The 144,179-nt window shown below is 43.7% G+C and overlaps 3 protein-coding genes across 6 annotated transcripts in view; all 3 read right to left on the bottom strand.

The window, feature by feature from the left end:
• The window catches only part of LOC143290596 (uncharacterized), a 79,804-nt gene extending 67,347 nt beyond the window's left edge, over nt 1–12,457 (bottom strand). For all 3 annotated transcript variants that reach the window (XM_076600184.1, XM_076600185.1, XM_076600186.1), the window contains exon 1: nt 12,082–12,457. In XM_076600184.1, coding sequence (XP_076456299.1) covers nt 12,082–12,424 — 343 coding nt within the window. In that variant the 5' untranslated portion in view covers nt 12,425–12,457. The remainder of the gene's footprint in view (nt 1–12,081) is intronic.
• A 12,028-nt stretch (nt 12,458–24,485) lies between these two features.
• Nucleotides 24,486–109,182, bottom strand: LOC143290281 (DNA topoisomerase 2-binding protein 1-A-like). Its single transcript, XM_076599626.1, has 42 exons — nt 108,882–109,182; nt 106,342–106,436; nt 105,508–105,650; nt 104,837–104,882; nt 100,192–100,278; nt 97,080–97,187; nt 96,478–96,551; nt 92,362–92,492; nt 89,506–89,571; nt 89,035–89,205; nt 87,995–88,229; nt 85,287–85,376; nt 83,398–83,529; nt 82,734–82,876; nt 81,610–81,756; nt 79,976–80,083; nt 78,152–78,258; nt 76,735–76,847; nt 75,297–75,356; nt 71,808–71,936; nt 70,436–70,991; nt 66,988–67,086; nt 66,305–66,361; nt 62,356–62,457; nt 58,994–59,143; nt 58,246–58,329; nt 56,628–56,696; nt 53,612–54,070; nt 50,450–50,535; nt 49,274–49,326; nt 48,331–48,423; nt 44,916–44,994; nt 42,739–42,859; nt 40,160–40,229; nt 37,471–37,607; nt 35,482–35,575; nt 33,668–33,774; nt 31,744–31,866; nt 30,338–30,459; nt 29,147–29,213; nt 27,405–27,538; nt 24,486–25,691 (listed from the first exon to the last, which is right to left on the bottom strand). Exons 2-42 carry the CDS (start codon nt 106,417–106,419, stop codon nt 25,613–25,615), a joined length of 5,109 nt encoding a protein of 1,702 aa, XP_076455741.1. The 5' UTR covers nt 106,420–106,436; nt 108,882–109,182; the 3' UTR covers nt 24,486–25,612.
• Nucleotides 109,183–125,659: 16,477 nt separating this feature from the next.
• LOC143290595 (uncharacterized) lies at nt 125,660–134,974 on the bottom strand. Of its 2 annotated transcripts, none has more exons than XM_076600183.1 (5): nt 134,924–134,974; nt 131,345–131,478; nt 129,718–130,182; nt 128,926–129,017; nt 125,660–127,642 (listed from the first exon to the last, which is right to left on the bottom strand). In XM_076600183.1, exons 2-5 carry the CDS (start codon nt 131,457–131,459, stop codon nt 127,535–127,537), a joined length of 780 nt encoding a protein of 259 aa, XP_076456298.1. In that variant the 5' UTR covers nt 131,460–131,478; nt 134,924–134,974; the 3' UTR covers nt 125,660–127,534. The 2 variants fall into 2 exon arrangements, with proteins under 2 accessions (XP_076456298.1, XP_076456297.1); XM_076600182.1 differs by having other exon boundaries at nt 125,661–127,642; nt 134,919–134,958.
• Between the last annotated feature and the right edge of the window lie 9,205 nt (nt 134,975–144,179).

Below are 144,179 nucleotides of genomic sequence, written 5' to 3'. Positions count from 1 at the left end.
ATGCGCATTGCCAGTGCTGGGAGAATTTTAGAAAGCATATTGATGACAGATCAGAACGTCAGTTTTGACAGGAATCTGCAAAATAATGCCGTTTGCAATTAGACCATAGGATATGTTGATTTGAGTCTATCTGCGAACGATGCTGCACAGTTACTGAGCACTCTCAAAAGGGTTTGTTTGTGTGCAGTGTGGGGTGTGTTTAAATGAATGTTTGTGTGTTTGTGTGCATGTGTGATCAAAACCAACAATACAACAGTCTGGTACATTGTTCCAATAAATGTTATGTCTAATGAGTTAAAGACCTGCTTCTGTTTTAATTGTCTGCATGTACCAAAAGCCATCGTTCGCAATCAGACTTGCCCGTTCGCATTTACCCTCAGGCACCCCTGCTATTTCAAACGTCGACAAAACATTGAAAAGAATGAGCAGACGAACGTTTCCTGGTGCAACCAGTCGGAGAAATCCTTCAAAAACAAAAGAACTACGTTTGACTATCGTACGACATGTTATACTTTACAGTACACACGTTAGGCTGGTCGTTTCGACTGGGTCATTCGCAATTAGGCATACCTACCCTAATGCTCAATCATCAAGTCCAGAAAAAGACACAAAAACACATCTGATGCTTTCTTTTAAAACACGTGTGGACAGACCATGAAGGCACAAAGTGAGGAAGGTATGGGTAGAGACGACAGGGCGAAAACAACTCAGTTGACAGCGACATCAGAAAGAAGAGAAAGACAGACAGACGTCCACATCATCGGCAGGAAACAGCGAAGGGGGGTAGGGGTAGGGGTCGGGTTAAGGAGTGGGATTCATTCCAGTTTTATTCGGGGTAAAATTGTTTAACACAAACATCACTTTCCATCAGAAACTAAAACAAAAAATTCTTGCATACCGTAAAAACCGTAACAAACAGACAGACAGACAGACAAACAGACAGACAGACAGACAGAGGTGGGGACAGAATCTACAGAAAGAGGGGGAAGAGAGAGGGCGGGGGTGGATTAGCTGAAAGCTGCTTTTCATCGTGCCCTCAATAAGAAAGGAAGAAAGAAAGAAAGGAAGGAAGGGGGAGGGGAGGAAGGAAGGGAGGAAGGAGGAAAGGAAGGAAGAAAGGAAGAAAGAAAGGAAGGAAGGAAGGGAGGGAGGGAGGAAGGAAGGAAGAAGGAAAGAAAGAAAGAAAGATAGAAAGGAAGGAAGGAAGGAAGGAAGGGAGGAAGAAAGAAGGAAAGAAAGAAAGGAAGGAAGGAAGAAAGGGAGGAAGGAAAGGGAGGAAGAAAGAAAGAAAGGAAGGAAGGAAGAAAGGGAGGAAGGAAAGAAAGGGAGGAAGAAAGAAAGAAAGAAAGAAAGAAAGAAAGAAAGGAAGAAAGAAAGAAAGAAAGAAAGAAAGAAAGAAAGAAAGGAAGGAAGAAAGAAAGAAAGGAAGAAAGAAAGGAAGGAAGGAAGGAAGGGAGGGGGGAAAAAGAAGGAAAGAAAGGAAGAAAGAAAGAAAGGAAGGAAGAAAGGAAGGAAGAAAGGAAGGAAGGAAGGAAGGAAGGAAAGAAAGGGAGGAAGAAAGAAAGACGGAAGGGATGAGTGGCAAACAATGAAGACACATGGATGGTCATCAACAAGAGACGGAAATTAAAGGCAGACATCCAGCCAGGATAAACTCAAAAATTAATCAGAAAATATGACAGACAGACAGACAGACAGACAGACAGACAGACAGACAGCTGGACACAGGGGAACGGGGCAGGAGAAAGGTTTCTTTTGGATCTTGTGTGTGTGTGTGTGTGTGTGTGTGTGTGTGTGTGTGTGTGTGTGTGTGTGTGTGTGTGTGTGTGTGTGTGTGTGTGTGTGTGTGTGTGTGTGTGTGTGTGTGTCTGTGTGTGTGTGTGTGTGTGTGTGTCTGTATGTGTGTGTGTGTGTGTGTGTGTGTGTGTCTGTGTGTGTGTGTATGTGTGTGTGTGTGTGTATGTCTGTGTGTATGTGTGTGTGTCTGTGTGTATGTGTGTGTGTGTGTGTGTGTATGTGTGTGTGTGTATGTATGTATGTGTGTGTGTGTGTGTGTGTGTGTGTGTATGTGTGTGTGTGTGTATGTATGTATGTGTGTGTGTGTGTGTGTGTGTGTGTGTGTGTGTGTGTGTGTGTGTGTGTGTGTGAATACGAGCGCGAGCGTGTTGGGCTAACAGTACGGAGAACGTTACACCCACCTGCATTATCATATTAGAGATGAAAATAACAGGCGTTAAATAATGACCGAGCAAAATGAAAAATGCACTCTGCGGCCCTGTGCACACAGATGTGGTGATAAACATTCACTGCCAGATATATATATTGGGAGGGGTGGGAGGTGGTGGGGGGGCTTGTTTTGCAACTTCCAACCATTTCTGGAGCTTGGACTCTTGGTCTTCCTTTCCCGATTATCCTTCTCTTCGTCTCTCTCTTCCCCCCCCCCCCTCCCCCCCGTCATTTCATCAGCGGCGGAAACGTGTACCAACTGCAGAGTGTACATCAGGAATGTTGGTTGTCACAATATACAGAAATGAAGAATCTGCAAAGCGAGTAACTCATAAACAACATGATAAGGTGACAGTTGGACTGATTATTAATGCACGCTGTGCGTAATTTGTGCTCTGTGCTAAAACTGATGTTTCGTTTTGTACACGGAGTCAGAAGCCGTATTGTTTAACTAACATATTCCACAGCTCTTCCTATTTCTTTTTTTTTTTTTTTTTCTTTCTTTTTTTTTCTTTTTTCTTTGCTATTTTTGTTGTGTTTGTTGTGGTATTGGTAGTGGTTAAACAGTTCTCAGACGAGTCTTATAAAGAGGAAATCAAATTTTGAATAAAGATCTTTCAGTTTACATACATATTCCATACTCATTTCCTACATGCTTTCAGTTAAATTTCACTCAGTGGGGGTAAGAGCATACTGTTTTCCTTAAGGAAATAGCGCTTGGTGTTTCAGAACATGTTAACTATATTTTCCAACCCACTCCACCAAGAAGAAATGTAAGAACAAGAAGAAGAACCAGAAAGAGATGGGGAAGAGAAAGAGAGAGAGAGAGAGAGGGAGGGGAGACAGAGAGGGGGGAGAGAGAGAGAGAGAGGAGAGGAGAGAGAGAGAGAGGGAGAGAGAGAGAGGGGGGGGGAGAGAGGGGGGGGAGAGAGAGAGGAGAGAGAGAGGAGAGAGAGAGGGGGGGAGAGAGAGAGGAGAGAGAGAAGAGAGAGAGAGGGGAGAGAGAGAGACGGGAGAGAGAGAGAGGGGAGAGAGAACAGGAAAGCTCATCACAGGTCACCCTGAACTGAGAGATTTACCTGTTAAACAGCAGCAACAGTTAAAAAGAATTTATAAAGGGTGAAGTGTCTCTTTTTGTATCAGTTTGCAAATTCAAAACTGTCTGCCTTGAGAGATTTGCAGGAAAATGGTTGCAGTGATATTTTCCCAGTTTCCCAAACCAAGGCTGAGTGAAATCCCACAATGAAAATGTAGCAAGAAACAAATGAACCCTTTGACTAGTCTGAGTCAATCTGAATCTGGTAACCCAGCATAAGAAAGACTGGTATAGTCCGCAACAAGGAATTTCTAGCCTGCGAGCCAGCGAGAGAGAAAGAGATAGACAGACAGACAGACAGTCACAGAGAGAGATGGGGGGAGGGGGCGTGCGGGAGAGAGAGAGAGAGAGAGAGAGAGAGAGAGAGAGAGAGAGAGAGAGAGTGAACGAGCTTTTGTCTTAAAAGGGAAAACGGAGCAAGTACACGTGTAAGACTTGTTTCACTCTGCCCTCATACAAGAGAAATCTAACAAGTACGCAATACAAAAGGCGCTGCATTACACAGGTAAATTTCAAATTGTATCAAACAACAACAAAACATAAATACATGCAGAGAGAGACAGACAGACAGACCGACAGAGAGAGAGAGGGGGAGAGAGAGGGGGGAAGTGAAACAGATAGATAAACCGACAGACCGACAGAGAGAGAAGGGAAGAGAGAGGGGGGGGGAGTGAGACAGACAGAGAGTGAGAGAAAGAACGGAGAGGGAGAGAGGGGGAAAGTGAGACAGACAGACAGACCGACAGACAGAGAGAGAGGGAGAGAGAGAGAGGGAGAGAGAGGGGGGAGTGAAACAGACAGACCGACAGACACAGAGTGAGAGAGAGACACAGAGAGAGACAGAGAGAGGGAGGGAGTGAGAGAGACATACATACAGACAGACAGTTTTAATGAAAACGTCCCCAACGTTTGCTCCTGTCAGCTCTAGGTGTATTCCCTCCCCTTGTGTCTGTATCAAAAGACATCAAATTCCGCCAATGCACTTGTTTCCTTTCTTTTTTTTATAATAATTTTCAGATTTCAATATTTCGTTCTTTGTTCACATTTTATATTGACGATTGAATCAACTTCCGGGTGAAATGAAATCAATTAATCACAAAGAATCCGACTGTATCCAAATGCCTTTGGCTTTTTTGGGGGGGTGGGGTGGGGTTGGAGTGGGGGTGCGGGGGGTGGGGGTGGGGGCATTTTCCAGCTTCAGAGACTTTGTGTTCGGTATTGGGAAAGTGTCTTCTGTGGACTGACACAGAAGCGGGAATCGTCAGAACAGACCTCTTTCCACTGACACGGACACTGCTGAAGGTGGGCACACCCAGAATGTCTTGTCCCCTGTGCCTGGGAGTGAAGGCAGCTCTGACACACTGCCTGCCCAGAATGTCGTGTCCCCTGTGCCTGGGAGTGAAGGCAGCTCTGACACACTGCCTGCCCAGAATGTCGTGTCCCCTGTGCCTGGGAGTGAAGGCAGCTCTGACACACTGCCTGCCCAGAATGTCGTGTCCCCTGTGCCTGGGAGTGAAGGCAGCTCTGACACACTGCCTGCCCAGAATGTCGTGTCCCCTGTGCCTGGGAGTGAAGGCAGCTCTGACACACTGCCTGCCCAGAATGTCGTGTCCCCTGTGCCTGGGAGTGAAGGCAGCTCTGACACACTGCCTGCCCAGAATGTCTTGTTCCCTGTGCCTGGGAGTGAAGGCAGCTCTGACACACTGCCTGCCCAGAATGTCTTGTCTCCTGTGCCTGGGAGTGAAGGCAGCTCTGGCACACTGCCTGCCCAGAATGTCGTGTCCCCTGTGCCTGGGAGTGAAGGCAGCTCTGACACACTGCCTGCCCAGAATGTCGTGTCCCCTGTGCCTGGGAGTGAAGGCAGCTCTGACACACTGCCTGGGCCACTGGGGGGGCTTGCGTGAGCGAACTTAACAGCACTAAGTTTGCTTATCTTTATGAATGTTCCTAACTTAGCAGCAGTACGTTTCCTTATCGTAAGGAATGTTCCTAACTTAACAGCACTAAGTTTGTTAATCTTTATGAATGTTCCTAACTTAGCAGCACTAAGTTTGCTTATCGTAAGGAATGTTCTTAACTTAGCAGCACTAAGTTTGCTTATCTTTATGAATGTTCCTAACTTAGCAGCACTAAGTTTGCTTATCGTAAGGAATGTTCCTAACTTAGCAGCACTAAGTTTGCTTATCGTAAGGAATGTTCCTAACTTAGCAGCACTAAGTTTGCTTATCGTAAGGAATGTTCCTAACTTAGCAGCACTGAGTTTGCTTATCGTAAGGAATGTTCCCAACTCCTGGGTGAATTCGGGTGGGTTGCATGAGCGAACTTAGCATCGATACGTTTACTTATCATTAAGAATGTTCCTAACTCCAGGGTAAATTCCATGGGGTGGGTTGCATGAGCGAGCTAAGCATCGCTAAGTTTGCTTATCGTTAAGAATGTTCCCAACTCCACGGTAAACTCCACATACTTAGGAATATTCTTTACTCTAAGCAACCCGGTCCTGGGACCCGTGGCCTGGCCACCATGGTCCGCCATAGTCCACCACCATGGTCCGCCATAGTCCACCACAGTCCCCCACCATAGTCCACCATGGTCCACCATAGTCCACCACCATAGTCTACCATAGTCCACCATAGTCCACTACCATAGTCCACCACGATCCACTGATTGCAGACCTTCAGGAAACTATGATGCGCCACGGAGTTCAGTTTTAAGGACTTCTGAATCGATAATATTGCCAGGTTCGTGCATGCTCACAGCACGAAAACATCGATTTGATCACGAGGAAACAAACAAATAAAGAGATATATTATATATATATACATGTATTTCGATTGTAAGTCTGCAAACGTTTACAATAATCATTTTGCGGTAGTATGCAACTACTTCAGTTATCCACGCTGCAACGTGTATGTCCGTCAGTGATTCTCTCTCTCTCTCTCTCTCTCTCTCTCTCTCTCTCTCTCTCTCTCTCTTCCAAATTATAAAATCACTCAGGAGACCACTGTCGACTGATGCACAGCTTTTCTGGAAACTTTTCGGCACACAAAATTAATTGAACCAGTTTTGAACTATGGAGCGGAAATATGGGGACTCATGCCAAATAACCAAATGGAAAGAGTACATGGTGGTGGTGTGTCCATCGAGATCGATGATGACCATCGTTGTCATCCAGATGGGGGATGGGGGATGGGGGGAGGGTGGTGGTGTGGTGGGGGGAAGGATGCTCATGAATCTATCTGTGAGTGCGCAGATGGCTGAATAGTCCAATCTGCGCACGAAATGTTCGCTGACAGTTGGGGCAGACAAAGACAGGCATATCATTGTCAGGGAGCTTGTTTGCCTGTGACTTTCTGGCCTGCCTCTTCTCAACAGCTGCAGCAGTCCTGTTGGCCTCGCACAACCTGGCGCCTTTGTGCACAGCAGCGCGCCATTTGTCACGGTCCACTGCAGATTCCTCCCAGGAGTCAGGGTTGATATCAAACGCTTTCAGAGAGACTTTCAGAGTATCTCTGAAGCGCTTCTTCTGACCTCCGTGTGATCTCTTCCCTTTTTGCAGCTCGCCATAGAAGAGCCTTTTGGGCAGCTGATGGTCTGGCATGCGCGCCACGTGTCCAGCCCAGCGAAGCTGGGACTGCATCAGGATGGTGAAGATGCTGGGAAGGGTGGCTTTTGCGAGCACCTCTGTGTCTGGGGTCTTGTCTTGCCACTTGATGTTCAGTAGCTTCCTGAGGCATGTTGTGTGGAAGTGGTTCAGCTTCTTGGCATGTCGTTGGTACACTGTCCAAGTTTCGCAGGCGTACAGTAGTGTGGGGAGAACTACTGCTCTGTAGACCTTTAGCTTGGTCTCAAGACTAATGCCTCTTCTGTTCCAGACATTTGCATTGAGTCTACCAAAAGTTGCGCTTGCTCTTGCAATCCTGACGTTCACTTCATCGTCGATGGTCGCATTTCGTGACAGTGTGCTGCCAAGGTATGTGAACCGCTCCACCGCACTGAGTCTCTGACCGTTGACTGTGATGTTGGGCTCAACGTAGGGTTTCCCTGGGGCTGGCTGATGGAGAACTTCAGTTTTCCTCGTGCTGATGGTAAGGCCAAAGTTCCTGCTGGCAGTGGCAAACTTGTCGACGCTGAGTTGCATGTCAGCTTCAGATCCAGCGTTGAGGGCACAATCATCAGCAAACAAAAAGTCTCTGATGATGTCTGTCATGACCTTCGTTTTTGCTTGAAGCCTTCTGAGGTTAAACAGCTTGCCATCTGTTCGGTACTTTAGGCCGATTCCAACATCGCCATCTCTGAAGGCATCAGTAAGCATTGCAGAGAACATGAGGCTGAACAGCGTTGGAGCCAAGACGCAGCCTTGCTTGACACCATTTGTGACAGCAAAAGGAGCAGATGTTTCACCATTGTCCTGGACTCGAGCCTGCATGCCTTCATGGAATTGGCTGACCAAGGAAATAAATTTCCGAGGGCATCCGTACTTGGCCATGATCTTCCACAGTCCCTCTCTGCTCACGGTGTCGAAGGCCTTAGTGAGGTCGACATAGGTGGAGAACAGATCAGCATTTTGCTCCTGACATTTCTCTTGCAGCTGCCTTGCAGCAAACACCATGTCAGTGGTTCCGCGCTCTTTCCGGAATCCACATTGGCTCTCAGGCAAATGACCTTGGTCAAGGTGTGCTGTGAGGCGGTTAAGTAGGATCCTGGCAAGTATCTTGCCTGCGATGGAGAGCAAGGAAATGCCCCGATGGTTATCACAGGCTTGCCGGTTCCCCTTTCGCTTGTACAAGTGAATGATAGATGCATCTTTGAAATCCTGGGGGATCGTCTCTTCTTTCCACATGAGTGAGTACAGCTGATGAAGCTTCTCAGTCAGCACAGTGCCTCCATCCTTGTAGACCTCTGTTGGTATGGAGTCTGAGCCAGGTGCTTTGCCACTGGATAGCAGACGGATTGCTTTCTGGGTCTCAAGAAGTGTTGGCGAATCGTCCAGTGCTTCGTTGGTGGGGACTTGTGGGAGACGGTCTATGGCTTCATCATTTATGGAGGAAGGGCGATTTAAGACACTGTTGAAGTGCTCAGCCCATCGTTCGAGAATGTTCTCCTTCTCGGTGATCAAGGTATTCCCATCTGCACTGAGGAGGGGGGATGATCCTGAGGATGTGGGGCCATAGACTTCTTTTAAGGCATCATAGAACCTCTTCATATCGTGCCTGTCAGCATATCCCTGGATCTCATCAGCTTTGTCACTCAGCCACTTATCCTGCATCTGGCGTAACTTTTGCTGAACAGTCCTGCGGATGGCATTGTATGCATCCTTTTTTGATGTGGACTTTGGGTTGCTCAGGTGGGCTTGATGCAGACGGCGTTTCTCATCCAGAAGCTGCTTGATTTCATCACAGTTTTCATCAAACCAGTCTTTGTGCTTTCTGGTCATGGGTCCCAGGGTCTCTGAAGCTGTACTATAGATCAGCTCACGCAGGGTCCTCCAGTCAGACTCCACATTCTGGTTGTCCAGAGAGGCGGATTCCAGACGATCTTCCAGCAGCTCCACAAAGGACTGTTTGATGGTGATGCTTTTCAGCTTAGCGATGTTGAGCCGTTTTGGAGCCTTCTGGCCTTGGGGGCGTCTCTTGGGCTGGATTCGAATATTCAGCTTCGAGACTACAAGGCGATGGTCTGTCCAACACTCGGCGCCGCACATGGTCTTTGTTACATGTACATCTTGCCTATCCCTTTTCCTGACGATGACATAATCGATGAGATGCCAATGCTTTGAGCGAGGGTGCATCCATGATGTCCTGTTACGGGTAGGGAGGCAGAAAACTGTGTTGGTTATCAGCAGTTCGTGCTCTGCACAGGTCTGAAGCAAAAGCAATCCATTTGGGTTGCAGTGGCCCACACCGTGCTTTCCAATCACTCCATCCCAGGAGATGTAGTCAGAGCCAACTCTAGCATTGAAGTCCCCAAGAATGATGAGCTTGTCTGCTTTAGGGATAGCAGCAATGACAGAGTGAAGGTCCTCGTAGAACTTCGCCTTCACTTCATCCGGGTTGGTCATGGTTGGGGCGTAGGCACTGACAATGGTGAGGTGCTTCTGGCCAGATGCCAGTGGGAGTTTCATGGTCATAAGCCTATCGTTGACTCCCTTTGGGATTCCAGCTAGCTTGCTGACAAGTGCTGTTTTTACTGCAAAACCAACGCCAGCCTCACGTCGCTCTTCGCTTCCTCGTCCACTCCAGAAGAAGGTGTAACCAGATCCCCGTTCACAGAGCTCGCCTTCGCCTGCAAGCCGAGTCTCACTCAAGGCTGCGATGTCGATGTTGTATCTGGCGAGTTCGGATGCAACTAGTGCTGTTCTCCTTTGGGGTCTGTCCGCGTTATCTCTGTCCAGGAGAGTCCTTATGTTCCAAGCACCAATGGTGAGAGGAACGATCCTTGTTTTTTTCTTTTCTTTCTCTTTGTTTCGACCGCTGATGTAGGGTCCCCGCCAGCCGCGGTATGCTGGCCAGGGTGATATGGAGCAGGCAATTTTTAGGGCACCTTTTCTAGCCCCTTCCTCATGCCAGGGAGGTGAGCAGTGCATTCCTAAAGAGGGCTGCTCAGACGCTCAGACGGCTGCCGAGCTCCATCGCTGCTCCTGTCGACGAAGAACGACCCTATGGCCTGAGCCGCCTGCGTGCAGGTCTGCGGCTGCGACTGCCAGTGTACCCACACCTGTCGTTTCGTCGCTCGCCTGTCGCCACAGGACTTGGGGGTGATGAAATGATGAAGGATGAAAGGTCATTTTGGATGACTGATGACTTGCGCGATGAGTTTGTTTAAAGTGAAGAGGAGTTGCGCAACGTCGACCTCACTCTCTCGTCAGGGTCCACCAATTTCCAGTGGCAAGACTAAGTCGAGACGACTGGAGGATGAGCACGGATGCAGTGGATGACCAAGATATCCTTTCGGTGTCTCATCTTGCTCTCTGCACTCCACAGTGCGTTGCTGTAATCGCCTTCCTCTCCGTTGAACCGATAGGTTTCTTCCGCAGATTCTGCCGGATCCAGACTTCGCATACATGGGTAGACACACCCCGGAGGCCAACTGCGTGTGGCATGCACACAGCACAGTGGAGCTAGATGGCCGTCGGTGGCTCTCCTGAGCCGACGCCCTTTTATGGATCTCCATAAGGGTGTCTAGCCACCCGCCTCACCAGTCCCAGAAGGGAGCGGTGGAAGTGCCGGTTTAGTCGTCGGCAACCCGACCCTGAACAGGTTGTACTGGATTACAGGTTACCAGTAGCAGATCTAATGACCTGACCTGACATATCAAGAGTACATACTTTTGCAATGAAGCGCTTTCTTGGTGTCCCATCACATTCATCAAACACTATAATGCATGGTGAAACTGGCAGGTACCCACTGTATATTAAATCAATAGTAAAATGCATTAGACATTGGCTCACACTTACTAGACAGTAGACTGCCAACATCACGATTATGTAGGCAAGCATACGAGATGCTGCTGCTGCAAGAGGAGAAGGGTAAACAGAACTGGGTATTCCACATCAAGAAAACACTAACGGAACATGGACTCGGTCTTGTTTGGATGTGCCAAAGAGAGCGGCTTTGTATCTGAATTTAAAGATAGACTTATAGCATGTTACAAACAAAACTGGCACGGAGAAATAAAGAGCAATGATAGGTATAAATAATTCTATTCATTTAAAACAACATTTCAAACAGAGAAATATATCAAGATCGTAACAAACAAGTGGTATAAAATCTGCTTTGCGAGGCTCAGATTGAGAGCACTTGCACTGAATGCCAACAGAAGATGGTTCGTTCAGATATAGAAACATTCCCTTGCCCAATGTGTGGCGAAAGCCCAGAAGATGAAAACCATTTCATATTTAACAGCAAAAGATACGAAGAACTGCGAAAAAAAAGTACCCTTTTCAATACAGCTCCAGCGCAGAGAAAAGATTTGTTCGGCATACTGATGACAGAAAATGAAAATATGATAATCCCACTAGCAAAATATGTATCAGAGGCAGTAAATATACATAAAACGTCTACTATCGGTACAAATACTCATTAGTCAATTAAAAACGTATCATGGGATTTATGAGGGGAAAAAAGGCACAGACAAAAAGAAGGGTTCCATTTGGATGGTCAATTTCGACAATGTATTTTTGGGAAGTGTTCGTATTGATATGACGTGTTTCGGTGTTACAGGCTTAAATAATTATTATATGTTTTATATGTACTTTGTTATGTGACCGTATTGATATGATGTGTGTCGATGTTACATGCTTGAATAATTATTCTATGGATTATATATACTTGTTTCCTGTGTACTGTTCAACCCTTGGAGACGAACGACTGGGGCGGGAAAGGCACAGTACCCGCCTGCCACATGGACTTTTTAAGCAAATGACAAAGTACCAAAGTGCCGCTTATCCCTTAGTAGTTTAGTTTACATTTGTTTTGCACCATTTTTTGTTCTGATTTGTACCAACTATGTCACTAGAGCTTTACAGATAATGACATTAAACATTTCAGTGTTCAGTGCTCTCTCTCTCTCTCACCAACACACACACACACACTCTCTCTCCCTTTCTCTCTTCCTCACACGCACACACACACACACACACACACACACACACACACACACACACACACACGACACAGAGACAAATACATGATTAAGAACAAAACAAAACAAACTTTACAACCCTATCTATAATCCAATCCAGAGAAACCAACACTCACTGCGCACAGCCCACGCCTCCCGTTTGTGGAAGCCCCGGGAATACTCCCCCAACGAGTGGCTGCAGTCCTTGCTGACGTTGTGGTACCGGCCGGGGTTCACCCCCCCATCCAGCACGGCTTCCCACACTGCAGGGAACAGAGCGGACCCTCTCTGGGCAGACACCTCCAACAACTTCCTCCCCGTCACTTCCGCCCTTGTCCCCTGCACATCCCCCCCGGCCACATCTGTTGAGGACACCCACGGGAGTCGTCTTTCCAGAGCGGAACATCCCACAGGACCCAAAGGAAACATCACAGCACAGACCACACAGCGTAACACCACAGTTGTCCGCGAGCCCCCCATTTTGTTCTCTGTTGTTTTTCTTTTCTTTTCTTTTCTCTTGGTCGAACTGCCGTCTTGGGAGAACCACTGTCTTTGGAGAACCACCGTCTGGGTCGAACTGCCGTCTTGAGAGAACCACTGTCTAGAGAACCACCGTCTTGGGAGAACCACCGTCTTGGGAGAACCGCCGTCTTCGGAGTACCACTGTCTAGAGAACCACCGTCTTCGGAGTACCACTGTCTAGAGAACCACTGTCTTGGGAGAACCACTGTCTAGAGAACCACTGTCTTGGGAGAACCACTGTCAAGAGAACCACTGTCTAGAGTACCACTGTCTAGAGAACCACCGTCTTGGGAGAACCACCTTCTTCGGAGAACCACTGTCTAGAGAACCACCGTCTTGGGAGAACCACCGTCTTGGGAGAACCACCTTCTTCGGAGAACCACTGTCTAGAGAACCACCGTCTTGGGAGAACCACTGTCTAGAGAACCACCGTCTTCGGAGTACCACTGTCTAGAGAACCACCGTCTTGGGAGAACCACTGTCTAGAGAACCACTGTCTAGAGAACCACCGTCTTGGGAGAACCACTGTCTAGAGAACCACCGTCTTGGGAGAACCACTGTCTAGAGAACCACCGTCTTCGGAGTACCACTGTCTAGAGAACCACCGTCTTGGGAGAACCACTGTCTAGAGAACCACCGTCTTGGGAGAACCACTGTCTAGAGAACCACTGTCTTGGGAGAAGTGCGGAGTGAACACTGGAAGACAGCTGTCCCACACCACAACATACACACGGTGTGGACGTCACTTCACAAACTGAGTGAACGCGTGCACTCAGCGAACAAGTGGAAGCGGTCCACGGTCACGTGATGCAGGGAATGGAGAGTGTGTGGAGTGGAGGGGTGGGGGTAGGAAAGGGGGGGGGGGAGAGAGACTGTCGCTGCGACTTGATTTGGGTATTGCCGGATTCTGTGTACGCCACTTCGTTTGTGTGGGAATCGTTTTCGGTGTGCGTCATTTTGTGTGGTGAGCTCACATGTGCACTTCGTTCTGTTTGGGGTGAAGTGGTGATTGTGCACCCTGTTGTGTTGGGGTGGATTGGTGATTGTGCACCCTGTTGTGTTGGGGTGGATTAGTGATTGTGTATCCTGTTGTTTGGGGTGAAGTGGTGATTGTGTACCCTGTTGTGTTGGGGTGAAGTGGTGATTGTGCACCCTGTTGTGTTGGGGTGAAGTGGTGATTGTGCACCCTGTTGTGTTGGGGTGGATTAGTGATTGTGTATCCTGTTGTTTGGGGTGAAGTGGTGATTGTGTACCCTGTTGTGTTGGGGTGAAGTGGTGATTGTGCACCCTGTTGTGTTGGGGTGGATTAGTGATTGTGTATCCTGTTGTTTGGGGTGAAGTGGTGATTGTGTACCCTGTTGTGTTGGGGTGGATTAGTGATTGTGTACCCTGTTGTGTTGGGGTGAAGTGGTGATTGTGTACCCTGTTGTGTTATGGGTGAAGTGGTGATTGTGCACCCTGTTGTGTTATGGGTGAAGTGGTGATTGTGTACCCTGTTGTGTTATGGGTGAAGTGGTGATTGTGTACCCTGTTGTGTTATGGGTGAAGTGGTGATTGTGCACCCTGTTGTGTTGGGGTGGATTAGTGATTGTGTATCCTGTTGTTTGGGGTGAAGTGGTGATTGTGTACCCTGTTGTGTTATGGGTGAAGTGGTGATTGTGCACCCTGTTGTGTTGGGGTGGATTAGTGATTGTGTATCCTGTTGTTTGGGGTGAAGTGGTGATTGTGCACCCTGTTGTGTTGGGGTGGATTAGTGATTGTGTATCCTGTTGTGTTGGGGTGAAGTGGTGATTGTGCACCCTGTTGTGTTGGGGTGGATTAGTGATTGTGTATCCTGTTGTTTGGGGTGAAGTGGTGATTGTGTACCCTGTTGTGTTATGGGTGAAGTGGTGATTGTGCACCCTGTTGTGTTATGGGTGAAGTGGTGATTGTGTATCCTGTTGTGTTATGGGTGAAGTGGTGATTGTGTACCCTGTTGTGTTGGGGTGAAGTGGTGATTGTGTACCCTGTTGTGTTGGGGTGGATTAGTGATTGTGTATCCTGTTGTTTGGGGTGAAGTGGTGATTGTGTACCCTGTTGTGTTGGGGTGAAGTGGTGATTGTGTACCCTGTTGTGTTTGGGGTGAAGTGGTGATTGTGTATCCTGTTGTGTTTGGGGTGAAGTGGTGATTGTGTACCCTGTTGTGTTGGGGTGGATTAGTGATTGTGTATCCTGTTGTTTGGGGTGAAGTGGTGATTGTGTACCCTGTTGTGTTATGGGTGAAGTGGTGATTGTGTACCCTGTTGTGTTATGGGTGAAGTGGTGATTGTGTACCCTGTTGTGTTATGGGTGAAGTGGTGATTGTGTACCCTGTTGTGTTATGGGTGAAGTGGTGATTGTGCACCCTGTTGTGTGGGGTGAAGTGGTGATTGTGTATCCTGTTGTTTGGGTAGAAGTGGTGATTGTGAACCCTGTTGTGTCATGGGTGAAGTGGTGATTGTGTACCCTGTTGTTTGGGGGTGAAGTGGTGATCATGTACCCTGTTGTTTGGGGTGAAGTGGTGATTGTGTACCCTGTTCTGTTAGTGGTGAAGTGGTGATTGTGTACCCTGTTGTTTGGGGTGAAGTGGTGATTGTGTACCCTGTTGTGTTAGGGGTGAAGTGGTGATTGTGTACCCTGTTGTGTTGGGGTGAAGTGGTGATTGTGTACCCTGTTGTTTGGGGGTGAAGTGGTGATTGTGTACCCTGTTGTTTGGGGTGAAGTGGTGACTGTGTACCCTGTTGTGTTGGGGTGAAGTGGTGATTGTGTACCCTGTTGTTTGGGGTGAAGTGGTGATTGTGTACCCTGTTGTTTGGGGTGAAGTGGTGATTGTGTATCCTGTTGTGTTTGGGGTGAAGTGGTGATTGTGTACCCTGTTGTGTTGGGGTGAAGTGGTGATTGTGTACTCTGTTGTTTGGGGTGAAATGGCGATTGTGTACCCTGTTGTGTTGGGGTGGATTGGTGATTGTGTATCTTGTTGTTTGGGGTGAAGTGGTGATTGTGTACCCTGTTCTGTTAGTGGTGAAGTGGTGATTGTGTACCCTGTTGTGTTGGGGTGAAGTGGTGATTGTGTACCCTGTTGTTTGGGGTGAAGTGGTGACTGTGTACCCTGTTGTGTTGGGGTGAAGTGGTGATTGTGTATCCTGTTGTTTGAGGTGAAGTGGTGATTGTGTACCCTGTTGTTTGGGGTGAAGTGGTGATTGTGTACCCTGTTGTGTTAGGGGTGAAGTGGTGATTGTGTACCCTGTTGTTTGGGGTGAAGTGGTGATTGTGTACCCTGTTGTTTGGGGGTGAAGTGGTGATTGTGTACCCTGTTGTGTTTGGGGTGAAGTGGTGATTGTGTACCCTGTTGTGTTGGGGTGAAGTGGTGATTGTGTACCCTGTTTTTTGGGGTGAAGTGGTGATTGTGTACCCTGTTGTGTTTGGGGTGAAGTGGTGATTGTGTACCCTGTTGTTTGGGGTGAAGTGGTGATTGTGTACCCTGTTGTGTTTGGGGTGAAGTGGTGATTGTGTACCCTGTTGTGTTTGGGGTGAAGTGGTGATTGTGTACCCTGTTGTGTTGGGAAAGTGGTGATTGTGTACCCTGTTGTTGGGGGTGAAGTGGTGATTGTGTACCCTGTTGTGTTTGGGGTGAAGTGGTGATTGTGTACCCTGTTGTGTTGGGGTGAAGTGGTGATTGTGTATCCTGTTGTGTTGGGGTGAAGTGGTGATTGTGTACCCTGTTGTGTTGGGAAAGTGGTGATTGTGTACCCTGTTGTTGGGGGTGAAGTGGTGATTGTGTACCCTATTGTGTTTGGGGTGAAGTGGTGATTGTGTACCCTGTTGTGTTTGGGGTGAAGTGGTGATTGTGTACCCTGTTGTGTTGGGGTGAAGTGGTGATTGTGTACCCTGTTGTGTTTGGGGTGAAGTGGTGATTGTGTATCCTGTTGTGTTGGGGTGAAGTGGTGATTGTGTATCCTGTTGTTTGAGGTGAAGTGGTGATTGTGTACCCTGTTGTTTGGGGTCAAGTGGTGATTGTGTACCCTGTTGTTTGGGGTGAAGTGGTGATTGTGTACCCTGTTGTTTGGGGTGAAGTAGTGATTGTGTACCCTGTTGTTTGGGGTGAAGTGGTGATTGTGTACCCTGTTGTTTGGGGTGAAGTGATGATTGTGTATCCTGCTGTGTTTGGGGTGAAGTGGTGATTGTGTACACTGTTGTTTGGGGTGAAGTGGTGATTGTGTACCCTGTTGTTTGGGGTGAAGTGGTGATTGTGTACCCTGTTGTTTGGGGTGAAGTGGTGATTGTGTATGAAGAAGGAATGATAATTACAATGTTAACGAGTGACCAGCAATAATAATCCACTGAGGGGCAGGTCAGGACAGTGGTCCAACCTGCCCCTGCCACATTGTTCTTCAGGGTCACCACCATCGACAAGAAGCTGGCTAAAAACCAAGAGACAAACCAGAAAACTGTGTTAACAAAACTTAAACGATGAAAACAATAGATGCCCCCCCCCCCCCCCCCCCCCCCCTCCAAAACGAGGAAAAATGACAGAGAAGTAGAAATAACAATGAAAAAACACACACACTCTCCAGTCAAAATCCAGCCTTATTCTCATTTTTATTGCTCATAACTCTGAAGTAACTAACCATGTGACAAGTACATGCCAAAGCAGAAGTGGAGGTTTTGGGTTGCATCTTTCAGACCAACGTGTCCAATTACCAGTGAGAAACACTGGCCGGAACTGGATCACTGTACAAATCAATCACACGACGTGTCCAATTACCAGTGAGAAACACTGGCCGGAACTGGATCACTGTACAAATCACACTCCGGACACCTGACAACATTCATGCACAAATACCACCACAGATGTTCATTGACAACCATGTATGGTATCACTGCAAAACATAAATTATTTCTTTTTTATAGGAACATTTCATATATTTACTTGAGTTCATTCTATGAAGGAAACCAATTGCATAACACATCACTCATGTTTGTTAATATGGAAAAAAAAAAAAGCTTTACAAAGACACACAAATGCACTGACGATCAGAAAAGATGCAGACAGATTAGCAGACAGGCAGATCCAGGAATAAACACAAGGTGATGATAAACAATCTAAATCACGTAACACCGTTAAAATACTACTATTAATTATATACATTTGTATACAGTGCCCTTTCTCTTTAAAAGCTCAGGGTGCATTTCACAGCAGGAAAAGTTACAAACTCCTCATCAAGTGATCAACACTCCCCCTCCCTACCCCCCTCCCACCCCCAATCTCTTCTCTCATTCCTCACACATGCAAAATGAGTTGGCAGGCATGGGGCATTCTTGTAGAGGTAGGAAACAGATAGAGCTTACAAACAGGTTTTGTAGAGATGAGTTTTTAGTGAAAAGCAAAAGGCAGAGATGGAGTCATATGAACGATATGTGAAAGGCAGTCCAGATAGGAGCAGCAAAGAGGAAAGTGTTCACCACAGGTTGCTGTATTGTCTCCAGGAATGTTCAGAAGGTAACGGTCAGATGAGCAACACTGATTTGAAGTTTTTGAATTCACTGAAGCTGATTATGGGAACAACCTGTGAGAAGAGAATTACTGTAGTTGATTTGTGAAAGCATAAAAATGACAATAAGAGATTTGTAGTTTCAACAAGGAGCTTAAAGGCACTGACAAACCGTTATGGAAGAAAAACAAAACAAAATTAAACTCAAAGTGTCCATAAGTATATGTACAATTTAAAACCACATTTGCCTGAGAAAGGTTCAGACAGATTAGCAAAGCTCTTATCTAATTACAATATCATTTTGTCTTGTATACTGATTTCAATTGAGAAATGTAGGGGAAAGGAGAGAGAGAGAGAGAGAGATAAAAAGGGGAAAAAATATGATGGAGGACCCATTAAAAAATAATTATAAAAAAAAGATGTGGGGAAAAAATGGGATGTTGGAGGACCCACCAAAAAGAAAAAAAAAAATGGTATGGAACAAGCACCCTGATAACTTCCGTCATTCTGACTCCCTTGCATCTTTCAAATCTGGTCTCAAAACTCACCTCTTCCCTTGGCAATAGGTTCAGTTATGGCAAGTCCACTTCTTTGCATGAGCTGTTTTTGACTATGTGTGCATTCATATGTATGTGTACATAAATACATGCATGTGTATGAATGTGTAATTGTGTGTGTTTGTATGCGCGTGCGTGTATGTGTGCATGCGCGTCTGTGTATGTGTGTGTTTGTGAGTGCCTATGTGTGCGTGTGTGTGGAGGGCAGCTGCTATGTACATATGTTTGTTAAAATGTATGCATGCATTGTGTGTGCGCATGCGTGTGTGTTAGTCACATTTTGGTGTGAGTTCATAACACTGATGTAGTGTGTTATGTAATCAAAAGTGTTTTGTAAAGCACCTGGAACAGATTTCTGGACAGTGTGCTATATAAGTATACATTATTATCATTATTATGTATGTATGTATGTATTCATTTATTTATTCATTCATCAAACAGGACAGTGTCTTAAGGCCTTGATCAGCGCGTTAAGATAATGTCAAGATCAGGCATCTGCTCCTTTTTATTGTTTTTTCTCAGCAGATGTGGTGTCACGTGTATAAATCTGCCCACACCCTCTGACACTTCCTTGAACCTGAAACCACTGACCGAAAAGTACTCCGGGAACTTCCCTGTTCTTGTTGTCATGACACGATTCTTTTCCATTCCGTCCTCGTCATTTGATTGACTGAATGCTGCGTGAACACACTTGGACAAAGCAGAATTAAAGGACCACATGATCTCAGAGTCAAACACTTAGAGTAATGTAGTTATAGTGTTGTGGCCTTGTGCATTAACCTCCTATCTTAGAAGCAATGGTATCAGAAAATCATGATACCAATCCTTTCCTTTTTCAATTAAACGGCTAACAACAGCGAAAACATGAAGTAATGCAATATCATTTCATACCCTTGGTAAATTAAAAATAAGGGTAGGTGGTGTGGAATCAAAGGTAACTTAAAATGAAGATAAAACTTGACAAAGAGTCAGACTCAAAATGTTGTTTTGTATTAGGGTCCATCTGTCACCATTTTTTTCATGATACCCTTGGTAAGTCACAAAACGCTGCACTCATCAAGTAGGATATTGGAGATGTCTGTTAGTGGGCTTTACACTGTCTTCAACAGGTTTTTTTTTCTTTTTTTTTTCATTTCTTATTGAAGTCCAGTCTGGCATGGTTGTGGTCCAAAGCTGGGGGGGAGGGGAGATGTCGGGGTGAGGGTGCAGAGGTTAGGAAAGAGAGGGCCGGGGATGGAGGCACTGTAGAGGTGGAGGCACTGTAGGAGTGGGCAGGCTTTTGGTCTGTGACACTGTGGACTGATGCCCACACGGCCCCTACCGTTTTAACATAAAAATCATTACCCCTACCTCCCGGAACAGAGTCAGTAACCTGTCAATCAGCCACCAAAACACCTGACCCTAGGTACAGAGATGTCCCACAGGGTGTAGCAGGTGTGTGTCTTTGTTTCTTTGTCGCCCTTGCCCTGAAGGGGCTCTGAGTGTATAAAAATGGAGGGGCTGCAGCCATTGGAACATCATTCAACTCGCCGTCTGACATTTAACAGCCAGCAACTCTTTTCCTCAGTTTTTGAATCTAAGAAAAAAAAAAAAACGTCATGGGCTGGCGTCAGATCGGCTTGTGGTGGATGTGGGGCAGCCCGCCCAAAGGAGATGGTGGTGAGAAAAGAAAAAGTCCCTGACACCATCCCTGCTAACAGAGAAATCTGTAGGCTGGAGGAGACACCCACACAGAGATGAATTGTCAGTGACTGCGAGGCACCCAGGGCAGGAAGGAACGGTAGCTGACGGGCTGCCACGGATGACAGGTTGAAGTCTGACTTCCCAGTTTGACACAATCGCTGAGCATGAGTGGTGACTGAAGTAGAAGAGAAAGTGGCGGAGGGTCTGACCAGAAAGAGAGAGGAACGTGGGGAGGGTCTGACCAGAAAGAGAGAGGAACGTGGGGAGGGTCTGACCAGAAGTTGGACCTGGTGGCCCATCTCCAGTGGCTCCCCAGCCAGGTCGTCCTCCTGACCACACGGACACTGCTGTCATTCCCAGATTCTTTTCAAAAATAACAAAATGGGGAAAATGCTGTATATCTATGTTGACCAATTTGGGGTTTGGGTGTGTGTTTGTTTAACCTCAGATGATGATGTTGCCTTTAAAAAAAAAAAAAAGACCAAAACATTTGAGGACAATCAAAACAAAACAAGAAAAAAAAAAAAAAAAAGATTTCAATAAATATAATGAGATGAACAATCTTACCAACACATAACTCCGTTACGGAAGAAACAATATAACAGAATTATACACAGGGTGTATACAAGGAGTCCACAATACCTGTGCAAGGTAAAACATCTGCCTGAGGCACACACTGGTTTGAAGCTGCATGTCAGCCCTTGTACCCAGCATTATGACATGTGTTCATTATTCAGTATGTACAGTGTGTTCTACATGGACCAGGACTTACAAGATGACACAGAACACATGAATCCCGTCCAGCAACACAAAGGAGAGAGAGAGGAGGGAGCACGAGGACCAGCATGTTGAGTCATGCTACACTACACCAATCAGCTTTTTCCTCTCCTCTCACACACTTGAGCTTTCCTACTGGACTCCTCCTAAAACTTCTATCAGCTGCAATGCCACATTATAAGCCCTTGGAAGCCCTCATTTCAAGCTGCCTGGATGGCATAGGTATCTGAGGATTATCTTTCACTCACTCCGGATGATGGAATGCTATAGCGTTCCTGACATAAGGCAACGTTCCGGATAATAGTACACTATAGCTGTTTCGACAATTAAGATTTTTTCCACATTTTCCTCATGGGGTAGCATCAAAATCGCAGCTACACTGTGCATTGCACACATGTCAAGGGTCAAATGGAAAGTGTCTTCATGAGGTTCCATAAGTATACACTCGCTGGTGAGCCGCTGACCTCAGCACCCCATATGACAAGCAATCTGCATACATATAAAAAAATGTCGTCACAAGCGATACAAGTGTAAATTTTTGGAGCAAACTAGATCATGACAGCGGCTTTTTACTGCTGCTTTAGTGATTGAAATGCTTCAAACTGAAGGTTTCAACATCGACGAGGACGATGAAGACGTTGAATAAAGTATCTGCAGTGAAGAAAGCTATCAGCAAGAAGGTACTGACACTGACTCAGCTTCTGAGGGCTGTGAAGAGAGGGAGGGGGGTGGACGTACACATGTGAGGAGAGAAGTCAGTGGGTCAAGTACAGCGAGTTTCATTCAGTTACTTTGTGTTTTGTATTTTTTGTGATTTTTTTCCTAATCCTAGCAAATGGGTCGTCTGCAAGGAAAAGCAAGGGAGAAAACTATTTGTCCAGAGTGAGTTAAAAGAGGACCGGGTCAGAAGAAGTGACTTCATGAATGTTTGTTATCCTGTCAGCCATGCTGGTGGTGTCTGCAGAATGTGTGTTATCTCCATCTCTGGCCTCCTGAGGAAAACACCACCTGTCCTTTCAAGGACAAGGCAAAAACACAAGTACATACACACACACAAACACACTGGTCGAACAACTTAAAGCACTGACAACCAAGAAGGCCAAATGACAATGAACACAAAATATCTGTAAAACCCTGCACAAACAAACTGTAGAACATCAATATCTAAACGCTTCCAACAAAACCAACACATCAACAAGTACATCCATCAAAGCATCACACTTGACACATCATTCAATCCATGAAATACTTCACTGCGTCCCTTTACTACCACAAAGAGAGGAACCCTGGGGAGGGTCTGACCAGACAGCAGAGAGGAATGTGGGGAGGGTGTGACCACAAGAGAGGAACGTGGGAGCGGTCCTGACCACAAAGAGAGGAACGTGGGGAGGTATGACCAGAAAGAGAGAACGTGGGGAGAGTGACCACAAAGAGAGGAACGTGGGCAGGGTCTGACCAGAAGTTGGACCTGGTGGCCCATCTCCAGTGGCTCCCTGGCCAGGTTGTCCTCCTGACCACATGGACACCTGCTGTCATTCCAGAATTCTTTTCAAAAATAACAAAATGGGGAAAATGCTGTATATCTATGTTGACCCAATTTGGGGTTTGGGTGTGTGTTTGTTTCACCTCAGATTGATGATGTTTGCCTTTAAAAAAAAAAAAAAAGACCAAAACATTTGAGGACAATCAAAACAAAACACAAAAAAAAAAAAAAGATTTCAATAAATATGAGATGAACAATCTTACCAACATAACTCCATCACGGAAGAAACAATATAACAGAATTATAACACAGGGTGTGTACAAGGAGTCACACATACTGTGCAAGGTAAAACATCTGCCTGAGGCACACACTGGTTTGAAGCTGCATGTCAGCCCTTGTACCCAGCATTATGACATGTGTTCATTATTCAGTATGTACAGTGTGTTCTACATGGACCAGGACTTACAAGATGACAGGTAAATTACGACGTGTTTATTATTCAGTATGTACAGTGTGTTCAGTAACATGGACCAGGACTTACAAGATGACAGGTAAATTACGACATGTGTTTATTATTCAGTATGTACAGTGTGTTCCGTAACATGAACCAGGACTTACAGGATGACACAGGCAAATTACGACATGTGTTCCTTATTCAGTATGTACAGTGTGATCCAGTACACTCGGACCACGGCACTTAAAGATGGACAGGTAAATTACGACGTGTTCCTTATTCATATGTACAGTGTGTTCAGTAACATGGACCAGGACTTAAAGATGACAGGTAAATTACGACGTGTTCCTTATTCAGTATGTACAGTGTGTTCAGTAACATGGACCAGGACTTAAAGATGACAGGTAAATTACGACGTGTTCCTTATTCAGTATGTACAGTGTGTTCAGTAACATGGACCAGGACTTACAAGATGACACAGAACACATGAATCCCGTCCAGCAACACAAAGGAGAGAGAGAGGAGGGAGCACGAGGACCAGCATGTTGAGTCATGCTACACTACACCAATCAGCTTTTTCCTCTCCTCTCACACACTTGAGCTTTCCTACTGGACTCCTCCTAAAACTTCTATCAGCTGCAATGCCACATTATAAGCCCTTGGAAGCCCTCATTTCAAGCTGCCTGGATGGCATAGGTATCTGACGATTATCTTTCACTCACTCCGGATGATGGAATGCTATAGCGTTCCTTTATAGCGTTCCTGACATAAGGCAACGTTCCGGATAATAGTACACTATAGCTGTTTCGACAATTAAGATTTTTTCCACATTTTCCTCATGGGGTAGCATCAAAATCGCAGCTCCACTGTGCATTGCACACATGTCAAGGGTCGAATGGAAAGTGTCTTCATGAGGTTCCATAAGTATACACTCGCTGGCGAGCCGCTGACCTCAGCACCCCACATGACAAGCAAATCTGCATACATATAAAAAAATGGCGCCGCAGGTGATACAAGTGTAAATTTTTGGAGCAAACTAGATCATGACAGCGGCTTTTTACTGCTGCTTTAGTGATTGAAATGCTTCAAACTGACGGTTTCAACATCGACGAGGACGATGAAGACGTTGAATAAAGTATCTGCAGTGAAGAAAGCTACCAGCAAGAAGGTACTGACATTGACTCAGCTTCTGAGGGCTGTGAAGAGAGGGAGGGGGGTGGGCGTACACATGATGTGAGGAGAGGAGTCAGTGGGTCAAGTACAGCGAGTTTCATTCAGTTACTTTGTGTTTTGTATTTTTTGTGATTTTTTTTCCTAATCCTAACAAAGGGGTCGTCTGCAAGGAAAAGCAAGGGAGAAAACTATTTGTCCAGAGTGAGTTAAAAGAGGACCGGGTCAGAAGAATTGACTCATGAATGTTTGTTATCCTGTCAGCTATGCTGGTGGTGTCTGCAGAATGTGTGTTATCTCCATCTCTGGCCTCCTGAGGAAAACACCACCTGTCCTTTCACTGACAAGGCAAAAACACAAGTACATACACACACACAAACACTCTTCGAGAGACAGCAGTTTCAGACATTTTGAGCCAAGCTGTTCACTGGTGGTGAAAATCTGAGGGCATGAGAAGGGGGTGGGGGGGATGGGCAGAGGGGGAAAGACAAGGGATGATGGTGGTGAACCACTAACTCACTGACTGACACACACACACACACACACCATACACAGAGTTGTTTCACAGCCAGGCCACAGAACAGCCGGGCAGCCAGCCACATGCAGTTCTTAAATAGCCTGCTGTTGTTTTTTCCATAACATTGTTCCTACTCAAAATACCAAATGTCATATTCTCTAGCAGAGCAGACAGAAGACAATGTTTCCTGTCACAACTTTGACAGGTAGGCAGTGCTTAGCTGGTTGTGCAGCTCTAGGATGACTTGCCACTGACTGCTATATTTGGACAGCCAGAGCTATTCTTCTTACTACCTAGACTAGTTTGTCTTTCAGCCTCATACAAATCCTTCAAGGGACCAGAGTCAAAGACTCATTCAACTTGCTTGACTTGCCTGACTAGGCTAGTGGAAATAAAAAGTCAGTGTTGAGCTCCGACATGTATGCACACAAATTAGATCATCCACTCAATATGTGTGGTATCTTTCTTGAACACACTCACATAAACACAAATAACATTATCCAAGTGAATATGTGTCAGACCTTTCTTGAACAGACCTTAATGCACACACCCTCACATGCAAGTCTATCCCTGAACCCCAGATCCCCCAAGTACTCTGTACTGACACACAAACACCTTACAACCCAGTGTCCAGCAGGCAGCAGTAGAGCTGGCACACAGGAGCTGGCAGTAGTGTGAATGAGGATCACAAGTAATGCTCGTTTCTCTTCATGATGATGATGATACACATGCTGCCAGTGTCCACTCCTGTGGAGGAGAATTCTGAAAAGTCTATGCTGAGATCTTCACAGATGAATGGTTGATCCTTGCTCCAGCATTCAAGTCTTTCTCCCATTTAAACCATACCACTGACGAACAGGATGTCCAAACTGTTTCGTTTCCATCTGCAGCCAAATCTTGTCAGTGTGTGTGTGTGTGTGTGTGTGTGCGTGTGCGCAGCAGTGGTGAAGCAGGGTGCTGTACACACATGTCCCTACCCAGCAGAGCTATTGCTGCTATCTCCGGGACCGCTTGCTGGACTCGCCGACTGCAACAGCTCCTCCCTTCCGTTTCCTGGCTCCGTCCTCTGACAGTCTGAAGACACACAACACCTGTTTGTCACGTTAGTCTCCTGATAATCTGAAGACACACAACACCTGTTTGTCACGTTAGTCTCCTGGAAGTCTGAAGACACACAACACCTGTTTGTCACGTTGGTCTCCTGATAATCTGAAGACACACAACACCTGTTTGTCACGTTAGTCTCCTGGAAGTCTGAAGACACACAACAACTGTTTGTCATGTTAGTCTCCTGGAAGTCTGAAGCAACACAACAATTGTTTGTCATGTTAGTCTCCTGGAAGTCTGAAGACACACAACAACTGTTTGTCATGTTAGTCTCCTGGAAGTCTGAAGACACACAACAATTGTTTGTCATGTTAGTCTCCTGGAAGTCTGAAGACACACAACACCTGTTTGTCATGTTAGTCTCCTGACAGTCTGAAGACACACAACAACTGTTTATCATGTTAGTCTCCTGGAAGTCTGAAGACACAACACCTGTTTGTCACGTTAGTCTCCTGGAAGTCTGAAGACGCACAACAACTGTTTGACACGTTAGTCTCCTGGAAGTCTGAAGACACACAACAATTGTTTGTCATGTTAGTCTCCTGGAAGTCTGAAGACACACAACACCTGTTTGTCACGTTGGTCTCCTGATAATCTGAAGACACACAACACCTGTTTGTCATGTTAGTCTCCTGGAAGTCTGAAGACACACAACAATTGTTTGTCATGTTAGTCTCCTGGAAGTCTGAAGACACACAACACCTGTTTGTCATGTTAGTCTCCTGACAGTCTGAAGACACACAACACCTGTTTGTCACGTTAGTCTCCTGACAGTCTGAAGACACACAACACCTGTTTGTCATGTTAGTCTCCTGACAGTCTGAAGACACACAACACCTGTTTGTCATGTTAGTCTCCTGACAGTCTGAAGACACACACCTGTTTGTCATGTTAGTCTCCTGCTGCCACAGTTAAACATCCTACTTTTTGAAAAAAAACAAAAACACCACCAACCCCATATGGTTAAAGGTCCCATATCCCTTTACCCCATACAGGCTGTGGATTCATAATGGTTGTGTCAAGGGCCCAGTATAGGTAGGCAAAGCCCTCTCCTTCCACCATGTTTAACCTTCCCTGACTGAAGCCAGGTGCCCATTCACACCTGTGGAGTGAGGAAAACTGGAGAAAATTTTTTTTTCCCAGGAACACAACGCCATGCCGAAACAGGGCTTCGAAGTCTGTTCCGTGGACAGAAGTCTGACCAATTTGACCACTATGCTTCTGCTCTTTTTACTCCCCTTTTGGGCATAAAACGATCAACCCTTTTTCAATACATTGAAACAGCATACAGTTTGCTGTTGTGAAAAGGGCTGTGGTTTCCATACTACAGTTATGCCCCAGAACCAACACAACACAGATAAATATACACATGCCCCTCCCCTACCTTACTGTACCTGTTGTTCCTGTTCTGATCACTGGATCAGATGTCCAAGAAGTCACCAATTCAACCTCAGTGCTTCTACCATTTTTACCCTCTTCTTTCTGTATAAAACCATCAATTCTTTTCCAACACACTGAAATTTACTATTGTCAGCTGCTGTGAAAAAGGCTGAGCAGTTTCCAAACAACAGTTATGCCCAAGAATTAACACATCACAGATAATATACACATGCCTGTCCCCTACTGTTCTGTTCCCATTCCTTTTTCCTTCAACAGCTGACCTGCCCAATCAACACACACCTTGATCGTATCCTGACCACCTCTGGAGGTGTGAAGTTGTGGGGATCAGGTGGGGGATCGTCGGTGAGGTGGGCAGCAATGAACTCTGGTTTCAGGATGTGGGTGACCCCAGTCACAAGGGCCTGCAGGTCGCTCTGCAACAGGACAGTCATCTCCATCCACATACAGCTGGTGAACTGTGTCCCCCCACTCCACTACACCTTCAGCAATGGCCTGGATTCTAGTCATTCGGATAAGATGATAAAACAAGTTCCTGTGTATAGTCAGCACTCAGCGTACAAAAAAGAACCTATGGCAACAACAGAGTTGTCCCTGGCAAAATTCTGTTGGAAAGAAATCCACTCTGATAGGAAGACATATACACTTGCAGACAATAAAAAAGAAATGAAACAAATGAAAACAAAACAAACCAAAAGAACAGTGGCAGTGCACGGTGTCAATGTAATCTCAAGGAGAACATCTCGAATTTGACACAGAGAAATCTATAGTGAATCAAAGCATTTCAAAAGGCACAACCATACACACAACTACTCTCACAACATCAAACACACCCATTCACACACCCACTTCATATTACATCAAACACACACACCCCCATTCACACACCCACTTCATATTACATCAAACACACACACACACATTCACACAACCACTTCATATTACATCAAACACACCCACTTCATATTACATCAAACACACACACACACATTCACACAACCACTTCATATTACATCAAACACACACACACATTCACACACCCACTTCATATTACATCAAACACACACCCATTCACACACCCACTTCATATTACATCAAACACACACACACCCACTTCATATTACATCAAACACACACACACCCATTCACACACCCACTTCAAATTACATGAAACACACACACACCCATTCACACACCCACTTCATATTACATCAAACACACACACACACCCATTCACACACCCACTTCATATTACATCAAACACGCACACACACACCCATTCACACACCCACTTCATATTTCATCAAACACACACACACCCATTCACACACCCACTTTATATTATATCAAACACACACACCCATTCACACACCCACTTCATATTACATCAAACACACACACACACACACATTCACATACCCACTTCATATTACATCACACACACACACACACACCCATTTCATATTACATCAAACACACACACACCCATTCACACACCCACTTCATATTACATCAAACACACACACACATTCACACACCCACTTCATATTACATCAAACACACACACACATTCACACACCCACTTCATATTACATCAAACACACACACACCCATTCACACACCCACTTCATATTACATCAAACACACACACCCACCCATTCACACACCCACCTCACTACATCAAACACACACACACACCCATTCACACACCCACCTCACTACATCAAACACACACACACATCCATTCACACACCTACCTCATACTGCATCAAAAATACACACCCACCCATTCACACATCCACCTCATATTGCATCAAACACAAAAGCACCTTTTCACATCTACCTCATATTGCATCAAACACAAACGCACCTTTTCACATCTACCTCATATTGCATCAAACACACACACACACGCACCCATTCACACACCTACCTCATATTCCACTGAAAACACACAAACACCCCTTCCCACACCTACCTCATATTGCATCGAAACATGCACACACACTCATTCACACACCTACCTCAGACAGCTTGACCTTGTGCATCTCCACGAAGCAGTGAGTAGCTTCCACCTCTGTGAAGGGGGGTCTGCACACACACACCAACACCAACACCCACGTCAGCAAGTGCAAACTTTCCACACAATCAATCCATCCATTCATTCTGGTTCATTCTTTTGCAGGGGCAGATCAGGCTATCAAAACTAGGACTCTCTCTTTCCAGAATTATCTAAAATCACTGCTGGATGCTGAATGTGGCACAGCCTTCAGTCACTGTGTTCCCACATGTTTTACGATAAACAGCACAGCATACTGCAATAGCTGGTGTGATCCATCCAAAAATTCAACAATAAAAGAAATCATTAAACCTACATCTTACAATCTCACTTTGCCTTTTTTGTATTGAAAAAAAAAAAAAAAAATCTCCAGAATTATTTTCAGTGACAAATCCACCATTTGGAGTATTCCTGCTAGAGCTCCAACAGGGCTTCTTTCTCTCTCTCTCTCTCTATTACTTGTTTAGATAATTATTATTCGAATTATAATATGTACTTTGTTTCCTGTGTACTGTTTAAACCTTACAGACAAACGACTGGGGTGGAAAGGCACAGTACCCGCCTGCCACATGGACATTTTAAGCAAACGACAAAATACCAAAGTGCCGCTTATCCCTTAGTAGTTTAGTTTACTTTGGTTATGTTTTTCCTTTCTGTTCCATTTTATTTGTTTTGCACCATGTTTGTTCTGATTTGTACCTACTATGTCACTAGAGCTTTACAGCTAATGACATTACACATTTCAGTGTTCAGTGTTCTGTCTCATTACTGACCTCCCTTATAATAGATAAATTTGTCACAACCATGTCTCTCCCTCAACTAACCAATAACATATGTACAAAGAACAATCAGTATGGTAACTTGGTGTACTCACTTTGTAGAATTTTGACAATATCCCAACACACCAGCAATCCAGTTCCATTTCTTAATCCCACAAAGTATACATCCATGTACAATAAAAAATAAAATAAAATAAAATAAATAAAAAAATAAAAAAGATCAGCTTTGTCCCACACAGAACTGAATGCATATGAGTCGGGCAGCTTCCTGGCAGTCTGGTCCAAAACAGATGATACGCACACAAGAAGACAGTCTCAAACTAAAACCGACACTGAAATACCCACACAGGATACCAGATGTCATAAGCAGCCAGTACCTGAGGTTGAGAACAGTGGCTCCCCCTGCAGACAACAGACGACGGAAGTTATCCTCCCGTTTGGGTTCTGTCAGCAGGATGACTTGCCAGCCCTGGTAGGCCCCCTGGTCCCCGCCCTTTGTCTGCACACCATCAGGGGTCATCACCATGGATACAGCTGTCCACCGCACAGCAAATGGAGGTATACAATAACTTCTCAAATCACAACTCAAAAAGTCTGCCAGGGGACAGCACTGATTGTTACTCACAAAGAACTAGTACACCCCGATTGGCTGGAAGACAGACACATCCTCTGATTCAAAACTGTCCTTGACATAAATACATAAAAACACATCAAGAACCACCCTGAAATTCACTCTGAACATACATTTTGCAAACAACAGAACTTCAACTTTCTGAATGTATAAAGACTAGCTGCAAACAATAGGACTTAAAGACAGACGATCTGATTCTGAAGTCTCTTTCTGAACGTGACTTACAAGCCACAAACAACAGCACTATACAAATGTGTAAAACCAGTTAGGAACCGAGGTGTCATATTTCAAGTGACAATCCTTTTTTGTTGATGTTTGTTTTGATGTTTGGTGGTCCCCCCTTTTTTTTTTTTTTTTATCCCTTTTTGTTTGTTTCATTTTGTTTTGCTATTTCCTTCTCTTTTGAAAATACCCTTGCAAACTATTTCCATGCCTGTACTGAAATTACCAACTGTGTCATAAGTTATATTTTCATTGTAATATGTAATTTGTAACATGAAAATTTTATGGTGATGACACTGAGAGAAAATATAACCTTCAATGCAAGGGAACAAACAAACAAAAAAACTAGCACTACACCATCTGATTTCATAGTGTCACTCTAACATATACTAGTTGCAAACACCCAGTAAACAGTTACAACTCTGAACACAATCAGCTTTATGGTGGCTCAAAAAACAAGAGGGAGAAATTTGGGAGAGGGGGTGTGTGTGGTGGGGTGGGGTTGGAGCACGATCACAATCAGATTTAATTCTATTGCCTCTTTTAACAGCCAACATATATTTGATGGTGGCTTGAAAAAGACAGGAGGGAGAATGTTGGGAGAGGGGGGTGTAGAGGAGAGTGGAGGGTGTAAGGGAGGTAAAAAGACAGGAGGGAGAATGATGAGAGGGGGGTGTAGAGGAGAGTGGAGGGTGTAAGGGAGGTAAAAAGACAGGAGGGAGAATGATGAGAGGGGGGTGTAGAGGAGAGTGGAGGGTGTAAGGGAGGTAAAAAGACAGGAGGGAGAATGATGAGAGGGGGTGTAGAGGAGAGTGGAGGGTGTAAGGGAGGTAAAAAGACAGGAGGGAGAATGATGAGAGGGGGGTGTAGAGGAGAGTGGAGGGTGACGGTGAAGGCAGCAGCACCTAGCGCAGGCGGGTGGTGACTGACCTTCTTCAAGGCCTGCAGCTTGTGGCGCCACTTGTGGGCGGAGGTGCCCAGGCTGTAGCTCTGGCTGTCCAGTGTCTGCATCAGGTGACTCATGGCCGGGTTGCCCCACTCGTGGTCCTCCTCCTGCCCACACACACCACACCTTCACTGTCACCTGTGTTTTATCATCACCAGTCAACATCGGGTCACTCAGAAAGTGAACATTATGCTGTACCTCTGTTATCATCTGTGAACATCAGGTGACTCTAGAGAGGATTAATATGGTACTGGTGGTCCTCTTTTTGTCACCTGTCATAACTCTATTATCACCTGAATACATTAGGTGACTCAGATCGTTATCTCATCTGTGGTCCTCTTTTTGTCAAACATTGTACCTCAGTTATCACGTTCATGCACACCAGGTGCACAACCCCACCTGTCGTCCTCTTCCTGTGACACCTGCGTCATCACAGGTACCCAACAGGAGACTGCTGGTGAGGTGACCACTCTTACAGTCACACACATGCACACACACCAAACGCTATTTTATACTTATCAGCGTTCAGACACAGCACTCCAAACAAAATTCAAGGAGATATTAAAACACTTTTCTCAGAAATTTCTCAAGTATTCAGGTAAGCAGGTATACTGGAGCAAAGATACCATGTATACACCTGGATATTGTAAGCCAGCTGAATTGTGTTGAACCAGCTCATTATTGGTTGGACAGCCAGTGAATAATGTGTCTGTGAATTCAATAACCATTCCAGTCCCCTGACTCAAAAAGCTGGGTATTGTTTCAAGCTGTAATGCAAACTGACCATATGCAATGTCATGGGCTCTCACTGAGAAAAATAAAAAATCCCTGAAATTGTACGGAGGTCTGGGGGCATGTTCCCCCGAAAAAAAAAAAAAAAAAAAAAAGACATTCACATTCAAAATGATACAATCTGACGCAAATCAGAGCACACTTATAGTACTTTCCTACCATTATCATAAATCTACAACTCACACTGAGCACCTCCAATCTTGCATCTACAGAGATGAAGGGCACTGATACATCAACACTTCTCAGTTTTCAACTTCACAGCTACAGTGGTATCTCACAGTAACAATATTCAAAGTTATCACTCTAAGCAAATAAGACTTTTTCAGTGCAGTTGCTCTTGCAAATGCCACTTGCTGAAATTTTGTTTTTTTTACTGAATTAAAAAAAAAAATCCCCTACTGAATATCATTTTCACTTTTTGCTGAAATCTGCCAATTTGCTGAAAAGTGGGAGCCCTGAATGTCCACAGGTACATCCTAATTTGACACACAATCTTTGTGCAGACTAGCAAATGACAAAAACCTGTCACTTAAAACTGATGATGTGACAGTATTTGTGCCTCAAGTCTTTTCAGTCTTCACTGATTCATCCCAATGGAGTTCACAGCCTCAGCAGGCTTCCCTGTCATACTGATGCAGAAAAACGTTCACTGTATTCTGATATCCACCACATTTTCCTCCAAATTGACAAATGTGGACATCGCCGTATATACTGTCAGTTAGTTCCCTTTGCTTACGGTTTATGCAGATGTAGCAAAGTGGAAATTGTTTCAATGAAACAAATTTTGATGCCCAGCCAATGCTCGGGCGCAGGGTTCAGTAAGCTATGGTTTCATGACAATAAAATTTATTCTATTCATGCACACACACTCATGCAGAGACAGTGTTTACTATTTTTTGTTCAAAATCTCTCTCAGTGCAAAACCTTCATGCTGAAGAATGAAAACACATCCACACACACCCTCACCACTCTGGTGACAGGCGATGAGGTAAGACCTGTGCAACACACACACACACAGACCCTCACCCTGACAAAGCGACCCTCCTGTTGAGAAGTGATGAGGTAAGACTTGTGTAACACACACACACACACACACACACACACACAGACCCTCACCCTGACAAAACGACCCTCTTGTCGACAGGCGATGAGGTAAGACTTGTGCAACACCCAACGCCCTGTGGCCACTGCTGCCAGAAACTTCTCATTCCTGGATGGCTTTGCTGTCAATACGTCACACAGAACATCAACACTATCACATCCACTGTTCCATCAGTCACACAGAACATCAACACTATCACATCCACTGTTCCATCAGTCACACAGACCATCAACACTATCACATCCACTATTCCATCAGTCACACAGACCATCAACACTATCACTTCCACTGTTCCGTCAGTCACACAGACCATCAACACTATCACATCCACTGTTCCGTCAGTCACACAGACCATCAACACTATCACATCCACTGTTCCATCAGTCACACAGACCATCAACACTATCACATCCACTGTTCCATCAGTCACACAGACCATCAACACTATCACATCCACTGTTCCATCAGTCACACAGACCATCAACACTATCACATCCACTGTTCCGTCAGTCACACAGACCATCAACACTATCACATCCACTGTTCCATCAGTCACACAGAACATCAACACTATCACATCCACTGTTCCATCAGTCACACAGAACATCAACACTATCACATCCACAGTTCCGTCAGTCACACAGAACATCAACACTATCACATCCACTGTTCCATCAGTCACACAGAACATCAACACTATCACATCCACTGTTCCATCAGTCACACAGGCCATCAACACTATCACATCCACTGTTCCATCAGTCACACACACCATCAACACTGTCACATCCACTGTTCCATCAGTCACACAGAACATCAACACTATCACATCCACTGTTCCATCAGTCACACAGAACATCAACACTATCACAAACACTGTTCCATCAGTCACACACACCATCAACACTATCACATCCACTGTTCCATCAGTCACACAGAACATCAACACTATCACAAACACTGTTCCATCAGTCACACACACCATCAACACTATCACATCCACTGTTCCATCAGTCACACAGAACATCAACACTATCACATCCACTGTTCCATCAGTCACACAGGACATCAACACTATCACATCCACTGTTCCGTCAGTCACACAGACCATCAACACTATCACATCCACTGTTCCATCAGTCACACAGACCATCAACACTATCACATCCACTGTTCCGTCAGTCACACAGGCCATCAACACTATCACATCCACTGTTCCATCAGTCACACAGACCATCAACACTATCACATCCACTGTTCCATCAGTCACACAGAACATCAACACTATCACATCCACTGTTCCATCAGTCACACAGACCATCAACACTATCACATCCACTGTTCCGTCAGTCACACAGACCATCAACACTATCACATCCACTGTTCCATCAGTCACACAGAACATCAACACTATCACATCCACTGTTCCATCAGTCACACAGGAATGGCAGCCTGACAACAATGACATCCTCATAAAATAATGATGCATGCAGACAGAAACAAATCAATAATTATGATGTTTTTTCACTGCTTAATTACAATCAATCAAGTGCATGTCAGTTTGGGCCAGCAGGACAAGACCTGTTCTCGTTCTTATTTCACATTGATCTATTTGCAAATTGTGATATCACACACACACACACAAAAAAAGACACAGAAACACTTCATTGACTGAGAACTGGCAAAAGACAAGAACAATGAATAATGGAAGCAGGTGTAGTTGGTGAGTGTCATGACAGACATATCAGTATAATTTTCACTGGCTGAGCAAGAGACAAGACAGGAGAAGAGAGAGGGGAAAATGCTGCAGTCTTCACACAAGACTCACCCACAACCACATGGGTACACTGGGGATCAAACTGCGATTTCTCCAGCACTGTTCCACCAAGTCGCTCTATCACCGCCGAAAACTCTATTCGCTCCTGCCAATGCAATGTGCACATCAGTTTTAAGTCATCAATTCACATGAAATAAACTTCAGCATTGTTTTTTCTCATCTTAAATTTCTCCGTGTGAAGTTGGGACTGATTTCCCCCTGGGACAAAGTACTACTTTTACATGTGTGGCGTGTGGCACTTTCAGTCATGTTCAATGCAAGTTTCACATTGTGTCTTCTCTTCTGTTCCACACATACCTTCCTTTTTTATGTGCAGTTTCTCTAGCCTTCTATAGACCTACATGTATCCATCAGTTTTCTTTAGAGTTCCTTGTTGCAGAATTATGCATACATGCAAAAAATGTGTGTGAATGAGCTTTGATTTCTTTCCGCACGAGATTTAGCGCTGCATAACTTTATTATCATTATCAGAATTATTCTTGGAGTTTCTCGTTGGCATGATGATTGAGCAGAGGAAGCAGACTTCATCTTTTGCCGGAGTGTGTCATGTGCAAATGAAGACCTGTCCTGGATTACACATCTGTCCACACACACTGTGTTTAAGAGAACCGGTGACCACAGTCAATCATAAACAACACGATGAACATGTGCCATTCACACAGAGTGGTGCAGACAGACAGATGGACAGACAGGTATATACTTACAGGTGTGGGGCAGACAGACAGATGGATATGCAGGTGTGTACTTACAGGTGTGGGCAGACAGACAGATGGACAGGTAGGTATATACTTACAGGTGTGGGGCAGACAGACAGATGGATATGCAGGTGTGTACTTACAGGTGTGGGCAGACAGACAGATGGACATGCAGGTGTGTACTTACAGGTGTGGGGCAGACAGACAGATGGATATGCAGGTGTGTACTTACAGGTGTGGGCAGACAGACAGGTGGACAGGTAGGTATATACTTACAGGTGTGGGGCAGACAGACAGGTGGACAGGTAGGTATATACTTACAGGTGTGGGCAGACAGACAGGTGGACAGGTAGGTATATACTTACAGGTGTTGGGCAGACAGACAGATGGACAGGTAGGTATATACTTACAGGTGTGGGGCAGACAGACAGATGGACAGGTAGGTATATACTTACAGGTGTGGGGCAGACAGACAGATGGACAGGTAGGTATATACTTACAGGTGTGGGGCAGACAGACAGATGGACAGGTAGGTAAAAACTTACAGGTGTGGGGCAGATAGACAGATGGACAGGTAGGTATGTACTTACAGGTGTGGGGCAGACAGACAGATGGACAGGTAGGTATATACTTACAGGCGTGGGGCAGACAGACAGGTGGACAGGTAGGTATGTACTTACAGGTGTGGGGCAGACAGACAGATGGATATGCAGGTGTGTACTTACAGGTGTGGGGCAGACAGACAGATGGACAGGTAGGTATATACTTACAGGTGTGGGGCAGACAGACAGATGGACAGGTAGGTATATACTTACAGGTGTGGGGCAGACAGACAGATGGACAGGTAGGTATATACTTACAGGTGTGGGCAGACAGACAGATGGACAGGTAGGTATATACTTACAGGTGTGGGGCAGACAGACAGATGGACAGGTAGGTATATACTTACAGGTGTGGGGCAGACAGACAGATGGACAGGTAGGTATGTACTTACAGGTGTTGGGCAGACAGACAGATGGACAGGCAGGTGTGTATTTACAGGTGTGGGGCAGACAGATGGACAGGCAGGTGTGTATTTACAGGTGTGGGGCAGACAGATGGACAGGCAGGTGTGTACTTACAGGCGTGGGGCAGACAGATGGACAGGCAGGTGTGTATTTACAGGTGTGGGGCAGACAGATGGACAGGCAGGTGTGTATTTACAGGTGTGGGGCAGACAGATGGACAGGCAGGTGTGTATTTACAGGTGTGGGGCAGACAGATGGACAGGCAGGTGTGTACTTACAGGTGTGGCCATGCCGGAGGTGAGGATTATGGGTTTGCGGGGGGAGGCCTGTGCCTGACTCTCAGAGCTCTCTTCACTCAGCAGTTCTATGGGCTGGGGGCTGGTCACCCTGCTCAACAGTCTGGCTGTGGGGAAGGCTGGGGACAACATTCACTTTCACATCATGCCTACAGACCCATATACCCTACACAATATCAAAGAGATGTCACATCATGCCTACAGACCCATATACCTTACACAACAAAGAGATGTCACATCATGCCTACAGACCCATATACCTTACACAATATCAATGAGCTGTCACATCATGCCTACAGACCCATATACCCTACACAATATCAAAGAGCTGTCACATCATGCCTACAGACCCATATACCCTACACAATATCAATGAGCTGTCACATCATGCCTACAGACCCATATATCCTACACAATATCAAAGAGATGTCACATCATGCCTACAGACCCATATATCCTACACAATATCAATGAGCTGTCACATCATGCCTACAGACCCATATATCCTACACAACATCAAAGAGATGTCACATCATGCCTACAGACCCATATACCCTACACAATATCAAAGAGATGTCACATCATGCCTACAGACCCATATATCCTACACAATATCAAAGAGATGTCACATCATGCCTACAGACCCATATACCCTACACAATATCAATGAGCTGTCACATCATGCCTACAGACCCATATATCCTACACAATATCAAAGAGCTGTCACATCATGCCTACAGACCCATATACCCTACACAATATCAAAGAGATGTCACATAATGCCTACAGACCCATATACCCTACACAACATCAAAGAGATGTCACATCATGCCTACAGACCCATATACCCTACACAACATCAAAGAGCTGTCACATCATGCCTACAGACCCATATACCCTACACAATATCAAAGAGATGTCACATCATGCCTACAGACCCATATACCCTACACAATATCAAAGAGATGTCACATCATGCCTACAGACCCATATATCCTACACAATATCAAAGAGCTGTCACATCATGCCTACAGACCCATATATCCTACACAATATCAAAGAGCTGTCACATCATGCCTACAGACCCATATACTCTACACAATATCAAAGAGATGTCACATCATGCCTACAGACCCATATATCCTACACAATATCAAAGAGATGTCACATCATGCCTACAGACCCATATACCCTACACAATATCAAAGAGATGTCACATCATACCTACAGACCCATATACTCTACACAATATCAAAGAGATGTCACATCATGCCTACAGACCCATATACCCTACACAATATCAAAGAGATGTCACATCATGCCTACAGACCCATATACCTTACACAATATCAAAGAGCTGTCACATCATGCCTACAGACCCATATACCCTACACAATATCAAAGAGATGTCACATCATGCCTACAGACCCATATACCCTACACAATATCAAAGAGATGTCACATAATGCCTACAGACCCATATATCCTACACAATATCAAAGAGCTGTCACATCATGCCTACAGACCCATATACCCTACACAATATCAATGAGCTGTCACATCATGCCTACAGACCCATATACCCTACACAATATCAAAGAGCTGTCACATCATGCATACAGACCCATATACCCTACACAATATCAAAGAGATGTCACATCATACCTACAGACCCATATACTCTACACAATATCAAAGAGATGTCACATCATGCCTACAGACCCATATATCTTACACATCAAAGAGATGTCACATCATGCCTACAGACCCATATACCCTACACAACATCAAAGAGATGTCACATCATGCCTACAGACCCATATACCCTACACAATATCAAAGAGATGTCACATCATGCCTACAGACCCATATACCCTACACAATATCAAAGAGCTGTCACATCATGCCTACAGACCCATATACCCTACACAATATCAAAGAGATGTCACATCATGCCTACAGACCCATATACCTTACACAACATCAAAGAGATGTCACATCATGCCTACAGACCCATATACGCTACACGGCATCTATTGGTTTTTTTTGTTTGTTTCTTTCTTTTTGAAGCAGCAGCAGAGGCCTGATCTTTGCATAAATCCCATGTGCTGATCAGGCCTCGGGACAGGACAAAACATTTTTTTTAATTTTTAATTTTGATATCTAATCACCCCACACATTTCCATCTTCCAGTTATACTGATGACTTGAAACGTTCAATTGTGGATAATTGTTCTGTGTATACCTGAACTTCTGATGATGATGAAGTTTCAATATTATCTTCTATGCAAGTGACAAAAAAAACAAACACCAAAAAAAATCCCTTTATTCCCCTGTATGAGTCTTACTCCTTCAAAGAAAGGAACTGTTGAGGAGACATAATGCTTTAAAACTTGTGAATTTATTACTTTATGCATAAAAAGACAACATATACACAAATCAAACCCGCAAGTAATGAGAACACACACACACACAGAAACAAACACATACACACAAAAACGCACAGACGTATTCACATGCACACATACAAGAAACCCACAAATACACAAACATCCAGAGAAGAGACATAAACACATACATGTACACACAAGAGAAAAATCACACTCACACACACACACACACACAGAAAACACATACACACATACAGAATAAACATGCACACACATCCTCACCTAGCGGTGGAGCTTCAGGAGTGGGTGACCTGACCTCCATGGCTGGCTGCCTGACGGACTTCTCTTCTGGCTGAAAACACACCCACCAACTTCACTCCACACTATGTCACACCACTGTCACTATGTACATCACTATATTTCTCTTCTGGCTGAAAACACACCCACCAACTTCACTCCACACTATGTCACACCACTGTCACTATGTACATCACTATATTTCTCTTCTGGCTGAAAACACACCCACCAACTTCACTCCACACTATGTCACACCACTGTCACTATGTACATCACTATATTTCTCTTCTGGCTGAAAACCCACCCACCAACTTCACTCCACACTATGTCACACCACTGTCACTATGTACATCACTATATTTCTCTTCTGGCTGAAAACCCACCCACCAACTTCACTCCACACTATGTCACACCACTGTCACTATGTACATCACTATATTTCTCTTCTGGCTGAAAACCCACCCACCAACTTCACTCCACACTATGTCACACCACTGTCACTATGTACATCACTATATTTCTCTTCAGGCTGAAAACACACCCACCAACTTCACTCCACACTATGTCACACCACTGTCACTATGTACATCACTATATTTCTCTTCTGGCTGAAAACCCACCCACCAACTTCACTCCACACTATGTCACACCACTGTCACTATGTACATCACTATATTTCTCTTCTGGCTGAAAACACACCCACCAACTTCACTCCACACTATGTCACACCACTGTCACTATGTACATCACTATATTTCTCTTCTGGCTGAAAACACACCCACCAACTTCACTCCACACTATGTCACACCACTGTCACTATGTACATCACTATATTTCTCTTCTGGCTGAAAACAAACCCACCAACTTCACTCCACACTATGTCACACCACTGTCACTATGTACATCACTATATTTCTCTTCTGGCTGAAAACACACCCACCAACTTCACTCCACACTATGTCACACCACTGTCACTATGTACATCACTATATTTCTCTTCTGGCTGAAAACACACCCACCAACTTCACTCCACACTATGTCACACCACTGTCACTATGTACATCACTATATTTCTCTTCTGGCTGAAAACACACCCACCAACTTCACTCCACACCACCAAACACCACTGTCACTATGTACATCACTATATTTCTCTTCTGGCTGAAAACACACCCACCAACTTCACTCCACACCACCAAACACCACTGTCACTATGTACATCACTATATTTCTCTTCTGGCTGAAAACACACCCACCAACTTCACTCCACACCACCAAACACCACTGTCTATGTACATTACTACAATCATCTTTTCAAAAATAAAATGAATAATTTTTCAAAACAGTAATTTTTGCTTGTCAGTCTCTCTCCTATCTCCAACACCCTAATGCAATATAAATCACCACCTGACAGACAGGTACCGTGCACTGTAAATCACCACCTGACAGACAGGTACCATGCACTGTAAATCACCACCTGACAGACAGGTACCTTGCACTGTAAATCACCACCTGACAGACAGGTACCATGCACTGTAAATCACCACCTGACAGACAGCTACCTTGCAATGTAAATCACCACCTGACAGACAGCTACCATGCACTGTAAATCACCACCTGACAGACAGCTACCTTGCAATGTAAATCACCACCTGACAGACAGCTACCATGCACTGTAAATCACCACCTGACAGACAGCTACCTTGCAATGTAAATCACCACCTGACAGACAGCTACCATGCACTGTAAATCACCACCTGACAGACAGCTACCATGCACTGTAAATCACCACCTGACAGACAGGTACCATGCACTGTAAATCACCACCTGACAGACAGCTACCATGCACTGTAAATCACCACCTGACAGACAGCTACCATGTACTGTAAATCACCACCTGACAGACAGCTACCATGTACTGTAAATCACCACCTGACAGACAGCTACCATGTACTGTAAATCACCACCTGACAGACAGCTACCATGCACTGTAAATCACCACCTGACAGACAGCTACCATGCACTGTAAATCACCACCTGACAGACAGCTACCATGCACTGTAAATCACCACCTGACAGACAGCTACCATGCACTGTAAATCACCACCTGACAGACAGCTACCATGCACTGTAAATCACCACCTGACAGACAGGTACCATGCACTGTAAATCACCACCTGACAGACAGGTACCATGCACTGTAAATCACCACCTGACAGACAGGTACCTTGCACTGTAAATCACCACCTGACAGACAGGTACCATGCACTGTAAATCACCACCTGACAGACAGGTACCATACACTGTAAATCACCACCTGACAGACAGGTACCATGCACTGTAAATCACCACCTGACAGACAGGTACCATGCACTGTAAATCACCACCTGACAGACAGGTACCGTGCACTATAAATCACCACCTGACAGACAGGTACCATGCACTGTAAATCACCACCTGACAGACAGGTACCGTGCACTATAAATCACCACCTGACAGACAGGTACCGTGCACTATAAATCACCACCTGACAGACAGGTACCGTGCACTAAAAAAGCGGGTACCTGGGCAAGGAGGGAAGGGTGGTCCAGGTCCGGCATGTCCATGTTGGCCATGAAGTCTTCTGTGTTCTGACTGGGGCCACAGTCCATCTCCAGCTTGTGAGCCAGACGCTCCTTCTCACGTCTGACACACACGCACACACACACACAGACGTGATACACACACACACCAAGGTGACACACACACACACAAACACAGAAGTGATACACACACACACCAAGGTCACACACACACACACACACACACACACACAGAAGTGATACACACATACACCAAGGTCACACACACACACACACACACAAGTGATACACACACACACACACACACACACACAGAGGTCACACACACACACACACACACAGAGGTGATACACACAGAGGTGATACACCTGATACACACACACAGAGGTGATAAACACATCTATTCATATTTTTGGAGAGAGAGAGAGAGAGAGAGAGAGAGAGAGAGAGAGATTGAGAGGCATACTATGTATATTCATGCATAGATTTTTTAAATATACTCACACGAAGTACATAAAAAGTGGAGGGTTTGTTTAGTTTGTTTGAATGTTTTGAGAGGGACATCATTGGTCGGACTGTCCTTTTTCAACTGTGTTGTCCTTAACGTTTGTACTGGAACACTGTACATGAGTTATACACAACCACTGTTTCAGTCATACAGGACCACTGTTGTGTTACAGTCATACAGGACCACTGTTGTTACAGTTATACAGGACCACTGTTGTGTTACAGTTATACAGGACCACTGTTGTGTTACAGTTATACAGGACCACTGTTGTGTTACAGTTATACAGGACCACTGTTGTGTTACAGTCATACAGGACCACTGTTGTTACAGTTATACAGGACTTGTGTTACAGTCATACAGGACCACTGTTGTTACAGTTATACAGGACCACTGTTGTGTTACAGTTATACAGGACTTGTGTTACAGTCATACAGGACCACTGTTGTGTTACAGTTATACAGGACAACTGTTGTGTTACAGTTATACAGGACCACTGTTGTGTTACAGTTATACAGGACCACTGTTGTGTTACAGTCATACAGGACCACTGTTGTGTTACAGTTATACAGGACCACTTTTGTGTTACAGTTATACAGGACCACTGTTGTGTTACAGTTATACAGGACCACTGTACATAACAGTCATTCAGGACCACTGTACATAACAGTCATATAGGACCACTGTACATAACTGTCATATAGGACCACTGTACATAACAGTCATATAGGACCACTGTGTGTTACAGTTATACTGGACCACTGTTTTACAGTCATACAGGAGCACTGTACATAACAGTCATACTGTACATAAGTTATACAGGACCACTGTACAGAAGTCATACTGTACATAAGTCATACAGGACCACTGTACATAACAGTCATGCTGTACATAAGTCATACAGGACCACTGTACATAACAGTCATACTGTAAATAAGTCATACAGGACCACTGTACATAACAGTCATACTGTACATGTCATATAGGACCACTGTACATAACGGTCATACAGGACCACTGTACATGCCAGTCATACTGTACCTAAGTCATACAGGACCACTGTACATAACAGTCATACTGTACATGTCATATAGGACCACTGTACATAACGGTCATACAGGACCACTGTACATGCCAGTCATACTGTACCTAAGTCATACAGGAACACTGTACATAACAGTCATACTGTACATGTCATACAGGACCACTGTACATAAGTCATACTGTACATAAGTCATACAGGACCACTGTACATAACATATATACACAACCACTGTACATAACAGTACATAAGTCATACAGGACCACTGTACATTACAGTCATACGGGAGCACTGTGTGAAGGAACACAGTGCATAACACAATCAAAGTAACACCGTTTCTTTTCCAAAATCCTTACTACGGAAGCTACATAAATTTACAAACGTGTGTGCCCTGTCTCAAAATCTCTTCTGTACACATCAAATAGGAAAAAGTACAAACATGTTTAAAACATTCACACACACACACGAAAATGGGAGCACAACAAGGAACCACGACATAAGAAGGCACATACTTCGCCAACCCCCCCCCCCCCCCCCCCCCCCCCCCATGGAGCAGCGGGGAGAGGCAGAGGACAGCCAGGTCACACACACACACACACACACATCCCTCACCGTCCTGTGGGGTCATCCCAGGTGATCTGTACACTCTGTGAGGCCTCCGTGCCCAGACTCTCCCCCGTGTGCAGGCCCTCTGTGAACACATAGATCCCTGAACACCACTCTGTCAGTCACACACCACATCAGTCTGTGTCACAGTGTGAACACATAGACCCCTGAACACCACTCTGTCAGTCACACACCACATCAGTCTGTGAACACATAGACCCCTGAACACCACTCTGTCAGTCACACACCACATCTGTCTGTGTCACAGTGTGAACACATAGACCCCTGAACACCACTGTCAGTCACACACCACATCAGCCTGTGTTGCAGTGTGAACACATAGACCCCTGAACACCACTGTCAGTCACACACCACATCAGCCTGTGTTGCAGTGTGAACACACAGACCCCTGAACACCACTCTGTCAGTCACACACCACATCAGTCTGTGTCACAGTGTGAACACACAGACCCCTGAACACCACTCTGTCAGTCACACACCACATCAGTCTGTGAACACAGACCCCTGAACACCACTCTGTCAGTCACACACCACATCAGCCTGTGTTGCAGTGTGAACACACAGACCCCTGAACACCACTCTGTCAGTCACACACCACAGTCTGTGAACACACAGACCCCTGAACACCACTCTGTAAGTCACACACCACATCAGTCTGTGAACACACAGACCCCTGAACACCACTCTGTCAGTCACACACCACATCAGTCTGTGAACACACAGACCCCTGAACACCACTCTGTAAGTCACACACCACATCAGTCTGTGAACACACAGACTCCTGAACACCACTCAGTCACACACCACAGTCTGTGAACACACAGACCCCTTGTCACAACCCGTAAGGGGTTGCCCATGAACCCCCGCCCCTTCCCAGACTAGCTAACTTCCCGACAACACAAACACGGAGACACAGAAAAGTTCAGCTCGCTTTACTATGGTCATGTAAACATACATAAATAAATGAATTCCACAAACCCAAGCATTACTCACACACACACGTAAATAACCTCTGTCTAACTACAGCACAACACAACTTGCTGTCAACTGCAGCGCCAGTTCTGCTAAAACACGCTGCCAGAGTTCATTCACATGCTGACAGCCAAAGACGGACCAAGCTGGTAGTTTGCTGGTTGAAGCTGGTCGGGGAAGAGGGACAGTGGGAAAGTACGAACGGGAACAGGAGTGAGGGAGTTTCGGGGTGACACGTTAGAAGGGGGACGAGGACCATTCCAGGCTTGTCCCGGAGACCCGTCGAAGGCAGTGGCACGGAAGGGAGGGAACAGGAAAACCTGTAACACCTCGCTGGCTCTGTTGACTATGTTCTTTTTTTTTTACTAATTGCAAAAGAGTACATTCCCACCCTCTCCCCACTTATCTCCTCCTTAAGCAATATATATTACGCTAAACAAAGCAAGTAGATATTTTTACTTTACATGAACTATCAGCCTCGGCGTACAAAACTATCGCCTTGAAAAGTATTTGATCGTCTGTTTTCGCTTTTCCAAATAATAAAAGGGTTAAACCAACACACAACCCCAACGTACATCATGACTAATACAAATGGCAATAATATTTCGTTTTCCATCATGCTAGTTCCGAATAATATAAACAGCACCAGCCGGGCTACATTACAATTACATCACATTTCCATCCACACCAAAAATGTTTGGGAAAATTTACATACTGCAATTAGACAGTCACCATTACAGACCTGAAACAATCCGAGCTGAATATAATTATGGCAAAATGATACACCCAAACAACAAATTTACTAATTTCCCCCGAATATTTAGAGATAAAAGAGTGCTGAATTTAAAATTTCCACTAAAAAAACACAACATCACCCCGACCTTGCAAGTAACCTAAACCTCACTTTAACGTCAACCAATATCCCAATTCACAACATTACATTAATATTACGCAGACAAACACAGACTCCCTCACCTGTCACCAGGTAAATGGGCACACCGCTGCCCAGGGTGAAACACTGACACACACACACACAGAAAGAAGGGGGTGACAACGAACACACCCCACTACTTCTGTAGGACGACACCCAACAGCTCCCTCGCTGGAACGGTGATCCGTCTCTTGACAGAGCTTGGCATCAAAAGCCCAGAGAAATCTTTCTCTCCCCACCATATAGACTTCTGAACTCACTCAGAGTTCACAAACCGTTCAGGAGAAGGGACATGACATACACATATCCTCAGATATGCACGTGTAAAAGCATGAAGGGGGACAGAGGGGGGTGAAGGAGAGGGATGGAAAGAGGGGGAGAAGGGAGAGAAAGAGGAGAGGGAGGGAGAGAAAGGGGGAGAAGGGATGGAAAAGAGTTGCACATGAACACAAGCATATCAACCGTCACGAGCCGTGACACCCCTGAACACCACTCAGTCACACACCACATCAGTCTGTGAACACACAGACCCCTGAACACCACTCTGTAATTCACACACCACATCAGTCTGTGAACACACAGACCCCTAAACACCACTCAGTCACACACCACATCAGTCTGTGAACACACAGACCCCTAAACACCACTCAGTCACACACCACATCAGTCTGTGAACACACAGACCCCTGAACACCACTCCATCAGTCAGACACCACATCAGTCTGTGAACACACAGACCCCTGAACACCACTCTGTCAGTCACACACCACATCAGTCTGTGAACACACAGACCTCTAAACACCACTCCATCAGTCACACACCACATCAGTCTGTGAACACACAGACCCCTGAACACCACTCCATCAGTCACACACCACATCAGTCTGTGAACACACAGACCCCTGAACACCACTCCATCAGTCAGACACCACATCAGTCTGTGAACACACAGACCCCTGAACACCACTCCATCAGTCAGATACCACATCAGTCTGTGCACTGCACTGAAACAAGATGCTCTCCCTGGGAAGAGCAACCCATATGACACAGAGAAATATTCTGTGACAAAATGTCACACAATAGGAGACACTGTGTGTGTGACAGCTGAGGGGAATGCACTATGCTGAAGCTGGGGCTCTGTTTTGTGCAGGAGACAAAATGCTGCACCTGCTTACAAGTGAACGTCTACTGCCAAGGTCTTATTCTACATCTGGTACCTCACTGCTCATACACCCAAGCCTAAACAGAGGTAAACACTGTGAAATGATGATCAACTGAGGGAAGAATATGAACACAAGAGAATTAGCAAGCATGGAAGTTAAAGCTAACAATGTCAACATTCACATGATTTCAAACTCATGTAAGTTATTTTTGGCCATCATTGATCACATTCCAACAGCCCCACAATTATCCACACACACACACAAATTAGAACACATGCACACACAAACAACACAACACACACAACACAATATCATCCTATCCATGCCCCGTCACCTTGTGCTTTATGCTGTGTCTGCCAGGGACTGGCGTGGTGGGTGGTGGCTGACTCAGACAGGTTGCCCGACGTGTTGATCTGATCTCCACTGGCTGCCCACACACAACCACAACCACGCCTTTCTTCGCTTGTCTGCCTTTTTTTCTTCTTCTTTTTCTCTTACTGCAGTAGCAACAGCACAGCTTAACACTAGGCATTTAGATCTTATTGATTATAATGACTGAACTACTTACTGATCAGTATGACAAAACTGAGAGTCTTATTAATTAATACACCAAACTATTTACTGATCAATATGACAAAACATACAGTCTTACTGATTAATATCACCAAACTTCTTACTGATTAGTATGACGAAACTAACAGTCTTGTTGATTAATACAACCAAACTCCTTACTGGTCAATATGACCAAACTGGTTTTGAGAGGACATCCTGTCAAGAAACTGAAATTCAACAAAATGCTGGATAAGGATGTATTCATCATAAGTTATTTGCTCTCACACCTATACTGAATCTGTCACACACACATACACATCTACATATGCACACACAGGTGATGGGTCAACATCAATGGGCCAAGTTAAACAGACCGTTTTTCACACTGCATCAAAGCTTGACCGCTGCAGCCAACTTTCCTGTGCAATAGGAAATTGACTAACCTTCCGTCTTGACAGAGTTTGAAATGAAAATGTCTACAGACCTGTTTTGTCATGAATCAAACTGTGTGACTGACAGCATTAAGCCTGAAATATCTGGCGCTGTGAAGTGGTTTTTTGTGTGTTTGTTTTGTTTTTTCACAGAAACTTGGTGGCGAAAGAGTCAAACACAGACATGAGAAAATTGCAAAAAAAATTAATTCTAAGATCATTTCATTGATCAATCTTCAATTGTGGCTCAAGACATATTGACAACAGACTGCGCTGCACTGCTCCCATACTCACAGTTTCCCTCAGCGGCACGTCTGTTTCTCTTCTTGCGGGACTTCTTGGAGCGGCTGTAAAACAACACAAACCCCTGACAGTGTGCACCCACAATGACCCACACACCACACAGACCATGTCACAGCCATCAACACCACACACACTGTCAACACCTAAACCACCAGCATGGCTCCATCAAGGCAATTCAGTATCAGTGTCATTCCACTTTGCCACAAAAGTTCACCAGATGGGCCTTTGCAGTACCATTCATTACACACAGTATTAAACAGAATGTGGCATCTGTAAAGTCACAATGTACAAAACGTCAAACATACCAACTCCAAAAGAGCAGAAACAACCAAGAATTAAAAATATCACTCACCATGTGGCCGCAAAGCAGACACAAACAAAAACTCAAGTTAGACATACACACATAAACACAAACAAAAGCTTCTGTTTGTTTTTTTAAACACTTGAAGGGGTACACCAAAAATAAAAAGACTGCGGGGAGAACAAGTGAATTACATAGAGTGAGAGAGAAACAGCAGGAAAGGACATTCCAGGGTCATCATTTGCAAAGAGGACACCACTGATCATCAGCTCCCAGACAGCTCAACACAGTGAATGAGCACCACAAAACACACACACTGACTGGAGACAGCTCAACACAGGACAATGAGCACCACACAACACACACTGACTGGAGACAGCTCAACACAGGACAATGAGCACCACACAACACACACACTGACTGGAGACAGCTCAACACAGGACAATGAGCACCACACAACACACACACACTGACTGGAGACAGCTCAACACAGGACAATGAGCACCACACAACACACACACACACTGACTGGAGACAGCTCAACACAGTGAATGAGCACCAAACAAAACACACACACTGACTGGAGACAGCTCAACACAGGACAATGAGCACCACACAACACACACACTGACTGGAGACAGCTCAACACAGGACAATGAGCACCACACAACACACACACTGAATGGAGACAACTCAACACAGGACAATGAGCACCACACCATACATACACATACTATGACAGGAACACACATGCCCCACCTCACACAGTACTGTCCTCTTCAACCAACCAGCATGTCACACTCAAACAACAGGTCAGTAACACTTACCAATGTCAGAAAATAAATAACAAACAATAAGAACATTACCTTGACGAGGCTTTGACTGTCTCCAGTGTTTTGCTGAGAGCCTGACGAATTTCCAGGCTTCCCCCGTCTTCCATGGGAGTGGTGGCCTGCAACATGCACACAGTTCATCACACTGAGGCCGCTCTGTCTCCCCATCCCCCATGTTACAACACTGTCTCCCCATCCCCGATGTTACAACACTGTCTCCCCATCCCTGATGCCACAACACTGTCTCCCCATCCCCCATGCTACAACACTGTCTCCCCATCCCCGATGTTACAACACTGTCTCCCCATCCCTGATGCCACAACACTGTCTCCCCATCCCCCATGCTACAACACTGTCTCCCCATCCCCGATGTTACAACACTGTCTCCCCATCCCCGATGCTACAACACTGTCTCCCCATCCCTGATGCTACAACACTGTCTCCCCATCCCTGATGCTACAACACTGTCTCCCCATCCCCGATGTTACAACACTGTCTCCCCATCCCTGATGCTACAACACTGTCTCCCCACCCCCGATGCTACAACACTGTCTCCCCATCCCTGATGTTACATCTCCCCATCCCTGATGTTACAACACTGTCTCCCCATCCCCAATGTTACAACACTGTCTCCCCATCCCCCATGCTACAACACTGTCTCCCCATCCCTGATGTTACAACACTGTCTCCCCATCCCCCATGTTACAACACTGTCTCCCATCCCCGATGTTACAACACTGTCTCCCCATCCCCGATGTTACAACACTGTCTCCCCATCCCCGATGCTACAACACTGTCTCCCCATCCCTGATGCTACAACACTGTCTCCCCATCCCCCATGTTACAACACTGTCTCCCATCCCCGATGTTACAACACTGTCTCCCCATCCCGATGCTACAACACTGTCTCCCCATCCCTGATGCTACAACACTGTCTCCCATCCCGATGTTACAACATGTATCCCATCCCTGATGCTCAAACTGTCCCCATACCTGTAGCTACAACACTACCCATCCCGATGCTAACGTTGTCTCTCTCAACCTTGAGTTACACCCCCATCCAAGATGGTTGGAAACACATGTCTCCATCCAATGATGAAACACTGTCAGGCTCCATCCCCATTGCAAAACACTGTCTCTCCCCATCACACTGATGATTACAACACGCCCCATGACACATGTTCAACACAGTGTGACCACAAATCCCCGATGTAAACAAACAGACTGACACCCACCCCACTGTTAACAACTACAGACTGAGCCCCCACACACCACTGACTAACGTCTCCCCATACCCCGACTTACAACACACTGACTGAGCCCAGTCACCAGGATCTGACACACACACACACACACTGATGCGAGACATGTCACACACATGCACCCAAACAACACTGTACCTCCACGAAAATGCCCCCATACAACTGGGCTCACCACAGGAATGCTAACACACAAACACTGACTAACCCACACAGGCAATGAGCTACCACACCTCACCATCCCTGATAACACAACACAGTAATCCCCACCCACATGACTGAACTGTCTCCCACACCGATGTACACACTGAGCATCCCAAAACCCGATGCTACTCAACACAGTGATGAGCACCACCCTTTACACACACTGAATGAGCAACAACACACTGACATCCCACATCCCCGATGTTACATAACACTGGTATCCCACCACTACAACACTGACTGAGCCTCCTATTTAACAATGGCACCCCATCACCCTGATTGAGACACTCTCAACACGCAATGGACAACACTTCTACACATACTATGACAAACACATGCTCCCCTCCCGTACTGTCTACCAACACTGCTTCCCTCAACCGTCTCCTCCATCAGAATGATAACAAACACATCAACCATCCTTGTACAGCACTGTCTCCCAGTTCCTGATGCTGACAACACTGTCTCCCCGTCCCTGTGGTGCCTGCCATGCACACACTGTTCATCATCACTGAGCCCTGTCTCCCCATCCCCCATGTTACAACACTGTCTCCCCATCCCCGATGCTACAACACTGTCTCCCATCCCCGATGTTACAACACTGTCTCCCCATCCCCGATGTTACATCTCCCCATCCCCGATGTTACAACACTGTCTCCCCATCCCCGATGTTACAACACTGTCTCCCCATCCCCCATGTTACAACACTGTCTCCCCATCCCTGATGCTACAACACTGTCTCCCCATCCCCCATGTTACAACACTGTCTCCCCATCCCTGATGCTACAACACTGTCTCCCCATCCCCCATGTTACAACACTGTCTCCCCATCCCCGATGCTACAACACTGTCTCCCCATCCCCGATGTTACAACACTGTCTCCCCATCCCCGATGTTACATCTCCCCATCCCCGATGTTACAACACTGTCTCCCCATCCCCGATGTTACAACACTGTCTCCCCATCCCTGATGCTACAACACTGTCTCCCCATCCCCCATGTTACAACACTGTCTCCCCATCCCTGATGCTACAACACTGTCTCCCCATCCCCGATGCTACAACACTGTCTCCCCATCCCTGATGCTACAACACTGTCTCCCCATCCATGATGTTACAACACTGTCTCCCCATCCCCGATGTTACAACACTGTCTCCCCATTCCTGATGCTACAACACTGTCTCCCCATCCCTGATGCTACAACACTGTCTCCCCATCCCTGATGCTACAACACTGTCTCCCCATCCATGATGCTACAACACTGTCTCCCCATCCATGATGTTACAACACTGTCTCCCCATCCATGATGTTACAACACTGTCTCCCCATCCCCGATGTTACAACACTGTCTCCCCATTCCTGACTGTGACTGGTATCACTGTCTCTACCTTGCAAAACTGAGGAAATAGATATCAACTTTCATGTCATACAAACACACAATCACCACACAACATGTACAAACAGCATGGACAAGCACACACAAGACACGCTTATGCGCACAATCCATTTAAACACACACAGAAACACACACAATTTTTTACAAATATATATGTATACACAGATTAACCATCAATGAAATACAACCACATGATCCATTTAACACACACACAATGTACATGTTCAAACATACAAACATACACACAATCACAATCCAAACACACACATGTAAACACACAAGCACTAAGTAACATACAAGGTATTTATATACACATGTTAAAACACGCAACACACTCACTTCCTTATGTTCAGACTCCTTTTCCTTCAAAGAGGCCTCCTCCCCATTCTCCCCAGCCTTGCCCTTGGACCCGTCAGCCCCGCTCTTCTCGTCACTAGATGACGACAGTGACGACCCTCTGGTTTTGTTCTCTGCCGACGTTTCCCCCATACTTTCTCTGTCAGCCACCTCCGTCACCTCCGTCGTCTGACGCATTTGGGGGCTACCCTCCTCCACCACACTCCCCATCTTCTTGACTTTTGCTGCAGGGGTTGTGGCACCAGCAGTGCCGCCTTGCCATTTCTTCATCTCCGTCATGCTCTCCTGCCATGCCTCAGACACGCATTTAGCTGAGGCTTGGGACTTAGCCGCTGGTTGTGCAGGGGTGTGTTTTGCTGACCCGTCATGAGCAGATCGCGGTGTAGTCCTCACCGAGCGGCGCAGCCCTCTGCTGGGGGTCTCTGTTCTGACCACGCCCCCCTGTACATGACACAGTCAATCAACATTCCTGTCTGCTCTGATCACACACCCCTGTACATGACACAGTCAATCAACATTCCTGTCTGTTCTGACCACGCCCCCCTGTACATGACACAGTCAATCAACATTCCTGTCTGTTCTGACCACACCCCCCTGTACATGACACAGTCAATCAACATTCCTGTCTGTTCTGATCACACACCCCTGTACATGACAGTTCATCAACATTCCTCTGTTCTGACCATGCCCCTGTACATGACACAGTCCATCGACATTCCTGTCTGTTCTGACCACGCCCCCCTGTACATGACACAGTCCATCGACATTCCTGTCTGTTCTGACCACGCCCCCCTGTACATGACAAAGTCCATTAACATTCTTGTCTGTACTGACCACGCCCCCCTGTACATGACACAGTCAATCAACATTCCTGTCTGTTCTGATCACACACCCCTGTACATGACAGTTCATCAACATTCCTCTGTTCTGACCATGCCCCTGTACATGACACAGTCCATCGACATTCCTGTCTGTTCTGACCACGCCCCCCTGTACATGACACAGTCCATCGACATTCCTGTCTGTTCTGACCACGCCCCTGTACATGACAAAGTCCATCAACATTCTTGTCTGTACTGACCACGCCCCCCTGTACATGACACAGTCCATCAACATTCCTGTCTGTTCTGACAAAGCCCCTGTACATGACACAGTCCATCAACATTCCTGTCTGTTCTGACCACGCCCCCCTGTATACTACACAGTCCATCAACATTCCTGTCTGTTCTGACCACACACCCCTGTATACCAAACAGTCCATCAACATTCCTGTCTGTTCTGACCACGCCCCCCTGTATACCACACAGTCCATCAACATTCCTGTCTGTTCTGACCACGCCCCCCTGTATACCACACAGTCCATCAACATTCCTGTCTGTTCTGACCACGCCCCCCTGTATACCACACAGTCCATCAACATTCCTGTCTGTACTGACCACACCCCCCTGTATACCACACAGTCCATCAACATTCCTGTCTGTACTGACCACGCCCCCCTGTATACCACACAGTCCATCAACATTCCTGTCTGTTCTGACCACGCCCCCCTGTACACCACACACAGTCCATCAACATTCCTGTCTGTACTGACCACGCCCCCCTGTATACCAAACAGTCCATCAACATTCCTGTCTGTACTGACCACGCCCCCCTGTATACCACACAGTCCATCAACATTCCTGTCTGTACTGACCACGCCCCCCTGTATACCACACAGTCCATCAACATTCCTGTCTGTTCTGACCACGCCCCCCTGTACACCACACACAGTCCATCAACATTCCTGTCTGTACTGACCACGCCCCCCTGTATACCAAACAGTCCATCAACATTCCTGTCTGTACTGACCACGCCCCCCTGTATACCACACAGTCCATCAACATTCCTGTCTGTTCTGACCACGCCCCCCTGTATACCACACAGTCCATCAACATTCCTGTCTGTTCTGACCACGCCCCCCTGTACACCACACAGTCCATCAACATTCCTGTCTGTTCTGACCACGCCCCCCTGTATACCACACAGTCCATCAACATTCCTGTCTGTTCTGACCACGCCCCCCTGTATACCACACAGTCCATCAACATTCCTGTCTGTTCTGACCACGCCCCCCTGTATACCACACAGTCCATCAACATTCCTGTCTGTTCTGACCACGCCCCCCTGTATACCAAACAGTCCATCAACATTCCTGTCTGTTCTGACCACGCCCCCCTGTATACCAAACAGTCCATCAACATTCCTGTCTGTTCTGACCACGCCCCCCTGTACACCACACACAGTCCATCAACATTCCTGTCTGTTCTGACCACACACCCCTGTATACCAAACAGTCCATCAACATTCCTGTCTGTTCTGACCACGCCCCCCTGTATACCACACAGTCCATCAACATTCCTGTCTGTTCTGACCACGCCCCCCTGTACATGACACAGTCCAACATTCCTGTCTGTTCTGACCACACACCCCTGTATACCAAACAGTCCATCAACATTCCTGTCTGTTCTGACCAAACACCCCTGTACACTACACACAGTCCAAGACATCAACAGTCCTGTCTCTTCTGGGTAAGCAACAGTAACATGTACAAGTGATACTGGTCTGCTGAGGATTCTCATTACTCAAAAGACCCTGAGCTACACGTGACACAAGATTTGCCCTAATACCATGACTTTCCATAGTGCAGTCAGTGTATGCAAGCAGGTACCACATTTACTGATTACAAGGCACTTTGGAGTAAAGGGCGCACCATCAAAATTTTACAAAAATGAAGATTTTATCGATGTATAAGCTACAGTGAACACAAGCCACACATCAAATGCTAAACAAGTCGAGCACTGGTGGGTCGATTGCTGATGCTGCCAGGGCCATGTTTGCACCTTGAACCCAAGTGGATGTCAAGGCCCTGACGTCATCAGAATAAACCATGTGACTGCCGTGTGGGCACTACAGCAAATGTCACACACACACACACACCAGCACACTGCAGAGTACTGACCAGGTTGAGGTTGGGGTTGTAGTTGTGGGGGTACATGGCCTCGTCAACACGACTCCGCTGCTCCATGCACTGGTGGACACACACACACAACACAGCCTAGGTAAAATAACAGCATCCATCACAAAAACAGGTTCACCGTGCACTCGTGGACACACACACACAACACACAGTAGATAAATCAACAACATTCATCACACCAACAAGTCTACAATGCACAACTATTTACCCCACGACTTTCTTCATCATGATACAGTAAAAATTATAAAGAGCACTTGCAGTGGTATTCACCAAGACACTGATACCAAAAACAAGTTTGGCTGCAGCAAACAAAGCAGCTAAATGCAGCAGGTTCTGCTGATAATTTGAGTTGTTTCATTGTGCGTAGTTTCACAGTGAAACACAACTGTCACGTCTTCCAAACACTTCTGGGGTTTAACAAACCGCTTTTCTCAAGAAGGAATCCTTCTCCAAAGGACAGTAATGTCACTCCCACATACTGCTTTGTACTGCAAAACCTAAATGCTCTATATATTACACTGGTTTCACACAGAATAAAGTACAAGATCAGCACTCTATGTTATAAATGTATTCACAAATCTGCCCCTTCCTATCTATGTGGCTGCCTTCAACTCAACACTCCATCTCGCTCTCTACAATCAGCTTCGGATCCACTCTGTTTATGCATACCCAGATTCACTCAACTGTTGGCCGCTGCTCTTTCTCTGTCTCTGGACCTTGTAAGCGGAATGAACTTCCTCTTTCACTTCAACAGGTGTCCACACTCAGCTCTTTTAACTCTCTCCATACGAACGGTGAAAGAGACGACGTTAACAGCGTTTCACCCCAATTACCATCATCAAAATATTGCAAGCAGAAGGCTTTTATACTGAAGACGTGAATGTTGACAAAGAATACCACAATTCTGACGACGGAAGCTAAAGGTTGGGTCATTCAGACACCCACTGGACATCCGAGGGGTCTGTGTAGAGGAGAAGAGAAGACTGGTTGTACTGAGTGAGTTAAGTCTGGCCTTAAAACCCACCTCTTCCCAAAATAGCCTCTATTCCTTGCCTCTTCTTGCCTTCAGTTTTTTTTCCAGTTTTAAAGTTATGCATGCGTTTGAATAACTGGTGTGAAAGCCCTTTGATTTGTCTCTGCACAAGATTCAGCGCTATATAAATATAATAATAATAATAAATATAATTATAATAACAAGCTAAACATTAGATCAGAAATAAATCAAGAAGTTTCATTTCAAACTTTTTTCTTCAGATGGTCACAAAATTGTAATTTGAAAACAAGCAGAGAATAGCATGAACTGTCATGAAAAACTGTATAAATCATGCCTAAATAATCTGGGTACACAGTTCTGTTGAAGTGTAAAAATCTTGATGTGGCCCTTTCTTTTCTGCAGTTTCCTGGGCAATGAGTTCATATTCATATGTGTAATCCTATCAGTTATACATAATTCTTATCAGATCATTCAAAGCTTTTAATAAATGTGAAATACCTCTTTTCTAAGTAATAAGCAAGTCTGACAATGGGTTCACACACATTCTCTCTCTCTCTTACACAGAAAGACATCCACACTTCACCACAGAACCCAAACAGTACTCACAGCATACAACCAGTGAGGTGACACCACAATCTTCCCCTGGCTTTTTGCCTGTCGATATTCCTTGTTCAAATCATTGGCTCGACCCTGTGACAGCAAGCACAGGATTTCAACAGTTCAGTTATTTAAGTCAGTTTTCTTAACATTATCAATATGAAATTGTCCTAACATATATTATCAAAATAGTTGTCCTTACATCTAAAAACAACAACAACCCATTCCTACATATTAGGAAATATGAAATTTTGGTAGCTAGGACAGTGTCCCCAGACTCCTTGCAACATCCATTTTCTTTATCAAAAGTAAAAGGACACTGTGCTTCACTAATCAAAAGGTGGGGGAAATAATTAAATACAAGCAAAGAAACAAGATAAATAATACTTATTCTTCATAAAAAAAAATGCGAGAGTAAACACAAATTTAAGAAAAACCTATTCAAGTCAATACCTATAAGGGCTTATCAATTGCTTCTTCAGCTGCAGGACACATAAACACACAGTTTTTTCATGCAACTTGCATACCTCATAAGAACGCAAAAAAAATACTGTTTTAAAAAATCATCTGGACTAACAGCCACATCCTGTAAAACACAGCTGGCAATCACACTCACACAATGTTAGATATAAAAAAAATTCAAAAAAAGATTTTAAAAAATCCAACAACAAAGGAAACAAAAGGATACAAAGTAAAAAAAACACACAGTGTGTGTGTGTGTGTGTGTGTGTGTGTGTGTGTGTGTGCATGTGCAGACCTGGAAGATGAAGTGTGTGCAGGAGGGTGAGTACTGCCAGGTGTAGTCCCCCCCAAGCTCCACCACAATGCTGTTGTACTCTGTCTGGTTCAAGCCCAGCTTCTTGCTGACTGCTATCACCACACCCTCCAGGGGGCCTCGGTCCTCCACCTCAACACATACCACACATGCACCAACATTTCATTCTCTAACAGGCATCACTGCATTCAGACAAATCCATTTACACTTCACCGCATCTGAAGGACAGATGCCTGACCAGCAGCAAACCAATGTGTTTCGGCCTTGAGTGAGTGCATTTACATATTTGTGTATCTACCAAAGTGGATTTCTTCAACAGAATTTTGCCAGAGAACAACACTTGTGTTGTCATGGATTCTCCTTCTGTGTGTCAAGTGCATATGACACACCGGACATCACTTTATCATCTCATCTGAAAGACAAGACGCTCACTTTGATTTTCCTATCAAACTTGGGAGAAAGGGTGAGACACTGATTCAAACCCAGACCCTCAGACACTGTACTGACAGATAGGTGCCTTTATCATGCGGCCACCTTCTTTCCAAATTCTGTGCATCAACAGAGAATGGAACCTGGGCAGGGCGTGGCAGATGAGTATTCTACCTGTTGACCACTGATCAACATTCCCTCTTCCTCACTGCACTGCGTCTGTCTAACACACACCACCACATGCAGCAACAGACCCTCATCCTCACTGCACTGCGTCTGTCTAACACACACCACCACATGCAGCAACAGACCCTCATCCTCACTGCACTGCGTCTGTCTAACACACACCACCACATGCAGCAACAGACCCTCATCCTCACTGCACTACGTCTGTCTAACACACACCACCACATGCAGCAACAGACCCTCATCCTCACTGCACTGCGTCTGTCTCAACACACACCACCACATGCAGCAACAGACCCTCATCCTCACTGCACTGCGTCTGTCTAACACACACCACCACATGCAGCAACAGACCCTCATCCTCACTGCACTGCGTCTGTCTAAAACACACCACCACATGCAGCAACAGACCCTCATCCTCACTGCACTACGTCTGTCTAACACACACCACCACATGCAGCAACAGACCCTCTTCCTCACTGCACTGCGTCTGTCTAACACACACCACCACATGCAGCAACAGACCCTCATCCTCACTGCACTGCGTCTGTCTAACACACACCACCACATGCAGCAACAGACCCTCATCCTCACTGCACTGCGTCTGTCTCGACACACACCACCACATGCAGCAACAGACCCTCATCCTCACTGCACTGCGTCTGTCTAACACACACCACCACATGCAGCAACAGACCCTCATCCTCACTGCACTGCGTCTGTCTAAAACACACCACCACATGCAGCAACAGACCCTCATCCTCACTGCACTACGTCTGTCTAACACACACCACCACATGCAGCAACAGACCCTCATCCTCACTGCACTACGTCTGTCTAACACACACCACCACATGCAGCAACAGACCCTCATCCTCACTGCACTACGTCTGTCTAACACACACCACCACATGCAGCAACAGACCCTCATCCTCACTGCACTGCGTCTGTCTCAACACACACCACCACATGCAGCAACAGACCCTCATCCTCACTGCACTGCGTCTGTCTAACACACACCACCACATGCAGCAACAGACCCTCATCCTCACTGCACTGCGTCTGTCTAAAACACACCACCACATGCAGCAACAGACCCTCATCCTCACTGCACTACGTCTGTCTAACACACACCACCACATGCAGCAACAGACCCTCTTCCTCACTGCACTGCGTCTGTCTAACACACACCACCACATGCAGCAACAGACCCTCATCCTCACTGCACTGCGTCTGTCTAACACACACCACCACATGCAGCAACAGACCCTCATCCTCACTGCACTGCGTCTGTCTCGACACACACCACCACATGCAGCAACAGACCCTCATCCTCACTGCACTGCGTCTGTCTAACACACACCACCACATGCAGCAACAGACCCTCATCCTCACTGCACTGCGTCTGTCTAAAACACACCACCACATGCAGCAACAGACCCTCATCCTCACTGCACTGCGTCTGTCTAAAACACACCACCACATGCAGCAACAGACCCTCATCCTCACTGCACTGTGTCTGTCTAACACACACCACCACATGCAGCAACAGACCCTCATCCTTACTGCACTACGCCTGTCTAACACACACCACCACATGCAGCAACAGACCCTCATCCTCACTGCACTGCGTCTGTCTAAAACACACCACCACATGCAGCAACAGACCCTCATCCTCACTGCACTGTGTCTGTCTAACACACACCACCACATGCAGCAACAGACCCTCATCCTTACTGCACTACGCCTGTCTAACACACACCACCACATGCAGCAACAGACCCTCATCCTCACTGCACAGCGTCTGTCTAACACACACCACCACATGCAGCAACAGACCCTCATCCTCACTGCACTGCGTCTGTCTCAACACACCACCACATGCAGCAACAGACCCTCATCCTCACTGCACTGCGTCTGTCTAACACACACCACCACATGCAGCAACAGACCCTCATCCTCACTGCACTGCGTCTGTCTAACACACACCACCACATGCAGCAACAGACCCTCATCCTCACTGCACTGCGTCTGTCTAACACACACCACCACATGCAGCAACAGACCCTCATCCTCACTGCACTACGTCTGTCTCGACACACACCACCACATGCAGCAACAGACCCTCTTCCTTTCCATATTCTTTTCTTTTGTATTGCACTGCTTTTTTTTTCATAACTTTTTTTGGTTTTGGTCTTTATAAGCTATTTCAACAATCCGTGCTCATGAAGCAATTCCACAGATTGTAACATGGATCATTTTTATCTATGTGGAATGCAGTCATGCTGGGCATATCCAAATTCAAATGCTTTTGACTATTTTGGGTTGTTGCATTCATGATGAAATGTCAAGGTAAAATGGCACAAAACAATTATCATGTCCATTTTAGCTGTGAACGCTTAGAGTAACAGCCATCACTTGTATGCTTTGCGTTGTAAGCAAATGATATAATACTACATGCATAAATGCAAACACACTACGTCAATTTGAAACCTTGACATACAATCACCCACTCTGAACACCAAGAACAGCAAGAAATGTCCATTAACTAGAAGACACACAGACAATACATCAATGAAATTGTAGATTTCACTTTCTGATTATCTATGAAAAAAAAAAAAAAGTAAAAAAAGAAAAGAAATAAAATAAAAATAAATTAATTCTAACAAAGAAAAAGGCAAGCAGGCAAGGCAGACAGAGTGCAGGTGCAGGGTACAGCGGTGACCTACCTGTGAGGACTGTGAGGAGGAGGGTTCAGGGTCACTGGTTCGGGGCTTGGAGCTGTTCTTCACACCTTCAGACAGGTGAAACTTGATCAACTCCTCCAGGGACTGCACACACACATACACACGTACACGTACACACATACAAACATGCAAATATAAACACAGGCACAATTGCACTCACCCCCCCCCCCCCACACACACAAACTGGTCACACAGAGCCTGTCATCCTTCCTCTTGCAGACCTGCCTACCTCCTAAATGCCCTTCAGTAGTTTTCAATCGCACAAATGCCAATTTTCAGTTCTGGAACTTCTATCAGTACTATTTAACTTGCACTTATTTTTTCTACCGTGATCATTTCAAAGTGTGCATGTTTTTGCATAAGCTACACATACATGCACACTTGCACACACACACACACAATGTACAACACGACGGAGTGAGGGAGGGAAGGAGAGAGAATTCATAATCTAATTGCAAGGCCACAGACCTGTATGCAAGAGGTCAAGAACAAAAAATCAACTTGAACCAGCTGCCGTGGTGAAGTGGTTAGCGTCGCAGACTAATGGCTGGGAGGACACCAGTTCGAATCCCAGCGGAGGTGGGTTTTTCGGACCGTGGCCGGCTCCTACCCAGAGTTGAGTGTGCTGTGGGCTTAAATGGGGAGACTGGGACCATACAGTCGAGTGTCATCCACTCCAAGGATGTGTCTTTGGGTGTGTTGCTCTAATTACCTCACCAACACTGCAAGTGTCTGTATCTCTCAGGCCTGGTTAACGCCGGGATATCTTATAACAGGAAGCGTTGAGTATAGCCTTGTCACGCAGTCCCAAACCAAAATGGACCCCCATAGCAACATCGTCATCCTCCTTCATCATCATCAATATAAACAAAACAGTTTCAAAGTCTGTGGCCTTTCATGCCCTGCTCTCATAGTGACCTCAGTTTTGATACCCCTCCACTTCTGTGCTTGGGGTGAGTCCTGTCAATGTCTTCAGTGTCGGCAGATTTATGGGGGGCTGTTGTTTGAGGGATGTGGTGGCAGTCTCCACATTGGGAGAGACACTCACTCAGTCTGGCTCTGCAACGAAGCCATTATTGTTGTTAACGGGGGCTTAGTAGGCTGTGTCCTAAGTACGTTAAATCAGAACAGGCACCACTGAACACCACCAAAGTGACTCAGCAGCAGTGCAGGGTTTCCTCTGGTGTGCGGCCTCCTGGCGACCTAACACTGATGGTTCCCTGTGGACTGCCGACGCTGGAACTGTGACAGACAAACCTGGGTGTGGCCGTGTATGGGGGAATCTAAATGAGCAGCGTGGGAGTAATGCTACTAAAACGGTGCAGATGATGGAGCAGTGAGAGAGAAAAAAACAAAACAAAAAAAAACTCCTTGAGTGTTTCATGTCACTTTGTCAGCAGCCGTAAATGGAAGGTTGTATTTGCCAGGAGTTCAACCATGGTCGTTTCTGATCGAGCTACAGAAAGCTGAAGATCTGCTTTCTTTCAAAAACAATTTTGTGAATGCCTGTGCTGACTTTGGTACAGTGGCTGCACTGATGTGCTTCTTTGTCTCCATGTGCTGTCAGCAGTCATCAGGTCTACCATGTGCAACACTGAAATCACACCATTTGTCTCCATGTGTTGTCAGCAGTCATCAGGTCTACCATGTGCAACACTGAAATCACACCATTTGTCTCCATGTGCTGTCAGCAGTCATCAGGTCTACCATGTGCAACACTGAAATCACACCATTTGTCTCCATGTGTTGTCAGCAGTCATCAGGTCTACCGTGTGCAACACTGAAATCACACCATTTGTCTCCATGTGTTGTCAGCGGTCATCAGGTCTACCATGTGCAACACTGAAATCACACCATTTGTCTCCATGTGTTGTCAGCAGTCATCAGGTCCACTGTGTGCAACACTGAAATCACACCATTTGTCTCCATGTGCTGTCAGCAGTCATCAGGTCTACCATGTGCAACACTGAAATCACACCATTTGTCTCCATGTGTTGTCAGCAGTCATCAGGTCCACTGTGTGCAACACTGAAATCACACCATTTGTCTCCATGTGCTGTCAGCAGTCATCAGGTCCACTGTGTGCAACACTGAAATCACACCATTTGTCTCCATGTGCTGTCAGCAGTCATCAGGTCCACTGTGTGCAACACTGAAATCACACCATTTGTCTCCATGTGCTGTCAGCAGTCATCAGGTCTACCATGTGCAACACTGAAATCACACCATTTGTCTCCATGTGTTGTCAGCAGTCATCAGGTCCACTGTGTGCAACACTGAAATCACACCATTTGTCTCCATGTGTTGTCAGCAGTCATCAGGTCTACCATGTGCAACACTGAAATCACACCATTTGTCTCCATGTGCTGTCAGCAGTCATCAGGTCTACCATGTGCAACACTGAAATCACACCATTTGTCTCCATGTGCTGTCAGCAGCCATCAGGTCCACTGTGTGCAACACTGAAATCACACCATTTGTCTCCATGTGCTGTCAGCAGTCATCAGGTCCACTGTATGCAACACTGAAATCACACCATTTGTCTCCATGTGCTGTCAGCAGTCATCAGGTCTACTGTGTGCAACACTGAAATCACACCATTTGTCTCCATGTGCTGTCAGCAGTCATCAGGTCTACTGTGTGCAACACTGAAATCACACCATTTGTCTCCATGTGTTGTCAGCAGTCATCAGGTCTACTGTGTGCAACACTGAAATCACACCATTTGTCTCCATGTGCTGTCAGCAGTCATCAGGTCCACTGTGTGCAACACTGAAATCACACCATTTGTCTCCATGTGCTGTCAGCAGTCATCAGGTCCACTGTGTGCAACACTGAAATCACACCATTTGTCTCCATGTGTTGTCAGCAGTCATCAGGTCTACCATGTGCAACACTGAAATCACACCATTTGTCTCCATGTGTTGTCAGCAGTCATCAGGTCTACCATGTGCAACACTGAAATCACACCATTTGTCTCCATGTGCTGTCAGCAGTCATCAGGTCCACTGTGTGCAACACTGAAATCACACCAGTAAGCTGCACAGTGTACAAATACCAGGCCTTTCCAGCTTGCTTTCAGTACATATGTTTCCGAATACCTAGCTCAGAGGTTTTGTCCAGCCTTCTTCTCAAAAGACGAATGAATTTTTCCATTTTCTTTGTCACTGTCTTCACTGTCAGTTTCATGGATGCACTTCCCTTTCTTGGTTGCTATCTCCAGTTCTGAAAGCGGACGTTTTGTAACTACCGTTATACACATCGCAGCCATGCCGAAGTCGGAGCACACAAGACCATTAATTGAAAAAAATATGTTTCATCACACTAAAGCCTTTTTTCAAACCTGTGATCGTAGTCCCACACTTTTTTTTTATTTTTATTTTTTAACTAATTTCAAAAGAAACTACTGAAAAATTGTGATGGTAGGCAGGTCTGCTCTTATCCATCACCATCTGTGAGAGAGAGAGAGAGAGAGAGAGAGAGAGAGAGAGAGAGAGAGAGAGAGAGAGAGTGTGTGTGTGTGTGTGTGTGTGTGTGTGTGCGCGTGCGCGTGCATATGTGTTTGTGATTGTGTATGTGTGTTTGTGTATGTGTGTGCTTATGCATACATGTGTATTTGTGCACGTATGTATATAAGTATGTGCGAAAATGTCTTGCATGCGTTTTTCCATGGATGCGTGTGCATGCATATACCTATGTGCATATCAGGGCTCATACAGGACTGTCACTTTCAAATCCCTTCACAAGCACTTCCAAACCACTATATTCTTGTTCACAAACCTTACTGACAACTACTAGAGTTGCATGGCATCTAAATTCTCAACTTTCATGATGAATATCAGGATCCTCAAGTGAAATCAACAGGAGGAAAAAAACAACAACTCTCTTACATACAATGTGATACATACTATTTTCATGACAGTAGTCTTACCGGACTTTCTTGCTGTTTTGGTGGAACGTCAGGTGACTTCAGGTACTCAAACACGCCCTGCACACCAAATTGCTTCCAGATTTAGTTCTTAGCTTTCAATTTACAGCCACTTGGAATGATTTGTCAAAGTGCCAGCAATACTTGAACAGACTGAAGGCAGGTCAATACATGCACTGTTTCCAGTCAAAGGATTCGTTCAATTAATGAACAAAGAGTTTACTGTGCAATGTAGCCTGTTACAATAAATGCAACACCAACTATTACCAGTTTTCAAAAAAATGCAACATCAAGGCTAATGAATATCACACTTGCTTTCACTGATTTATTATTAGCTGAAATGATAACAATATGTAACTTTTACCCTGATATTTTACTGAGATACATGTATACAAAAACACAAAACTGAAAACTGAACACAGCCAGGCCTTAAAGCGTTCCAATCAATGCAGTTCATCAATGTCTTTCTGCTTATATTCCAAGCAATAAAACATCTCCTCTCTCCTGATGGTGACAGGTAAAGAACAAGAAACCATCACTGACCCTCTCTGCTCACCCCCTGACATGTTTATGCACTACATCCCACATTATCTGGATGGCTTAATCAAACCCCAGTTCAGTCCCTTACTGATACATCCAGCCAGCCATGTTCGTATAAAGAGGAGGAAGAGAGGCGGGTGACTCACAGTCAGGTCAAACTTGGGTCTGTAGCCAGGAGCCAGGAAGACACTGGGGCTCTCCAGGCCTGGGGACCAGAGCGGCTTGCGGTTCTGCTCCTGCAGTTCCTGCACATGTGTGTGGACACTGTTACTGTTCTGGCTGTGTGCTTGTGCATGTGTGACATGTGTGTGATATGTGTGTGTGTGTGTGTGTGTGTGCTCGTGTGTGCTTGTGTATGTGTGGCGCATATACAGATGCACGTGTGTGCGTTCACACACATGTTTGTGAATGTGAGTGTGCACACTACTGTATGCCTGTCATGTTTGCCAGTTCTCTTAAAGAAAAAGTTCAGAATATGCGGCAGTTTTAGACTTTCATTAATTTCTTTAAAAACTGAGCAGTTGCTGAACAAACATGCCATATCTGCTTTATAAAGCAGCTGCAGGCTTGCGATATAAACCAGTAAACCAGAACAATGCAGAAGACCCCATCATCTTGTTCATGGGGGTGACTGAGCAACATGAAAAGTGGTTGGCTCCAACTGTCTGTCAGAACACCACCAGATAAACGATGTTCAAACCATGGAGACATGTTTAAAAAGAGTATAAAGTCTATTCACTGGTCAGGAGTGGTGGTGGGGTTGAAGATGGAGGGAGAGAGGGACGACTTGCGAGAAAAAAACACAAAGGTATTGGGAGAGAGGACACTGCATGGCTGTCTGAGCAGTAGCAAACCAAACACCACCAGCTCAAGCATCATCCCCACATGACCCAAACTCCATTCTCCCTGTGGACTTCTATGTGACCCAAACTCCATTCTTCCAACTGGACTTCTATGTGACCCAAACTCCATTCTCCAACTGGACTTCTGTGTGTCCCAAACTCCATTCTCCAACTGGACTTCTGTGTGTCCCAAACTCCATTCTCCAACTGGACTTCTATGTGTCCCAAACTCCATTCTCCAACTGGACTTCTGTGTGTCCCAAACTCCATTCTCCAACTGGACTTCTATGTGTCCCAAACTCCATTCTCCAACTGGACTTCTGTGTGTCCCAAACTCCATTCTCCAACTGGACTTCAATGTGACCCAAACTCCATTCTCCAACTGGACTTCTATGTAACCCAAACTCCATTCTCCAACTGGACTTCTATGTGTCCCAAACTTCATTCTCCAACTGGACTTCTATGTGTCCCAAACTTCATTCTCCAACTGGACTTCTATGTGACCCAAACTTCATTCTCCCTGTGGACTTCTATGTGACCCAAACTTCATTATCCCTGTGGACTTCAATGTGACCAAACTTCATTATCCCTGTGGACTATGTCACCCAAACTTCATTCTCCCTGTGGACTTCTATGTGACCCAAACTTCATTCTCCCTGTGGACTATATGACCCAAACTTCATTCTTCCTGTGGACTTCAATGCGACCCAAACTTCATTCTTCCTGTGGACTTCAATGTGACCCAAACTTCATTCTCCAACTGGACTTCTATGTGACCCAAACTTCATTCTCCCTACGGACTATATGACCCCAACTTCATTCTCCAACAGGACTTCTATATGACCCAAACTTCATTCTCCCTGTGGACTTCTATGTGACCCAAACTTCATTCTCCCTGTGGACTTCAATGTGACCCAAACTTCATTCTCCCTGTGGACTTTTATGTGACCCAAACTTCATTCTCCCTGTGGACTTCAATGTGACCCAAACTTCATTCTCCCTGTGGACTATATGACCCAAATTTCCCTATGGACTTCTATGTGACCCAACTTAATTATCCCTGTGGACTTCTATGTGACCCAAACTTCATTCTCCCTGCGGACTTCAATGTGACCCAAACTTCATTCTCCCTGTGGACTTCAATGTGACCCAAACTTCATTCTCCCAATGGACTATGTGACCCAAACTTCATTCTCCCTGTGGACTTCAATGTGACCCAAACTTCATTCTCCCTGTGGACTTCAATGTGACTCAAACTTCATTCTCCCAGTGGACATCTATGTGACCCAAACTTCATTCACCCAGTGGACATCTATGTGACCCAAACTTCATTCTCCCAATGGACATCTATGTGACCTGAACTTCATTTTTCCAATGGACATTTATGTGACCCAAACTTCATTATCCTTGTGGACTTCTATGTGACCCAACTTCATTATCCCTGTGGACTTCTATGTGACTCAACTTCATTTTCCCTATGGACTATGACCCAAACTTCATTTTCCCTGTGGACTCTTCATTTTCCCTGTTGACTATGACCCAAACGTCATTTTCCCTATGGACTATGTGACCCAAACTTCATTCTCCAGTCTGCTGTGCTTTCCACCTCATCTGTTAACCAAGGATGACAGCCCCTCCAGCCTGTAGTGTTAGTGGTGTGTCCAGTCACATACCCCATGGGGAATGGTAACCAAGGACGACAGCCCCTCCAGCCTGTAGTGTTAGTGGTGTGTCCAGTCACATTCCATGGGGAATGGTAACCAAGGACGACAGCCCCTCCAGCCTGTAGTGTTAGCGGTGTGTCCAGTCACATTCCATGGGGAATGGTAACCAAGGACGACAGCCCCTCCAGCCTGTAGTGTTAGTGGTGTGTCCAGTCACATACCATGGGGAATGGTAACCAAGGATGACAGCCCCTCCAGCCTGTAGTGTTAGCGGTGTGTCCAGTCACATACCATGGGGAATGGTTCACTGCTACTGCCAACAACATATCTGAGGAGTTCACAGGGGACAAATTTACTGTCATATCACTTTTACCATGGATAATGAATAATAGCTCCCTACTTTTGAAACAATTCAAATTGACCCTCATCTTTTCCATCTATTTTTGCTGAATCCCCTGACAGCTGAACCAAGGTGAAATGAGATCAGTACAACATGAATTCAAAGTGCAGTTACTACTTTTTGTGAACTTTTCAATGGCGTCAGTGATTCTGCTGAACAAAAAGTAATGCAATCCCCAGAAGAAGAAGTCCAAATAACGATGGTGACCGGCACCCTGACCTGTGAGCTCTGTCCTATCTCAAGGTGAGAACCCTACTCATGACTTTACCTGTCAGCAGGAGTCAAAGGATTATTGGCATAGTGACACGCGGTATATTTACCTAACTTCTTTCACTCCAGTAACATACTGTATTATCTAATGATGATGAGACTGAACTTCTTTCACTCCAACAGCATACTGTATTTACTATTATCTAATAAAGATGAGACTGAACTTCTTTTACTCCAACAACATATTGTATTATCTAATGAAGATGAGACTTCAGATCTTTATTAACGGAATAGCTGACACTGAGAGAAAAAAAAATCTTACCAATATGCATAAAAATATCCTGCACTAGCTCTTTCCTTCACTGACAAAAAAATGTGTGTCAGAGATCACCGCATGTGCACACATACACACACCTGCTCACACTGTCAACACACTGGCTGACCAGAAAGGACAAGAGAAGTGAAAGCATCCAGTTACCTCCACCCGGCTGTGTTTCCTCTCTGTACCCGGGGTGGACAGTTTGGCAGGCAGCCCCATGTTGACGGCAGCACTCATGTTCTCCTTCTGACTCTGCGACCTTCGCCCCTGCTGCTCCACCATGGCCTTGGCCGACCCCATGGGGTTACTGAGGTCATGACACCTGACCTCCCCCTGCTCGCGGTCAGAGGCTGAAGACGTGGGCACGGTCTCCCTGTTGGGAGTGGCGCTGTCTGCAGAGGATGGGTGCTCCGTGCCTCTGTCTGTCAAGACCTGGCCCGCTCCCTCCTCTCCCTCCCTGCGGCCGGCAGCAGGGTGTGGGTGCTGTGGCCTGGGGGAGGGCTGGGGGGCGGTGTCTGACCCGTCGTTCCCTGACGTTTCTTTCCCCGACTCCTCCGACCTGTCAGTGCTGGAGCCCCTTGTCAGGGCCCCTGCCGTCTCCTGCCCCCCCTCCTCTGAGGCTGCTGCCATGGTGACGTCATTGCTGTCCATGTTGTCGATGTGAAACTGGTCCTCTGATTCCCTCTGTCCTGACTTGGCACAGGCAAACAGCCAGCTGAGGACAAGGACAAATGACCCAGAATTAAAGGACTATATGTTTCCCTGACCACATTCACTGTGCCACAACCAGACAGATCAGAATCATTCACACCTGCCTCACACATCTTCATAGCAGCTTCACCCTAACCCCTTCCTTGTTTTGTGTCCCCCTGTCACACACACCACAAACTGTTCTGCCTTTGCCTTCAGTCTTCATGCTCAACCCATCCCTCCCCACTGTCTTCTGTCGATGACCACACACACCTTGCTGTCAGAATAGTGGACACAATAAAAATCAATGTCATCCCTCCCCACTGTCTTGTCGATGACCACACACACCTTGCTGTCAGAATAGTGGACACAATAAAAATCAATGTCATCCCTCCCCACTGTCTTGTCGATGACCACACACACCTTGCTGTCAGAATAGTGGACACAATAAAAATCAATGTCATCCCTCCCCACTGTCTTGTCGATCACCACACACACCTTGCTGTCAGAATAGTGGACACAATAAAAATCAATGTCATCCCTCCCCACTGTCTTGTCGATGACCACACACACCTTGCTGTCAGAATAGTGGACACAATAAAAATCAATGTCATCCCTCCCCACTGTCTTGTCGATGACCACACACACCTTGCTGTCAGAATAGTGGACACAATAAAAATCAATGTCAAATACACCCTTTCTCCTAGATTCACTCGAATCAAGTAAAAACTAAAATGAAAGAACTAAAATGAAAGCTGTGATGATAGAAAGATCTGAAGGCCCATCAGCAGAATGTTCAGCCAAACAGTGTCCACAGACAAGGTGTGTTGAAGCCACTCACTGTTTCGTCAGGGCAGGAATGTTCCAGCTTTTGGCGGCAGTGTACTTGGGTCCAGACGGCTCCTTCACAATGAGGTGAGTGCTGGCCTTGAGGGACTTCTTGGCTTTCCTCACAAAGAACTCCTGACACCTGCACACAGGCACACACCACTCATCAGCACCATCACACCTCTGCTAGTCAACCCCTTTACTGCTGAAGACCAGGATGCTTGTCAAAGAAGGGCTGTTGCCATTCCTTATTCGGACTCCTTCATCTTGGAACTGCATTACTTTTGTTCGGTAAAATCAATGCCTTCCAACAGTACAGACAAAAATAGTTGTTATACTTCAAATTCATGCAACATGGATTCTAACCTGCCTAGGTTCAACAGTCAAGGGATTAGTGCCTGTCCAACTGTCCTGTCTTGTGTGCTGTTCCAACATAGAGACAGTGCGCTATACCAACATGGAGACACTGTGCTGTACCTACATGGAAACAATGCACTGTACGAACATGGAGACACTGTGCTATACCAACATGGAGACAATGTGCTGTACCAACATGGAGACGCTGCGCTATACCAACATGGAGACACTGTGCTATACCAACATGGAGACACTGTGCTGTACCAACATGGAGACGCTGTGCTGTACCAACAAGGAGACACTGTGCTGTACCAACATGGAGACGCTGTGCTATACCAACATGGAGACGCTGTGCTATACCAACATGGATCACTGTGCTATACCAACATGGAGACGCTGCACTGTACCGAGGAGACACTGTGCTATACCAACATGGATCACTGTGCAGTACAGAGGAGACACTGTGCTATACCAACATGGATCACTGTGCAGTACAGAGGAGACACTGTGCTATACCAACATGGATCACTGTGCAGTACAGAGGAGACACTGTGCTATACCAAGATGGATCACTGTGCAGTACAGAGGAGACACTGTGCTATACCAACATGGAGACGCTGTGCTGTACCAACATGGAGACGCTGTGCTATACCAACATGGAGACACTGTGCTATACCAACATGGATCACTGTGCTATACCAACATGGAGACACTGTGCTATACCAAGATGGAGACACTGCCCTGTACCAACACGGAGACAGCTGGAATATAAGGTCTGTCCCACTGTCCTGTCCTGTGTGCTGTAGCAACATGGAGACGCTGTGCTGTACCAACATGGAGACACTGCCCTGTACCAACATGGAGACACTGCCCTGTACCAACATGGAGACGCTGTGCTGTACCAACATGGAGACACTGCCCTGTACCAACATGGAGACACTGTGCTGTACCAACATGGAGACACTGTGCTGTACCAACATGGAGACACTGCCCTGTACCAACATGGAGACACTGTGCTGTACCAACATGGAGACACTGTGCTGTACCAACATGGAGACACTGCGCTATACCAACATGGAGACACTGCCCTGTACCAACATGGAGACACTGTGCTGTACCAACATGGAGACACTGTGCTGTACCAACATGGAGACACTGTGCTGTACCAACATGGAGACGCTGCCCTGTACCAACATGGAGACGCTGCCCTGTACCAACATGGAGACACTGTGCTGTACCAACATGGAGACACTGTGCTGTACCAACATGGAGACACTGTGCTGTACCAACATGGAGACGCTGCCCTGTACCAACATGGAGACACTGTGCTGTACCAACATGGAGACACTGCCCTGTACCAACATGGAGACACTGTGCTGTACCAACATGGAGACACTGTGCTGTACCAACATGGAGACACTGTGCTGTACCAACATGCTGTACCAACATGGAGACACTGTGCTGTACCAACATGGAGACACTGCCCTGTACCAACATGGAGACACTGTGCTGTACCAACATGGAGACACTGTGCTGTACCAACATGGAGACACTGTGCTGTACCAACATGGAGACGCTGCCCTGTACCAACATGGAGACACTGTGCTGTACCAACATGGAGACACTGCCCTGTACCAACATGGAGACACTGCCCTGTACCAACATGGAGACACTGTGCTGTACCAACATAGAGACACTGTGCTGTACCAACATGGAGACACTGCCCTGTACCAACATGGAGACACTGTGCTGTACCAACATGGAGACACTGTGCTGTACCAACATGGAGACACTGCCCTGTACCAACATGGAGACACTGTGCTGTACCAACATAGAGACAGTTAGAATACAAGGGCTGTCCCACTATCATGTCTTGTGTGCTGTACAACATGGAGACACTGCTGTACCAACATGGAGACACTGTGCTGTACCAACATGGAGACACTGTCCTGTACCAACATGGAGACACTGTGCTGTAGCAACATGGAGACACTGTGCTGTACCAACATGGAGACACTGTGCTGTACCAACATGGAGACACTGCCCTGTACCAACATGGACACAGCTGGAATACAAGGGCTGTCCCACTATCATGCCCTGTGTGCTGTACCAACATGGAGACACTGTGCTGTACCAACACTGACACAGCTGGAATACAAGGCCTGTCCAACCATCATGTTCTGTGTGCTGTACCACCACTGACACAGCTGGAATACAAGGCCTGTCCCACTGATCAGCACAAACACAGGTCTATGACCTATATCTATCAGAGTTCTGTACCACTGAACAGCCTGTGCACAAATCTGCAGCTAAGTGCTTTCAACTCAGTCCTCCTAAAGCAACCAGCTATCAGTATATAACAATAACTAACAACAACAATAATAATAATAATAATAATAATAATAACAATATTAATAATAATAACAACATCAACAACAACATTAATAACAACAACGATAATAGTGCAAATTCTGTAAAAAGGCCTTTAGGCGCTTTATAAAAACAGGTATCTCACACACACACACAAAAACACTGAGAGAGACAAGTAGGTACACACACAGAGAAAAGCATGTACGCTCAACGCACACGCACGCACACACACACACACGCAATACAAAACAAGAACAATGGAGTGGCCTGGGGGTGTTCTACGTCAGATTAAAGAAGTGTGTTTTTTGAGGGAAGACCAAAATGAAGTGGAAGAACAGTGCCTGTTCTGCAGAGGGAGTTGGTTCCAGACAGTTGGGCCATGAGAAGAGAAAGAAGGCTAACCAAACTGGCAAAGGACTGTACAGACAGATACATATCACAACATTAAACCTACAACAGCATTAACAACGAAGACAGACAGATATCTCACCAGTCTACCTCACTGATTGAGCTCTAACACCAAAGATGATGGCATACAACACACACACACACACACACACACACACACTGTCTCACACTCTCTATAACACACACATAGACAACCAACACACAGTATCCCATATAAAAACAAACGCAAAAATATAACAGAAAAGAACTTTGCTTACCGAAACAAGAAAAAGAATAATATCCATGTTTTAAACAACAAATGAACGCATGTAAAATGTACATGAAATAGGTACAAACAAACAACAAAAGAACAGTGGAGACAACTCACACGGCTCCCAGAATGTCAGCAATGTGATGGAGGCAGTCTCTCTCTGCCCCTTTGTACCCACTGGAATCACACAACCATCACACTTCAGCTGTCTGTCTGGCCTCCCACTTCATACAGACCCTACACATTTACTATCAAATCTTACTTACAACATGGAAGAATAAAGATATTTCACTGAACTGCTTTTTATCATTTTGTATAGACTATTATGATACAGTGTGGTATGATATCAATACAGTATAATACAGTGTAGTATGCTATTAGTACAGTATAATACAGTGTAGTATGCTATTAGTACAGTATAATACAGTGTAGTATGCTATTAGTACAGTATAATACAGTGTAGTATGCTATTAGTACAGTATAATACAGTGTAGTATGCTATTAGTACAGTATAATACAGTGTAGTATGCTATTAGTACAGTATAATACAGTGTAGTATGCTATTAGTACAGTATAATACAGTGTAGTATGCTATTGTATTAGTATAGTACAGTATAGTGTAGTATAGTACCGGTTGGTGTGGCGTGGTGTGGCGTGGTATAGTATGGTATGGTTATTGGTATGGTATGGAATGGAACAGTAGTGCACTGTGCTGCGCTGCACTGTATTGTATAGCGTGTGTGTGTGTGCATGCATGAGTGTGTGTGTGTTTGCATGTGTACCGGTTTGCTCGTATATGGCGTTCTAGGTGCATGTATGTAATTTCTAAAAAAATGTTTTTAAAGCTACCAGCTCCCTATCTGGGTGGTGTGAGTGTCAAGATGCATTATCACAACAACAGTTATATTACATTATGTATTTCCATGGCAACCCACCAAAAACCATGTCATCCTGGCAAGAATCTTATGTCTTGTGGAAATGAAACTAATTTTTTTTCATCCAACTGGGACACAGGATGATCAAACTGGTTATTTATGGCATGACACAGGTCGGTGTTCACAGTTCTATGTCACTGCTTGCATCATCCCCTGCATTAGACCTTGAGTGGTGGTCTTGGGACTGCATTACTTTTGATTTCACAGTTAACTGTGGTCCCATGCGCATGCATATGCTTAGTGCACATAAAAGAACTCAAGGCAACCAAAGGATTGTCCCTGGCAAAACTCTGTGGGAAAATCCACTTAGTAAAACAAATACACTTGCACAAAGAAAAATGAAAAAGATCAAACAAAACAAATGGTGATTCTGCAGTGTAGCAACATGCTCTCCCCAGAGGAGAGCACCACGAATTTCACACAGAGAAAACCGTTGTCACAAACAAGTAATGCAACACAAAACACCACAGCAGAATGGAAGCAGCTGACCATGGCACTGCCTCAAACTGTCTGGCCATGGACTGCTGAACACCCGTTAGACACCTTTAAGAGTCGCACAGCACAGTCTTACAACTATGTCTGACAGTGGATCAGCCCCTTCAGCAAACAGCCCCACTCACCTGACGGACAGGACACATCCCTGCAGGGGCCTGCTGCTCTCATTGATGTCCACAGGCTGGAAAATGGGGTTGCTGTGCACTGGCAACATCTCTTCCGCCTCTATACACATTTGCTGAAAGAGACGGTTCAACAAAGATGCTGAGAGAATAGATAAGATTAGTTTTGAGGCCAGATTTAAAGCGGCCAGAGACAGACAGTAAAGGATCAGTGACAAAAGTTGTCTGGGAGTTGTTGTCATGTCTCTGGGTCTTGAAAAGAATATAAGATCTTTGTAAGTCTTAGTTCTGATGTGAGGTATCCTGAGAAACCTAGCACCAAAAGAAAAGTGGAGCTGGCAAGACAGAGAATGCATATGGACAGTTTTGAAGGGATTCATCACTGTTTTCCAAGAATTATGTACCTTCAAATATGGCTCATCATTCAAATTTAATCCAGCAAAAATCTAACAAAATGGCCGTTTTGACAAGCAATATCTTTTATGATATATTTGCTATTGGCTTATAAGTTGCAGTACTGTTTCTTTATAATATTTAAGACTTTGAACCTTAAAAATTGGCTAAATCTATTCTCAATCTATTGGGAAATATTCATGATCACAATCCATACATCCATCAGTGTGAGCAAAGAGTGACATTACACACAACACAGTCCATACATCCATCAGTGTGAGCAAAGAGTGACACTACACACAACACAGTCCATACATCCATCAGTGTGAGCAAAGAGTGACACTACACACAACACAGCAAAGACTAACAATACACACAACACAGTCCATACATTCATCAGTGTTAGCAAAAAGTGACACTACACACAACACAGTCCATACATTCATCAGTGTTAGCAAAAAGTGACACTACACACAACACAGTCCATATATTCACTAGTGTTAGCAAAAAGTGACACTACACACAACACAGTCCATACATTCATCAGTGTTAGCAAAAAGTGACACTACACACAACACAGCAAAGAGTGACACTCACACAACACAGTCCATATATTCACTAGTGTTAGCAAAAAGTGACACTACACACAACACAGTCCATACATTCATCAGTGTTAGCAAAAAGTGACACTACACACAACACAGTCCATACATTCATCAGTGTTAGCAAAAAGTGACACTACACACAACACAGTCCATACATTCATCAGTGTTAGCAACAAGTGACACTACACACAACACAGTCCATACATTCATCAGTGTTAGCAAAAAGTGACACTACACACAACACAGTCCATACATTCATCAGTGTTAGCAAAAAGTGACACTACACACAACACAGTCCATACATTCATCAGTGTTAGCAAAAAGTGACACTACACACAACACAGTCCATACATTCATCAGTGTTAGCAAAAAGTGACACTACACACAACACAATCCACACAACCATCAGTGTGAGCACTCACCAGCCAGGCGTTGGTGACCACCTGACCCACTGACTGTTCCACTGGGAAGCCCAGGACAGGCACCACCCCGTAACCTGGCACCCTCCTCCGGCCCCTCACACACACCCCTGTGGTCACACCCAACACAACTCAACATCAACACATTGCTGACAGTGCCATACAAGTGAGTAATTTACCTGATGTGCCCTATGTGCTAAAGAAGAACCACACACTAAACCCACACTGTCAGACCTGCAACCATGCCCATGTTGCTGCAGTGTGGCCCTTTCAAAAATTATTATCTATATATTTATTTTTTTTACACACAAAGAAATCAAATTCATTAAAGTACTTTCAAAACTGTTTCATGGAAATTGGCAATGAGATTTCTCTGAAGATCATTATGAGGTCTGATCACTCTGGAAAGAAAAAAGCAAGCAAGCAAGCATGCAAACAAGCCAACCAACCAGACAGCAACACTCAATGAAACAACTGAACAAGGAGCCGATGGAAAACTGAATGAATCCAACTTTCTTTATTGCTTCAAGTCCACCCAGCTCATCACATAAAGCCCTATCACAACTGAAAAACTAAAAACGTTGGTCTTGTAGAACCCAAAAACACAAAACTAAAAGTAATAATAATAATAATAAAAACAAACATAAAAAGAAAACAAGAAAGGCAAGGCCTTCAAGACTCAGTTGTGATACACTTTAAAAAAAAATCCAAGCTTTTTATGTATTGCATTTACTGTTATATTCATATTTTTTGTATTCTCTAAACTTGGCACTTTGATCTGATATTCTGACCCAACAGCTAGAGCAGTCATTATCATTTTTGGTTCAAACAGGAACTTCTTTTGCTAAGCATGGAAGTTTTATTTATTGCAAACGTTTTGGTGTAGGCAGTAAAACAAGGGAAATTACTCTGCTGGGAACTTACTTTGCTTTAAACTGATCTTTCTCATCTTAAACATTACATTTTGAAATTATACTCAATACATAAAAAGCTTGCATTTTTTTAAAAAAGTGCATCACAAATGAGTCTTGAAGGCCTTGCCTCTCTTGTTTCAAAATGTAATGTTTAAGATGAGAAAGATCAGTTTAAAGCAAATTAACTCCACTAGCATTACAGAGTAATTTCCCTTTTTTACTATCTGCACCAAAACGTTTGCAAAATAAATAAAACTTCCATGCTTAGCAAAAGAAGTTCCTGTTTGAACCAAAAATGATAATGACTGCTCTAGCTGTTGGGTCAGAATATCAGATCAAAGTGCCAAGTTTAGAGAATACAAAAAATATAAATATAACAGTAAATGCAGTTTGCATATAATTAGGCTTCATTCTTTTTTTTTTTGTGCCCATCCCAGAAGCGCAATATTGTTTTAAACAAGATGACTGGAAAGAACTGAATTTTTCCTATTTTTATGCCAAATTTGGTGTCAACTGACAAAGTAGTTGCAGAGAAAATGTCAATGTTAAAGTTTACCACGGACACACAGACAACCAAACACCGGGTTAAAACACAGACTCACTTTGTTTACACAAGTGAGTCAACCAGGCACAGATACCATCACATTCATGCACACAAACCCAGAAATTGCCTCTCACGCTGACCAATCCATCATCCTTTTCAACAGAGGGTTAGGAAAAAAACAACATCAAAACCAACTAATCAGAATTTAAACACAAATATACTTAACAAACAAAATTACATATAACTGCAGACAGACAAAACCAAAAATCGACAAGGGGCATCTGATATCTCCTGAGCACAATAAAGAAAAGAATACACACCACAGTAAGGAAGGTCAACAAACAGCTGACAGCTGCAGTGTGTCCCTACCTCCAGCCTGTGTCACCATGTCAGACAGGGCTGTCACATCCTCTTCACAAAACCCAAAGAACATGAACGACTTGCCGCCAAACACACCCCCTGCTGTGCTCACCTCACCTGAAACAACACACACCTTTGGTGGAAAGAAAGTACACACACAGAAGTAAACAGGTAAAACGAATGCAGGGAAGCATGTGCACTAATCAACAAGGAACAATATCACAACTTATGCAGGCAATGTACATTCCATCATAAAGATCCTTTCTGCTTAGCAGTGCACACACACTTTGCATTTCTGATTGCATGCACATACCAAGAATGGGAGTGACTGCTTTCTGTGATACTGAAACGTTTGTATCCAGTGTCTGTTTTGGGGCACTTGGGGTGCAAAGGCAAACACTATCTATTAAAAAAAACAAAAACAAAAAAAAACCCAACAAAATGCTGTACAGAAACATCATAATACAGAAGTACTCCTATCCATGAAACACACATATAAATCAAGATTTTACAGCTGTATGTTACAGTCAAGTTCTTCATCATTGTCTGTCACCCCTCCTGCGAAGCAGGCCTTCAGCAATAGCCTACAAGTGTTCCATTACAGGCTGTCTTTAGAGTGTTCTATCATAAGCTGTCTTCAGAGTGTTCTATCACAGGCTGTCTTCAGAGTGTTCTATCTAGGGCTGTCTTCAGAGTATTTTATCATGGTCTGTCTTCAGAGTGTTCTATCATAAGCTGTCTTCAGAGTGTTCTATCTAGGGCTGTCTTCAGAGTATTTTATCACGGGCTGTCTACAGAGTGTTCTATCTAGGGCTGTCTTCAGAGTGTTCTATCATAGGCTGTCTTCAGAGTGTTCTATCTAGGGCTGTCTTCAGAGTGTTCTATCTAGGGCTGTCTTTAGAGTGTTCTATCATGGGCTGTCTTCAGAGTGTTCTATCATAGGCTGTCTTCAGAGTGTTCTATCATAGGCTGTCTTCAGAGTGTTCTATCTAGGGCTATCTTCAGAGTATTTTATCACAGGCTGTCTACAGTGTTCTATCATGGGCTGTCTTCAGAGTGTTCTATCATGGGCTGTCTTCAGAGTGTTCAATCTTCAGAATGTTCTATCACAGTCTGTCTTCAGAGTGTTCCATCATGTGCTGCCTTCAGAGTGTTCTATCATGGGCTGTCTTCAGAGTGTTGTCTTCAGTGTTCTATCTTCAGAGTGTTCTATCATGGGCTGTCTTCAGAGTGTTGTCTTCAGAGTGTTGTATCATGGGCTGTCTTCAGAGTGTTTTATCATGGGCTGTCTTCAGTGTGTTCTATCTTCAGAGTGTTCTATCATGGACTGTCTTCACAATGTTCTATCACAGGCTGTCCCTTATACAGCTGCTCCCAACTGTATCCCTGTTTGCTGTCAGTTTCACTCATGGCGCTTGGTGTTCTTCATCTGATCTGTTTCCTCTTTCACATGCACAGTACATGCTCCATAATGATCTACACACTGATGTAACATAGAATTGCAACTATTGTCTACATTTGAAAAGAAGCATGTGAACTCTCCCAAGTGCAGACAGTTTTGTCTTTGGCTGATCTTTTGATCTTGTTGAGGCAAATTACACAGAATGTAAACAGCACCAAAGGGAATATAAAGCAAATCTCACCTTCCGGATCCTGAGTGGCATCGTCATTGTCCTCACACTCCAAGTCCTCAGTGGTGTCCTGTCCCTGACCCTCAGTGGTGGCCTTGACCCTGGTGCTGGAGGCGTTGCCGTCCACTTCATCCATGGGCTGCAGTACTGTCCTTGACCCTGCCACCAGCCACCCACCATCTGATCCTGTCACACCTCACCCTCCACTGGCACCTCCAACTAGTTATAGCACTTCATTTATTGGATTGTTTTATCACTCTTTCCACTCACAGAAACATCATCAAGTCCCTGGTTCACATTTCAATAACACCTGACCGATTAACTCTTTAACCACCATTGGTGACAGTGCAACACCATGGTGACTTAAGTTGACAGGTTAAAAGGACCATTTATCATACTGCAGCAAAGCTTGACAGCTGCAGCCAGAACAATGACTAACCTTCCAACGCAACAGAACAATGACTAATCTTCACCCCCTGACCCATTTTGAAGGGAACAAGTCCACTGTGTTGTGTTCACATGAATGGAAGCCTGTGTCTGAGAGCTTCAAGTCTGAAACATTTGGGTGTGGGAAGTGTTTTTCACACAGAAACTTGGAGCTCAAAGAGTTAGGGATAAGGTGAAAAGGTTTCCATTCTCTCTGGTCAACATTTATGCAGACCTGCTTTAATTCCCTTCACTTGTACACTCAAACAGATCAGCCACTCAAAGAAACTGTAATTTATGTGATCACAGACTCACATTGTTTACAAACAAAACTTCTCACTGAACCAGAAATAAATACCAGCACATTTTCTTGTACAAATCTGAGCTGGGCTGTTCCTGATTAGTTTGCAGGTGTTGCTGTGAATGCAGCTGCTGACAGGGATGCTAGTGGTACAAGGGAGTTTGGAACAAACAGAACAGGACTATAATGTGGGTGAGTTATGGTTTGGAAGGTTTAGTATCAAGCAGTATTTGACTGCAGAGTAGATTGTCATGTTGTGTTTCCTGTTGCTTTCTAAAATCTTTTTTCACAAGTACTGAGCCTGAATACCTTTGTGCTTTAATAAAGTGCTATGTGAAGCACTGTAAGGACACCTTGGCATCAATTGTGCAAAATGACTCAGTTAAATATTATCACAACACATACTCACCATCATCCAAGTACTGACTGAGAAGATGATCCTCCTCCACCTTCCCTTGGCTTGTGTTGGAAGGAACAGCCGCATTCGGCAACACTGTCTCCTCTGCTTGGTCCTCATTCTCCCCATCCTTCTTGTTCTTTGTCACACTGGCCCTGCCAACGTGCATGCATACACATACTTTTCTTCTGACTTTCACTTCATCAGGCTACTTCTGGTGTATTTGTGCAGGTGTAAGTGTTCGTGCATGTGTGCAAGTGCATAAGTATGTGTGCGTGTGTGTGCATACATGCGTGTGTGAATGGTTGTGGTTTGATGAAACCTGACAAAATTTATCAAATAAAGTTGTAAAACATGTTTACTATTCGAGTTTGAATTCTAACAATCTTTTTCAGAAATTTTAACTCTTACATACTTTCTACTGTGATTTCCTTGTGTTTGAATCTGGACTTATATCCCCCAAGCCCAAAAGTGGGTACAGAATTGATTCAATCTTGAATCTTGTGTGTATGCAACTGCTTGTGTGTATACATGCGTTCCTTAGTACTGTTCCAAAACAAAAGTGTGCCCATGATACACACACTGATGATGATAACAAAGACACCAATAACCACAACAAGCACACATCTGATGACACTCACACAGATGAAGATCAGTAATAAACTGAACACCACACCTCTTTGCTAGTGGTAGCTTTGGCAGCTCAATGTCGGACACAACAAAGTGAGGGCACAGGTAGGCTGCTTCACTGACATGGCAGGAACGACGAAAACACTCTGCCAGCCACATGGCACTGACTATGTGAGGTCTGCAAAACACAGCCATCACACACTTGTCATGAATAGCTATCAGCAATGTCTGCCAAACACAGCCATCACACACTTGTCATGAATAGCTATCAGCAATGTCTGTCAAACATAGCCATCACACACTTGCCATGAATAGCTATCAGCAATGTCTGCAAAACACAGCCATCACACACTTGTCATGAATAGCTATCAGCAATGTCTGCCAAACACAGCCATCACACACTTGTCATGAATAGCTATCAGCAATGTCTGCCAAACACAGCCATCACACACTTGTCATGAATAGCTATCAGCAATGTCTGCCAAACACAGCCATCACACACTTGTCATGAATAGCTATCAGCAATGTCTGTCAAACATAGCCATCACACACTTGTCATGAATAGCTATCAGCAATGTCTGTCAAACACAGCCATCACACACTTGTCATGAATAGCTATCAGCAATGTCTGTCAAACATAGCCATCACACACTTGTCATGAATAGCTATCAGCAATGTCTGCCAAACATAGCCATCACACACTTGTCATGAATAGCTATCAACAATGAGGTCTGTCAAACATAGCCATCACACACTTGCCATGAATAGCTATCAGCAATGAGGTCTGTCAAACATAGCCATCACACACTTGTCATGAATAGCTATCAGCAATGAGGTCTGCCAAACATAGCCATCACACACTTGTCATGAATAGCTATCAGCAATGCGGTCTGTCAAACATAGCCATCACACACTTGTCATGAATAGCTATCAGCAATGAGGTCTGTCAAACATAGCCATCACACACTTGTCATGAATAGCTATCAGCAATGAGGTCTGTCAAACATAGCCATCACACACTTGTCATGAATAGCTATCAGCAATGAGGTCTGCCAAACATAGCCATCACACACTTGTCATGAATAGCTATCAGCAATGCGGTCTGTCAAACATAGCCATCACACACTTGTCATGAATAGCTATCAGCAATGAGGTCTGTCAAACATAGCCATCACACACTTGTCATGAATAGCTATCAGCAATGTCTGCCAAACACAGCCATCACACACTTGTCATGAATAGCTATCAGCAATGTCTGCCAAACACAGCCATCACACACTTGTCATGAACAGCTATCAGCAATGTCTGCCAAACACAGCCATCACACACTTGTCACGAGGAACTATCATCAATATTGCAGTGGTTTGGGTTTGCTTTCTATATGCAAACCCTAACATTTTCCATCGCCATTCACTAATGAATAAATTCACTCTTCCGTGCACAAACATGCATGCTCATGGGCAAGCAGGCGCACACCCACACTGGTACAAGTACACCACACACATCCTGGTTCAAAGGATCAATTCTCACAATCATAGCATGTTTTCTTCTCATGAATGTCAAACCATGTAAAATACCAGCTAAACTATACATACAAAGTCACTTTTATCATCTTTTTGCTATGTTTTTTTTTCCTTTTCTTGTCATTCTTATTTATCTTTTTAACCCATGTGCATTGCATTGAGTTATGCGAAAGGTCAGGCATCTGCACTTTTTTTTTATTTTTTTAAATTTTTTTTTTAATAAAAAACACAGATGTGGTGTTGCATATATAGATCTGTCTGCATGCTCTGACACCACCTTGAAACTGAAAATTAAGTAAACATAGACACACACTTGTCACAAACCAAAGTACATGAACAGATACCAGAAAACACACAAATGCACACATGCACTCACGCTTGCACAAACACAAACACAAAACAGAAGTGTCACCGGAGTTCCATGTTGTTAAGGGCCTCCACTTCTGCATCCACCTTTTCCTCCATAACGAAGTGAGTGACGCTATCACTCAGGTCAGTCATCCTGGACAAGCATTATCGTCAGTTTAGATCGTTTAACCTCAACAGTCATCACTGCCAATTACATCTGTAACTCATACTGACACACACATACACATTCATTTCACACTCCTGAGATCAATACTAGCAACTATTCCCATGCTGCAAGAGGAATGTCGACGTATGTCATCTCATGACATATGGTAAACAACAACATCATCATCATCAGATTTGTAGGCTGTGTGTTGTATGTACAGACACAATATAAAAATAATCCAATATCATCATCTGAGATGAACAGACAATACATGAATAAACAAACTCATGACACAAACTATGAGCGTGCAAGACATGGTAAACAACAATGACATCATCATCAGATTTGCAGGCTATGTGTTGTATGTATATACACAATATAAAATAATCTGTTCATGGTCCAGGCTCAACATAAAGAGGAGTGTGCTCTTCTTGCTCCCTTAACATTGTGATGCTTTGTGACCTTGCACCAGAACAACATCAAACTGACATTTCAAACAGTGGCCAGACTGACACAGGTGCACATTTGAGTCACACTGGGTCAAGAAGCAAGCAGCATGAAGAACGGCTCTCTACAACACAAGACCCAACAGATGCCTGCTGTCACCGCCAGTCAAGGCCAGTCACAAAGGTCTGCGCCTGAACAACATTCAGAGAGGCAGCTGCACATCGTGTTCCAGGTGAATCAAGTGAATGGCCAAGAAGAAATAAGCACAAACACTAGAAACAATCTTTTTTTCTTCTTCCTATCCTATATCAAATTAATGGTCAATGTGATGTTCTTTTCCTATCATCAGTGCCAGCCACATCACAGTGCAGTGTTTACCAGATATTGCACTCACACACCCATACACAATCACACAATTACTACCTGAGAAAACAAAGAAAAAACCCCATAACATTCTAAAACATTCTCCTGTCCAACACAAGCAAAGTGTACTATTTGGAGCGAGCCTTTCCATCTAAAATGCCAGTTTGTGTCAGAAGACAATCAGACATTTATTCTCTAAATTTATCAGAAAGTTCTTCCAAAGCCTTGGGAGGTGGAATGCAGCAGGGAGTGGGGAGGTCATGCAGACCGCCAGCACCAGTCCATGAAAAAATCCTTGCCAAGTCAGGATAGCTTAAAATGTTCAGATCCCAATGCCTTTATCGCCATCATGGCAGTGAATTGATAACCACAGTATCATCATGGCAGTGAATTGATAACCACAGTATCATCATGGCAGTGAATTGATAACCACAGTATCATCATGGCAGTGAATTCATAACCACAGTATCATCATGGCAGTGAATTCATAACCACAGTATCAATGCCTTTTATCACCGTCATGGCAGTGAATTCATAACCACAGTATCAATGCCTTTTATCGCCATCATGGCAGTGAATTCATAACCACTATTATATCATCATGGCAGTGAATTCATAACAACAGTATCAATGCCTTTTATCACCATCATGGCAGTGAATTCATAACAACAGTATCAATGCCTTTTATCACCATCATGGCAGTGAATTCATAACAACAGTATCAATGCCTTTTATCACCATCATGGCAGTGAATTCATAACCACAGTATCAATGCCTTTTATCACCATCATGACAGTGAATTCATAACCACACTATCATCATGGCAGTGAATTCATAACCACACTATCATCATGACAGTGAATTCATAACCACACTATCATCATGACAGTGAATTCATAACCACTGTATCAATGCCTTTTATCACCATCATCACAGTGAATTCATAACCACTGTATCAATGCCTTTTATCACCATCATGACAGTGGATTCATAACCACTGTATCATCATGGCAGTGAATTCATAACCACAATATCAATGCCTAATTTTTCTATCCGCTGTTTTAACCTCCCCCAACCAAGGTCAGGTGTGCATTCACAGCTGGAAGGAGTGAAGAAAATCAGAATGAAGTGCATTTCCAAGGCCACAACACCATGCTGAAACAGGGCCTCAAACCCTGATCACTGGTGAACACAGGATCAGATATCCAACACGTTACTGAAAGTCATGTGCAGTGACAGTGAAGAAGAGTTATTCCAGACAAAAAAAATCATAGTACCAATACCTAACATCGTTAGTTCCCTTTGGACTGCTGATACTGGGATTGCTACAGACAAACCTGGGTGATACTGTGTATGGGGGACTCCGGAAGGGCGACCTTAGAATAATGACAATGACACGACAGTGCACATGAAATGGGCATCAGCAGAAACAAGTTGTTTTTTAAGTCCAGTCTTCTTTGTTCCTGGGCTGCAACTCCCATCTTCACTTGCACACCCTAGTGGGCTTTTATGTGTATGACCGTTTTTACCCCTGCCATGTAACAGTCATACTCCGTTTCCAGAAGAATGCATGCTGGGTATGTTCTAGTTTCCATAAACCACCCGACGCTGACATAGATTCCAGGATCTTTAACATATGTATCTGACCTTATGCAAGTGTTTATACTTCATGGGCTGCAACTCCCATGTTTACTCGTATGTACACGAGTGGGCTTTTACATGCATGACCATTTTTAACCCGCCATATGGGTCGTCATTCTGTTTTCGGGGGGTGCTGCGGTGTGTAAGGCCAGTACCTGGTAGCACCCATGGTGTTGGTGATCCGGCGGCACTTGTCCAGCAAGGCTCCCTGCAGACCCACGCTGAGGAACACCCTGCAGGAACTCAACACGCACTCTGACCCTGCCTGACTCACGTCCAGCTGCTCAAAGTTGTCCAGGGTCACCTCACTCAGACGTGTCCGCGTCATCGCTGTCTCGTCCACGTGGGCCGTGGATATTGCACTGATGTCCGATATGCTGGGGTTGATTGCTGGAGTAAAACAAGCAACACACACACACACACACAGATATATATATATATATATATAATATGTGTGTATGTACTCTTATTTTTTGCTTTATTTTTATATCATATTCTATCATATCCCCTTGTAAAGAAGGTTCCTTTCTTCCAATTTAAATTCAAGACATCGAATAGGTTACAGACAGCATTTTCTTTTTCTTTTTTTCTCAAGTAAATACTAATCACCACATACATCAATATAAAGAGAAAATAATAGCAAAAATATCAATATGATGTTTGAACAATAATTATAATATTAAAGCCATTTGTCAGTAACAACAACATGCACATCAACACCAGGAGTTCCCTGATGCTGCTTTTACTGTTTAATGAACATCATCATCATGGTCACACTTGCACCAGTGGTGGCATATATAGCAGTTTCAGTGACAGCAAAGCTACCAATACTCAGAATCAGTTTGTAAGCCAATTAACAGTAACTAATTCTGCCACTATTATACTTCATATCTACTAAGCATTATTTCTGCTTATGTAACCACTTTCAATGGAAAAAGAATCTGGGGGTTTCTAATAAGCCTAAATCTCTCTGTGCTAAACTGTTGTAGCTGCTCAATCAAGAGGATTAATGCGGAGGTCTTTCCCTTAACCACACTCCAATACTGGATTCATTAAATTAGCAGCCCCATCTCTTGAGTTAGTGTCCTGTTCTATTCATCTTCTAAGGTAAACCAATCAATGTTTTACGCATATTCATGTCTACCCAGATCTGTGCCCCCCCTCCCCCCCCCACCAAACACAACCCCTAACATACTTGACAGTCTGCTTTTTTCTGGAGTGGAGGTTTTAACCCTGTACACCCCTGGCTTGCCAGTCACAGGGTAGTTCTTCTCCTCCTGACAGTAGTTCTTGTCCAGAGAGTCATACACCCAGCTCAGGTTCACAATGTGGATGCTCCACTTCATGGCGTAGTCATACTTCTGACCTGCACCACACAAAATGTATGTACAAAACACACCACAGCAAACGCACTCAAAATCAAAAAGCAGCTTCGGTTATACATGCATGAAATTTGTTTTTTAAAAAGACATAGATAAACATCTGACAAGTATAATCTATACCAAGTACACTTCTTGTTTGAACACATCATTTTTTTTTTTTTTTACAGTATATTCAAGTGTATACACATGAGCATGCTTGCACACCACACCCCATGTATACATTCTAGCATATTCATAAGCAAGCAGTTTTTTGCTTTTTTGGTTTTGTTTTTTAAGCCTTTTACCTTTCGGCTCTTTCAGAATGAGATGTGTGCATTCATTCATCTTCATTTCTCCAGTGTAAGTTCCACCTGCAAATGAAAATGGTTGGACATCAGTACTAGTATGAACAATTCAAGTCAGAGCAGAGAAATTATTACGATCATTATGATCATTATCATCACTGTTGTTGTTATGGCCCAGCCAACTGCACAGGGGCATACAAATCAGGGCTTAAAACACTGTCAACATCAGTCCTCTGGAACCAGGAAAGAAAGAAACCCAACACAGACAGCTACATGTACAGTCACATCCATCCACATAAACCCTGAACATACCTCTCATACTGACTATTCTGTCCATTTCTTTGCCTGAGAATATAAAAGTAACCATAATAAAATATAGCTGTACAAAAAATTACATAAAAAACAGGCATACATAACCAAACAATGTGAGCAGACAACCCACACGTTCAAGGACCAAATAACAATACAACAAAGTAAGACTGCCCAAGAACAGAGCTATTATTTCCCATCATCACAAACAACAGGAAGCTGTCTACAGAAGATCTGGAGGTAATTCACAGAGCCTTCTTGAGACATTCTGAAGAACTTTCTGGATTTGTTCTAACGTAGAAAGCATTCAGAAAGTGTTGGCAAAGAAGCTTGTTCAGTGAGCTCAAGAGGTGTTCTGGACATCAGTCAAGGAGTGACCCAGAGAGAACGCATACCACAGAGAGACCTTAACACCCCTCTCCCTCACTCCCCCCCCCCTTCACCCCCTCCACACATCACACAGACTGCCTGTAACAACTCCCCTCACTCCCCCACCACAACCCCCCTCCCCCAACCCCCCTCATACCCTTCAACCCCTTCACATATCACATCAACAGCCTGTAACAACACCCCTCACCCTCACTCCCCCCCTCCCATAACCCCCCTCCCCCAACCCCCCTCATACCCTTCAACCCCTCCACACATCACATCAACAGCCTGTAACAACACCCCTCCCCCTCACTCCCCCCCCCCAACCCCCCTCATACCCTTCAACCCCTCCACACATCACATCAACAGCCTGTAACAACACCCCTCACCCTCACTCCCCCCCCCTCCCCCAGCCCCCCTCATACCCTTCAACCCCTCCACACATCACATCAACAGCCTGTAACAACACCCCTCTCCCTCACTCCCCCCCCCCCATAACCCCCCTCCCCCAACCCCCCTCATACCCTTCAACCCCTCACAATCACATCAACAGCCTGTAACAACACCCCTCCCCTCACTCCCCCCCCCCAAACCCCCCTCCCCCAACCCCCCTCATACCCTTCAACCCCTCCACACATCACATCAACAGCCTGTAACAACACCCCTCTCCCTCACTCCCCCCCCCCATACCCCCTTCCCCCAACGCCCCTCTACACCTTCAACCCCTCCACACATCACACAACGCCTGTAACAACACCCTCACCCTCACTCCCCCCCCATAGCCCCCTCCCCAACCCCCTCATACCCTTCAACCCTCCACACATCACATCAACAGCCTGTAACAACACCCTCTCCCTCACTCCCCCCCCCCCCCATAACCCCCTCCCCAACCCCCCTCATACCCTTCAACACCTCCACACATCACATCAACAGCCTGTAACAACACCCCTCTCCCTCACTCCCCCCCCCATAACCCCCTTCCCCCAACCCCCCTCATACCCTTCAACCCCTCCACACATCACATCAACAGCCTGTAACAACACCCCTCTCCCTCACTCCCCCCCCCATAACCCCCTTCCCCCAACCCCCCTCATACCCTTCAACCCCTCCACACATCACATCAACAGCCTGTAACAACACTCCTCACCCTCACTCCCCCCCCCCATAACCCCCTTCCCCCAACCCCCCTCATACCCTTCAACCCCTCCACACATCACATCAACAGCCTGTAACAACACCCCTCACCCTCACTCCCCCCCCCATAACCCCCCTCCCCCAACCCCCCTCATACCCTTCAACCCCTCCACACATCACATCAACAGCCTGTAACAACACCCCTCACCCTCACTCCCCCCCCCATAACCCCCCTCCCCCAACCCCCCTCATACCCTTCAACCCCTCCACACATCACATCAACAGCCTGTAACAACACCTCTCACCCTCACTCCCCCCCCATGACCCCCCTCCCCCAACCCCCCTCATACCCTTCAACCCCTCCACACATCACATCAACAGCCTGTAACAACACCCCTCACCCTCACTCCCCCCCCCCCCATGACCCCCCTCCCCCAACCCCCCTCATACCCTTCAACCCCTCCACACATCACATCAACAGCCTGTAACAACACCCCTCTCCCTCACTCCCCCCCCCATAACCCCCCTCCCCCAACCCCCCTCATACCCTTCAACCCCTCCACACATCACATCAACAGCCTGTAACAACACCCCTCACCCTCACTCCCCCCCCCCCAAAACCCCCCTCCCCCAACCCCCCTCATACCCTTCAACCCCTCCACACATCACATCAACAGCCTGTAACAACACCCCTCACCCTCACTCCCCCCTCCCCCATGACCCCCCTCCCCCAACCCCCCTCATACCCTTCAACCCCTCCACACATCACATCAACAGCCTGTAACAACACCCCTCACCCTCACTCCCCCCCCCCCATGACCCCCCTCCCCCAACCCCCCTCATACCCTTCAACCCCTCCACACATCACATCAACAGCCTGTAACAACACCCCTCTCCCTCACTCCCCAACCCCCCCCCACCCCTCATACCTTCAACCCCTCCACACATCACACAGACTGCCTGTAACAACACCCCTCTCCCTCACTACCTTCATCCCCTCCACACATCACACAGACTGCCTGTAACAACACCCCTCTCCCTCACCTTCAGTTTCCACCAGCTGCTTCACCTTGTGGCGCTCGTCCTGTGTGAGGCCGGACACGGTCACCACCAGACCCCTGAAGATAGGGCAGCGGTACTTGTGCAGGAACCCAGACTCCATGCAGTCCACGTACCTGACCACCACACCACAGCATCCACATCAACTACGCTTCACACAGATTTTTCAGGAGAAAGAAAAAAACATTCAAAGACTTTTCCGTAGCTTTGTCAACGTCAAGGACATTTTACTGTACGTAAATAACATTAACATAAACATGCCCAACTGTGGTAGAGTGAATACAGTATGGCAAGCAAACAATATAATGTCACTTGCTGTCCTGCGTTTTGGTGTGGTCAAGTGTCAGCACAATCTTTATCTCTTTCCCCCTTCTCTCCCCAATCTGTTTGGAGAATGCTATTTAGAATTCTGCTGACTTGAAAGCAACATTACGAGCTGAAAGCTTTTGAACAATCCAGGACTTTTCCAAAAGGATTTTGGTATGCACTGTTTTTCTGGCATACTTTAAAACCCTGGAAAAAGGCCTTTCCACTTTCCCAAGACTTTCCAACGTTATCTGCAGAAAAAATTGAAATAGATGCAGGACGTCAGCTGACGTCTTTGGCAACACTTCATGCACAGGACATCAGATAACATTGACACTGAACAGGTTAATTATGGGAAAAGTGTTTGCTGTCAAACTGATTCCTGCAACACAAACACACACACAAAAAACTCCACTTGCTCTCTCTTTCTAACTCACAGTCACACACACATACACACACAAAAAAATAACAAAGGGACTGGGTCATAAATAACACAATACACACTCTTCAGCTACACCTCTACAATGAAAGAATCACACTTGAATCTGCCCAGCAGTCAACCGACAGATTCTTGCCCATGACAAGTGGAGATTGACACCCCCAGCATTTAACTCCAAGCAGTGCAGAACCTCCTGAGCTGGATGATGTGAAGGCCCAGTGACAGACACAGCTCCATACTGACAGAATAAATCAGTGACAGACACAGCTCCATACTGACAGAATAAATCAGCGACAGACACAGCTCCCTACTGACAGAATAAATCAGTGACAGACACAGCTCCATACAGACACTGACAGAATAAATCAGTGACAGACACAGCTCCCTGCAGACACTGACAGAATAAATCAGCGACAGACACAGCTCCATACTGACAGAATAAATCAGTGACAGACACAGCTCCATATAGACACTGACAGAATAAATCAGCGACAGACACAGCTCCATACAGACACTGACAGAATAAATCAGCGACAGACACAGCTCCATACTGACAGAATAAATCAGCGACAGACACAGCTCCATTCAGACACTGACAGAATAAATCAGTGACAGACACAGCTCCCTGCAGACACTGACAGAATAAATCAGCGACAGACACAGCTCCATACTGACAGAATAAATCAGCGACAGACACAGCTCCATACTGACAGAATAAATCAGTGACAGACACAGCTCCATACAGACACTGACAGAATAAATCAGTGACAGACACAGCTCCCTGCAGACACTGACAGAATAAATCAGTGACAGACACAGCTCCATACAGACACTGACAGAATAAATCAGTGACAGACACAGCTCCATACTGACAGAATAAATCAGTGGCAGACACAGCTCCATGCAGACACTGACAGAATAAATCAGTGACAGACACAGCTCCATACTGACAGAATAAATCAGTGGCAGACACAGCTCCATGCAGACACTGACAGAATAAATCAGTGACAGACACAGCTCCCTGACAGAATAAATCAGTGACAGACACAGCTCCATACAGACACTGACAGAATAAATCAGCGACAGACACAGCTCCCTGCAGACACTGACAGAATAAATCAGTGGCAGACACAGCTCCATACTGACAGAATAAATCAGTGACAGACACAGCTCCATACTGACAGAATAAATCAGTGGCAGACACAGCTCCATGCAGACACTGACAGAATAAATCAGTGACAGACACAGCTCCCTGACAGAATAAATCAGTGACAGACACAGCTCCATACAGACACTGACAGAATAAATCAGTGACAGACACAGCTCCATACAGACACTGACAGAATAAATCAGTGACAGACACAGCTCCATACTGACAGAATAAATCAGTGACAGACACAGCTCCCTGCAGACACTGACAGAATAAATCAGTGACAGACACAGCTCCATACAGACAGAATAAATCAGTGGCAGACACAGCTCCCTGCAGACACTGACAGAATAAGTCAGTGACAGACACAGCTCCATACTGACAGAATAAATCAGTGGCAGACACAGCTCCATACTGACAGAATAAATCAGTGACAGACACAGCTCCATACTGACAGAATAAATCAGTGACAGACACAGCTCCATACTGACAGAATAAATCAGTGGCAGACACAGCTCCATACTGACAGAATAAATCAGTGACAGACACAGCTCCATGCAGACACTGACAGAATAAATCAGTGACAGACACAGTTCCCTGCAGACACTGACAGAATAAATCAGCGACAGACACAGCTCCCTACTGACAGAATAAATCAGTGACAGACACAGCTCCATACTGACAGAATAAATCAGTGGCAGACACAGCTCCCTACTGACAGAATACATCAGTGGCAGACACAGCTCCATGCAGACACTGACAGAATAAATCAGTGACAGACACAGCTCCATACTGACAGAATAAATCAGTGGCAGACACAGCTCCCTACTGACAGAATAAATCAGTGACAGACACAGCTCCATGCAGACACTGACAGAATAAGTCAGTGACAGACACAGCTCCCTGCAGACACTGACAGAATAAATGTCCCTGCAGACACTGACAGAATAAATCTCCCTGCAGACACTGACAGAATAAATCAGTGACAGACACAGCTCCCTGCAGACACTGACAGAATAAATCAGTGACAGACCGAGCTCCATACTGACAGAATAAATCAGTGACAGACACAGCTCCCTGCAGACACTGACAGAATAAATCTCCCTGCAGACACTGACAGAATAAATCTCCCTGCAGACACTGACAGAATAAATCAGTGACAGACACAGCTCCCTGCAGACACTGACAGAATAAATCTCCCTGCAGACACTGACAGAATAAATCTCCCTGCAGACACTGACAGAATAAATCAGTGACAGACACAGCTCCATGCACACACTGACAGAATAAATCAGTGACAGACACAGCTCCCTGCAAAAACAGCTGGTCTGACAGAATAGATCAGTGACAGACACAGCTCCATACAGACACTGACTCAATAAATCAGTGACAGACACAGCTCCCTGCAGACAGTTGGTCTGACAGTATAAACCTAAGAGCCAATGAGGATGGGACCAATGTCATGGCACCATAAGAGTTATACCATTCACAGATCACAGTTCATCAAGTAAAACTAAAATGAAGAACTAAAGAAGAAAAAATGTCAAGAGGATTGAGACAGTGAATTCTGTCTGAGAGGATGTTTGTTAAGTTGAGAAAGGTTAACTGTCCTTTAGCTTTTTGTGGTCTTCAGGGCAGTGAATTCATATCCACTGTGTCAAGGGGCTTGGCATGGGAAGGCAGTGAATTCATATCCAGTGCGTCTAGGGCTTGGCATGGGAAGGCAGTGAATTCATATCCACTGTGTCAAGGGGCTTGGCATGGGAAGGCAGTGAATTCATATCCACTGTGTCAAGGGGCTTGGCATGGGAAGGCAGTGAATTCATATCCACTGTGTCTAGGGCTTGTCATGGAAAGACAGTGAATTCATATCCACTGTGTCAAGGGCTTGGCATGGAAAGGCAGTGAATTCATATCCACTGTGTCTAGGGCCTGATCCTCTCCTTCTCCCAGGAGCAAAACAAACAAAAAAGTCAAATTAAAAATATTAAACTGAAAACTTCAACAAAACTGAAACCTTTAAACACTACACATTTTCCTGAAACCTTTCAAGAAACCACATTTTCCTGTGTTGATGACTCATAAACTAAAAAAAACACTTAAAATATCATACACTGTCACACACACACACACACACAAAAATTAACAACACCTGACTTTGGCCCAACTAACTTTGTAAATCACACCAAACACTCACAAAACTGACCTGTGCTGGGCCATCTGCCAGGCTTCCTTCACCCACTCCATGGACATGATGGGGGTGCCGCGACTGGCAGCCACCTGCACACCGTCAGTGCACACTGAAGTGTGCTGCTTATGTGTCAGTTAACTGCACAATATCCCCACATTCTAGAAATTCTGGGCTTCTGACAGCTCATAAAGTGCATCCTGACGCCTAGAAAATGGAAAGGACACACTGCGGATGAACAGGACATTCTAAGAATGTCTACAGTGAACAAATTAAAAGAGCGAAAACTGTGTACTGGAGCAGCTGACGCAAGGACTGTCTGCTACAAAAGAGTTGTTTCCCTTCCTCACCCCAGAATTGTAGACATTTATGACAAGGTATGGTTGACTCCCCTTCTGTACAGCAATGCAGGCTAGAAAGTGAATCATCAGAGTGATCCTCTGAAGGGACCCCATAGAATTATGGTACAGGTGTGTATTTGTGTGCTGTTATATATGGATGTGTACATGTCTAAATCACCTTGTAGCGAATAGACAATAAACCAAGAAGAAGAAGAAATGATGGAAAGGAGTCCCTGGGACCCCTAAGACGTTCAAGTAATCAGAAAGCCTGACACTCACAGTGTACTTCTGGCTGCCCACTTCCCCAGCCACCAGGTGGGTGACGTCGTCCGTCAGGTGACAGATGGCTTCCCCCGCCATCAACTTCACCAGGTCGTGCACCTGGTCCTGACACAACACACACTTTTCACTGACAGCACAGTGTTCACACATCATACAGTCTGTGTTGTACACCTGGTCCTGACACACAACACACACTTTTCACTGACAGCATAGTGTTCACACATCATGCAGTCTGTGTTGCACACCTGGTCCTGACACACAACACACTTTTCACTGACTGACAGCACAGTGTTCACACATCATACAGTCTGTGTTGTACACCTGGTCCTGACACACAACACACACCTTTCACTGACAGCACAGTGTTCACACATCATACAGTCTGTGTTGTACACCTGGTCCTGACACACAACACACTTTTCACTGACAGCACAACACATACAGTCTGTGTTGTACATCTGGTCCTGACACACAACGCACACCTTTCACTGACAGCACAGTATTCACACATCATACAGTCTCTGTGTTGTACACCTGGTCCTGACACACAACACACACCTTTCACTGACAGCACAGTGTTCACACATCATACAGTCTGTGTTGTACACCTGGTCCTGACACACAACACACACCGTTCACTGACACTAGTGACAGCAGTTTTCACATATACAGTCTGTGTTGCACACCTGGTCCTGACACAACACACACCTTTCACTGAAAGCACAGTGTTCACATATCATACAGTCTGTGTTGTACACCCGGTCCTGACACACAACACACGTTTCACTGACAGCACAGTGTTCACATATCATACAGTCTGTGTTGTACACCTGGTCCTGACACACAACACACACCTTTCACCGACAGCACAGTGTTCACACATCATACAGTCTGTGTTGTACACCTGGTCCTGACATACAACAAACACTTTTCACTGACAGCAGTGTTCACACATCATACAGTCTGTGCTGTACACCTGGTCCTGACACGCAACACACACCTTTCACCGACAGCACAGTGTTCACACATCATACAGTCTGTGTTGCACACCTGGTCCTGACACACAACACACACCTTTCACTGACAGCACAGTGTTCACACATCATACAGCCTGTGTTGTACACCTGGTCCTGACACACAACACACACCTTTCACTGACAGCACAGTGTTCACATATCATACAGTCTGTGTTGTACACCTGGTCCTGACACACAACACACACCTTTCACCGACAGCACAGTGTTCACACATCATACAGCCTGTGTTGTACACCTGGTTCTGACACACAACACACACCTTTCACTGACAGCACAGTGTTCACACATCATACAGTCTGTGTTGTACACCTGGTCCTGACACACAACACACTTTTCACTGACAGCACAACACATACAGTCTGTGTTGTAAATCTGGTCCTGACACACAACACACCTTTCACTGACAGCACAGTGTTCACACATCATAGTCTCTGTGTTGTACACCTGGTCCTGACACACAACACACACCTTTCACTGACAGCACAGTGTTCACACATCATATAGTCTGTGTTGTACAACTGGTCCTGACACACAACACACACCTTTCACTGACAGCACAGTATTCACACATCATAGTCTCTGTGTTGCACACCTGGTCATGACACACAACACACCTTTCACTGACAGCACAGTGTTCACACATCATACAGTCTCTGTGTTGTACACCTGGTCCTGACACACAACACACCTTTCACTGACAGCACAGTGTTCACATATCATACAGTATCTGTGTTGCACACCTGGTCCTGACATACAACACACACCTTTCACTGACAACACAGTGTTCACATATCATACAGTCTGTGTTGTACACCTGGTCCTGACACACAACACACACCTTTCACTGACAGCACAATGTTCACACATCATACTGTCTCTGTGTTGCACACCTGGTCCTGACACACAACACACACCTTTCACTGACACCACAGTGTTCACACATCATAGTCTCTGTGTTGTACACCTGGTCCTGACATACAACACACACCTTTCACTGACAGCACAGTGTTCACACATCATACAGTCTGTGTTGTACACCTGGTCCTGACACACAACACACACCTTTCACTGACACTAGTGACAGCAGTTTTCACATATACAGTCTGTGTTGCACACCTGGTCCTGACACAACACACACCTTTCACTGAAAGCACAGTGTTCACATATCATACAGTCTGTGTTGTACACCTGGTCCTGACACACAACACACACCTTTCACTGACAGCACAGTGTTCACACATCATACAGTCTGTGTTGTACACCTGGTCCTGACACACAACACACTTTTCACTGACAGCACAACACATAAAGTCTGTGTTGTACATCTGGTCCTGACACACACCTTTCACTGACAGCACAGTGTTCACACATCATAGTCTCTGTGTTGTACACTTGGTCCTGACACACAACACACACCTTTCACTGACAGCACAGTGTTCACACATCATACAGTCTGTGTTGTACACCTGGTCCTGACACAACACACCTTTCACTGACAGCACAGTGTTCACACATCATAGTCTCTGTGTTGTACACCTGGTCCTGACACACAACACACACCTTTCACTGACAGCACAGTGTTCACACATCATACAGTCTCTGTGTTGCACACCTGGTCCTGACACACAACACACACCTTTCACTGACAGCACAGTGTTCACACATCATACAGTCTCTGTGTTGTACACCTGGTCCTGACACACAACACACACCTTTCACTGACAGCACAGTGTTCACACATCATACAGTCTCTGTGTTACACACCTGGTCCTGACACACAACACACACCTTTCACTGACAGCACAGTGTTCACACATCATACAGTATCTGGGAACAAAGTAAAGCCTCAGGAACCTCATATGACATGTAAGATATACACATTGTGTTCAGATCATGCGTTTCACCAAATTAGGAATCATACATAACACCAAAAAAATCAAACTGAATCTCTTGAAAATAATACTGAAAGCAATTATTTGCACCAAATGTTTATGGGCCACAGTCACTGATCTGTTCACTGCCTTACATATGTGTAGATAGTGCTTGCACACACACACACACACTAAACTGACCCTTGTCTTCTTGTCCATATTAGTGCAACAAATGACGACTCCCTTCATACACATGCTGTAGATAGGACGCTTTTTCTGTGGTAATTCCTGCAACCAACATATCCATCATTAATAATTCATATTTTTTGTTTGCACCAACTATTATCAAAGTTGAATGTAAAAATAATAAAAGAATCTACTGAGAAGAATTAAGCTCATATAAAATACACACCTAAATTAAAGTTCACAAACAGATACATGCATAAAAATCTAAATGATCAAAAAATGGGAACATTCGACACCTCTGAAGGAGAATAGATATGATGTGGGAAATTATATGAAAATTAGAATGCATCTGTGTCTTTCCTGTGGATTTCTTTTAACTGGAGTTCCAGAAGAGAATATTCTATGTCACTCATCTAAGAATGCAAACCCTCATCCAACATCTTTTAAAAAAAAAATTTTCTTTTTAACCATGTTCTTTAACCTTTACGCTGCTTGAGGCAACGCCCGCCGACTGCAGGGGATCGCCACTGTAGGCGATGCCTGCCGACAAAACTATTAGAGTGACTTCCCAAGACGCTCTTCTCTTCCCTCAATCACATAAAGTCACAAATTTACATAAGGTGAAAGGTCAGTCCTTTACATTCAGCCTCGATATCGTACTGCCTTTGTTTGTGTCATTTTCACCGCGTGTTTTGATGGCAAACGAAGCAAGCTGAACTGCGATCACTCAACACTCCCTATGGACACTCAACCCACTACTTCTAACGAAATTCGTGCTTCACGTCAGTATACTTTAGCTGACGCTGTAAATATTATCATGAATGAAAGTCCAAACTCTCAGTTCACTACTGATAGGAACTCGGCGGAAGTGTGTTGATTCACCGTTCAATCCGAAAGACGAAACACACTGACAACACTGACAAAGAGGAAGAAAGCCATGCACTGAAAAGGAAGCATGTTACTGCTTCAACAGGCGGCGATGTGTGAAGATAAAATCGATGTTCACAAGCATAACTGACTATATGCAACAATCTCTATGCATTAACTTAACATGAAGAAAAATTCTGCAAGATTGACTGAGTGGTTCCAAAGATACAGTAGTTTGAGTACAGCAACCCCCATGTGTCTAAGTCGATCTCTTGCAATCCTCTTGCAATCCATGAAGCTGGTGCTCTCATTTCAATTCCAGTCTAAGAAACAAAAAATCAAAAGGACCTGAAGGTATCAATGCCTCTGTATTAAAACTTGCTCTTCCTTACATCACTGTCCCCCTTACAAGTTACATTCATATACAACGTCAACCTGTGCATCGAACAGGGTATAATTCCCCCTGCTCTTAAATCAGCAAAAGTTATTCCATTACCAAAGTAAAAAAATGCATCAGATCTGAACAACTTTAGACCTATTTCACTTCTGTCAGTGTTGCTGAAACCATTTGAAAGACATATCCATAAACATCTTATGCAATATCTTGAAAAACACAAACTTTTCCATCCTTTTCAGTCAGGTTTCTGACATCGTCACTCATGTCAAACAGCGTTAGTCCGTCTGTGTGATTCATGGTTGTCTGGCATCAACCGCAGTGAAATCGTAGGTGCTGTTTTTCTTGACTTACAGAAAACTTTTTATCTTGTTGACCACAAAATATTACTTACAAATTGTCATTGTATCTCAGAGATGCCACCACGCTGTCCTTTTTCGAATCATTCCTTACTGACAGAACACAACATGTGTTCACCAATGGTAGAGTCTCTTCTATGGGAGCAATAAAAAGTGGAGTTCCTCAAGGATCTGTTTTAGGGCCGCTTCTAATCTGCATATTTATTAATGATCTTCCTTTGTCTTTATCAGGCTCCAGTCATGTGTGACCTTTTTGCAGATGACACTTCCCTTCATTCCAGTGCTGTCAGTATTGCTTCAGTTCAGAATTCTCTTCAAACGGGCTTAAATGATGTTTCTAAATGGTGCAAATCCAACTGTATGACACTTCATGTTCATCCCCCAAAAACAAAGATGTATGATTATTATGCCAAGACAAAAGCATCAATAAAATCCCCTTGTTCTCAACCTGAATGTCGATAACTCAATTGATCAAGTTCACGAGCACCGTGTCTTGGGAGTCATAATTGATGAAGAACTGAAATGGCAAGCTCACACTGATTGTAAAAGGTTGGCACATAGTCTGTTTTTACTCAACCAGCTCAAACCTTTCACAGACAGTAAAGCTCGCAAATTGTTCTTCCACGCTCACTGTCTTTCTCACGTCAACTATGCATCTGCTGTGCTGCAGATGCTCATCTTAAGAAACTAAATTCTCTCCACAAGAGAGCAGCCAGATTAATTCTAGCAGATCACTCACTGTCAACTTTAGAAAAGCAAGCCAGATCAAATATCCTTCCACTTCAAAAACAGCTAGAATTCAACAAAGCATTACTCATGTACAATAACTTGGCACCACAATATCTGAAACACCTGCTTACGTGAGCCTCATGCCGATACTGCTCTAACAAACACATTTTACCATATACCCGAATTGATATGTTCAAAACTAGTTTTGCATTTTCAGGTGCATCCCTGTGGAACTCCCTTCCTTTGCACACAGGCATACGAATGGGCAGTTCGCTATCTATATTCAAATCAAGTCTGCATGATAAATATCTTCACCCCTTGCAACAGTAAATAACTCTGATCTTTTAATTATTGTAGGCAGTAACAAAGATATCAGTTATGTCTCATTTATTGTATCAGTTATTGTTGCTGTTGTTGTTCTTGTTCTTTTCTTGCTTTCTCATTTATCTTTTGTTTTGTTTCTTTTGTCTTTTCTTTTCTTTTTTTCATTCTATTTTTTATGTATGCATAAATTTATTCATTTTGTTCTATCATAATCGTGACAAATGTCCAAGTAATATTGGTGATGGTGGTAGTCACTGTAGTATGTTGTACTTGCCATACATAGATTTCAGAGGCAGTAACAATACTGTACCTTTTGAAAACCCGGATGTTTCTGGAACTTGAATACTGATGACATCTCTCTCTCTCTCTGTGACTCACTTTCCTATCCATCTGTCAGTCTGTGTGTGTGTGTGTGTGTGCATGTGTGTGTGCATGTGCGTGTGTGTGTGTGTGGAGGCGGAGGGGGAGGGGTTCTTTTCTTCATTGTGTATGTCCTTCTGCATGAATACCTTTTCCCTTCATTTATGTGTGTGCTATCTGTAATAGATGTAGATTAGCAAGTACAGATTGGAAGAATAGGATTTGCCTAAAATCTTAATCCTTGAGTAAAAACGTTTTGAGTTCTGAGTTCTTGCACAGGCAATGTCTAGCTGTGCTCTGGCTAAGCTGACCTTGTTTCACTCCAGGCAGGCTGACTGACAGAGAAGTCGGCGGAAAGGTTAACTAGATACAGGCCACTCCACCCCTCCCCTATAAGATTTATAATCAAATGTTAAAAGTCAATATCATAAGTTTATCATATTTAAATGTTAGTAAAATATCAAACACCAATGCAGAGTGATCTAACAACAAAGAATGAAAGATAACTTTAGCCGTTTTAGGACATTTAATATAACTAGTTCTAAAAAATGATCTTGGCATACTTGCTGAGATTTTAAGTAAGCATTTAACACAACTGTATAAACTGTGGGGTCTGTGTCATGTGCATTCCCATGCCTGCAGTCCAGACTGCTTATGTGCCAGTGAGCATATTATAATCTATATCTACATTTTCTCTCTTTTTTTTTTCCTCCATATAGTGAAATTTCATTCCCTTTTTGGTTTTGAGTCATGTAATTTGTTAGTGAGTGATTGAATGATTTAGTGAAAAAGTGAGAGAGAGAGTGTGTGTGTGTGTGTGTGTGTGTGTGTTTATGCGTGCATGTGTGTTGTATGACAAATGTGTGTGTGTGTGTGTGTGTGTGTGTGTGTGTGTGTGTGTGTGTGTGTGTGTGTGTGTGCTTTATGACAAATGAATCAAGTGGACAGCAGGTGAGGAGTGAAAGTATCAAAGTGTAAAGAAATGAAAAAGAATGCACTGCACACATCTTGCACATGGAAAACACCATGTACACCAGGTGAACAGGGAAAGGTAAATCACCACCATTTAACATGTGTTTTACTTTCAGTTTCAGTTTGTCAAGGTATCACTGCATCCAGACAAATCAATATATGCTGCACCACATCAGCAATGCAGATGCTTGACCAACAGCATAACCCAACATCTTAGTTAGGCCTTACAAGTTTCACATTTGTGTACCTATCAGAGTAGATTTCTTGTACAGAATATTGCAAGAGAACAACACATTTGTTGCCATGGGTTCTTTTTCAGTGTGTCAAGTGCATGTTGAATGCATGACTTCCGTTTATAGTCTCACTGGAATGACTAGACGCTCAGTTTGATTTTCCAAACTTGGGAGAAAGGGTGAGACCAGGATTCAATCCCAGACCCTCACACAGTCACAGACACTGTGTTGGCAGATAAGCCACTTAACCACTGGCTACCATCTTCCCCTCTAAAGGGCCAGACTGGGATTCAATCCCAGACCCTGGCAGACATTGTATGAGTAGATAAGTGACTTAACCATTCTGCCACCTTCCTCCCTAAACATGACATGTGTACATCGGAAAATGAAGAGGAACAGAGACAGGCATGACAGTGTCTTACCATTTTGAAGTTGAGGCTGGCCAGTATGCATTGTGGCCCAAACAACCTGCACACAGTCACCATCACTTGCTGAGTCAGGGCAAGCTCTATGCTATATTCCTGTCCATCTTCTCATTCTACAACTAACGAACAATACATTGGTGCCTTTCATAAAATACATAACCAGGCTCATGTGCACGCATGCACGCGCATGCGCGCGCGCACACACACACACAAACCCCTTTGGTAAACCTGTTTCCTTCCTCAGTTCCTGTAGATTTTCAATGGCCTGTTTTCATCTAATTTACAAATGTGCCAACATTTACAATGACCACAATGCAAACAATCATTTTCAAAGATATGAAAACCATCAATAATCATTATGTAAATGATCACTTTCAAAGATCTGAAAATCGTCAGTGATCAACAGTCATTAAGTAAACATCTCATTGATGGCCATGAATTATGTCTTCTTTCCAAGAATTAGAATGTAAATGGTCATCCATGCAATGAAAAACACATGTGCACAAACACACACACACACACAGTTTGAAAGAAAAACAAACAGCATACAGCACATATATCATATAATGTACGTATAACACAAATGACAGCCTGGACACATAAAAAGGAGCATTTAGTCTTCCTCCTGTCTGCCAAGTCTCCCTTCCTCAACACACTTCCTGACTGACCTACAGCCCAGCAGTTTGAGGTGATCAAAGCCAGGCCCTTCAAACGGCTCCATGACGTAGATGTGGTTCTTTCCAGCTGAGTCCACACTCAAACACTGGTCCTGGTCAATCCACTCTGGGCTCAGCCCATGCTCCTTCAGCATCTAACACAGTGACATACCCAGTGATTGCAAAACATCACCATGTAATATGAATATAAATTATCAGAACAAAAAATTAGTAGTGATACTTGATAGCAAAATGAAAATATGATTAAATAATTTTAACATAATGTTTCATCATTTGAAAGACATTATAACTGTAACTCTGTGTGTGTGTGTGTGTGTGTGTGTGTGTGTGTGTGTGTGTGTGTGTGCGTGTGTGTGTGTGTGTTAACAGAGCTTGACAACTGAAAGTGAAAGAAAACAAATAAAACAGTAAATAATTCTTCTGTAATAAAATCAAACAAAATTACTTTAAAATCTTAACATTAATTTTTCTAAAAGGGGGGTGGTGAGTTGGGGATGAGATAATAAATGAAACCTCAGTCAGACACTCTGACTGGAACTAGGTGTCATTTGATTTCTCTTACTTCAAGTTAAGACTCTAAGGGAGAGAGCCTTTTGTTGTGCATGGCATGACTGGAGTTTCATCCCTTATTAATTTTTTTTTTCAATTATAGTATATACTGAGAATAAAGAATATAAACTACTAAAGGTTTCCAACAACTTCAAAGGTGTTAACTGATTTATCCCTCCCTACCCTTCCCATACTATTGTTGGCAAATGAAGGGGAAGGGTAGGAGTAGGAGGAGGAGGAAACAAACACAAGGCAAAGTCTTTTAGTTTTACTCACACTGGATGCTTCCACCAGCCTTGGGTCAAGGTCACCATTCCTCGGCTTCACAAATTTCATGTGAAACTCTTCACCCATGCTGGCTACTTCACTGACTGAAATAAAACAACAAATTATTCTAACGTAGCCTGTAATATAAGTGTGTCAGCTCTCTCTCTCTCTCTCTCTCACACACACACACACACACACACAAAAGGTAAGTGAAGGATCTGAGGATAATTTTCAATCCTCAGTTCAATCTGTCAATGAAAAAATTGGCCTGTTTTCTGTCAGAACTCGTGATTGGAAACAGGGGCTGGGATTCATCTGAGTGTCAGACATCAGACGCTGGGCTGATAGTTCTTGAAAATTATCAAAACATTCAAAATATAATCAGTACCTCGTCCAATTAATTTTTTGCCAGATGTCCTGCATTGCAGTCAATGTTTATGACACAAGATGCATCATTGCATCTGCTTTTATTAGTTTACTTTTGAGTACTTAAGCACTGGCACAACTGAAATAAATTCAAACCAGCATGTATATTATATATTATTATATATATAAACATGTAGTTTATCACCCATTATTATGACAGTGTTTCCTTTGGGTATTCATGTATAAGTTGTTACCATGGCATTGATCTCATACAGGACACTCTTGTGCCTCATGTTGGACTTTAGGGGGTGGGAGAGGTTACTTAGAAGTCAAATAGGCACTCTTTCCATTTCTGACTTCTGTCTCTTGAGACATGGAAGTCAGGTAAATGAAGACTTCTCTTATGAAAGTGTAACTGAAAGTATCAAAATGATTTTTATAGGCAGTTGGACACTTTGTCCTATATATATTTCCAAATGTCCTATTTATTTTCCCTGGGCAAGGACATCAAGTCCCAAGCTTTACAAATTTCAGATTAAACCCTACGTGAGTATTGGTAATTTTATTGTTCACCCTGCTGCCCAACAAAGTCTTGCCATGTTAAAATTTATATAGACATGATCATCAATCAGCTTTTTCTTTTTTTGGTGCAGTCCAACAATCATAAATATCACAGAAAAACAAAAATCACAATAGGGTATTGTTTCCGGAGTTAAAATCTTTTGATAAGACCATCAATCAGTCAGCTTTTTCTTTTTTGTGCAGTCCAACAATCATAAATCTCAAAGAAAAACAAACATCACAATAGGGTATTGTTTCTGGAGTTAAAATCTTTTGATAAGACCATCAATCAGTCAGCTTTTTCTTTTTTGTGCAGTCCTGTAAATATAATGCTCAAAGAAAAACAAAAATCAAAATAGGGTATTGTTTCCTGACTCAGTCATTTGTACCAAACAGATTGAAGAAACATTTCTTTTTCACTAATTTTTGGTCAACTTTTGAGACATAACATCGTCAGAGTATCAATGAAATAAATTTCTATGGTGATCTTCCCTTAGCTATTGAAATTCATGAAATGATAATAAAATACCACTGACTGTCCAGACAAAAGCTGGTAACTTTTGTCTGGGGACAGAAAACAATAAAGTCAAGTCACATGCACAAATGCCTCCATACTGTTCCACTCACTATGCGCATGTGATGAGGAAAGGCAAACTAGATCACTGAACATATTCTCCAGGACAGCAGGAACCTCAAAATTCTGAGCCAGTAGATCTGGATGACATCCACTAGCCACAACTTAACAAAGTTCTGTACATGAAGCTAAATCATGTACACGGACTTGTGGAAGGGCAATAAATCATTTTTCTCCATCTAACCATAGTATTTTCTGCATGAGTGTAACAGCTCAGCAAAATGCACATAACAGTAGCAACTCCACTGAAATAGCATGTGCATGTGTGGTGTGGTGTGGTACATGGTGTGATTGTGTGTGTGTGTATCTGTGTGTATCTGTGTGTGTGTGTGTGTGTGTGTGTGTGTGTGTGCACATGTGTGTGTGAGAGAGCATGGTAATCATTGTCAGTTCATCAGTGTCCTGTGTATACAAAGACAAAGAAACTATGGGTAGAGGTAAACTCAGATACCTGTGTGTGTGTGTGTGCGTGTGTGTGTGTGTGTGTGTGTGTTTGTCTGTGTGTGTTTGCAAATATGTGAAAGTAGTGTAATTGAATGTACAGCAATGATCACTACAAGATACAGATTACTGATGATGTACATGTATACATACACTGATACACAGCATACAATAAGACCAAACGTGCATATCATGCTTGTTAATGTGTCTGTGCGTCTCTCATGTACCATAAAACTTAAAGTTCTTGAAACTGTAACATTTAATTATGCGACCGTGTTGCGTGTATAATTCGATCTACATTCAGCGTAGACAACTTATTTGTCGAATGTTGATCAAGCGTTTCACTCGTCGCGATCTCTAGCACCGACTCTATTTAGTATACTTATATCATTATTTGAAATACACCGATCATTTAAGAAAAGATCGAAACTACCTACGAATCCGCCCGGTACTATTTCACTTGTCCTAATCATAGAAACTTGAATGATTCTCTAAAAGGCCACGTTATGCTTTACAAACACACCATATTAAGTTCATATTACCATACCTTAGATTTTCACTATGCTGCGAACTTCGCATTCAATCGTCAATGGGTCGTCTGCTGGACAATTTCTCCTGTCGTCTGTTTAAATCAATGTGTCGGTTTGCATTCATCTGGAAGTGTAACAATTAACTCCAAACGTATCGCCTGTGTATCCATTTAAAGTCACAAACAGCATTCCAATTTTAAGTCTGAATGAGCTTTATCTATATATGTAATAAATGATGATCTCAGGCAGTGTCGATGAAACGAAGGTCGTATATTCCTTGAACTATGCTCAGTTTAGATTCGTGAAGTGCCGCCATTCCAAAACTTTGATCACGTGACTCGAAAATGGAAGTTTTACAACAATTATATAAGCAGCATCCGAGTGTAGCACGTATATACATACAGCAGCTTTTCAATCATGTGTACAGCGATCCCCAAATTAATATTGTTGTTTCATACTATGTATCTGGACACTTAAAAAAGAAGGAATGGATGGATGCGGAGTGGTTAAAGTGTTGGACTTTCTGTTTCTTTGATTCAGTTTCTCAAGGAGGCGCCTTGGCATTTGGACGATATATATGTCTTATAAATTTACCACATATGCACTAAAGACAGATGCCTGATAGCATTACCCAACGCATTAGTCAAGCTTTGAATGCATGCATATATTTGAGTACCTATAAGAGAGGATTTATTTTGCATAATTTTGCCAGAGTACAAAACTTTGTTGCCATGGGTTCTTTTTCAGTGCACCACGTGCATGCTGCACATGGGACCGTCTTATCCAAATGACTAGACACTCAGTTTAATTTTCCACTCAAACTTAGTAGAAAGGGTAAGAGCAGGATTTGAACCCAGCCCCTCACGGACTTTCAATATGAAGATCCCTGGTGTGAATCACGGTCCTGGAGCTGCCAGTGGTCAGTGGGTAAAGCTGGGAGCACTGAGCTGAAAAACTCTAATACTTGTCTTCTTCACAGCAAAAGCACAGTCATGATCAAGGAGTTACCCATGCACTTACTTGGTTGGCTGACATTGAAAGATAAATGAAATTGGTGCAATGGGTGAAATGAATGAATTCAAGAGAGAGAGAGAGAGAAAAAAAAAAGAGTAAAGAAACATGCACACGCTCAAAGTCAGTTAAGGGAAAAACTACATTGCATTGCACTGACGTACACAAATACAGGCGAAAAAAAAAGATAAGTTAACTGAATGCACACATGAAACGGTTGAATGCAGTGGAAGGCTGGCTGGATTGATAAATGAAGTGATAAAGAACTTTAGAAAATGCTTGACTTGGATTTGGAACTATGGGAGCTACGATATGGAGTTTACAGTTGCTGGGACTGTGACACAGAATGTATAGCTGGTTTGAGTTACTGGAATGAACACTGACATGGAGTTCACAGCTGATTAGATTGAGCTGCATGAACTAACTGATGCAGTTTATAGCTGCTGGGAGTTAATGAAACTGACTCTGATATGGAATCTATAGCTGGTTAGAGTTGCTGTAACTGACTGATGTAGAATCTATCACTGATTATGATGCTTATACATATAGCTGCTGAAAGATGCTGAAACAGACAACACATTGGGTTTTTTTTCTCTTGTGTCTGGCAGAGTCGTACAGCACATTTTAACCCCACCGCTTCTGATCAGAAGAAAATCTGGATGTGGTGTCCCTAAGGGACGACACTGACTACCTGGTAACTGATCCTTCATAATATCTCTTTACTTTTGACAAACTTTCACTGCTTCATTTCTTATCTACATCTGTGGGCCAGGATGGCAAGTGACGATCCTGAGGTGGGCACTGTGCTCACTTACCTTGGTTGAACTGTGTGTGTTGTTCAGTCAACCACGTTTGACCACATCGTATGTGATGATGAAACAATAGGCTCAGAATTTCAATGGATCATGATTTTCAACACAAAAGTAATAATTCCAGTCATGATAGAGTTCTTCATCAATTGCACGTATACTGGAATTTGAACTATAGGATCAAGTGGCAAAAGTGGCAAAATCAAACTGAGCATCTAGATGAGACTCAGGTCCCATTTGCAGTATGCACTTGGCCCATTGAAAAAGAACTCATGGCAATGAGTGTTGTCCTCTAGCAAATTCTGTAGAAGAAATCCATTCTGATAGCTACAAAAATATATCTGCATGCGCTCAAGACCTGACAAAGCATGTTGGGTTATGTTGTTGGTCAGGCATCTGCCTAGCAGATGTGGAGTAGTGTATATGGATTTGTCTGAGATCGGTGATGCCTTCTTCAGAAACTGAAACTGTGTGTGTGTGTGTGTGTGTGTGTGTGTGTGTGTGTGTGTGAGTTTGGGGTCTGGGTCTCTGTGTGTGTGTGTGTGTGTGTGTGCGTGTGAGATGGGTGGCGATCTTGGTGTTTGTGTGTGTAGAGAGTGTGTTATGTGAGCGTGTGTGTGTGTGTGTGTGTGTGTGTGTGTGTGTGTGTGTGTGTGTGTGTGTGTGTGTGTGTGTGTGTGTGTGTGTGTGTGTGTGTGTGTGTGTGTGGTGTGTGTGTGTGAGTGTGTGTGTGTGGTGTGTTTGTGTGTGTGTGTGTGTATGCGTGTATGTGTGTGAGTACAAAATTTGCACACATCTGCACACCAGCATATCAAAGAAAAAAAAGAGTCAAATTCTACCACAGGGCAAAAAGTACACATTTAATGAAGAATGGCAACAGAAAACTAAAACAACTTGGTTTCCATCCCGACTCACACAGTGTGACACCAGAATGAGTCAACAATGAGCATAGTTATTTTAGTTGGTCACATGCTGTAACTGTGTAAGCAACAAACAAATTTAAAGCTTTGGATATACAGCATGTTTTTTGGACAAATACCAAAATTGGAGAATGGTACACAACATGTGTGTGTGTGTGTGTGTGTGTAAGCACGAGTGTGTGCATGCCTGCATCAGAAAGAATCTGCAAATGAACCATAACACATGACATGAAATACTACTTTTATCTATGAGTATAACTGCTGAGGTTGAAGACGAAAATGCTGCTACAGAGATATATATTTAGTTTTGAGTCAGGACTGTCTCTGCTCTCAATTAAATGTCCTGATATCCCAGCATCAACAGGCCTGAAGATAGACACCTTTTTGTTGGTCAGGATAGTGTGGCAACTCTCTTGTGGATGAACCTGAACTGTGAAGCCAGTCTCCACTCCAGACACACACTTATACACACACACACACACACACACACATATATATATATATATATATATATATATATATGTTTGTCTTCGCTTCCCCCTCCACCCCCCCTAAATGATTTGTTTGTGTGATCTTTGTCTTTGTGTGCATCTCTGTATTTGTTAAAAATCACCTAAACATAATTGTCACCATAATTATTTAATGTTCTTCCTTCTCATTAATTTCACACATTTTCAGTTGTTCTTGATGGGTTTTTTTCCATTGAACCAGGAAAAAAAACATGTTCATTAATGCCATATGAAATAAGTGAATATGTTTTGTTTTTTTCTGTTTGCAGCATCTTGAATTTTGATTTATCAAAACTGTACTCGTGATTAATGTTGGAAAACAGGAAGAAAAGAAATTTGTTTGCAACACACACACACACACACAAAAGAGAGAGAGACAGAGAGAGAGAGAGAGAGAGAGAGAGAGAGAGAGAAAAGAAAAAGAAACGTCTTTACTTGAAGCTGCTGAGGACATTCAAATCCACATCAGTGTCACAATGCATTGTTTATTTTCATGTGTGTGTACTTTTGTGTTTGTACAGGTCTATATATACCCATTTAGTCTGTTTCCTCTCACATTGTATTATGCGTTAATTTGTCACCCTGCACCTGGACACGTGCTGAATGACAAAAGAACTTATATAAATGGCAATTTATAGACCTTGAGAGTTGCTCTGGATGATAGTCATTCGCATGAGATGATAAAAACCAAGGTCCCATGTGCAGCATGCACTTTACACACATGAAAGAGCCCATGGCGAAAGGAGAGTTGTCCCTGGCAATTTTTTGTAAAAAAATCCACTTTGATAGCAAAGGCAAATTCACTTGCAGACAGAGAGAGAAAAGAGAGAGGCAGGGCAGCATTGTGTGGACAAGCTCTCCTTGGGAAAAGCTGCCCAAATTTCACACACACAAATCTGTTGCCACCACAAAAAAAAACAAAAAACAAAAAACAACAACAACAACAACAACAAAAAACCAATAATGTCTGTTTTCACTTACCAGTTCTTTGTTTCTATCAGTGCCAGTTGCAATTCCCACTATACTATAACTTACAATGAATATCAAAGCAAGTCCTGTGTTGATTGTATTTGTTGCCTTTGTGTTAATCTCTATGGGTGTAAGGCTGTAAATGTGTTCAACAATTTCACATCACTAATACATAAACTTACAATTATTACATTTGACAATAAATTACCAAAATGACATTTCCGTTCCGCAAAGACAGACAACATGTGCAACAAACATGTCCATTTTAGAGCCAAACAACTACCCCACCATCTCCTTCATCCTTTTTATCAAACTATTTTCAGCTACAATATTTACATTACATATAAATGTTAGAAAGTACAACAAACTTGGCAAATAACTTTTCTCAGTTTCCTGAAGTTGGTAAACATGTGGATTAATTGGAAACCTACATCAAATTTACCAAACCATCAGAACTTAAATGTTGTAAACACATGCATGTACACATCTGCATGCATACATGTACATAATCATTCAAACATACACACATACATGAACTCACACAAATTCGCATACTGTGTGCTCAGAAGACACCATTGGCCTTTGTGTAAAACCCAGTGCACTTTGCAGAGACCCAGCCTTGACACACAACTGACAGACCTGGAGGAATTGGGTCAACTGTTCTGTGCAGTTCCCCAGTGATTCTTTTCACAGTTAAGGGAGAAGACCAAAAAGAAGAATGCACCAAGCCAAAAAGTGGTTTCACAATTTCTACAATAATGATGCTAGAAATACACTACAAGAATGACTATTAACACACCGCTGATCATTATTTCTGCCTGTGATTTCAACACAACCATTACCTGTACAGTATGAGAGCCAAGCCAATGGAGAGTGGCACACATCAATTCCAAACACAGAATAATTGAGCATCTCCAAATGGCCCTCATACAGTTCACACAGACAATAACCAACATTAAGCACCATTATAGTAATACCAACACTGTCAAAACATTGGATATAAATTAATCTTGCTATTAACACAAGCAACAACAACAACAAAAAAAAAAGCAAGTGGAAAACAAATTTGCAAAAATAAAAAGTAATTAGCAAAAAATTTTTTTTTAAATCAACAACAGAATAATAGAATCTTCTGTTTTCTGAACAAAGTCATTCTCTGCTGGAATAAGCGAAATTACAACTATTGTGTACTCTCTCTCAATGGCATCAAGCACCTTTTCAAATTTCATTCTTAGGAGAAAAAACAAAACAAAAACAACTTAATGTGACCATGTATAATTATATCTAAATTTTTACTAATACTGTAGTGAAATTATGAGGAAACAAATAAACATGCAAAACACTGATACCAGGAGACAGCACGGAAAATCTCAAGACAAAAGGCAATCCAGAACTAAGACAAAGGATTAGAGGTAAAGACAATAACACTTGTTAAAAAAATGTACAAATATTACAAACGCAGTTCTATTCTAAATCACAAGGTAACGGAAATGAATAACACAACACTTCACAACCATTCAACAGGAGCTGTTCACCGTTAACCCATAGACTGCTCAACCTTGATCAAATGAGATCAGTGTGGTAGTTTGAATGGCAGTGACTATTCCTTGTGTGGATATCAGTGGTGTGATGGATTGTTTGAATGGCAGTGACTATTCCTCGTGTGGATATCAGTGGTGTGACGGATTGTTTGAATGGCAGTGACTATTCCTCGTGTGGATATCAGTGGTGTGATGGATTGTTTGAATGGCAGTGACTACTCCTCGTGTGGATATTAGTGGTGTGATGGATTGTTTGAATGGCAGTGACTATTCCTTGTGTGGATATCAGTGGTGTGATGGATTGTTTGAATGGCAGTGACTACTCGTCGTGTGGATATTAGTGGTGTGATGGATTTTACAGAGCAAAGTAACACAACCCTTAGCTGAAGAAGTCTCAAGTTAGACTGGTGACTGATGAAGCCCTGTCTTTTTCAGTGAGATGACAGATTTTCACTGACAAGCATACTCAGCAGCAGCAGTAAAGGGTTGTTAGTTTTGAATTCAACAAACATGTTGGCCATCAAAGGATATCCCGTGGAGTATAGATGATGATGCAGAAGACTGTCACCAGTACAGAACAATCAACAAGTTCTCCACAAGTTTTTAAGTCTGTAACTGTCTCAGAAAAAACCAAGCTTGGAAGATTCCAAAATTACATGGGTTAATTTTTTGTATTAGAATTCTGAAGAATTTCAAATGAAAAAAAACCTAACAAATTATGATGCAAAAACTAAAATAAATGGTTTATGTGGAGGGCAGCTATATCTCTTGTTTTAAATATTGCTCCGCCAAACTGACTCACACATGTCCTGGCTGATAACCAGATAAAGTATATCCAGAGATAATGAATTTCTTCAAGTTTATCACACACACACACATATACAGAAATTATGGCAGAGTAGTTAAGACCTTTCTCTGCCAAATTACTAGAGAAAATGAATTTGTTAAAGTTTATCAATACACAAAGGAAGATGGCGGCTTATCTCCCAAAACAGATTTATTGTTTTAGAATATGCCCCTAGAAGCAGTTTGCAAAATTTTATATGCATTTGTTCATGTGAATGTTTCGAAGAAATACAGTTTCTAAAGAAATCTGTCCTTCCTGTATTGAATGAATTGGCAGTTTCAGTCCATGGGAACCAAATGTCGGATCCATATAATATAGGTAAAACAAGCAAATCAAAAAGCTGCAGTACAATATCCAAATGAATATCGTGTGTGTGTGTGTGTGTGTGTGTGTGTGTGTGCGTGTGTGTATGTGTGTGTGTGTGTGTGCGTAGTTTGTTAGTCACATTTTGGTGTGTGTATATAATACTGATGTACTGTGCAGTGCTGTTTAGTGTGCTATATATATATATATATATATATATATATATATATATATATATATATATATATATATATATATATATATATATATATATATATATATATATATATATATATATATATATATATATATATATATATATATATATATATATATATATATATATATATAATTATCCATTATTATCATTTTAAGGAAAGCTTTTCCAAGATCAACCTTCAAATCTTAACATATTCGAACTGGTATATTGTTCAAACAGTGACTAAATTTGTTGTTGTTTATTAAAACAACAACACCCCCCATTACTTTAGTGTTTTTGAAGTCAGATATATATGTACAGAGAGAGGGAGAGGGAGAGAAAGAGCTGCATGCATGCACACTCACACAGACAGCACAATATTCCAGACTTGCACAGAAGAGGTCACAATAGTTGTTAATCCCTGTCAACGTCACTTTTCAAATGCTGATCTTAACATCTCATACCAACCCATTCTAACTAAATTCTCACTTGTATGTGCACATTTCTCAACAGTTCCACACCTCACTAAAAGAAGGAAAAGGTGGAAATGGTTACTGCCTTCTGCATCACTGTCAGTGAATAAGATGTGTATCAAAACATCCAGTACTGTAAAGGCTGCCAAATACACTAGAGAAATTCTGACAAAGCCAAGAAAACCATTCTTTTCGCCAACAGATTATGAGCATGAAACTGATTTGTTTTCTATTGCTAATTACCAGTATTGTACAGAAATTCTAACATAGCCAAGAAAACTATTCTTACCACCAACACTTATGAGCATAAACCTTTTTTTTCTTATGTAAGCCATTAGTAAATTATGAGCATATGTTCACAACATTCTGAAGCAAAATGTAGAAATTTCATAAATATAAAAATCTAATCAGAAGACCGTAACTGTGGAGTGATGGCCTAGAGGTAACGTGTCCACCAAGGAAGCGAGAGAATCTGAGCACGCCGATTTGAATCAAGGCTCAGCCGCCAATATTTTCTCCCCCTCCACTAGACCTTGAGTGGTGGTCTGGACGCTAGTCATTTGGAAGAGACAATAAACCGAGGTCCGATGTGCAGCATGCACTTAGCGCATGTAAAAGAACCCACGGCAACAAAAGGGTTGTTCCTGGCAAAATTATGTGGAACAATCCACTTCAATATGAAAAACAAATAAAACTGCACGCAGTAAAAAATACCAATAACATGGATGGTGCTCTCAGTGTAGTGATGCACTCTCCCTGGGGTGAGCAGCCCAAATTTCACACAGAGAAATCTGTTGTGACAACAAAAGTGACAACAACCAAAAAAAAGAAAAGAAAAAAAAAAGAGATACAGAGAAATACAAACATAACTGCTAAATAATAATAATAATGGTATTTATATACCGCTGAATCTTGTGCAAAGACAAATCAAAGTGCTTTTGCACCAGTCATTTACATGTATGCATAACTCTAAAACTGGAGAAACTAAAGACAAGGAAGAGGCAGGGAAAGAAGGCTATTTTGGAAAGAGGTGGGTTTGAAGGCCAGACTTGAAAGAGCTGAGTGTGGAGACTTCACGAAGTGAAAGAGGAAGTTCATTCCAATTGCAAGGTCCAGAGACAGAGAAAGAACGGCGGCCAACAGTCGAGAGTCTGAATCTGGGTATGCATAAACAGAGTGGATCTGTAGCCAATCGTAGTGAGCGAGATGGAGTGTAGAGGTGAAGGCAGCCACAGAGATAGGAAGGGGCTGATTTGTGAATACATTTATAACATAGAGTGCTGATCTTGTACTTTATTCTGTGTGAGACAGGGAGCCAGTGGAGATGTTGCAAAAGAGAAGTGATGTACTCAGATCTTTTCTTTCTGAGGATGAGTCAGGCAGCAGAGTTTTGTATGCGCTGAAGGGATTGAATGGATGAAGCAGGCAAACCAGACAATCGAGAGTTACTGTAGTCAAGGCAAGAAAAAGAATGAGAGAAACAACAAGTCTAGATGTTGCGTCAATGGACAGATATTTCCGGCTGGAACTGATGCACCACAATTGGCAGTAGCAGGATTGACATGTCTGACTGATAAATTTTTGCATGGACAGTGTGTTTTCAAGGACAACGCTGAGGTTCCTGACTGAACTGGAAAGAGGGATGGATGTACTGCCAAGTTTGATTGTGTCAATTGTGATGGAAGAGAGTTTTTGTTTAGTTCCTATGATCATTGCTTCAGTTTTGTCTGCGTTCAATTGTAACTTATTTCGAGTCAATCAGTTTTGAATGTCCAGGAAGCAGTTGGATGTTTCTTGCAAGAGCGACGACAGTTTTTCAGGGGTATCACTCTTCTGGAGTTGAGTATCATCAGCATAAGAATGATGACTGACATTATGGTGGTTGATAATTTCAGCAAGAGGAGCAGTGTACAGTGTGAAGAGCACTGCGCCTAAAACAGATCCCTGTGGGACTCCATGTTCAATTTTAACGGGTTCAGACTGGAAATTATCAACAATGACAGACTGGAATCGATCAGTGAGGTAAGATTTGAAACAGTTTAGAACAGTGCCGTTGATACCAAATGTAAACTGAAGAAGGGAAAGAAGGATTGAATGGTCTATCATGTCAAAGGCGGATGACAAGTCAAGAAGAGTGAGAAGGGAGATCTGTCCTGAGTCGGACGCTAGCAGTAGGTTATTCAGGATGTGGAGGAGAGTGGTTTCAGTACTGTGGTCAGCACGACAGGCAGACTGAAATGGGTGGATGAGATTGTTGAAACAAAGGTGATTGTTGAGTTGCTTCAGGACAGTTTTTTCAAGGAGTTTGGACATGAATGGAAGATTAGAAACTGGTCTATAGTGTTTCAAAGTGTTTGCATCAAGGTTGGATTTCTTCAGAAGAGGCCGGACAATTGCAGTTTTGAAAGTGGATGGAAACGTTCCAGTGAGAAGGGATGAGTTGACAATATTGGTGATTGTGGGGAGAAGCTGTGAGACACACTGGGAAAAGACAGAGACTGGTATAGGATCGAGCTCACAGGATTTTATTGTCATTTCTTTCAGGATTTCATGGACCTGTCTTACAGAAGCTTTACTGTACCATCACTGGACACTGATACTAGTGATAGTCAAAACAGGAACAGTAACTGTCAGAGTCATACAGAAGCTTTACTGTACCATCACTGGACACTGATAGTCAAAACAGGAACAGGAACTGTCAGAGCCATACACGTCTGTTTCATGTCAACACTTGTGGAACAAGCAAACAGGTAACAAACAAGTAACTTATTTTCCACTGACCAAACATAAATCATAAATGTGCAAACGAGAGGAAAAACAACAAAACAAGAAAAATGTTCAGTAATATGAAGCAAATGATTTTAAGTGTAAGTTGTGAACAAACCTTGACAGAAGTCATTAGCTCTGATATGGCCAGCAAAAACACAAAACACTGTCCAAAAAATATCAATCAATCAATCGCTGGGGGGGGGGGGGGGGGGGATGTTTCAGAAGCACTGCAGCATCACAGATAAGTGAAGCCTTTGTACCTTCTTCAAACTGTCAGATAACTGACTTTAGTTTGAGACCGGCAAACAGAACATTAAACAATTACATAGACTCACACTGTTTACACAATTAAGTCAAAAAGGATCCCCAATCTGAGTGAACCAGATGTCTGAACCTCAACAGATGGGATCCATGCCAGTTGCACTACCAAAGTGCAGGAACACACAGCACATCTATGCAGACCTCTCACAGACAACACATCTACAAGCTGGCCACAAGCTCCTACAATGTTTCTCACTTTCCCATCATCCTTGTTTTCTCTAAAACAAACACTGATTGCCATAAATGTAAACTGACAGAACTTCTGACATGAAAATCAACAGACAAACGAAAATGAAAGATGACCCAGTATTATTTTCTAATATTATCAACAAACTCCAGATGAAATGTCATGGTAACAAGAGCACATCAAAACAAGTGCTTTATTTGCTGAAAGGAAGTTGTTTTCCATGGTCTCTTCATAGTTCAGAGGGGAAAGATATACTGCTACTTCTGTGTTGTTCCCAGTCTCAATCTGTCTTTAAACCAGCACAGAAAAAGCTGGCATGCCAAGTCTGCAACACTGCTTTTCTCACGAAAAAAGTAATTGAATAAATTGTTGCCCATTCTCCCATACCAAACAAGAGATATCTATTGAATACACTTTAACCATTTTCTTTTTTTTCTGCTTTAATTCTGGCAAATGATATTCATGAACGCACACTGAGAATGTCCTCCCTCTTCAATTTTCCAGATTTTCTTTCCTCATAATATTAGTCTGATCACCACGAAGGGAACCTTATAATGCAGTCTGTTGCTGCTGAAGGGTTCAGTGTGCTATGGGCTCAAATCAGAGGACTCAAACCACACATCTGGGTCTCCATTATCATTCACAAGCATGTAGCTGCTCCACAATTTTCTTAAAGCAAAGTTCCTGGCCAAGTTATCTCCTTTGTGTCTGGTTCATGCTGAGATGGTTGAAAAACAGCTTTGGAATGGTGCAATAAACACAATGGATCTCCCATCTGTGGTTTCCTTGGAGGTATGGCTACTCTCTGTTGCATTCACAGAATTCAACTCCACTGTTTTCTTAGCCTCCAGTCTCCACAGAATCCCAAGACTGCATTCTCCATAGCACCCATCAACTCCAATCTTCATGGTGTCTTCAGATTCAGACTTCACACAATCCTGAAACTCCGATCTTCATGGTATGGTGTCTTCAGATTCAGACTTCACACAATCCTGAAACTCCGATCTTCATGGTGTCTTCAGATTCAGACTTCACACAATCCTGAAACTCCATTGTCCCAATCTTCTTGGATCTAGAAAGCTACATGTCTCGTAGCGTCTGACCAATTTGCCACATGCAAGAGGAACCTTGTCATACTACATGCACAGAGGAACACTGACATGCTACATCAGCAGTCCAGGCAACCGTGACAGTTGAGCCCAACAATCCCGGTTCAACGTCACGATGTACAGTGCGGTGGAGGGTCATTCTAGTACCTTCCTGGGCAATAGTCTGATGAGGGGCACCACAATCGAAGCTGATAGCTTGATGGTGCTGAAGAAGGCAACTTTTGGTAGACTGTGTCTTGTCAGAAACCTAGTAGACGTCTCTCGTGGTTCAGTGTACCCAAAGGCTACCAGCACTATGCTATTCCTCGCATCCCAAGTATGTACGCCTGATGGAAACTTTAGGCCAAGTGACCACGACTGGCAAGAAGGCTGAACCCCCAACCACATGCCTAAAGCAACACTGAACAATCAAGTGGCCAACAAAACTGGACTGAGACCACAGAGTGGCTCGCAAAAGATGCCACCCTCCCCAGTCTACTCAAACCCTCAGACGTGAACGTCCCAGATTCGTGGTGACATTGTGGCGCACCTGCCAACCATCTGCGGTCCTAACCAGTTTGATGCAGCTCAAAGGGAAAGATCCCATGGATGTCGGAAGAGCGCTCAAGGTACCTCGAAAGATCTGCTTAAGCGTGTTGAATCAACCAGACTCCTGGGGAATCTGCACAGTGGACCGTGACAAATGGGCGCTGCTGTGCCACAAAGGCGCCAGTTGTGCGAGGCCAAACAGCTGCGAGCTGTTGAGAAGAGGCAGGCCAGAAAGTCACGGGCAAACAAGCTCCCTGACAATGACATGCCTGTCTTTGTCTGCCCCAACTGTCAGCGAACATTTCGTGCGCAGATTGGACTATTCAGCCATCTGCGCACTCACAGATAGATTCATGAGCATCCTTCCCCCCACCCCACCACCACCCTCCCCCCATCCCCCATCCCCCATCTGGATGACAACGATGGTCATCATCGATCTCGATGGACACACCACCACCACCAGCTGCTCCACAATTTTCTTAAAGCAAAGTTCCTGGCCAAGTTATCTCCTTTGTGTCTGGTTCATGCTGAGATGGTTGAAAAACAGCTTTGGAATGGTGCAATAAACACAATGGATCTCCCATCTGTGGTTTCCTTGGAGGTATGGCTACTCTCTGTTGCATTCACAGAATTCAACTCCACTGTTTTCTTAGCCTCCAGTCTCCACAGAATCCCAAGACTGCATTCTCCATAGCACCCATCAACTCCAATCTTCATGGTGTCTTCAGATTCAGACTTCACACAATCCTGAAACTCTGATCTTCATGGTGTCTTCAGATTCAGACTTTACACAATCCTGAAACTCCAATCTCTAAAGCATCATTAGACTCAGACTCCATATAATCCTAAGACCCCAACATCCATGGCATCCCTAGCTTCTGATCTCCATTTAATTTTGAATTATAATTCTGGACTACATTACTGACCACGAAACAATGTTTCACCAACATGTCGTTTCTCATGCTGCTCTCATGGTGACCTCCATTTTAACTTACTTCATTTTTTCATACAATTCTTTTTCTTTCTTTTTTAAAATCTAAAGTGAGGACCTAGGCTGGCAGAGTTGTGGAGCCCACTGTTCTCCATGGAGAAAGCTCCAGCTGTCAGCTCTCTATTACGGCCATAGTTCTACTCATGTAATGGCATGAATGGCTGTTTGAATGGCTCGTCATTATACAAGTGGATGGTATGTTTGACTGCACTGTATTGTCCAATGTCTTCTTTGTTCTTAGAAAAGATGGCTTCATGGTCTGTGATGAGTTTCTGTACCACTTTCTGCTCATCAGGTGTAAGATGATCCTTGTCAATACTGACTTGCGACAGGAGGTCATCCTGTACACTGGCTGGTACATCATCAAGTACAGCAACTGTGACAGGTTGCACCTCACACAAAACTTCCCTGGGGTTCAACATCACTGCATGTACAGTCAGGTTCGAGAGGGTCACTTCTATCTACCTTGTCCCTGGGTCATAGCTGATGAGGGTGGGCTCCAAATCTAAGCCTTGGTTAGCTTGATGGTGGGGCTGAAGTAAGGCACACGTTTGTTGGTAGGACTGTGTCTTGTTCAGAAAACCTGTGATGACCATCTTCTCGTTTGGTTTCAGTGTCACTCTTCCCAACTGGGCTGACCGCACTATTGCTATTCGCTTGCAGTGGCAGGCAAGCTGTTGTTCTCTGATGGAAATGCATTTAAAGGCCAAGTGCCAGGACTGGGAATTGATGTGCTGGAGGTATCTGGCCCCAAGCTGCACATGGCACTCACTCAACAGGGCTGACAAGAAGTTGGTTCCCAACAAAACTGGTACTGAGGAGCCATACGTTGTAGTAGGCATTACCAGCAGCAAGCAAGATTGCCTGATTCCCTCGCCCAGGTCGGGTACTGCAACTTCAGAGTGAACGTACCCCAGATATGGTAATTGCTGGCCACCTGCACACTCAATCTTCAAGAGTCTATCCAGTTGATGCAGCTCTAAGTGCGAAAGATGGGTCTCATAGAACTGTTGAGTGACGGTTGAGACTGATGATCCTGTGTCAAGCAGCGCCAAAGTGGTATGCCCCTCAATAAGAATGCTGGCTTCGCTACAGTTACCAACCAGCTCATAAGTAGGGTCTGCTTGCACACATGAGGCTGATCATTTAGGCCTTGTGGTCGCCCCTTCCTAAAGGCCCTCGGTAAAAATCCCTCCCTCTGAGGTGATCTGTATGGACACGGCATCCTATTTTGATGTGAACGTGGTAACAGACGGGACCTTCAGGGTCTTGCTGGTGGTGTTGCGCTCGTCCATGAGCTCGCCCTTGACCAAGACAGCGACCTCTGTCATACCGCAGGTACTGATGTGGTAATCCCACAGGCTGTGTTTGGTGCATATTTAGCTGCAGGGCTTGGATGGACTTTTGCATTTCTTTCAATTGGTTTGCTAAACAATCACTGTCTGTCTTGCCTTTCTCAGCCTGTGGCTGTGACACCTTGCAATTTCCTTCTTCTCTCTTTGTCTCCTTGGTTGGCTGTCTTGTTTTCTCCACCCGACTACCTGTAAGTCGTCAAAAGTCCTGGCAGTGTCATACAGGTACATGGTTGTGTCCTAAGATCTGGAACTAGGCCTGTCCATAAGACTTGTCGGAGCAGCACATCTGGTGATCCTGGTAACTGCATCTGCTTTGCTGCTATATAGAGCAACTTTTCAATTCTGCAACTCCAGTCAGTGATTGTCTCTTTTGATTGTTGTTTGGCCCCCAAAAACGCAGCAAAACAATCAGCTTCCACATCCACATCACCAAAAATACTGTCTATTTTGTGGATGATTTCCTGGACTGTAATCTCTGTGCCCAGTCTCATGACGATGGCCCCAGCCTTTCCATGCAGAGAGGCACGAATTGCATCCAAAATGTCTTTGTCAGGGTATCCCTCCTTACTGAGGCTCTCCAGCTGGTGACGCCACATGTCATACGAGTCCTGTTCACCACTGAATTTCACCAGCCATGTTTTTCTCCAGCTCACTATCACGGGTGGACTGGGAGTTGTTGCTGTGAAGGCTGGAGTAAAAGCAGAAGTGCTCGGTACAGTGGTAGTATCCTGCTGGTGTGCAGCTGCATAGCTCATTATCCAACTATGCAGATCTTCCTTACTGTCTACTTTTGGTCGAGCTCCCATCTGCGCGAACATTTGTTTGAGACGTTGTGCCTCCTCATCTGTCATACCCTCTGAGGAGATCTTTTCCTCTTCTGAGTCACTTTGCTTTTTTGGCTTTTTTTAATTTTTTTATCAACAACTGCAAACAAAGTAGTGAAGGGTTTATCAAATTCTGGTGAAACCTAAATGTAAAGAAAAAAAATTGTAACAACTTATACAAGTCCTGTGTCACCCTCTGGTAATCTAAAATTTCCACAAATACACACACAAAATTCTTTATAAAATAACTGTAAAGGAAATTCTTTTGTCTTTCTTAATAATTGAAGACCAAGCCCCTTTGATAAAGTTACATTTTGTCTTGTTCTTGCACACAGGCCATCAATCCCTGTGCACACACAAAGTTCAAAGTCAGGAAGCCGGCCAAATAATCCTCCAACACAACAGTAAACCAACTACTAAAAAAAATTAAAGGGGGCCACCAAACTGAAAGTTCCAGCACCTTAACCACTTGGCTACTGTGTTGTCTCCCCTGGTGATGCCCTCACTGATGATCCTGCAGGCTGGTGGTCCTAGCTGCACTGATGGTGGCTCTCGCTGCACCGGTGTGGTGGTCCTCACTGCATTGGTGTGGCGTTCCTCACTGCACCGGTGTGGCGTTCCTCACTGCGCTGGTGTGGCGTTCCTCACTGCGCTGGTGTGGCGTTCCTCACTGCACCGGTGTTGCGTTCCTCACTGCACCGGTGTGGTGGTCCTCACTGCGCTGGTGTGGCGTTCCTCACTGCGCTGGTGTGGCGTTCCTCACTGCACTGGTGTGGCGTTCCTCACTGCACCGGTGTGGCGTTCCTCACTGCACTGGTGTGGCGTTCCTCACTGCGCTGGTGTGGCGTTCCTCACTGCACTGGTGTGGCGTTCCTCACTGCGCTGGTGTGGCGTTGCTCCCTGGGGGCTCCATTGTAATGGCAGGGTGCTATGTGAGGATGCAGTCTGCCTGGTCTGAGTTTGTTCGTCCAGTCCAACACCAAACACGTGGGAACACGTCGGTTCGCTGTGGTTCCACAATTGGTTGCAGAGGTTTGTTTTTTTTGTGTTATTGTCATGTAACTTGCTGCATCACGTGCTGTCCACTGTACCAATAAAGCGGAACCACTGCAAACTGACGTGTTCCCACGTGTTTGGTGTTGGACTGGACAAACGAACTCAGATCCAGGCAGACTGCATCCTCACACAGCAACCTGCCGTTGCACTCACTACAAAGTCAAAGCTTGGTTGACTGTGTTTCCCTTGTATTGAATCAGAGCCAACACAACTGAACAACATCAATGTGTCTAAACAGCAATACAGGGTCTGCTTTGCTGAGCGGCCTCATAGCAGCCTGAAACTGATCGCTCCAAGTTTCTAGCTCTTTGTCAACTACTGACACGAATGTTGTGAGTGACAGAAGTCACAGAAGCTGTGATTGTGTTTTGCGGAGAGAGCATGGAAGGTCAAGAAAACAACAAGAGCCAAATCAAACAGAAACAGAGAGAGACTTATAGAAAAACAATAAACCAATGTTCAGCTTAAAACAAAGGAAAGGCAATAAACAGAAAAAATAATACTACCATACAGCACTTTCCATCAGTTTATTCCATTTGGAGAAGATTAGTTCCTGTTCTTCTTTCTAATAAAAATAATACTGGTAATACTGCCAAACAGCACTTTCCATCAGTTTGTTCATTTGTAGGTTAGCACCTGTGCTTCTTCCTAATATAAAAAATAATACTACCATTCAGAACTTTTCATCACCATTTGTAGAAGGTTAGTAACTGCGCTTCTTCATAACAAAAAAATAGTGCTACCAATCAGCACTTTTCATCAGTTTATTCACCATTCGCAGAAGGTTAGTAACTGCGCTTCTTCCTAACATAAAAAATGTTACTACCATACAGAACTTTCCATCAGTTTATTCACAATTCGTGGGTTAGTAACTGTGCTACTTTCTGACCGCCCCCCCCCCCCCCCCTCTCAAAAAGTACCAAAAAATATGTCCATACCTGTCTCAGCTGAGACTGGTGATTGTATGGAAAAGGAGGAAATAATCAAAAACCATTTCTATCCACCATTCCTATTGGAACCCCTTACTTCAAAAGAGTGGCAATGTCATCACCTGTGTGCAGCAAACGAGTGTCTGTCAGCAACACCTGCCTGACACACTAAAACAAATCAACATTTACTTTTTATTCATTTACCTTGTTCAAGAAGACTACATCATTAGTCACTTCTTATTATGAGAAGCAATCAGAAAGCAATCTGATAAGACCTAATTAACTGAATGCTGGGGTGCAAATGGCTAATGATGGAAAGGGGGATGATTTTTCCTGGGGGCGAGTAGGTGAATAGTAGTTGTAGGTACCAATTTTCATTGAACTACAAAAGCATGAAAATCATAATATTTCTATTTGAAAAAAAAAAAGAAAAAAAAAAAGGGTGTAACGTAAACAACTACTGACTCAAATTATACCTGCTTGCCACCACACATGAATGTTTCACAAACTGAAAGTTGTGTGCATGAATGTGACCAGTAGCCCCATGACAACAGGCACCAGTTGAAGTGCACCATGCCTTGTCAGTTGGTTCAGGAAGACTCCATTTCCACTCTTTTACTGAAAAAGTTGTCAAATCCTACCGCCACTCATGAGAAGTATAGGGAGCAAATAAAAAAACAAAAACAATCTCAAATTTTTGCTGGTGTAAAAAGACCCCATACTTTTGTCTCCAACAGTCAAAACACAATGATCAATTTATGAAGCCTGATAGTGGTAACAAGGACAGCAAGCATCACCAACCACACACATCAAAATATCACCCTCTTCTCCACCCACCCAACCTCTCCCCAGCAAGACTTCAATTAATGAATTTCAATGCTGCTTGATGGCACAGACGACCAGCAAAAGAACAACGATGGGCCAGACACTCCAATCCTGCACACACTCAACATCAACACGAAGCACTCTTGCCATTCCAGTGCCAGGATGCGATTGGCAAACACTACCCACAAGTTAAAGTCAGCTCTCTTGATGATCTGCCTGACCCTTCTTTTTGGCTTCACTGGTGGAGAATTCCACATTTATCCTCCGCCCGCCTAGCGTTGTGTGGTGCAGACGCAGAGCGATCTGAAACAGACATCATACCACTTACCATTAAACCATTGGTCGTTTAGCTGAAAACATGAGAATGAAATTGTTTATTTTGTGTTCTGTCTACCCCCCCCCCCCTTCCCCCAACAATCCCATTTCACTACCACTTCCTCCTCACAAGACAATGACATGTTCTGTGTCACGGACACCAGTGACAGGTCCATGCCTTTAAGTTTCCTTCTGGTCCCATCCTTTCTCATCACAGCCTGCACGTTTCTCAGGACATTTCTCACGACACTCTTCCCCAGGCACAGTATATCATCACTCTTCGCCAGCCACTTTCTTTCTTATGCGTTTTGTCTTGCACATTTATCTCTTTTTTTTCTTTCTTTTTTTTTTTTAAAGTGTTAAACCTTTGGCTGCTGACACTTTTTGGAGTCAGCTGTATTCCTTCAGCTGTGGACAAAAAAGCTGTGTCAGTACTATGCACTCAAAAACTACTGTGGCTTCTCTATTTGCAGGGATTTGTGCATGAAATTATACAGACTGACTCATACAAGTTCTATGTTCACATGGAAATAAAACAAAAGGACTACTTGTTGAGTATCTATAGTAATTATTACATACCGATAATATCCTGTGAATATTTCTGTAAACAAAGTCACAAGCATTCAACACAGAAGCAAACCATAAAGGAACAATAAGCCTCAGTCTCTTCATCATCAGAATTATCTCCTGAATCATTGCATAAGTTTTCTTCAATGTCTGCATCATTCATAATTTTTAATGTTTAAAAGGATTGTGAGTCCTAGACCACTGTGGCGTTGCCAATTTGAAGAAGACTGGTTTCAATTCTCAGGAGATAAATCAATTTTGTGAGAACTGTATGACTCAGTGAGTTGGAAAAGGGAAGAAGACTTTTATGAACCTTTCCAGAGCGAGCTCACATTGGAGTGTGGTTCTCTCCCTTCTAAAATAGGCACAAAGGTTTTATGAATGACCCCTGTCAATTTTACGGAGAGACGCATCACTTCTCTTAGAGAAGGCTCTGAGAGCTCCGTTGATTTAAAGGACAAAACAGTCAATGAAAACTATAATTAACACCATAATACTACTACCATACTACTACTAGTATAAATATCAATATGGAAACACCTTTCGAATGGGATTTTTTTTTTCAAAGGACTGTGGCTGGTGTGAGTGCAACAAAATAGAAACTGGACAGCTTTTATATTCACACTGTTGATGCTATGTATGCATTTTGACCAAGTTAGCTGTCCAAACCACTACGAGTCATCATCAAAACATTTCTCACTCACCCCGTGGCTGATTCTGTCCTTGAACTCGATGTATGCAAATCCTTTGGGTGTTCCACTTTTGTCCTTTGGGATGCGAACACTTTTGACTCCACCTGAAAGAAAGACCAACAAAAAAATTTCCCCACCTCAAAACAAGTTGAAACAATTTTTGGCCACAACCAACTTCAGGAAATTTGAATTTAGTGACTTTCAGTTTAACTGATCAGTCTATACGCCAAACAGATTCCTCCAAGACAACTGAAATCCACAATACTGCCCAACCACTCTTCTACCACCTTAAAAGGAAATTTTCTATCTAAAATTACGTTTAATTACACATACTTAACCGTGACCCAACTAGTGCAGACTCCGGCAGGGGTCTGACATTCATGTCCTGTGCAAACTACTATCCGCCTATGCGGAGAAAGCGAAAGCAACTACGGCCGATAACCTCCCGGAAGTAGGTAACCTCCCCTTTGTCCCGCTGGCTACCTTAAAACACATTTTGAAAAAAAAGAAAAAAAAAAAAGAAAAAAAAGAAAAAAACCCGAATGACTCGCTGTTTCTTTTTCTACCAAATCACATTCCAAACCCACTTGTTTCACTTCAAAAACAAATTAAATAAAACCTGATTAATTTTCATGCAAACACATTCTTTCGCATACATGTATAAAAATGAACACACACACACGCACACATGCCTCCCCCCCCCTCCTCCCTCCGCTCAACCCCAATCCCTCTCCTCCCCTTTCTCCCACCACACACACACACACATTTCTTCCCAGTGCTGTCCTGTCATACTGACAAGCCCACCTGTTTTCCGGAAGTGCCTCATCAGCTGCCCCTTGTCAATGGTGTAGGGAAGGTTGCCCACAAACAAAATGTATCTCTGAGGAACATGGTTCCCCGCACTGGTCAAATCCACACCATAAGCGTTCATAGAGATCTCTGAGATCATTTCAGGTTTCACCTTGTCTTCCGTCTTGTCCACTCTGGGTTTGGATGGGGAGGGCTTAGACACTACTTTAGGCTTCTTCTTCTCCACTTTGTCCGGCACTTTTGTCTGGGGCTTGGTACTGCTGCCGCTGCTCACTTTGCTGGACCTGGCTTTCTGAGCTGAGAGTTTTTTGTCACTTGTCAGTGGTTTTTTGGATCTGCTGGGGGCTGTGCTGAGTTTGGAGGCCACAGTGGACCTGAATCCCCGGGAGGTGTCCACTTTGACTGTGGGGGGCTGTGGCTGGCGCTCACCCTCTTTCTTGGACAGGACTGTTCTGTCTCCTGGCAGCCAAACACCAAGTATCAGTCATTGTTAGTTACAAAAACAAGGTTAAAGGTCCAATGTCTTTTACAGCCATTGGGGCAGTGAATTCATATCTGGTGTCTAGAGCATGGCACAGGAAGGCAGGACCCAATCTCCTCCTTCCACCATTTTAACCTTCCCCGACCAAAGTCAGGTACACATTCACACTTGAGTGGAGAGGAAAATCTGACTTAAATGCCTTTGGATGAGGCAATGGACTTCCGATCCAATGTTCACATCTGCCACAGTGCATTCCATTGTCAGTAATTTTATTCAAAAGGCCAGAAAAACACCAACCAGTTCAACAACTGGCAGACAACAAAACAATTACACAAAGAAATAAAAGACACAAGATTTAACAAACCACATAATCAAATCTAATGACAAATGAAAGCTGACAGTTACTTATTATCAGATGAATTTTTTGCCTTGAGAAATAAAATTTGCTCCAAGAAATTTTTCTGTTTTGCCCTTTCTGAATACACGCTAAAACTTGTTAATGATATAATTACTTGTATATGATTAAGAGCTTATTGGATGTTAATCTGATTTCTTCACCAGAATGTCAGAATACTTGTTTCATGCTTGAACAAGCACCTCTCTGAGTCTCTCTAAAAGTGAAACTTACTGGAATCCGTAACGATCTCAACTTGGATTCCTTTAGAGCTGAAGAACAAACTTTTACGAAGGTTGGATCCTTTATTGTTTTATGTACTAATATAGTAAGATAGGATGCTCAAATAATTTAGTAAATTTCAAACTCAAAGGTTATCATCAAATACATTTTTTTTTTTAACAAGTGCAAATGAATGAAAGACATGAAAATATACTACGTGAGTATGTGTGTGCATGTGTGTATCAGTATCATTCTGTGTGTGCGTGCGTGTGCGTGTGTGTATGTGTTAGAGAGAGTGCACATGTATGCATAGTGTGCATGTGCAACTGATCAAACATATTATATTCATATTTGTGAAGTCCAGCAAATCAGTTCATATAACTGTGAGGGTACGACCAAGGGTGTGCCAGTATGTATACATTACATGTAAACTGAAAATAACTACATTGCCACATGTGTACCATATATGTCCACAAGTGAAATGCCAGTAGAGCCGCACCACATTCTGAGCGCAAGGTACTCACTCAGCTTCCTTCTGAACTCCTTGTTTTTCATCCACCATTCTCTCCTGCGATCCATCCGAGTCTGGTTTCTGGTCTGACTAGCAGACCCGTTGGCTGCTGGGGACGACATGGTCATTGGATGCTTCACTGGCTAGCTGCACATCACCATTCATCAATCATCAATATGACATTTAACCGAGTTAAATGGAAACTGACAAACAACAAATAATAAAAGAGCATTTCTTATTTATGATATAATGACTTGTAAAAATATGATAGGACAGGCTGACAGAACTAATCATAATTTAACACACACACACACACACAAAACAAAAAAACCCTCACGGTTCTATAGCTGGTGAACAGCTGGACTTGAATGAGAACTTAAAGTTAGAGAGGTGATTTACTGCATGAATGACAAGTCAGACAATACAATAAAGCAGGGGGCCAAACTGAAAACTGAAGAAAACAGCATTCAAATGCTGACCTTCCCATTCCCCCTACGCCTTTGTCACTTTCAAGCACACACAAATAAATGCATCAAATGATAATGACTTGCAATATATATATAACTTATATTTAATATTATAAGGAGCTTTTGTCCTGCATGTTCAGTGCATGCATGTCTGTATACATGAGCTGGTTAGTACTGGGGTAAATAGGACACTGAATACCGCCTTTTGCCATTCATGTTCAGTGCATACATGTCTGCATACATGAACTGGTTAGTACTGGGGTAAACAGGACAGTGAATACCATTTTCCCAATACATCCACTAAATAAATTCAAAGGAATAAATCAAGACGTTTTGGGAAACATTTAAACATTCTGTAATTCTCTAAAACTGTTATATAAAAAAAGAACAATTACCACGTGTGATAAGTTTATGATAAATGGGATTCTTGATATCAAACATAACCACACAATAACATAACTTTCTCAAGTTTTAGTGCCTGGCTGGTCTGTTCTGCTCCCAAGCAGAATAGGGAACAGCAACTGACTGTGACAGTCACTTCACATGAGCACTTTCAGTCTGAGGGTCTTGGGTTCAAACCTCAGCAGCATCTGGTTTTTACAAATACATGTGAATTTTTTTTTTTTTTTTTTTCAATTCTCAGTTTAGCAGGTGTATGCCTGAATGTCACTCCATGTGTATACACCTTTACACATATAGATCAAATGTATGATTATGAATGTCAAAATTAAAAGCCTCATATTGTCATAATCCATGTCAGTTTGTTGGATTATGGTTTTTTGTGTTTTTTTATACCAAGTACGCACTGACACAACAACCACAACAGATTCATCAGCAAACTGATGAAAACTGTGTAACAATAACTTGAATAAGAAAAACCTAAATTCATACTGCTTGAGTAAAATTCAAAGTAAATAATACTAAACTATTCTAAAGCTTTTCTGAATCAAAAATTTTATGACAGCAGTCTTATATCCCTGGTTAGGAAACAGAACTGTGCAAGGTCTGTATTTGAGATCATGAGATGGGCATGTCTTTTAGAAGTCAAAATGTACATGAGTGCTAATATCTGTTCTCCAGATATTGTATTTTAACCATGAAGGAATTCTGCTAACAGCAGATCACTGAAGCTTGGCTGTTTTGTTTTTAGTTTCACAGGCAGAGGGATAAAGAGTTGGACTCTTGAAAAAGAAAAAAAATGCATTGTAAACATGGACTTATACTGCCAATGCCAACCAGGCAAGCTCACTTCTGTTGTCACATCTGCTTGGTATTCAACTATTTATTTCTGTGATTCTGTCTGTGTCTTTACTATTTCTGGTTTTGTCAGTCACACTCACTGATTTCTTGTGCTGGAAGTCATAAACAACCAATAAAATGGGACCAGTGTTTTCAAATTCAGATACAACCTTAGTTAATCACAACATACTGCTTTTTTGGCCAGTGCTGGGCATCAAGCCTTGATCGATGTGCAGCGAGTATCAGTATCAGTATCAGTAGCTCAAGGAGGCATCACTGCATTCGGACAAATCCATATACACTACACCACATCTGCCAAGCAGATGCCTGACCAGCAGTGTAACCCAATGTGCTTAGTCAGGCCTTGAGAAAAAAAAAATTATATAAATAAAATAATAATAAAATAAAATAACAAAACAAAACAAACCAAAAAAATAAAATAAAATAAAATAATAAATAATAGATAAATACACATAAAAAAAACCCAAACTACTACTAGTAATATAATAATATTTATAAGGCACAGAAACTTGATGAAGTCAACTGTAAGCGTACAAAAAAAAATAAAAAAAAACAAAAAAACAAAAAATAAATAAAAAAAATAAAAATAAACAGATAAATAAAATAATAAATAAATAAATAAAATATGTGTGCAGCAAGCAGCTCGACATTGGTCCCGAGTAATTAACGGATGCAGCGTTCAATTCTCAGTCCATGAAAGTCTATGCGGACCTTTCTTGATTCGTGAGTTTGCTTTCGCTGCTGTCCTGCATGGACTTTTCACTGTAATGGCTGATAGAACTGCGTACAGATATGTCCAACCTGGAATCAAACTCTTGATCCACAGACCGGTCACGTGACCTTCAGCAGCTCCTCCTGACTCTGTATTTGCCATATCTCCCACCAAAATTTGAGCTCCCACATTTTAAAAAATTTACCGACAAACTCCCACCAAAATTATCGTATGTAATGATTACTGATGTCGTTCAATGACATTTTTGTCGGGATCTCTGTGAAGCACCGAGCTTTGTATCAATCGAGGATCGGTGCCCAGTTACTTCGTGCTTTTTTTCCTTATATTTTTGAAAATGAGAAGTTCATTTGACTGACAGAAATCACAAAACCTAGATGAACACATAGTGTAAATTGTACTTGTAGAACTCAGAAAATGTTAAAATCTATTTCAATAACTTCTATGTTGTTTTCAATATAAACCAGCAAAATTGTTAAATAACATACACTCAGGGCATAATCTGATGATCCACCAAATCCTTTTGCAGTTTTATTTGAACTTGTGCCTGATTCAGTGACTGGTTTTCTTTTGTTAATGTCTTAGTTTAATGAAAGTGACTTCACATTATTTCTAATTTCTATCATTCCAACAACACGACAGCTATACATTGAGTATAGTTCACGTGAATCTGACGGTGTTAGAGAATACTCGAATGAAATGAAAATAAAACGAGATGCTCGAGATCTACGTGCAAGACGGCATGCCTTGTCCGGCTGCCCGTTACGTTCGAGCATGATTATTTAAGTGACTTTTGCGTCATTATGATTATCTGGTGTTCTCGATTTGTTATTAAAGCCATCAAAACTACAACGTAACCAAATCTTTACACAATGCGTGTGAATCCGAAAACAAATGTTCTGTTGAAGGCCAGTGAACTTTCACTGACTTAACAGTATGCTTTCATTGTGCTACATAAGTACATTGCAGTGTCACACGACAAAATAAAAATAATTACGACTCTGAAGAATTCAGATCAGAATAAGTATAACACAGAGACTGAGGCATACTGCTTTCAGCCAAATAAACGATTCAGTTAAAAAAAGAACTAACAGGGGAGTCTCTGAAAATAAAATTGACAGTAAACAAACCTCACATGTGTTGACGCTTTTCTTCACTTCGCCATCTACAAACCCGTAAAGGGAAATAACTGTCGCTGTTCCAATGACACTGACGCGACCCACTCGTAAATAAATAAATAAAAATGTTGACGCCAAACAATTAAAATAATTGTCTTTTCTTTTCATAGGCTGAAGTACACGAACATTGACATAAAATGCATCACAATGACTGTATCTCCATGCAAGATTACATGCAAGAAACACAACTGAAACTTTTCACCGATTATTTGTCCTCATTTCTATTTTAAGTTTGTTTGTTTTTTGTTTGTTTTGTTGTTGTTGTTTTTTTGTCGTTACGGGACAGGTTTGTGAGAATTTCTTGATCTGCCTAATTTCTGTAGAAAGCTATACATATCCTTTTGTAATTTGCGTTTTCTTGACCAATGTTTTGTCGACAACCAGTGTGTGTGTGTGTGTGTGTGTGTGTGTGTGTGGAGGGGGTCGCCGGTGAGTCACTGAGCTTGCATTTACACGGCCACGATACTCACATGAAATAATATATATTTATATGCGTATGTTTGTGGATTGAGTATGACTGATCGTGCTGCTGCTGTTACTTGTTGCTGTTAGCGTTTGTTGAGTTGTGTTGTACACGGCATGCGGTGTATGTCTGTGTTCAGGACTCATCCTGCACCAAGTCAAGCACTGTAGCCTATAAGTCTTCCAATATGAATTTAAGGGACTGGATCAGGAACACACACACACACACACACACACACACACACACCGTAACGCGTCCGCCTAGGAAGCGAGAGAATCTGAGCGCGCTGGTTCGAATTACGGCTCAGCCGGCCGCCGATATTTTCTCCCCATCCACTCAGTAGACCTTGAGTGGTGGTCTGGACGCTAGTCATTCGGATGAGACGATAAACCGAGGTCCCGTGTGCAGCATGCACTTAGCGCACGTAAAAGAACCCACGGCAACAAAGGGTTGTTCCTGGCAAAATTCTGTAGAAAAATCCACTTCGAAAGGACTGAAAACAAATAGTGAAAACTGCACGCAGGAAAAGTACAAAAAAAGTGGGTGGCGCTGTAGTGTGGCGACGCGCTCTCCCTGGGGAGAGCAGCCCGAATTTCACACAGAGAAATCTCACTGAGTGTTGTGATAAAAAGAAATACAAATACAATATGTATATATATATATATATATGATATATACACACGTCAGTTCAACAATAGAATAGAAAAAAACGGAAAACAACAAAACAGTTTCTTACATGCCCGACCGGTTTCGACCACTGGTCTTCGTCAAGGGCGATTACTGGTTGCAACATACACACCAACAAAGAAAACAAAATGGTTAACAAAGCTCATAAAAAAAACACCTGCACCCAGAGCATGCAACATGAATAGTCCAGTGTGAAGTGTTGCTTGGGAGAGGCTGGTGAGTAAAGCAGTCAGAGAAGACAAGAGAGGGGTCAAGAAGAATAGACAGGCAGATTATGGAAGGAGAGGGAAAAGGAGAGACAGAGAGGGAGGGGGGTAGCCTGGGAGGGAGAAGTGTGTGTGTGTGTGTGTGTGTGTGTGTGTGTGTGTGGTAAAATCAAACTGTTTTTACATTTGTAATTCAATTCAGTAAAATCAGCCGGTGAAATAGTTCTCAGTGTTCAATGAATCGAATAGCTGCCGTATCCGTTGAAACCAAAACTATATACATAAATATATATGGAGCAGATTATAGCTATAGCTTTTCAGTATCAGTATCAGTATCAGTTGCTCAAGGAGGCGTCACTGCATTCGGTCAAATCCATGTACACTACACCACATCTGCCAAGCAGATGCCTGATCAGCAGTGTAACCCAACGCGCTTGGTCAGGCCTTGAGAAAAAAAAAATCTAAATCAAGAAATACTGAAATAAAGAAAGAAAGAAGAGAGAGAGAGAAAAAAAGAGATAATTATAGTAATAATCATTCTACTAATAATGATGATAATAATGATAAATGAAAATAAGATTTAAAAAAAAAGCAAACAAACAATGATAATAACAAATAAACAAATAAGCAAATAATGTGAAACACTGATGCAGACACGTCACACACACACACACACACACACACACACACACACACACACACACATGAATAGATATGCAACAAACATGCCGTTTCACAGATATGAAAGCACGGCGACTGAACAGATACACATGAACGTACACGATCCCCGTCGGACACACACACACACACACACACACACACACACACACACTCACTCACTCACTCACTCACTTATACAAGCACATACACATACGCCCATATATTCCCCACCCTCACCCCACCCCCGCACACACACATATACAAATATATATATGCACACCCGCACGTTCCAATGTTCCGTTGCTCCCACAGTACAGACATGCATACACATACATCTCATCCTCTACACACACACACACACACACACACACACACACGCACACACGCACGCACGCACACACACTCACACACACACAGACACACACATACACGCACGTGCAGCCTTTATGGAAAGAAAGTGTTGAAAATCCTTGCTGACCCATAGCCATTGTGAACTGAGGGCCCACAAGTCTGCGCGCGTGCGCGCGCGCGCGCGCGTGTGTATGTGTGTGTTACGGAGTGTGTACGTTTCGTGGGAAAATGGGCATGAAATATTTGGATGGAGTGATGGTCGTGTCTGATAAAAATAGTAGAAACAAGTATTTAATTTGTTTCAAAACCTGTACAGAATTGTTTGTGACCATGCTTGGCATTCATGTATACTTAAGCTTGTGATGATTTTATTTATGTTTACAAAGTATTTATGCCTGCTTTTGTCTTTGGATTGTGAGTGTTTCAGTTTCAACAAGTGTTGCACATTGCTTCGCTGTAATGATGACTAATGTATTGATCAACTTCAGTTCCGTTCTGTTTCACTTCTTTTTTTATATTCATATTTATTTCATTTATCAATTTACTTTTTGTTCTGCGTGGTGTTTTTGCATGGGTTTGCCCTTTGGGTGTGTTAGGCTCAGCTGGATAAACGTGCTGTGTGGGCGCCGCGTGGGGGCCGGGGAGGGGGTGGATAGGAAGGGGGGGGGGGGGGGTGGAGAACTAGTTTAATTGTTGGGTGATGGAAGGGGGATATGAACAAGAACGAAGTCAGTTCAATATGGTGTTAACATGCATGTCTATCATTGAACGTGTGTAAATGTCCTATGTTATACGTGCAGCTGAAAGACACTTTTTCATGTCTCATGGAGAATCAAATTTGTATCTTGTATCTGTCTTGCTCCGTCCCTCCCTCCCTCCCTCCATCCCTCTCTTTCTCTCTCTCTCTCTCTCTCTCTCTCTCTCTCTTTCTCTCTCTCTCTCTTTCTCACTTCCTCCACACCACGTAGGTTGATTTGTCAGTATTTTATGTGCTCTTTTCACACACTCAGAACTGTTGGTCAAAAAGAAAGAAAGAAAGAAAGAAAAACAGTAGAAAGAAAGACATTTGTTTATCTGGAACATATACCCTGGAACCAAAAAACAACAACAAACAAACAACCCCCCCCCCCCCCGGCCCCCTCCCAAACCACGTACTTTCGTATTTATCCCTGATGTGCTCATCAAGTTACTGCTGTACTTCAGTTCTAGCTGTACTCATCAAGTTACTGCTGTACTTAATTAACTTCCTGCTGTAGTCGTTATACACAATCTCAATAATTGTTCTGTATTTGGCAGTGCTGTAACAGTCATCAGTTAACTATTGGGTATGACCCGATCCGGATGGTATTCATCGAGAGACAGTGTAACTGTAAGTTGTGGATATTACAGAGAAAAGCAATATAATATCACTTTATGACAGGCATGAACATACGATTTTTGAAGCTATGTATAAACATCATAAAAATTCAACTCTCTCTAGACACTCTCCGCACACGCACGCACGCACGCTCAAACACACACACACACACACACACACACACACACACACACACACACACACACACACACACACACACACACACACACACACACACACTGCGCAAGTTACTGATTACATTAAGATGGATTCTGATAAAAATGCATGCAGCTGACCACGTACTTATTCATTTGACACAGAGTGTGATAGAAATTCCATGGACTCTTTGATACAAAGAACCGGCAGAAAATTGATATCAATGTGCATTGACAATGATTTGAGCGTCCTTAATTGAAGAACACTGGGTGGTCTTCATGAGCGTTTCACTTGCTATAATCAGCATGGTAGCAGTGTTGGAGATTATTTTATTTGCTCTAAGGCAATTAGTCAGGAAATATTACACATGAAAGTTCACCCTCTTACAAGTTTTTTTTTCTGATCATTGCCAACTAGAATTAAGATTATCTATGAATGGACTATGGAGACAAAAACAAAATATAGTAGATAAATCAAACGATAGAAGTTTTCTTAAAAATGCATTTAAATAAAATGATATTGATAAAAAATACATTTGGGATCAATATTCATCAGCAGCATATGTCAAAGCTTTAGGTTTACCATGGATACAGGAACAAATACATTATATATATAACAAACTGAACAGTCAAACTGTTAATATATCTATCGTTAATGAGATAGAAGTGAATGAAGTTGTTAATGAATTCGCACAAATGATGACGTCAGTTGCGAATGTTAGTTTAAGAACAGAATGTAGATTTCATAAGCAAGAACGCCGAAGAAATAAAAAAACTGGTTTGACAGAGACTGCTACCAACGCTGGTGAGACATTAAATCAATTTTGAATGCATTAAACAGGTAGCCATACAATCAGTGTTTGAGGCAAAATATATACAACAGACTGGTAAAACGTTCATATAAAAAATCCCTTAGTGAAAGAATTAAACGAGGCGCTCAATAAAGATCCAAAATCAGCATGGAAAACAATTAAAACTTTGCAGACAATGGGAGAACAGAACGAATGTAAACATCAATTAAATGTTTCAAAATGGATTTATCGTTTAGAAAAAAATAATCGGAAAAGACGTGGAAATAAATGACGAGCAAAAAAACAAAAGTTCGAGATGAAGTTGAAAACACTGAAATGTTAGATGATGGTAATACATTAAGTTTCAATAAACAAATTACTGAAGAAGAAATACGAAAGGCATGTCTAAGTAAAAAAAAAAAAAATAAAAAAATAAAAAAATCGCCAGGTAGGGACGCAGTAACAAATGAGATAATCAAAAGCAGTTTTCTGGTTCTGTTACCCGTCATGCAAAAGCTATATAATATAATATAATATAATATAATATAATATAATATAATATAATATAATATTTACAACAGGTATGTGTCCAGACAATTGGATAACTGGTATCAGTATCCCTTTATATAAAAGCGGTAGCCCAATGGACCCAAATAACTACCGGGGGATTACACAGAATAATACATTAGGTAAAGTATTCTGCGCGATCCTGAATACAAGAATGAATGAATATCTGGAGACTAACGACGTTTTGAACAAAGAACAAGCCGGATTTCGAAAAACAACAACTATAGAACCACTGATCAAATCTTTGTTTTAAAAGAGCTAGTAGATGATATAATAAAAAGAAAAAAACAGTGGACTATATGGTTGTTTCGTAAATTTTCAAAACGCTTTCGACAGTGTTTGGCACGATGCAATGCTGCTGGCGCTACATCGAATAGAAATAAAAGGTAAACGTTTTGATATAATAAAAAAAAAAAAAGGTATACGAACGCTAAAATCTACGTAAAATCACAAGATCATTTCAGCAGAGAATTTATTATTCGAAAGGGGGTACATCAGGGAAATACACTCAGCCCAACTCTGTTCAATATTTTCATAAATGATATTACCAAAGATATAACAGATATGAACTCTCGAACGATTGACAGTACTTCATCTACTAGACTCCCTTGTCTTTTATATGCAAATGATTTAGTTATTCTATCATCTAAAGACGGTCTACAAGAAAAGCTTAACATTTTACACTCTTACTGCAGTCAATGGGGCTTTCGTTTGAATAGAGAAAAGACAAAAGTAATCGGTTTTTTCAAACACTGTCCCCATTTTACCCCAACATCTTAAATATGGAGAGGACATAATTGAAACAGCAGAAGAATATAAATATCTAGGGGTTATATTTCATAGAAACGGCAACTAAAGTCGAGCACAAGGTCACTAGTCTAAAAATCAAGCAAATAAGGCTCTACATGTGCTACTCAGAACATTTCGTAGTACAAATATGAATATAGATATCATGTGTCAGATATATGATGCTTTGATAACGCCTATTTCAACATACGGAGCAGAAGTTTGGTTTCCGTATGATGTTGCAGGAGATGTATCGTTTGATTTATTCGAATTATTCAGTAATTATCTTTTCAACAATTTTCCACATGAAAGACTTCATGTCAAGTTTTGTAAACAATTACTTGGTGTACATAAAAGAGCAATGGTTCACCCCGTTTTAGGAGAATTAGGAAGGTTCCCTATCAGCCTAAAAAAATGTCAAGTTATTGTCTATTGGATACACATGTAAGAGCTTAATCAAAATTCACTTGTATACACAACATATAAATGCATGTATCGTCAAACAAACAAAAATGTTCAGTGGCGCTACTTTTCATAAGAAATGTATTAAGTAGCACTGGATTAGACCATGTTTAGAAAAATCAGTTCACTGTTAGTGTCAAAAGATTAAAGTATGCTATATCCAAGAAGCTTGAAAATGAATATGTAAAATTTTGGAAACGGAAACAAAACAGTTCATCTAAATTAGAATTTTAGAAGAACGCTGTGACAAATTATAAAATTGAACCGTATATAAAGAATACAGCAAACACACGACACAGGAAAGCACTATGTTACGAATCAGCACCCACGACTTACAAATGGAACAGGCAAGGTATAAAAATACACCGAAGGAGCAAAGACTGTATGGTACATGTAATAGTTTAGATGAGATTCACCTTTTAGACAATCGTGTAAAATACAATACTTACAGACACAGATTCCTAATCGATATATGTCGTCCAGATGCAAAGCTTTGTGAATTGATCCTTCTAACAGAATTACAGCCAAGGCTGCCGAAATTTGTTCACGAATGTTTCTTTTCTTAATATGGTCATGTTTATGTTTCATTGCGTCTATAAACTTTAAGGCTTTATGACAATAAAAAGTATTCTATTCTATTCTATTCACACACACACACACACACACACACACACACACACACACTCCTGCTTTACTTATGTATCCAAATTGTTCTATATCTGGCAGTGTCGAAATGCTGCAGTGATCACGAGTGCTGGTGATGATCCTGTTCAGTTATTCGTCAGCGCGAGAAGTTTGAGGGGAAAGGAGCCTGAGAGATGACTCCACTCATGGTGGAGGCTAGGAGGGAGAGGGAGGGGGGTGTTTAATTGCGGGTTGTCTGCCGACGGCTAAACGCTGGAGTTATGCGATTGGCTGTTGAGTTCGTTAGTTGTAAGCTGGGTCGTTTCCGTTCGTCTATTCCTAATTCTGTTGTTCTGCTGACACGTTGTTTCCGCCTCTCCCCCCCCCTCTCTCTCTCTTCCCCCCCTCCACGCCCCCCCCCCCCCCCCCCAAGCCCCCTCTCCCATTGTGTTTCATTGTTTTCACCATTGTACTTTCGACAAGCATCCCTTGTCACTGAATCTGTATAGCGGATGCCAGTGTTCAGTGTTCTCTCAGCTCTACGTCCGTCTGCCTGTCTGTCTCTCCTTGTTTCATTCTCTCTGTGTGTCTGTCTCTGTGTCTGTCTGTATCTGTCTGACAGTGGCTGCGCCGCACCCATACGACAGTGTCTGTTGTGTGTGATTCCCCCCTGTGAGTGAGTTTGTTAGTGAGTGTGTTTGTGCTCTTGTACATATATATGTGTGTGTGTGTGTGTGTGTGTGTGTGTGTGTGTGTGTGTGTGTGTGTGTGTGTGTGTGTGTGTGTGTTTTGGGGAATAGTGTGTGCGTGCGTATACGCATGAAAGCGCCTACATCGACGCAATACGTTTTTCCTGCCAGCGACACAGCGACGTAAGTCCCCAAACGGCGAAAACGAGTTGGAACGTCCCAAGTGGCAGCCTGTTCTTAACGACACTGTTCTGATCGGGACCTGGAACTTTCTGGTATGAGGTCAGGTGATTCAGGACACACTGTCAGGTATGAGTGAGGTCAGGTGACTTAGGACAGACTGTCAGGTATGAGTGAGGTCAGGTGATTCAGGACACACTGTCAGGTATGAGTGAGGTCAGGTGATTCAGGACACACTGTCAGGTATGAGTGAGGTCAGGTGACTTAGGACAGACTGTCAGGTATGAGTGAGGTCAGGTGATTCAGGACAGACACTCAGGTATGAGTGAGGTCAGGTGATTCAGGACAGACTGTCAGGTATGAGTGAGGTCAGGTGATTCAGGACAGACAGGTATGAGTGAGGTCAGGTGATTCAGGACAGACTGTCAGGTATGAGTGAGGTCAGGTGATTCAGGACACACTGTCAGGTATGAGTGAGGTCAGGTGATTCAGGACAGACAGGTATGAGTGAGGTCAGGTGATTCAGGACACACTGTCAGGTATGAGTGAGGTCAGGTGATTCAGGACAGACTGTCAGGTATGAGTGAGGTCAGGTGATTCAGGACACACTGTCAGGTATGAGTGAGGTCAGGTGATTCAGGACACACTGTCAGGTATGAGTGAGGTCAGGTGATTCAGGACAGACTGTCAGGTATGAGTGAGGTCAGGTGATTCAGGACAGACAGGAATGAGTGAGGTCAGGTGATTCAGGACAGACTGTCAGGTATGAGTGAGGTCAGGTGATTCAGGACAGACAGGTATGAGTGAGGTCAGGTGATTCAGGACAGACTGTCAGGTATGAGTGAGGTCAGGTGATTCAGGACAGACAGGAATGAGTGAGGTCAGGTGATTCAGGACAGACTGTCAGGTATGAGTGAGGTCAGGTGATTCAGGACACACTGTCAGGTATGAGTGAGGTCAGGTGATTCAGGACAGACTGTCAGGTATGAGTGAGGTCAGGTGATTCAGGACAGACAGGTATGAGTGAGGTCAGGTGATTCAGGACAGACTGTCAGGTATGAGTGAGGTCAGGTGATTCAGGACACACTGTCAGGTATGAGTGAGGTCAGGTGATTCAGGACACACTGTCAGGTATGAGTGAGGTCAGGTGATTCAGGACACACTGTCAGGTATGAGTGAGGTCAGGTGATTCAGGACACACTGTCAGGTATGAGTGAGGTCAGGTGATTCAGGAC

This window comes from Babylonia areolata, chromosome 15 (genome assembly GCF_041734735.1).
Source record: "Babylonia areolata isolate BAREFJ2019XMU chromosome 15, ASM4173473v1, whole genome shotgun sequence".
In the NCBI taxonomy this organism is placed as follows: Eukaryota; Metazoa; Mollusca; class Gastropoda; order Neogastropoda; family Buccinidae; genus Babylonia; species Babylonia areolata.
Note: the sequence above shows the minus strand (reverse complement) of the source record. Positions and strands in the feature narration are given on the sequence as shown.

What these genes read in the sequence shown, in the direction of transcription:
- LOC143290595 (XM_076600183.1), bottom strand. Translation starts at nt 131,459, where the DNA reads ATGACCATGTCGTCCCCAGCAGCCAACGGGTCTGCTAGTCAGACCAGA. An exon ending in GGAGTTCAGAAGGAAGCTGA is followed by an intron (nt 130,183 to 131,344) that starts GTGAGTACCTTG and finishes TTTGGCTGCCAG; the next exon opens with GAGACAGAACAGTCCTGTCC. An exon ending in AGGACAGAATCAGCCACGGG is followed by an intron (nt 127,643 to 128,925) that starts GTGAGTGAGAAA and finishes TGTCTGTTTCAG; the next exon opens with ATCGCTCTGCGTCTGCACCA.
- LOC143290281 (XM_076599626.1), bottom strand. Translation starts at nt 106,419, where the DNA reads ATGGGTGAAGAGTTTCACATGAAATTTGTGAAGCCGAGGAATGGTGAC. An exon ending in CCTCCGGCATGGCCACACCT is followed by an intron (nt 35,576 to 37,470) that starts GTAAGTACACAC and finishes TTGCATTGGCAG; the next exon opens with GAGCGAATAGAGTTTTCGGC. An exon ending in GTGGTCAGGATACGATCAAG is followed by an intron (nt 25,692 to 27,404) that starts GTGTGTGTTGAT and finishes GTGTGTCTTCAG; the next exon opens with ACTGTCAGAGGACGGAGCCA.